Source organism: Haliotis rubra, unplaced genomic scaffold, assembly GCF_003918875.1.
Source record: "Haliotis rubra isolate DU_JTF1 unplaced genomic scaffold, ASM391887v1 Scf256, whole genome shotgun sequence".
NCBI lineage: Eukaryota > Metazoa > Mollusca > Gastropoda > Lepetellida > Haliotidae > Haliotis > Haliotis rubra.
The window spans coordinates 41639-157459 of NW_025766625.1; the positions used below are offsets into that span (position 1 = coordinate 41639).

The 115821-nt window shown below is 42.2% G+C and overlaps 3 protein-coding genes across 5 annotated transcripts; 2 read left to right on the forward strand and 1 right to left on the reverse strand.

Annotated features, from left to right (window-relative positions):
* Window positions 1–2354: 2354 nt before the first annotated feature.
* Window positions 2355–19347, forward strand: LOC124279774 (vacuolar protein sorting-associated protein 13D-like). The gene is made up of 7 exons (XM_046715654.1): window positions 2355–2367; window positions 3003–3115; window positions 16946–17020; window positions 17382–17477; window positions 18206–18322; window positions 18458–18583; window positions 19186–19347. The coding sequence occupies exons 1-7, from the start codon at window positions 2355–2357 to the stop codon at window positions 19345–19347; spliced, it is 702 nt and encodes a 233-aa protein (XP_046571610.1).
* Window positions 19348–19439: 92 nt separating this feature from the next.
* Window positions 19440–85137, forward strand: LOC124279775 (cilia- and flagella-associated protein 47-like). The gene is given in 61 exon segments (XM_046715655.1): window positions 19440–19483; window positions 20149–20317; window positions 20719–20814; window positions 21383–21590; window positions 22447–22513; window positions 29782–29885; window positions 30234–30316; window positions 30542–30638; window positions 31015–31118; window positions 33669–33781; window positions 34343–34476; window positions 34891–35001; window positions 35095–35225; window positions 35987–36109; window positions 36550–36759; window positions 37601–37669; window positions 38420–38501; window positions 39873–39970; window positions 41169–41258; window positions 41260–41451; window positions 44918–45125; window positions 45875–46037; window positions 46039–46071; window positions 46644–46735; window positions 47212–47341; window positions 47657–47756; window positions 48579–48756; window positions 49271–49520; window positions 55059–55286; window positions 55940–56165; window positions 56466–56661; window positions 56806–56903; window positions 57975–58091; window positions 58674–58808; window positions 59739–60002; window positions 60323–60340; window positions 66159–66441; window positions 67011–67268; window positions 67950–68089; window positions 70336–70458; window positions 71699–71834; window positions 72742–72947; window positions 73532–73586; window positions 73589–73674; window positions 73990–74108; window positions 74668–74722; window positions 74932–75080; window positions 75576–75717; window positions 76123–76298; window positions 77091–77198; window positions 77677–77779; window positions 77781–77897; window positions 78058–78214; window positions 78553–78781; window positions 79441–79552; window positions 79554–79710; window positions 80922–81093; window positions 82271–82432; window positions 82814–82877; window positions 82879–82983; window positions 83891–85137. Coding segments are annotated over 60 exon segments (8334 nt in total). The 5' UTR covers window positions 19440–19483; window positions 20149–20164; the 3' UTR covers window positions 84110–85137.
* Window positions 85138–89274: 4137 nt separating this feature from the next.
* LOC124279739 (nucleolar and coiled-body phosphoprotein 1-like) lies at window positions 89275–107041 on the reverse strand. Of its 3 annotated transcripts, XM_046715598.1 has the most exons (11): window positions 106934–107041; window positions 105821–105876; window positions 105499–105585; window positions 97841–98535; window positions 97542–97675; window positions 96695–97420; window positions 96156–96448; window positions 95356–95893; window positions 94441–94485; window positions 93500–93586; window positions 89275–92345 (listed from the first exon to the last, which is right to left on the reverse strand). In XM_046715598.1, the coding sequence occupies exons 1-11, from the start codon at window positions 107036–107038 to the stop codon at window positions 92193–92195; spliced, it is 2919 nt and encodes a 972-aa protein (XP_046571554.1). In that variant the 5' UTR covers window positions 107039–107041; the 3' UTR covers window positions 89275–92192. The 3 variants fall into 3 exon arrangements, with proteins under 3 accessions (XP_046571554.1, XP_046571556.1, XP_046571555.1); XM_046715600.1 differs by lacking the exon at window positions 97542–97675 and having other exon boundaries at window positions 96695–97171; window positions 97851–98543; window positions 105501–105585; XM_046715599.1 differs by lacking the exon at window positions 97542–97675 and having other exon boundaries at window positions 97851–98543; window positions 105501–105585.
* Window positions 107042–115821: the final 8780 nt, after the last annotated feature.

The window sequence follows — 115821 nt, forward strand, 5'->3', positions numbered from 1 at the left end:
CATGATCGATGGATCTATCGATGGCCGCCAGTAAGAGCACTGAAAATATATCTCCACAGATCCAAACAGAGGAGGGGAAAATTCAAGAGATTTATTTACTCTATCAACAGCTCATGAGCGGAAGTCTCCGCGTACTACTATCTCCATTTGGATCAGAACTGTCATACTCGTGCCTACAAGACTGCAGGACTTCGACCCTCCAAGAGCTTCTAATCCTCATGATATTAGGCTAACATCTACACTTGCTATACACGGCAAGTGAGCTTGGAATACCATAATGGAGGGTTATTTCTGGAGATCTGATATGGTGTTTGCCAACCACTATCTGAGAGATATCACCACAGAGGACGTCTCAGGTATCCACCAATTCGATCCCATGGTCCTCGCACAACAGTTGACAGTTCCTCGGAGAAGATAAGTCAATCTTACAGATTTCTACTTATCTATAACAGTACTAAATAGTTACATGCTATATAGATTTTTGCATAAGTTCTTTTATTATCTTAAGCTCAGTACTATGGTTATTATATCATACAATATATAAGCTAACAACTCTACGGAGTTTGTTATTATATATTTAGCTTAAGTTAATCATATCTTAAGCTCAGTACTATGGTTACATTATAAATGTATTAGCTAACAAACTCTACAGAGTTTTTGCTATTATATATGTAGCTTAAGTTAATTATATCTTAAGCACAATACTATACTCATATCATAAAAATATATTAGCTAACAAACTCTCACGGAGTTTTGGCTATTATATATGTAGCTATAAGTTTATTCATATCTTAAGCTCAATTACTATGTTTATATCATAAAAGTATTAGCTAACAAACTCTAAGGAGTTTTTGGCTATTATATATTTAGCTTAAGTTTCATCTTATCTTGGCATTATGGTTACATTATAAAATGTATTAGCTAACAAACTCTGGGAGTTTTGCCTAATATTATTTATGTAGCTTAAGTTAATTATATATAAGTAAGCACAGTACTATACTCAGTATATCATAAAATATATTAGCTAACCAACTCTAAGAAGTTTTGCTATTATATATATTAGCTTAAGTTTTATTCATATCTTAAGCTCAGTACTATGTTTCTCTATCATAATATAGTATATTAGCTAATAAACTCTAACGAGTTTTACTGCTATTATATATGTTCAGCTTAAGTTTATTCCTTAAGCTCTATAATAGGGTCACATTTCATAAAATGTATTAGTTAACAAACTCTACAGAGTTTGGTTACTATTATACAGCTTAAGTTATCAGTTATATCTTAGGCACAGTACTTATGTTATAGCTTAAGTATATGCATATCTTGTAAGCAGTACTTTGGTTATTCTTATAAAAGTATTCATTATAAACTATCAACAGTTTATACTACCACATTAATAACTTCAGCTTTATATTAATGTTGTATATACTTTTATCATAATAAGTATATTGTAATAACCCATTTATGGCAGCTGTTAATTTAGCAGCAGGAATTCATCAGTTCAGTGCCTTCATGAAGTTCCCATAGGGTTATTACAATCATCTCAGTTCAAATCACTAATTATCAAAATCCAAAGTATTATATAATCCCACCTCCTATTCCGTCGGATTCTACAAGCAATAAGCATGAGTCAGGATAAGAAAAAATATGAAATTTTTAGAGTAAAATTGATTTTTATTCTTATCCTGACTCATGAATAAGCTTCCTCCATCCTCCCCACTTAACACTTTGGATTTTCCCTGAAAATAAAGTGTTGGGCTCAAAACAAGAAAGGAGAGAGTGAGGCACATGGGCTTGGGTGGCGCCCTCCTTCCCGCGCTTACGGAAAGGGAGATAACTCGGGGTGAGTACTAATGAGTGATTTTTTTATTGAAGGGAGCTTCAATTGGGAGATACAAGTGTTCCACTAGGTTCGCCAGAAAAAGAAGACAAGCAAATAAACATGAGTCAGGATAAGTATAAAAATATTAATTTTACTCTAAAAATTTCATTTTTGTGTCAGCTTTGTGTCTGGCCCTTGTCATCAGTTATGTGTTATCATATTATCTTTAATTAGCCAGATTACTAGACCAAAGACAATATATCAAGCTGAGACTTTTGTCTAGTGGCGTAAGTGGTAGACTGCATCATGGCCACCAGTGGATTGTAGTATGATTTATGTGATCTGTCTGGTGTGTGGCAGCAGTACACTGACATCAGGACAAGACACATAGACCAGATGCAATACTATATGTGTTATTGTTTGTACTGAATAGAAGTAATTGGGAAATGTTAAAGCTTCATTTGTTCTGATTACAACTTGTTACTGTTAGCGAACTGCTACATGTTGAAATTCTTGAAAGGCATGTTGCACAATGTCTTTTGTCAGTAAGAGTTGGTTGTTAAAGCTAGAAATATAATTGCCATCATGGGTGGCTAATACATCAACACGTCAGTGTGGCTCACTTACATATTTCAGTCAGATATTTTAGACAAGCAATAATTGCAAACTTGTCCTCTCTGCCTATATCCATTCCATTGTATCTTATAGTTAGAAACAAAATTGTGTTTGCCTTTTGGTTTAGGCCTCCCACAAACATAGTTTGGAACTTGTAGATGTTATCGTTTGATGAGGAAGTGATATATGGATAGAAAGAGAGATGATACATTTGTAGAGTGCCTAATATCTGCCTAAAAGATGCTCCGTGGCACTGTGGAAATATTATGCTGAAAGTGCAGACATTATGACCTTGGTTAACCAAAGCTGCCTGTGGGGTGCTAGAAGGTTAACAGTCATATGACCATCTTATCCTACCGGGTACCCATTCACTGCTGAGTAAACAGAGGCAAATTTGACCAAACTCACTTGCCTAAGGTGAGACCACATGTGTCAAATGTGCTTCATTGTGGGGCAGGACTGAAGTACTGGAAACTCTCAGGAGTCAATCTGTCAATATGTTAGGGAACATGTATACTTTGTAAGTGTGGCCCGGATGATGATGTTATTGTGTTCCTGACTGCAGGTCTGATTGGGAAGATCACATTACACATCCCACTGAGTCGACTTCGAAGTGAGCCATGGGTCATCTCCATAGAGAAACTCTTCCTGGTGGCAGGCCCCCTGACTGACATGAAGGTAAGTCACAGCCCTTCTCATGCCTCCAGCTGATCCAATTAACGTGTCAAGTGTCCTAATCAGCAAACAGGTGTCTCATGGGACCCTCTCATAGGTGTGCCGGAAACCAGGAACCATCCTTATTCTCACTGCTGGATGTGATTGTGAACATTGGGTGCAGTTGATGCACACGCACACCTTTTGCAGATACCTTATCTGTTCAGTGTGCCCTTGGCCAATGCACTTTGTGACAATGTCTATATTATGGGTTCAGACACTTTCCAAATCTTGTGACCTATGAATATCCGGGGTAGAATAGGTCTTCAGCAACCCATGCTTGCCACAAAAGGCGACTATGCTTGTCATAAAAGGTGATTAACGGGATCGGGTGGTCAGACTCGCTGACTTGGTTGACACATGTCATCGGTTCTCAATTGCGCAGATCGATGCTCATGCTGTTTATCACTGGATTGTCTGGTCCAGACTTGATTATTTACAAACCGCCGCCAAATAGCTGGAATATTGCTGAGTGGGGCGTAAAACTTAACTCACTCACTTTAAATCTTGTACCACCCACTTGGTGATCTAAATCCCAGACTCACCCTTGTTAAGCATCTGGGTTTGTAGTGCTCATGGGTCTCAAAGTTGTAGCAGACCTCCATCACTTCATCTTTCCCCACTTTTCAAGCTAACGCACAGTGATTTCACTGAATACTGATTTTTTTTTATTTCAAGAAAATCTTCATACCTAGAAGATTCACTACCCTATGATATAGCTGGAATCACTCAATCGCTCAATAAAATATGAGGGATTGTGTTATGCTTGCCCTGATCACAGTCACATGAAAACTTTTGTGTAATGCATGGGCTGTATGTAACATGGAACAAGTCGACCATGGTAGACTCCTGTAGTTCCTGTTGCTTCAGTAATGGGAGCTGTGACTGTGGCAGGCTGTGTGTCCACATGGATGTCAGTGTTTGTTGTTTTTGTTCCAGTATGCCCTCAGTAATGGTAGCCATGAATGTGGCAGGCTGTGTGTCCACATGGATGTCAGTGTTTGTTGTTTGTGTTCCAGTATGCCCTCAGTAATGGTAGCCATGAATGTGGCAGGCTGTGTGTCCTCATGGATGTCAGTGTTTGTTGTTTGTGTTCCAGTATGCCCTCAGTAATGGTAGCCATGAATGTGGCAGGCTGTGTGTCCACATGGATGTCAGTGTTTGTTGTTTGTGTTCCAGTATGCCCTCAGTAATGGTAGCTGTGAGTGTGGCAGGCTGTGTGTCCACATGGATGTCAGTGTTTGTTGTTTGTGTTCCAGTATGCCCTCAGTAATGGTAGCCATGAATGTGGCAGGCTGTGTGTGTCCACATGGATGTCAGTGTTTTTGTTGTTTGTGTTCCAGTATGACCCTCAGTAATGGTAGCTATGAATGTGACAGGCTGTGTGTCCACATGGATGTCAGTGTTTGTTGTTTTTGTTCCAGTATGCCCTCAGTAATGGTAGCCATGAATGTGGCAGGCTGTGTGTCCTCATGGATGTCAGTGTTTGTTGTTTGTGTTCCAGTATGCCCTCAGTAATGGTAGCTGTGACTGTGGCAGGCTGTGTGTCCACATGGATGTCAGTGTTTGTTGTTTGTGTTCCAGTATGCCCTCAGTAATGGTAGCCATGAATGTGGCAGGCTGTGTGTCCACATGGATGGCAGTGGATGGCATTTGTTGTTTGTGTTCCAGTATGCCCTCAGTAATGGTAGCTGTGACTGTGGCAGGCTGTGTGTGTCCACATGGATGTCAGTGTTTGTTGTTTGTGTTCCAGTATGACCTCAGTAATGGTAGCTGTGACTGTGGCAGGCTGTGTGTCCACATGGATGTCAGTGTTTGTTGTTTGTGTTCCAGTATGCCCTCAGTAATGGTAGCTGTGACTGTGGCAGGCTGTGTGTCCACATGGATGTCAGTGTTTGTTGTTTTGTTCCAGTATGACCCTCAGTAATGGTAGCTATGAATGTTGCAGGCTGTGTGTGTTCACATGGATGGCAGTGTTTGTTGTTTGTGTTCCAGTATGACCTCAGTAATGGTAGCCATGAATGTGGCAGGCTGTGTGTGTCCACATGGATGTCAGTGTTTGTTGTTTGTGTTCCAGTATGACCTCAGTAATGGTAGCTATGAATGTGGCATGGCTGTTGTTTGTGGTTCCAGTATGTCCACATGGATGGCAGTGTTTGTTGTTTGTGTTCCAGTATGACCTCAGTAATGGTAGCTATGAATGTGGCAGGCTGTGTGTCCACATGGATGTCAGTATTTGTTGTTTGTGTTCCAGTATGACCTCAGTAATGGTAGCTGTGACTGTGGCAGGCTGTGTGTCCACATGGATGTCAGTGTTTGTTGTTTGTGTTCCAGTATGCCCTCAGTAATGGTAGCCATGAATGTGGCAGGCTGTGTGTCCACATGGATGTCAGTGTTTGTTGTTTGTGTTCCAGTATGCCCTCAGTAATGGTAGCCATGAATGTGGCAGGCTGTGTGTCCACATGGATGTCAGTGTTTGTTGTTTGTGTTCCAGTATGCCCTCAGTAATGGGAGCTGTGACTGTGGCAGGCTGTGTGTCCTCATGGATGTCAGTGTTTGTTGTTTGTGTTCCAGTATGACCTCAGTAATGGTAGCTGTGACTGTGGCAGGCTGTGTGTCCACATGGATGGCAGTGTTTGTTGTTTGTGTTCCAGTATGCCCTCAGTAATGGTAGCCATGAATGTGGCAGGCTGTATGTCCACATACATGGATGTCAGTGTTTGTTGTTTGTGTTCCAGTATGCCCCTCAGTAATGGTAGCCATGAATGTGGCAGGCTGTGTGTCCACATGGATGGCAGTATTTGTTTGTGTTCCAGTATGCCCTCAGTAATGGTAGCTGTGACTGTGGCAGGCTGTGTGTCCACATGGATGTCAGTGTTTGTTGTTTGTGTTCCAGTATGCTCTCAGTAATGGTAGCTGTGACTGTGGCAGGCTGTGTCCACATGGATGTCAGTGTTTGTTGTTTTTGTTCCAGTATGACCTCAGTAATGGTAGCTATGAATGTTGCAGGCTGTGTGTTCACATGGATGGCAGTGTTTGTTGTTTGTGTTCCAGTATGACCTCAGTAATGGTAGCCATGAATGTGGCAGGCTGTGTGTCCACATGGATGTCAGTGTTTGTTGTTTGTGTTCCAGTATGACCTCAGTAATGGTAGCTATGAATGTGGCAGGCTGTGTGTCCACATGGATGTCAGTGTTTGTTGTTTGTGTTCCAGTATGACCTCAGTAATGGTAGCTATGAATGTGGCAGGCTGTGTGTCCACATGGATGTCAGTATTTGTTGTTTGTGTTCCAGTATGACCTCAGTAATGGTAGCTGTGACTGTGGCAGGCTGTGTGTCCACATGGATGTCAGTGTTTGTTGTTTGTGTTCCAGTATGCCCTCAGTAATGGTAGCCATGAATGTGGCAGGCTGTGTGTCCACATGGATGTCAGTGTTTGTTGTTTGTGTTCCAGTATGCCCTCAGTAATGGTAGCCATGAATGTGGCAGGCTGTGTGTCCACATGGATGTCAGTGTTTGTTGTTTGTGTTCCAGTATGACCTCAGTAATGGTAGCTGTGAGTGTGGCAGGCTGTGTGTCTACATGGATGTCAGTGTTTGTTGTTTGTGTTCCAGTATGCCCTCAGTAATGGGAACTGTGAGTGTGGCAGGCTGTGTGTCCACATGGATGTCAGTGTTTGTTGTTTGTGTTCCAGTATGCCCTCAGTAATGGTAGCTGTGACTGTGGCAGGCTGTGTGTCCTCATGGATGTCAGTGTTTGTTGTTTGTGTTCCAGTATGCCCTCAGTAATGGTAGCCATGAATGTGGCAGGCTGTGTGTCCACATGGATGTCAGTGTTTGTTGTTTGTGTTCCAGTATGCCCTCAGTAATGGTAGCCATGAATGTGGCAGGCTGTGTGTCCACATGGATGGCAGTATTTGTTTGTGTTCCAGTATGCCCTCAGTAATGGTAGCTGTGACTGTTGCAGGCTGTGTGTCCACATAGATGTCAGTGTTTGTTGTTTGTGTTCCAGTATGCCCTCAGTAATGGTAGCTGTGACTGTGGCAGGATGTGTGTCCACATGGATGTCAGTGTTTGTTGTTTGTGTTCCAGTATGCCCTCAGTAATGGTAGCTGTGAATGTGGCAGGCTGTGTGTCCACATGGATGTCAGTGTTTGTTGTTTGTGTTCCAGTATGCCCTCAGTAATGGTAGCTGTGAATGTGGCAGGCTGTGTGTCCACATGGATGTCAGTGTTTGTTGTTTGTGTTCCAGTATGCCCTCAGTAATGGTAGCTGTGACTGTGGCAGGCTGTGTGTCCACATGGATGTCAGTGTTTGTTGTTTGTGTTCCAGTATGCCCTCAGTAATGGTAGCTGTGAATATGGCAGGCTGTGTGTCCACATGGATGGCAGTATTTGTTGTTTGTGTTCCAGTATGCCCTCAGTAATGGTAGCTGTGACTGTGGCAGGCTGTGTCCACATGGATGTCAGTGTTTGTTGTTTTGTTCCAGTATGCCCTCAGTAATGGTAGCCATGAATGTGGCAGGCTGTGTGTCCACATGGATGTCAGTGTTTGTTGTTTGTGTTCCAGTATGCCCTCAGTAATGGTAGCCATGAATGTGGCAGGCTGTGTGTCCACATGGATGTCAGTGTTTGTTGTTTGTGTTCCAGTATGCCCTCAGTAATGGTAGCCATGAATGTGGCAGGCTGTGTGTCCACATGGATGGCAGTATTTGTTTGTGTTCCAGTATGCCCTCAGTAATGGTAGCTGTGACTGTTGCAGGCTGTGTGTCCACATGGATGTCAGTGTTTGTTGTTTGTGTTCCAGTATGCCCTCAGTAATGGTAGCTGTGACTGTGGCAGGCTGTGTGTCCACATGGATGTCAGTGTTTGTTGTTTGTGTTCCAGTATGCCCTCAGTAATGGTAGCTGTCAATGTGGCAGGCTGTGTGTCCACATGGATGTCAGTGTTTGTTGTTTGTGTTCCAGTATGCCCTCAGTAATGGTAGCTGTGAATGTGGCAGGCTGTGTGTCCACATGGATGTCAGTGTTTGTTGTTTGTGTTCCAGTATGCCCTCAGTAATGGTAGCTGTGACTGTGGCAGGCTGTGTGTCCACATGGATGTCAGTGTTTGTTGTTTGTGTTCCAGTATGCCCTCAGTAATGGTAGCTGTGAATGTGGCAGGCTGTGTGTCCACATGGATGGCAGTATTTGTTTGTGTTCCAGTATGCCCTCAGTAATGGTAGCTGTGACTGTGGCAGGCTGTGTGTCCACATGGATGTCAGTGTTTGTTGTTTGTGTTCCAGTATGCCCTCAGTAATGGTAGCCATGAATGTGGCAGGCTGTGTGTCCACATGGATGTCAGTGTTTGTTGTTTGTGTTCCAGTATGCCCTCAGTAATGGTAGCCATGAATGTGGCAGGCTGTGTGTCCTCATGGATGTCAGTGTTTGTTGTTTGTGTTCCAGTATGCCCTCAGTAATGGTAGCCATGAATGTGGCAGGCTGTGTGTCCACATGGATGTCAGTGTTTGTTGTTTGTGTTCCAGTATGCCCTCAGTAATGGTAGCTGTGAATGTGGCAGGCTGTGTGTCCACATGGATGTCAGTGTTTGTTGTTTGTGTTCCAGTATGCCCTCAGTAATGGGAGCAGTGAGTGTGGCAGGCTGTGTGTCCACATGGATGTCAGTGTTTGTTGTTTGTGTTCCAGTATGCCCTCAGTAATGGGAGCTGTGACTGTGGCAGGCTGTGTGTCCTCATGGATGTCAGTGTTTGTTGTTTGTGTTCCAGTATGCCCTCAGTAATGGTAGCTGTGACTGTGGCAGGCTGTGTGTCCACATGGATGGCAGTGTTTGTTGTTTGTGTTCCAGTATGCCCTCAGTAATGGTAGCCATGAATGTGGCAGGCTGTATGTCCACATGGATGTCAGTGTTTGTTGTTTGTGTTCCAGTATGCCCTCAGTAATGGTAGCCATGAATGTGGCAGGCTGTGTGTCCACATGGATGGCAGTATTTGTTTGTGTTCCAGTATGCCCTCAGTAATGGTAGCTGTGACTGTGGCAGGCTGTGTGTCCACATGGATGGCAGTGTTTGTTGTTTGTGTTCCAGTATGCTCTCAGTAATGGTAGCTGTGACTGTGGCAGGCTGTGTCCACATGGATGTCAGTGTTTGTTGTTTTTGTTCCAGTATGACCTCAGTAATGGTAGCTATGAATGTTGCAGGCTGTGTGTTCACATGGATGTCAGTGTTTGTTGTTTGTGTTCCAGTATGCCCTCAGTAATGGTAGCCATGAATGTGGCAGGCTGTGTGTCCACATGGATGTCAGTATTTGTTGTTTGTGTTCCAGTATGACCTCAGTAATGGTAGCTATGAATGTGGCAGGCTGTGTGTCCACATGGATGTCAGTGTTTGTTGTTTGTGTTCCAGTATGACCTCAGTAATGGTACCTATGAATGTGGCAGGCTGTGTGTCCACATGGATGTCAGTATTTGTTGTTTGTGTTCCAGTATGACCTCAGTAATGGTAGCTGTGACTGTGGCAGGCTGTGTGTCCACATGGATGTCAGTGTTTGTTGTTTGTGTTCCAGTATGCCCCTCAGTAATGGTAGCCATGAATGTGGCAGGCTGTGTGTGTTCACATGGATGTCAGTGTTTGTTGTTTGTGTTCCAGTATGCCCTCAGTAATGGTAGCCATGAATGTGGCAGGCTGTGTGTCCACATGGATGTCAGTGTTTGTTGTTTGTGTTCCAGTATGCCCTCAGTAATGGTAGCTGTGAGTGTGGCAGGCTGTGTGTCCACATGGATGTCAGTGTTTGTTGTTTGTGTTCCAGTATGCCCTCAGTAATGGTAGCTGTGAGTGTGGCAGGCTGTGTGTCCACATGGATGTCAGTGTTTGTTGTTTGTGTTCCAGTATGCCCTCAGTAATGGTAGCTGTGACTGTGGCAGGCTGTGTGTCCACATGGATGTCAGTGTTTGTTGTTTGTGTTCCAGTATGCCCTCAGTAATGGTAGCTGTGAATGTGGCAGGCTGTGTGTCCACATGGATGTCAGTGTTTGTTGTTTGTGTTCCAGTATGCCCTCAGTAATGGTAGCTGTGAATGTGGCAGGCTGTGTGTCCACATGGATGTCAGTGTTTGTTGTTTGTGTTCCAGTATGCCCTCAGTAATGGTAGCTGTGACTGTGGCAGGCTGTGTGTCCACATGGATGTCAGTGTTTGTTGTTTGTGTTCCAGTATGCCCTCAGTAATGGTAGCTGTGAATGTGGCAGGCTGTGTGTCCACATGGATGGCAGTTTGTTGTTTGTGTTCCAGTATGCCCTCAGTAATGGTAGCTGTGACTGTGGCAGGCTGTGTGTCCCATGGATGTCAGTGTTTGTTGTTTGTGTTCCAGTATGCCCTCAGTAATGGTAGCCATGAATGTGGCAGGCTGTGTGTCCACATGGATGTCAGTGTTTGTTGTTTGTGTTCCAGTATGCCCTCAGTAATGGTAGCCATGAATGTGGCAGGCTGTGTGTCCTCATGGATGTCAGTGTTTGTTGTTTGTGTTCCAGTATGCCCTCAGTAATGGTAGCCATGAATGTGGCAGGCTGTGTGTCCACATGGATGTCAGTGTTTGTTGTTTGTGTTCCAGTATGCCCTCAGTAATGGTAGCTGTGAGTGTGGCAGGCTGTGTGTCCACATGGATGTCAGTGTTTGTTGTTTGTGTTCCAGTATGCCCTCAGTAATGGGAGCAGTGAGTGTGGCAGGCTGTGTGTCCACATGGATGTCAGTGTTTGTTGTTTGTGTTCCAGTATGCCCTCAGTAATGGGAGCTGTGACTGTGGCAGGCTGTGTGTCCTCATGGATGTCAGTGTTTGTTGTTTGTGTTCCAGTATGCTCTCAGTAATGGTAGCTGTGACTGTGGCAGGCTGTGTGTCCACATGGATGGCAGTGTTTATTGTTTGTGTTCCAGTATGCCCTCAGTAATGGTAGCCATGAATGTGGCAGGCTGTGTGTCCACATGGATGTCAGTGTTTGTTGTTTGTGTTCCAGTATGCCCTCAGTAATGGTAGCCATGAATGTGGCAGGCTGTGTGTCCACATGGATGGCAGTATTTGTTTGTGTTCCAGTATGCCCTCAGTAATGGTAGCTGTGACTGTGGCAGGCTGTGTGTCCACATGGATGGCAGTGTTTGTTGTTTGTGTTCCAGTATGCTCTCAGTAATGGTAGCTGTGACTGTGGCAGGCTGTGTCCACATGGATGTCAGTGTTTGTTGTTTTTGTTCCAGTATGACCTCAGTAATGGTAGCTATGAATGTTGCAGGCTGTGTGTCCACATGGATGTCAGTGTTTGTTGTTTGTGTTCCAGTATGACCTCAGTAATGGTAGCCATGAATGTGGCAGGCTGTGTGTCCACATGGATGTCAGTATTTGTTGTTTGTGTTCCAGTATGACCTCAGTAATGGTAGCTATGAATGTGGCAGGCTGTGTGTCCACATGGATGTCAGTGTTTGTTGTTTGTGTTCCAGTATGACCTCAGTAATGGTAGCTATGAATGTGGCAGGCTGTGTGTCCACATGGATGTCAGTATTTGTTGTTTGTGTTCCAGTATGACCTCAGTAATGGTAGCTGTGACTGTGGCAGGCTGTGTGTCCACATGGATGTCAGTGTTTGTTGTTTGTGTTCCAGTATGCCCTCAGTAATGGTAGCCATGAATGTGGCAGGCTGTGTGTTCACATGGATGTCAGTGTTTGTTGTTTGTGTTCCAGTATGCCCTCAGTAATGGTAGCCATGAATGTGGCAGGCTGTGTGTCCACATGGATGTCAGTGTTTGTTGTTTGTGTTCCAGTATGCCCTCAGTAATGGTAGCTGTGAGTGTGGCAGGCTGTGTGTCCACATGGATGTCAGTGTTTGTTGTTTGTGTTCCAGTATGCCCTCAGTAATGGGAACTGTGAGTGTGGCAGGCTGTGTGTCCACATGGATGTCAGTGTTTGTTGTTTGTGTTCCAGTATGCCCTCAGTAATGGTAGCTGTGACTGTGGCAGGCTGTGTGTCCTCATGGATGTCAGTGTTTGTTGTTTGTGTTCCAGTATGACCTCAGTAATGGTAGCTATGAATGTGGCAGGCTGTGTGTCCACATGGATGTCAGTGTTTGTTGTTTGTGTTCCAGTATGCCCTCAGTAATGGTAGCCATGAATGTGGCAGGCTGTGTGTCCACATGGATGTCAGTGTTTGTTGTTTGTGTTCCAGTATGCCCTCAGTAATGGTAGCCATGAATGTGGCAGGCTGTGTGTCCACATGGATGGCAGTGTTTGTTGTTTGTGTTCCAGTATGCCCTCAGTAATGGTAGCTGTGACTGTGGCAGGCTGTGTGTCCACATGGATGTCAGTGTTTGTTGTTTGTGTTCCAGTATGCCCTCAGTAATGGTAGCTGTGACTGTGGCAGGCTGTGTGTCCACATGGATGTCAGTGTTTGTTGTTTGTGTTCCAGTATGCCCTCAGTAATGGTAGCTGTGACTGTGGCAGGCTGTGTGTCCACATGGATGTCAGTGTTTGTTGTTTGTGTTCCAGTATGCCCTCAGTAATGGTAGCTGTGACTGTGGCAGGCTGTGTGTCCACATGGATGTCAGTGTTTGTTGTTTGTGTTCCAGTATGCCCTCAGTAATGGTAGCTGTGACTGTGGCAGGCTGTGTGTCCACATGGATGTCAGTGTTTGTTGTTTGTGTTCCAGTATGCCCTCAGTAATGGTAGCTGTGAATGTGGCAGGCTGTGTGTCCACATGGATGTCAGTGTTTGTTGTTTGTGTTCCAGTATGCCCTCAGTAATGGTAGCTGTGACTGTGGCAGGCTGTGTGTCCACATGGATGTCAGTGTTTGTTGTTTGTGTTCCAGTATGCCCTCAGTAATGGTAGCTGTGACTGTGGCAGGCTGTGTGTCCACATGGATGTCAGTGTTTGTTGTTTGTGTTCCAGTATGCCCTCAGTAATGGTAGCTGTGACTGTGGCAGGCTGTGTGTCCACATGGATGTCAGTGTTTGTTGTTTGTGTTCCAGTATGCCCTCAGTAATGGTAGCTGTGACTGTGGCAGGCTGTGTGTCCACATGGATGTCAGTGTTTGTTGTTTGTGTTCCAGTATGCCCTCAGTAATGGTAGCTGTGACTGTGGCAGGCTGTGTGTCCACATGGATGTCAGTGTTTGTTGTTTGTGTTCCAGTATGCCCTCAGTAATGGTAGCTGTGAATGTGGCAGGCTGTGTGTCCACATGGATGGCAGTGTTTGTTGTTTGTGTTCCAGTATGCCCTCAGTAATGGTAGCTGTGACTGTGGCAGGCTGTGTGTCCACATGGATGTCAGTGTTTGTTGTTTGTGTTCCAGTATGCCCTCAGTAATGGTAGCCATGAATGTGGCAGGCTGTGTGTCCACATGGATGTCAGTGTTTGTTGTTTGTGTTCCAGTATGCCCTCAGTAATGGTAGCCATGAATGTGGCAGGCTGTGTGTCCACATGGATGTCAGTGTTTGTTGTTTGTGTTCCAGTATGCCCTCAGTAATGGTAGCTGTGACTGTGGCAGGCTGTGTGTCCACATGGATGGCAGTGTTTGTTGTTTGTGTTCCAGTATGCCCTCAGTAATGGTAGCTGTGAATGTGGCAGGCTGTGTGTCCACATGGATGTCAGTGTTTGTTGTTTGTGTTCCAGTATGCCCTCAGTAATGGTAGCTGTGACTGTGGCAGGCTGTGTCCACATGGATGTCAGTGTTTGTTGTTTGTGTTCCAGTATGCCCTCAGTAATGGTAGCTGTGACTGGTGGCAGGCTGTGTGTCCACATGGATGGCAGTGTTTGTTGTTTGTGTTCCAGTATGCCCTCAGTAATGGTAGCTGTGACTGTGGCAGGCTGTGTGTCCACATGGATGTCAGTGTTTGTTGTTTGTGTTCCAGTATGCCCTCAGTAATGGTAGCTGTGAATGTGGCAGGCTGTGTGTCCACATGGATGTCAGTGTTTGTTGTTTGTGTTCCAGTATGCCCTCAGTAATGGTAGCTGTGACTGTGGCAGGCTGTGTGTCCCTCATGGATGTCAGTGTTTGTTGTTTGTGTTCCAGTATGCCCTCAGTAATGGTAGCCATGAATGTGGCAGGCTGTGTGTCCACATGGATGTCAGTGTTTGTTGTTTGTGTTCCAGTATGCCCTCAGTAATGGTAGCTGTGAATGTGGCAGGCTGTGTGTCCACATGGATGTCAGTGTTTGTTGTTTGTGTTCCAGTATGCCCTCAGTAATGGTAGCTGTGACTGTGGCAGGCTGTGTGTCCACATGGATGTCAGTGTTTGTTGTTTGTGTTCCAGTATGCCCTCAGTAATGGTAGCTGTGACTGTGGCAGGCTGTGTCCACATGGATGTCAGTGTTTGTTGTTTGTGTTCCAGTATGCCCTCAGTAATGGTAGCTGTGACTGTGGCAGGCTGTGTGTCCCACATGGATGGTCAGTGTTTGTTGTTTGTGTTCCAGTATGCCCTCAGTAATGGTAGCCAGCATGAATGTGGCAGGCTGTGTGTCCACATGGATGTCAGTGTTTGTTGTTTGTGTTCCAGTATGCCCTCAGTAATGGTAGCTGTGAATGTGGCAGGCTGTGTGTCCACATGGATGTCAGTGTTTGTTGTTTGTGTTCCAGTATGCCCCTCAGTAATGGTAGCTGTGACTGTGGCAGCTGCTGTGTCCACATGGATGTCAGTGTTTGTTGTTTGTGTTCCAGTATGCCCTCAGTAATGGTAGCTGTGAATGTGGCAGGCTGTGTGTCCACATGGATGTCAGTGTTTGTTGTTTGTGTTCCAGTATGCCCTCAGTAATGGTAGCTGTGACTGTGGCAGGCTGTGTGTCCACATGGATGTCAGTGTTTGTTGTTTGTGTTCCAGTATGCCCTCAGTAATGGTAGCTGTGACTGTGGCAGGCTGTGTGTCCCACATGGATGTCAGTGTTTGTTGTTTGTGTTCCAGTATGCCCTCAGTAATGGTAGCTGTGACTGTGGCAGGCTGTGTGTCCACATGGATGTCAGTGTTTGTTGTTTGTGTTCCAGTATGCCCTCAGTAATGGTAGCTGTGACTGTGGCAGGCTGTGTGTCCACATGGATGTCAGTGTTTGTTGTTTGTGTTCCAGTATGCCCTCAGTAATGGTAGCTGTGAGCTGTGACTGTGGCAGGCTGTTGTTTGTCCAGTATGCCCATGGATGGCAGGCTGTGTTTGTTGTTTGTGTTCCAGTATGCCCTCAGTAATGGTAGCTGTGACTGTGGCAGGCTGTGTGTCCACATGGATGTCAGTGTTTGTTGTTTGTGTTCCAGTATGACCTCAGTAATGGTAGCTGTGACTGTGGCAGGCTGTGTGTCCACATGGATGTCAGTGTTTGTTGTTTGTGTTCCAGTATGACCTCAGTAATGGTAGCTATGAATGTGGCAGGCTGTGTGTCCACATGGATGTCAGTGTTTGTTGTTTGTGTTCCAGTATGCCCTCAGTAATGGTAGCTGTGAATGTGGCAGGCTGTGTGTCCACATGGATGTCAGTGTTTGTTGTTTGTGTTCCAGTATGCCCTCAGTAATGGTAGCTGTGACTGTGGCAGGCTGTGTGTCCACATGGATGTCAGTGTTTGTTGTTTGTGTTCCAGTATGCCCTCAGTAATGGTAGCTATGAATGTGGCAGGCTGTGTGTCCACATGGATGTCAGTGTTTGTTGTTTGTGTTCCAGTATGACCTCAGTAATGGTAGCCTATGAATGTGGCAGGCTGTGTGTGTCCACATGGATGTCAGTGTTTGTTGTTTGTGTTCCAGTATGACCTCAGTAATGGTAGCTATGAATGTGGCAGGCTGTGTGTCCACATGGATGTCAGTGTTTGTTGTTTGTGTTCCAGTATGCCCTCAGTAATGGTAGCTATGAATGTGGCAGGCTGTGTGTCCACATGGATGTCAGTGTTTGTTGTTTGTGTTCCAGTATGCCCTCAGTAATGGTAGCTATGAGCGGGCTGTGTGATGGATGCAGGCTGTGTGTCCACATGGATGTCAGTGTTTGTTGTTTGTGTTCCAGTATGACCTCAGTAATGGTAGCTGTGACTGTGGCAGGCTGTGTGTCCACATGGATGTCAGTGTTTGTTGTTTGTGTTCCAGTATGCCCTCAGTAATGGTAGCTGTGAATGTGGCAGGCTGTGTGTTCACATGGATGTCAGTGTTTGTTGTTTGTGTTCCAGTATGCCCTCAGTAATGGTAGCTGTGAATGTGGCAGGCTGTGTGTCCACATGGATGTCAGTGTTTGTTGTTTGTGTTCCAGTATGCCCTCAGTAATGGTAGCTGTGACTGTGGCAGGCTGTGTGTCCACATGGATGTCAGTGTTTGTTGTTTGTGTTCCAGTATGCCCTCAGTAATGGTAGCTATGACTGTGGCAGGCTGTGTGTCCACATGGATGTCAGTGTTTGTTGTTTGTGTTCCAGTATGCCCTCAGTAATGGTAGCTATGACTGTGGCAGGCTGTGTGTGTCCACATGGATGTCAGTGTTTGTTGTTTGTGTTCCAGTATGCCCTCAGTAATGGTAGCTGTGACTGTGGCAGGCTGTGTGTCCACATGGATGTCAGTGTTTGTTGTTTGTGTTCCAGTATGCCCCTCAGTAATGGTAGCTGTGACTGTGGCAGGCTGTGTGTCCACATGGATGTCAGTGTTTGTTGTTTGTGTTCCAGTATGCCCTCAGTAATGGTAGCTGTGAATGTGGCAGGCTGTGTGTTCACATGGATGTCAGTGTTTGTTGTTTGTGTTCCAGTATGCCCTCAGTAATGGTAGCTGTGACTGTGGCAGGCTGTGTGTCCACATGGATGTCAGTGTTTGTTTGTGTTCCAGTATGACCATGATCAGAAGGAGACGGAGCGGAGTGCCAAGGCAGACATGTTGGATGCTCTGGAGGCCAAATGGCAGGTGGGTAGAGCGGCACTCTCCGATGTAGGTCCTGGTGTCTGATGAGACAGGAAGACTGCTTACAGTGCCATTGTGTATACATTGACAAATCATTTGCTATTTTTTGTTGGAGAAAGAATTTGCCGCATCAGACTGAAAAAGCTGGTGAGATTCATCAGTAGGAGCAATCTGTCCATTCAACACTCATATCAGCTGAAGCTGAGCAAGTTAGATATACACACTATAATACAGAGGGACTAACAGTTATGGTAATGTTGGTTTAGGGCAACATTTCTACCTTGTGTTGATTGTTCCAACATTGAGAATAACTTAAAGATATTATATCATCAAGACCATTTGTGTTATTCCAATCATATTTTAGGTTCAGCGCCAAGGAAAAAATCCAGATTATGCCTCTTCTTCTTCCTGGTTCTCATATGGGACATCCATGGCTGCCAATGTCCTGGAGAATATTCAGGTGACTATCTGCTAGTGCTAAGCTCTTCTCCAACTTGCGTTCATGCCATATAAGGATATGTGAATGTTGCCAATATAGGTGTTTCTTGGGGGAAGGAAACCGAGTCAGTGCAAGCTACTGACCAGTGCTCTCAGTATCTATACCTTCACCTTGTCCATGGGGCTCAGCAAGACTGCCAGGAAGTGAAAACTCCTAAATGGGGCACACATCTGGGAATGTTTTGTGTTGATGCTTTCTTCATCTTATGCCATTGTCTTAAATCTACCTGTTGTCATTCAATGGAAATTTTACATGAACTGATTTAATGTTTGTACAAGTACAATTATATCTGTGACCGGTAGTACCGAGAAACCCCTCTAGCTTGGACCTTGTTATTCTAGGTATGTTTATCGTTTGTTTGTTTGTTTAACACTGTACTCAGCAATATTCCAGCTAATATTCCAGCGATATATGACAACAGTTTGTAAATTATTGAGTCTGACAAAGAGCAAATCGGTCTATGCTATTGGGATACATTGATGCCAGCGAGCAAGAAAACTTACCCCGGTATTATGGGTTAATGAAGACCAATATTGGCGCAGATCTTCAATGGTCCATGCTTGTGTGTTGAGTAGGATCCCCGCACCCATGAGACATCAAGCTGGACATATGATAATGAGACAGTGGTACACCAACGGGGGCACCATGTATTTGTGTGTTTGACTGGGTTTTGTTTGTTTTCATGTCAGCTACACGTGAAGGATGTACATATCCGATATGAAGACGAGCACCTCAATCCATCCTGTCCCTTTGCTTGCGGTATCACCATCCAGAACCTCAGTGCACAGAGCACAGACAAGAGCTGGGTTGGTATTCATCGCCTTGATTTCAGTACTTGACTGGGTTAAGATTCTTTTCCATTAGGGTAAACCTTTTTAGATATGTAGAATGTTGAATATGATGTAATGTTACATAGTCATTGAGAGGTATATATGTTGCAGTTGTCCAAGTTTGTGAGCCGCTCAGAGAGCGACATTATGTACAAGCTGGCTGACCTGAAGGACTTCTCTGTGTACTGTGATACCAACGCCACCATGCTGGGAGACCTCTCCATGTCAGACCTTGCAGTAAGTCGCACAGTCACATGATAACATTTTCTAAAGCCCAAACAGGAAATATAAAGCTGTGATGTAATAGAGGTAGTATTCTCCACATTATACACATTTTCTTCAGTTTGATGTTTGTGGACATATCATAATATGATTTACCTAAGGTAAATTTTACAGTGATCTTGCACTGGACATGTTGAGGGATGCTCCTATATTGTGTGAACCGTGATCTTGCACTGGACATGTTGGGATGCTCCTATATTGTGTGAACCGTGATCTTGCACTGGACATGTTGAGGGATGCTCCTATATTGTGTGAACCAAGGGACTCACAAACTCGCAACATTAACAACAAGGATTAGCTAACTCTGATATCTGTTTTTGTATTACAGTGATATAGATGGAAAACATGCCTCAGACCCGATTCTACCTAACAAATATATATGGAAGTACATAGCATTACAATGATATGTGTTTGGGGAATATAACAGTAAGGCAATGTTCAAAAATTGGTGTGTCCAGGGGCCATAAGATTTTGTGTTTGGTATTTGAAATGCCGCTGCATTTTTCCTTTTGCATTAGGTCATTTTGAAGACATTCATATCTGTGTTAACTAAACAGGATGCACTTCAGCGTGGCATGTATGTATCCACTGCTGACGGCAACTTCCACGACCACGCAGTACATGTTAAACCCAGTGAGTGTGCCAAGGCTCAGATCAAACGGCGCAGCACCACCCTCCCGCTCGGTCAGCCTCCACCCCCAGGATCAGTGTGGACATAAGCCTGGACAACATCGCGCCTTCCACCTGACCACAGAGCAGTATCAGAGTCTCCTGCTGTGGCAGAGCGAAGTTCGAGAGGCATGGTGTTAGGAGACAACACAGGAAGTGGAGGCCGACCAATACTGTCAAGAACAGGTAGTGTGCATCCGCCGTGTATCAGCCATAGGATAATCAAAATGTGGAACTGACATGCTTCAGTGCCAACCAATAAGATCCTTGTGGAATCATGACAAAATATTGCCCTCTTCCATACTGTGTAATAGTGGTGATCCGATTAATTGAAATAATCGAAGATTGGTCGCAATGACTAAATGATCAAGCAATCGATCATGTTTTCTCATAATCGAACTCAAACAATTTTGGCACACTTGTTTGCATTAACAACATTTCTTACAAGGTTGGTTTTGTCTGTTACATTTCATAAGTACTACAAGCTCGTTCCTTGTCATGATTGAATTCATCTTAAAGATTCCAGGAAATTTATGTTGCTTACATACTAGTCATCCTTTAAAGATGTAAAATTTGTAAATGCATTTTGTGCAATAACAAATATAACCAGGAGAATTTGATAAATCACGCCAACCAATTTTTTTCAATGATTGATCGGTTGTAATGAAGCAATCATCAATTGTGAGATTTTAACCAATCCCAACACTACTGTGTAATGAAGTGGATAATGTGACAGTGAATACCACATGTACGAAAACTGTAAGGTAGCACATTGAACAGTTGCTTCGTTGTGTGATTTTGGCACAGTAGGAATATGGAAATAATTATCATTATCATTATTGTATCCCTAGTCCAAGGAAATGGTGGATGTTTGCCATCGACTGCCATCTGTCGAAGATTCAGGATCGCAACAAGCGTCACACAAAGGCTTTCATGCTGGAGAGGGCTGGAAAGGCTATAGCTTACACAAAGGCCTACACTGCTGTACTGACTGAAGACAACCCAGCACCAGGAGTGAAGGTAACTCTAGACATACCCTTATTATAATCAGAAGTGGTTTTCCAGTGAAGATTCAATTGAAACTGTCAGTTGTTACGTCTGTCACATCAGATCTCAGGATTCATAGAAATATTGACATATTTTGATTGTCAGTTCTTCTTGATTACATCATAAATTACATGCCTGTACTCATAGATTCAACACTGAAATACAATGTCTCATTATACAACATGTTGGAAGGCAGATGAGAGTACCCAGACTGTGGGCTATATGGTTTATGGTAATGTCAGGTTGTTGTCAAGTGCACTCTTGACATATAAAATGGAAGAATTATCCCTACTAGTTTTACCAAACTCAGAATCCATTCTTCTAAGTCTTTCATAACCCAGCTGACTTGCTCTCTCTTGGTGCTGGTGTTTCAGACCTCCCTGGAAGATCTGGAAGAAGAGCTTGGGTTTGATGAGCTGAAGATTCTAAGGGAAGTAATCCTGTCCAAGTTACGCTCTGAAAACAGATTGGTAAGCATTTCATTTTAGAAGTTGACGAATAGAAAAGAAATCTCCCAACTTTATGGTATATTGCATGTAGCAATATTTCCATGTACTTTCTTGTAGAGTTATCTAGCTTGATAACAGTAATAAATGTAAACATAAAGCTATTATCCATTTAGTGCTATGTTTTATAATGGACTGGTAAGCGTGTATCGAATATTACAGTTGTAACAGTTAGATATTCTGTGACCCCGATGGAGATTCTGGGATAGAATTGGTCCTTAACAACCAATGCTGTTTTTTAAGAGGTGACTATGCATCAGGTGGTCTGACACGGTAACGTGGTTCCGTGCTTGGCATCATATTCCATCATCAGTTCCTGGACTGTTGGTCCCTAAGCCTCTGTACAGGCCACCTACATACACCCCCACCCCAACCCCACAAGCACCCACACTTGCTTGCTCGCAAAGTTCGTTACAAGAATGTCACATCATTCATATATGTGACAATTAGATCCCTGCTTATAACCAAACTAACACTGGATTCTGTAGCAGTATATCATGTGAATGAGGCTGTTATTGTTTGTTCACTTCAGCCAAGGAAAAGCCCTTCATCAGTGGACCAGCCTACTCCAAGCCCTGCAGGAGGGGATCAGACCGGACTGTTCCAACGCTGGTTCCCAGGTTGGTCAGGGTGGTACCAAGGGGCTGAACCCCACATGGAGCATGCTGGTCACACCGAGGACACTAAGGGGGAGTCGGATGTAGATGGGCCTGCAGAGGCTGTTGGACAGACAGAGCTGGGTGATTATAACTCTCCTTTCCTTTTCAGTTGGTCTTCAAACCCTTTTCTGACAGTTAATATGGGTGCAGTGGTAGTTGAGCTTTTCTTGTTGTAGTTTTACGCTCTTGTATACACAGTATTTTTGTAGGTAAGTTCATTAGAATTCGAAAATGTGGGTCATGGAATTTACCTTGGTAATATATATATTTAACTGACCGAATCTAGATGCTGCAATCAAGACAATGTTCTATTATGTAGGTAAATAATAAAAAGGGGACGCATTAGGGATGCCACGATACATTGATACATCAATGCATCGATACTTTTTCTAAGACGATACAATTATCGATACATTCAAAACTGTATCAATATTTAGTTTTGAAGGTATCGGTTTAAATATGTTTATGTATCGTTTACATTTTGCAATTGTATCATGTTTTTTGATGTTATGAGAGTTATAAATGATTATTTTTCATGCACAAAGATGGGAAATTAGAACTTTTTAATCTCTGAGAATAAAAAACATGAGCTTTTCATGGACAATTATAAAATATGAAATATTAATGTTCAATATGTAACTAAATTTATGCAATAATGCCGCAAAATAGATATCGTGATACATATCGAATCGTGACATGGGTATCGTGATGCGTATCGATTCATGAAACTTATGTATTGTGACATCCCTAGGAAGCATAGTGTATTTGGGATGTATGTTGGCCATGTCAGATTCCTTCCTTGAACCTATGTAGTTTATAGAGAGGCATGTGACATATCCAGCTGCTTCAGCTATTATAACTATCGGAATCACTTTTTAGGATGTGAGAAGTTTTGATAGTCTGTTCTTTATATTCCAGTAATATTTTTGTATTCCAGAGCAAGAAATCTTAGATGTTATTCTTGATTCCACTGAGAACACATCACTGCTACGTAAAGACACAGTGTAAGCCCGCCAGTATGACTTTCTCCCTGTCTAAAGGATCCTTTGAACTGGTGGAGAGCAGAGGACCACACAAAGGTGAACATCTCTCCCTACGCATCTACTGTTTGTCACATTTAACATATATTTGATCACTTTTATGTTATCAAATTCAGAAGGTATTTTGAGAGCTACAATTTTTCTTATCCTGACTCATGATCTTTTGCTTATCTCCCTTTTCTTTTCGAATGGTAGTGGAACACTTAAATCCCCTTGAAGTTCCCGGCGGACGTTAAAATACACTCACCCCACAAGTTACCTCCCTTTTGCCTTTCCATAAACATTCATGTGACCAGCCTTACTTGTCACTCTCTCCTTTTCGCCCAAGTGGATGGTTGGGCGCTGAGCACTGGAGTCCCATATACAGCACTATATCCTTTTATTTTCCTTATCCTGACTCATGCTTATTGCTTGTCTTCTTCTTCTTCGCGAACATAGTGGAACCGTGTATCTCCCAATTGAAGTTCCTTCAATAAAAATCACTAATTAGTACTCACCACGAGTTACCTCCCTTCCACAAGCGGGAGCGAGAGCATAGCACCTCAACCCATGTGCCTCACTCTCTCCTTCTTGCCCAGTGAGCTGGGCGTCGAGAGCACCCAGTCTCCCGACACACTATATCCTTTAATTATATTTAGTTTAGTACCTCTTATATTCATTTATAGAGGTGTAACTAGTATCCTTATTCAACTTGCATTGATTATTAGTCGTGTTTCTGCTGTTTTATTCATGGTTCGCCGTGTTTGTTCAGCAGTTTACGTTAATGAGAATCTGCACAGGTTGTAAATTACGTTATTCCGCTACCGATCCACATTTAAAATGCCCTAGTTGCATTACTCCATGTTCTATTGTTTCTCGTTGTAAATTATGTATTAATTTGCCAAATTCTGCCTTTGATAAATATTTATGTTCCGTTTTGAGGCGGAAGGCAGATAAATCTCGTAAACAATCTTCAGTCATGGCTAATAGATCGGAAGCTATGATACCCTGTCAACTGTTGACGGACTGACCGCTACCGGCTGGTGGCCGCCTGAGTTTCCCTCGGGGATAAGCGTGGGGGCCTTGATCCGCTATGTCCCAAGCGACCTGCATCTCAAGGCGTTCCTTCTTCACAGTCTAAGACTAGAAGAGCTTCCACATCATCTCAACGTAATGCGCGGCGAACCCCCAGGTCCACAGCTTCGTCAAAGGGAAATCCACGAAAGCTATAAATAATTTTGCCTCTGATATTCTACCTGTCTCAGAATTATGTTTATATGATGATGACATTCCGATTATCATTCAGATGTGCGTCATAAGAGCGTCCAGTATCTGCTACCGTCACTACAGCGCAGATCAACATGCAACCAGAGATGCCTACGCTGGCGCGGAGATTATGACTGAGGGGTCCGTCACTTTCACAGAGAGGCCACCCTCAGCGCCAGCGCAGACCGTCCCAGGCGACCTGGTCAACCAAATCATGAGACTGATGGAGGACCGTTACGGTTTACAGAGGCCCCAGAGCCACGGGCCCCAGAGCCCAACCCATAATAAGTCATACAGGGCCCCAGAGCCCGCCTCGGCTTCGCGTAGGGCCCCAGAGCCCACAAACGTGCCTCCGCGAAGGGCAACCCAGCCCGTGGCGATCACTTCGCTAAGGAAGTCCCAGGCCGCCTCCGCGAAGGAGCTAGAGCCTCACCAGTTGCGAGGGACATCGCGGAGAAGGAGCGCTTCGCCGAGCCCACACCCTGTAGAACACAGAGGTCGTTCGCGAAGCAAGCGCTCATATATTGATTCGGACTCTGACTCGATACATTCGCGAAGGTCGTGAAGGCTAAGTGGCTCCAAGTCTACCTCGCCCAGAAGATCTAGAAGAGCTTCGCGAAGTCCCCAGCGTTCGCCGAGGAAGTCTCCTCCAAGGTCTCCTTACACTAGCCACTCGTCAGTCCGTTCACCACAGTCCTCTCATCGATCTTCCTACAGATCTAGGACTCCAACATGTGACCCTACGTCAGAAGAGGAAGAAGGTATCATTTTCTCAGATGCAGAAATTAGATACTGGATGGTGAATGAGTTACAACTTGCTTCCCCATCGAAGAACGAGAATTCAGCTCAGACTTACTTGATGAAGGATGATGATGTAGACAATATCACCTTACCTCCTATTGACCCGATTGCAGCGGTACCAGCTAATCTGGATACAGCCTGTTCCAAATCTTCGAAAGTCCAATCTACACATTTCCGGTCTTCAGCGCCAAGAAATTTGCAGGACACAATATGGACCCTTTTTCAAGGCCCAAGATATTGATGACAACTTTAAATTAATCAGTGATGCCAAGTCCAGAAATTACAGAATAGAGCGATCATAAATTGGCCCAATTGGATACCATCTCTAGGAGAATGTTCTTTGGATTAAATAGATCTAGAACTATTAATGAAACTCTCATCACCAAGTTCAAGAATGCTACAGAGGAGGAAGATAGAATGATCTACTCAGCTCTACTCATGCAGAAAAGAGACCACCAATTTCTTACAGAGCACCTGTCAGCGCTTACTGAAACTACTACCATGGCTCGTCGGCAAGGCTTACTAGCCTCCTGCTCTTGGGATAAGCAATTCACAGAATCTCTCTACGCAGCTCCATGGTCATCGCCCTTACTTTTTGGTGGCAACATAGACAAGGTCTCCAAAGAAGTATCTAAGGACTCGAGAGAGGTGCTTATGATCAGATCCATGGATACCCTAGTGAACGTCATTAAACAGTCATCACAGAGGTACTACGTTTTCGGGGCTACAGAAAGCACGGGACAAGAAATTAGCTGCAGCTAAAGATCCCAGGGATTCTTTTCGTAAGCCCATACAGCAAATTCAGAGGAGGATCAGCTAGAGGCAGATCATCCAGAGGTTCGAGGATTTAGGCGATGAAATTCAGGTTGGAGCGACTGGAGTCTTCCACCCCAGCCGTTCCAGTACAACCTTCCCAAGTGGGTGGGCGCCTTCAGCTGCACTGGGAAAACTGGGGAATACTACAAGATCCATATGTATCCAACATCCTACAGCACGGATATCTAATACAACTCAAGGCCAAGCCTCCGTTAACAGTCACCCCCTCAGGGTTCAGCGTTCAACCGGCACAACTACCTATGTTAAGAGAAACAGTAGCTACTCTGCTAAACAAACAGGCCTTAGAAGTTCTGGATCAGCGAAACATCGTTACCAGGTTTTACTCCCCAGTTTTTCCTAGTGCCCAAGAAAAATTCCAAGGAGAAGTTTCGTCTCATATACAACATGAGCATCTTCAACAGAGAATATCTATGCAAACCACCAACGTTTAGCATGATACACTTACATAACTTCGCCCTTAATTCGTCTCAAAGATTACATGGCCAGCATAGATTTGCAAGACGCATATCTACACATTCCGATTCATCCCAACTCAAGGAAATATCTAAGATTTATCCTAGACGGGAAACATTACCAATGGAAGGTTCTTCCCTTCAGAATCACATCGGCCCCTTGGGTATTCACAAGAGTGACCAAGCCTATTGTCTCATACCTACATCGTCAAGGTCTTCGCAGCGCATTTTACCTAGACGACGGTATACAAGTGGATCCAGATCCACAGCGTCTCAGACTACAGCTGAACTTTATAATCAAGTTACTAACTCAACTAGGATGGTTAGTAAATCTACTCAAGTCGGACCTAGAACCAACGCCAAGATCTGCAATTTCTAGGTATACGATTTCTAACAGCTCAGAATCGTATAGTAGTCCCGGAGGACAGATGGATCAAGATCCAACAACTTATTCCTCAAGCCCTACTCTCTCCGCTACCACTACGACAGTGGCAGAGCCTATTGGGACTACTCACATCAGCTCAAGACTTGACAGTCAGAGGCAGGCTTCAATTACGTCCGTTACAAGTCCTCATCAATGCTCATCTGAGGACCCTCTACCATTCAGTCTACCAGATTACGTCCAAACCACATCTACTCTGGTGGACCAAGAGATTGAATGTTTTGCTTGGCGTCTCCTTAGTAGAGCCAGAATCGAAAACACATCTCTACGTGAAGCGGCGTCACTACAAGGTTGGGGAGCCCACCTTGCCGGCAAGACAGCGTCAGGCCTATGGAGCAAGCAAGAGAGCAAATGTCACATAAATCTGCTAGAGATGCAAGCAGTCATAAACGCCATAAGTCACTGGAGCAACCTACTACAGAACGCTCAGTTGATGGTTCACACAGACAATTCAACAGTGGCGTTTTTATGTGAACAAACAAGGCTCAACAAGGTCACAGAACCTACTGGCTCCGATGTTTCAGATTATTCGATCTAATCAACAATCTAAACATACACGTCAGAGCTTGCCACATTCCAGGAGCAAAGAATGTATTAGCAGGCGGCTCTCTCGGCCACACCAACCGTCGCCGACAGAATGGATGCTCCACACAGAGATATTCAATCAAATAATCATGGAAATAGGATCTCCACTAATAGACCTATTTGCCAGCCACTCGATTCAACAAACAACTGACAACATTAGTATCGCCAGTTCCAGACCCACTAGCATGGGCAGCGGGCGCACTAAGCATATCGTGGGAGGGACTCAGCGCGTGCACGCTTCCCGCCCAGCGTTAATCCCACAAGTCTTACAGAAAATCAGTCAAGCGCCAGAGCCTCCATCTCATTTTAGTCGCCCTACTGGCCAGCGAGAACCGTGGTTTCAGATCTAATTCAAGACATCGGAAAACCAATTCTTCAGCTCCCACAACGCGCCAATCTATTGATACATCCGCACACCAAACAAGTGCACCAAACAGCAGAAGCACTCCAACTTCACGTATGGATTGTATCAAGGCATGTCTGAATAAGAGAGGTTATTCTACCAGAGCGGTAAAGCAGTCAGCTTGCACTCGTAACTCAACTCACAAATTATACGATCACAAATGGCACAGTTTTGTCAATTACGCTGCTAAGAAAGGATTTACAGCCAGATATGCTACACATCCTCAAGTGGCAGATTTCTTATGTTATCTACGTCAAACTAAGAATCTAAAAGGTTCAACCTTGTCCACTTATCTTGCAGCTATAAGCTCTGTCATAACTATGAGAACGGGCGTCAAGTTAACAAAAACACCAGAGTTACTCGCTTTGTTACGAGCGTTCCGATTGGAGGATCAGGAACAGAAGTTTCACGCTCCAGCCTGGGATCTAAATATAGTGCTCCAACACCTCACTAGTGAGGCTTATGAACCATTGGAATCTACATCGTTTGAATCACTGACCCAGAAAACCTTGTTCCTGTTAGCACTAGCTACGGCAGCCAGGATGTCAGAGATTCACGCACTGGATTACGAGAGAACACTCTTTGATGATATTCATAACATCGTTCATCTGGGACTTAAGCTGGGATTTATATAGCAAAAACAACTGCCAGGTCAACCAGACAGATTATTCCACGTCCCAGCTCTCTCATCCATACTTGGACCTCATGATACGATGGATCTATCACTATGCCCAGTAAGAGCACTGAAAATATATCTCCAGCGATCCAAACAGAGCAGAGGGAAATTCAAGAGATTATTTATCCCTATATCTACAGCTCACATGAGCGGAAGTCTCATTGCACTACTATCTCTATCTGGATCAGAACTGTCATACTCACGTGCTCACAAGGCTGCAGGACTCGACCCTCCAAGAGCTTCTAATCCTCCGCGAAATTAGAGAAGCTAGCCTCAACTCTTGCTCTACATGGGAATTGCTCGTTGAATACCATAATGGAGGGATGTTTCTGGAGATCCGATATGGTGTTTGCCAACCACTATCTGAGAGATATCACCACCGAGGGCGTCTCAGGTATCCACCATTTGGTCCCATGGTCCTCTCGCTCAACAGTTGACAGTTCCACGGAGAAGATAAGTCTATCTTACAGATTTTATACTTATCTGATAACAGTACTAATAGCTACAGGCTATCTATATATTTTGCTTAAGTTTAATCTATTATCTTAAGCTCAGTACTATGGTTTTATATCATACTATATATAAGCTAACAACTCCTAGGAGTTTTGCTATTATATATATAGTTAGCTTAAGTTTCATCAATTCTTAAGCTCAGTTATATGGTCATATTCATAAATGTATTAGCTAACAAACTCTAAGGAGTTGGTTACTATTATACAGCTTAAGATAAAATTATATCTTAAGCACAGTACTATACTCTTATAGCTTAAGTGTATGCATATCTTAAGCTTAGTACTTTGGTTAATTCATAAAAGTATTCACTATAAACTCACAGAAGTTTATACTATCACATTAATAGCTTTAGCTTACATTAATGTTGTATATACTTTATCATAATAACTACATTGTAATAACCTTTATATGGCAGCTGATAAGTTAGCAGCAGGAATTCATCAGTTCAGTGCCTTTATGAAGTTCCCATAGGGTTATTACAATCATCACAGTTCAAATCACTAATTATTAAAATCCAAAGTATTATATATTCCAACCTCCTTTTCCGTCGGATTCTACAAGCAATAAGCATGAGTCAGGATAAGGAAAAATATGTAATTTTTAGAGTAAAATTGATATTTTATACTTATCCTGACTCATGCTTATTGCTTGTCTTCTTCTTCCTTGCGAACATAGTGGAACACGTGTATCTCCCAATTGAAGTTCCCTTCAATAAAAAATCACTAATTAGTACTCACCACGAGTTACCTCCCTTCCACAAGCGTGGGAACGAGGGCGCCACCTCCACCCATGTGCCTCACTCTCTCCTTTTGTTTTGAGCCCGACACTTTATTTTTCCGAAGAAATCCAAAGTGTTAAGTGGGGAGGACGGGAGGGCTTACCTCATGAGTCAGGATAAGTATAAAATATCAATTTTACTCTAAAAATTACATTTTTGGTGGAATCTGTAAGCCAGTTAACATTTGAAATTAACTTCTTTTGGTGTCAAAGCTGCAAGTATATCCGAGTACCACAAATAACTGACATGCCTTGAATCTTTCATGTTTAACCAATGTAGAATCCCATTAATATGTACATGACATCATATCACTGTAATGTTGATGCACTTTCAGTTAGTGATGGTGTCCATTTTTATTGTAACTCATTTTTCTGTTTTATTTTGAGAAACTCCTGTTACCTTGAGTGCTTCCCGCTCAAACAAATAGGAAGAGGAACTAGGAATATATGTCTGCTTTTGTGCTTATGTGACCCTTTAACATCTACTTTAATTCTTTACAGAGAATTCAGGGAGACTAACAATAATGTTGAAATTGGGATCAAGTCTGCCGCCGGTCTCCGGCCAAAAGGTTTATCACTGGAGGAAATCAAGCCTGACCCTATGCGTGAGTTATTCTACACCAGAAAAGAAAAATTTGTGAAGCCTTTTCGACAGTAAAAATGTGCATATTTATAATGCACCAAACCTACACCATAAAACATGCTCGAAGCACTACTTTATTACCCTGGTCACCTGAATTTCTTACTCAGCTCCTAGGGGTTGTACAACCAAAGCTGCACCAGAATGTAAACACTCACCATCTAATCTACCGGGTACCCATTCACTGCTGGGTGAACTTTTCTGAGAGTCCCCAATGTTGTCCTAACGTTGCACTATTTCCAAGGGCAATATGAACTATAATCATGCCCTCATCTGATGGATGAATTGTACATTGCTGTCTGTCCACTTACAGCACCACGGCCGCCAAATGCAGACTGGAAGTTGCTGAGCACCAAGAAACTATCAACAGCTGAGAAGGAGGCACGGTCTAAACCTGTGAGTCTATCCCCACCTTCCCAGTGTCACATCTTATAGAACAGACAGTGGTTAAATTGGTGCAGTGTGTGACTGCTGTGTATTTAGAGAGTTTCTGACTGGCAGTAAATAACACTTTGGTATTACAGCTTTTTACAAAATTTCAACACTCAGAGTTATATGTTTTCTATAAAGTCATGGATTATAATGACTGATATAGATAATAGTGTGATGTTGTTGATCCAGGTGCGTGATGGCCTGAACGCTGTACCGACAACCCAGCAAGAGAAGGTGGACTGTCGCAAGTGGTTGAGTCCACAGGAGTTGCATCAAATTATCATAGGTTAGTTATACTTAGCCCAAATGCTGAGTTATCATACATTGGCCACATCACAGACCCAGTTATACATACATCACAGACCCAGTTATACATACATCACAGACCCAGTTATATATACATTATAGACCCAGTTATACATACATCACAGACCCAGTTATATATACATTACAGACCCAGTTATACATACATCACAGACCCAGTTATACATACATTACAGACCCAGTTATACATACATCACAGACCCAGTTATACATTGGCCACAGACCCAGTTATACATCGATTGTTAAGTAACTCTCTAGTGTTTAGTTATGTAAGGGGAAGGGAGGCCCAAGTTGTTGTGTTATGGACCCAAGTTCAAGTTATTTGTCCTTGATTGCAGGTCCCCCAACCATTGACTTCAGCACAGTGTGTCTGAAATCCAGCAGCCAGAAGGAGCTGAACATCATCAATAACCTCAACCAATACATCCATGTGGTAGCAGAGGTAGGTGTCAGTAGGGTGTACATCCAGTACATCCATGTAGGTGTCAGTAATGTGTACATCCAGTACATCCATGTAGGTGTCAGTGATGTGTACATCCAGTACATCCATGTAGGTGTCAGTGATGTGTACATCCAGTACATCCATGTAGGTGTCAGTAGGGTGTACATCCAGTACATCCATGTAGATGTCAGTAGGGTGTAAATCCAGTACATCCATGTAGGTGTCAGTAGGGTGTACATCCAGTAAATCCATGGAGGTGTCAGTAGGGTGTACATCCAGTACATCCATGTAGGTGTCAGTAGGGTGTACATCCAGTACATCCATGTAGGTGTCAGTAGGGTGTACATCCAGTACATCCATGTAGGTGTCAGTAACGTGTACATCCAGTACACCCATGTAGGTGTCAGTAACGTGTACATCCATGTAGGTGTCAGTAGGGTGTACATCCAGTACATCCATGTAGGTGTCAGTAATGTGTACATCCAGTACATCCATGTAGGTGTCAGTAATGGGTACATCCAGTACATCCATGTAGGTGTCAGTAATGGGTACATCCAGTACATCCATGTAGGTGTCAGTAGGGTGTACATCCATGCAGGTGTCAGTAGGGTGTACATCCATGTAGGTGTCAGTAGGGTGTACATCCAGTACATCCATGTAGGTGTCAGTAATGTGTACATCCAGTACATCTATGTAGGTGTCAGTAATGTGTACATCCAGTACATCCATGTAGGTGTCAGTAATGTGTACATCCAGTACATCCATGTAGGTGTCAGTAATGTGTACATCCAGTACATCCATGTAGGTGTCAGTAATGTGTACGTCCAGTACATCCATGTAGATGTCAGTAATGTGTACATCCAGTACATCCATATAGGTGTCAGTAATGTGTACATCCAGTACATCCATGTAGATGTCAGTAATGTGTACATCCAGTACATCCATGTAGGTGTCAGTAATGTGTACATCCAGTACATCCATGTAGATGTCTGTAGAGTGTACATCCAGTACATCCATGTAGGTGTCAGTAATGTGTACATCCATGTAGGTGTCGGTAATGTGTACATCCATGTAGGTGTCAGTAATGTGTATATCCAGTACATCCAGGTAGGTGTCAGTAATGTGGACATCCAGTAAATCCAGGTAGGTGTCAGTAGGGTGTACATCCAGTACATCCATGTAGGTGTCAGTAATGTGTACATCAAGTACATCCATGTAGGTGTCAGTAATGTGTACATCCAGTACATCCATGTAGATGTCAGTAATGTGTACATCCAGTACATCCATGTAGGTGTCAGTAATGTGTACATCCAGTACATCCATGTAGGTGTCAGTACTGTGTACATCCATATAGGTGTCAGTAATGTGTATATCCAGTACATCCATGTAGGTGTCAGTAATGTGTATATCCAGTACATCCAGGTAGGTGTCAGTAGGGAGTACATCCAGTACATCCATGTAGGTGTCAGTAACGTGTACATCAAGTACATCCATGTAGGTGTCAGTAATGTGTACATCCAGGACATCCATGTAGATGTCAGTAACGTGTTCATCAAGTACATCCATGTAGGTGTCAGTATGGTGTACATCCAGGACATCCATGTAGATGTCAGTAATGTGTACATCCAGTACATCCATGTAGGTGTCAGTAATGTGTACATCCAGTACATCCATGTAGGTGTCAGTAATGTGTACATCCAGTACATCCATGTAGGTGTCAGTAATGGTGACACTGTTGGTCACTGGTAATACATGTTGACCTGATACAGCTTTAAATATTGGTAACTACATCATACCCAAATTTACTCTCTTATGTGATTTCTGTATTTTACGACTGTCAAAGATTTTTCACAGACTTGTCATAGCCTTGCCACAGACTTTTCACAGACTTGTCACAGAGTTGTCACAGACTTACCACAGACATTTCATAGCCTTGCATGCGGTTTGGTGCTACTGTGAATATCTATAATGATATAACTACTAGTGTTGGGAATTGGTTGAAATCCCACAACTGATGATTGCTTCATTACCAACGAGAAATCATCGAAAAAACTTGGTTAGCGTCATATCTCAGATTTTTCTTTCCAGGTTGTTATTGCAGATAAGTATAACATGATGTAACTTGCTACTTTAAAGTGATGATTAATATATCATGAACAGAAACTTCCCAGAGTCTTCAACAAATATTAAGTCATGACTTTTCAGTTAGTGAAGTGAGTTTTCTAAGAATTAAACACATTTTCAGGCCCTGACAACTTCGAAGATATGTTTCATCGACAAGAGTTTCAAAGACTAAAACAGTAGTTCCAAAATCGTTTGTGTTCGATTATGAGAAAATGTGATCGATTGCTTGATCGTTTGGTCACTGCGACCAATCTTCGATTATTCACTTAATCGGAACACCACTAATAACTACACATCTGGTGCTTTGAACTTCCCCAGCCAAGGAAACCAAGCAGCTCCAGCATCTCTGTGTTGCTGAGATGACGCACACTTTTCCAGGTACTATAATGTTTTGGATAACAATCACCATGGTAATCTTGTTTTCAGATTGACTGTCGGGAACTGCGTCAGAGCAGCCCTCTCTCTCAGGTTGTCCCTCCTAAGTCTCGTGCCACCATTCCCATCCTCTTCGAGTCCAACAGTAAAGGAAAGTTTCAGAGGTAGGTCATAGCACATTAGTGTGAGGTTCCCATTAATATGATAAACTTTTTATCTTTATTCTCAGAAACACCACTCTTTATATAAGAGACAGGAATTGACTGTGAGCATAAAAATGTCACCATGTTCTGACAAAGATTAACCTCATACGGGAAACAGAAACTAAAAGGGATGTTTGTGATCACATTCCATTCCTAGTGTGTTTTTGATAGAGAGGTTTGATGTAATAGATGACTACTAGCGCTATATCAAGATTGTAACCTTTTAGTTGAGGGAACAAAGGACATGGTGAAGCCAAGGCCTCAGCTCTCGCAACAGTACTCTTATATCCTGATTACGTACTGGCACAATCTATGTATCTTATCTATCTTAGAGTACAGGCAAATCCTTGAGCTCCTTCAACTAAACACATCACAAACTCAAATTAACCTAAAGTTTATGATCATTTTCTCTATGCAAGTCATGCAATAACGTGTTCTCACAAAATGAGCATCGCTCTCCCTCACCAAGGATCAGCCATGTTTTTGAGATGTAACTATGTGTATATTTTCCGTGTGTGTCAGGTCAGTGATGTACACTGTGAACGGCTTCTACAAGCACCATGTGACAGTGGTGGCAGATGTGGGACCGGTAACCCTCCAGCTGTCCACAGAAGACCTGCTTCTCAAGCCCACCCCGGGGCTGCCAGCTGATGCAGGTACTGTAGCTCACCCTCCCTGTGGCAGAGGCAGATGATGTTGTTGCTTATTGCTGCTCATACCATCAACTGGGGTGGTGTGGTAGCCTAGTGTTTAAAGCATTTGCTCATCATGCCGAAGACCCAGATTTTATTCCCCACATGGGTATAATGTGTTAAGCCATATCTGGTGGCCTCCGCCATGATATTGCTGGAATATTGCTAAAAGCGGCGTAAAACCATACTCACTCATACTATCAACCATCAGTTTGCCTGGCCCAAATTGGTATATTTACAGGCAGCCATTTTGTTGTCCTCTACCTTGGTACGTCAGCAATATTGATTACTAATGTTATTGCCTCTTTGCTATCTATACTCAACATGCATACTAATCATTGATGATATACTGATTGTTGCTGTACCTAAACACTCAAGGTTACCGTGGTGTGGTGACCCTGCACAACCCCCTCAACTACCCCGCAGAGTTCACCTGGTCCCCCAACCTGGGAGAAAAGGGCACTGCTTTCTCCATCAGACCAGCCACAGGTAGGTTCACTTGAGTTTCATATATAAAATAATTATGTCTTCTGTGTGTTTCTTTTTGACAGTATGTTACCAAGTTATGCTGTTTTGTTTTAGGTACGGTGGATGCCTTCAGTGACCTTGACTGTGAGGTTGTGTGGCATCCCTCCTTCATGGCTCCAGAGGATGGCTCCTTCACACTGATGCTCCTCAATGGCAACCCATTACAGTTCCGATGTCTGGCACAGGTGGGCGCATGCTTCATAGACAGCACCCTCCAGCCAACACAGATCACTGAATGCACAACACATCACTGCATGCACAACACACACCACTGCATTCCAAACACACATCCCTGCATCCTGGACTCATGCCATTGCATTTTGGATACATGTCATTCCATTATTGACACATGTCATTGCATTATTGACACATGTCATTCCATTATTGACACATGTCATTCCATTATTGACACATGTCATTCCATTATTGATACATGTCACTGCATTATTGACACGTCATTCCATTATTGACACATGTCATTCCATTATTGACACATGTCATTCCATTATTGATACATGTCACTGCATTATTGACACATGTCATTCCATTATTGACACATGTCATTCCATTATTGACACATGTCACTGCATTCTGAACACTTCACTGAATTCTGGACACGTCACCTCATTCTGAGCACACATCACATCATGCTCACAGCATTGTACACAATTGTTCACACTCAACACGCTATGATGCACGAGCAATACACTATGCTCCATGCTCTGCACACAACTAAACTCACTCCACTCAATTGTTAACACACTAAGCTCCCAACTCAAGACACTACATTGAACACACTACACTGCTTGCTCAAACCTTTTATGAACCATTTTCGAATGTTATGTTTTGTTGATGTCATTATTTTGTTTTTTCTACAAATAAATTGGCTCCAGACTTAAATACATCCATGCTCAAAATCAATAACTTGGTTGCATTTACATTTTAGCTTGGCAACAGCTCGGTTCAGTTTGTGGAACGAAGGGTAATGTTCGGCCAGGTTCCAGTAAACCTGACTACCACCAGGACAGCCCTGCTGCACAATGCTGGTCAAAACCATGCTTTCTTCCAGGTCAGAACACAAGAGTGTACACACATACACACAGTCACACAAAATGTAAATTCAGGCCAACATTTTCAAACAACTGTATGTTAACATTATACTCTACTGAATACTGTTCCAAAGTATATTCAAGCAGTGACTTTCAAATGAATATGATACTTTTGAATACTGTCAAGACAATGACAAAAGGTATGCATATCTTTTGTCTCTGCAAGACTTCAATGTAGATTGTTATACCAAGTCCCATTCCTTTGTGCTAAAATGTTTGTAAATCCTGTACAGTTGCATTGAATATCAACTTATGGCTAAGACCACATTGTTGAAGAGGGCGCTGGAATCAGCCATAACTTGAAAACAACTGACAAGTGGGAGGATGCAATATTTCCCTTGGCTGACCATTAGTGCCGTGTCCTGGAGGTTGTGCATCCCTATGTATGCTCTGTGTACAGGTCCTGGACCCCAACCCTTTCCCTGGGCTCACCGTGAGTCCGGTCCATGGCGTGGTGCCTGTGGGAGGAACAGCTGAGTTGCGGGTGTCGCTGACCCCAGACGCTGTGCTGAAGTTCGACACGCGGGTCCAGCTGGCCATCAAGGGTGGGAAGACCATTGATCTGAGAATGGGTGGGACAGTGGAGCCTCCAAGTGTCGACATCAGCATGGTACGTCATTTTCACAAGTCAGGAATAGCAAGATAGTTTGACATCATTGTCACTGTATTTGTGTAATCGTTGGAACATGAATAGTGTTTCCTTTATAGAGGATAAGTATATAGCATATTAGAAGCTTTAGTTTCAGTGGAGACAGAAATGACTTGGGGATTTCAACAAGCAAGTGATAAAGACAATAGCATCTGTAGAATCAGAATGGGAGCTTGTGGTTAAAGCAATTATAGGCTTAAACATTCCCTCTGGGTTGTGTAGCCTTTTCCTCCTTCTTGTGGTTAAAGTGTTAATAACAAAGGGAAGTAATCCTTACTTAGATAACACGTCCCGCTTTGATTAGACCTTTGGCAGTTCGATTCTGTACTCACATAGGTACAACATGTGAAGCTATTTCTGGTGTCCCCCACCGTGATTTAGCTGGAATATTGCTAAACGCAGTGTAAAACCATACTCAGTCAGTGTAGCTGAATGTTGCATTGACAAAAATAAAGAAGTTGAAATTCGTAAGATAATTATATGTTCATACATACAGAGCATTAATGATAGACATGCTGTAATTACTACTGTGTACCATATACATGTTTGATCTATAGACCAAGATAAATCCATATATCATGATAACCAGATGTACATTTGTCTACTTCAGTATTTTGATGTTTGGGAACCTACAGAATTTTAGATGCATCATCTAATTCAGCTGTTATGTGGAATCAACTATGATTGACAAAGAACTAGAGCTTGAGTTTACATTGGATATCGATGAAAGGCTAAACTAGAGCAGCTTGTATTGTGCCGACATCACCTGGTAGTTATTGGTCGTGGGATGTCTGTGTTACAGCCTTCCTTCAACTTCGGTGGCGTGTACTGCGGATCAGGATCCACCATACAGTTCCAGCTCCTCAACAAGGTAACTCTTCGCCCAGTGTGCTGACCTGTGGGGACCAGGGTAAAACTGGTTCCTGCCTGGTCTTAGAGGCAACTTAAAGGCCGGACATTTCATGCTCATTGACTTAAGTGTCATCATACTCTGACAGCAGGGGTGGCTGTTCTTAATATCAATCACTGGAATGTCTGGTCCTTTCTTGATTACTGCTGGCCACTGTAGGTTGGAATGCTGCTTAGAGTGGTGTTAAACAACAAGTAAACCAAATACATGTGTGATTGTGTGTGTCACATGTGTGATTGTGTGTCATGTGTGATTGTGTGTATCACATGTGTGATTGTGTGACATTGTACCCGATTTAGGTGAATTGTTGCTCATTCAGTATACAGCTGGATTATTTACTGTCCGCTTTGTAATGGTTGAAATGTTTGTGACTGGTGTAGGACAGCAGGTACCTACTCATTTTGCTGATTAACTGGGCACAGGGAGCTGAAATGATCTGTTAATTTGCAGTAGATAATGAAGGCCTGATAGTTCAATGCTTTTCAAATTGTTTTTCTTGACTGGGTTGAGAGTGTTTGTTTACGACCCATGTTGGATCTTGAACAGGTGTAGAGAGACTTACCCAAAAGATGCAAGTTAACATGAAGTGACACCTGAATCATCTCTGACATTTTTATCATTGCTGTTTCTGTCCATCTAAGCTAGTTGTATTATGATAATGTACACCAGCGGAGGTGTTCACATTTGTCTTTATGTTGTATTATGGTGTAGACTGTCACCAAGGCAAAGATGGAGTTCGACCTGACACGCTTCAAGGACTTCACGCTGGCCTTCCCAGGATTCCAGACTCAAGGTCAGTGTCAAGGTCATTCTAGCAACTGAAGCACAGCAACCACGAGTCAGAGATTAACTGAAATTCTGCTGGTCATTACTATGAACCTCAGTTGATGTACCACCTGACCTCTTTTGACCCATCACACATATGGATATAATCTGTGTCCTTTCACATAGCATGGTCAGTAGGGTAGTTACCATCTGGACTGAATGGAGCTTTCACTGAAAAGATGAAACAAAGAGCCTCCAAATATTTTTTAACCTAATGTTGTTCCTATGAACTCTGTTGTGTACTATTCAACATCCTAAACAGAGCAATACATGAAGATCTGGGTTAGAATTGGTCTTCCATACACCCTTGCCTATGATAAAAGTTGACTAACAAGATCCGGTGGTCAGGCTTGCTGACTTGATAGATGTCAATCACTGATCTGTCTGGGTTGATCCAGTCCAGACTCAGTTATTTACAGACTGCTGTCATATGGCTGGAAAATAGCTGAGTTCAGTTTCAGCAAGCAGAAGAACATTCATTGAATGTTTTAAATTTTTTTTAATGACTTATAACTATTCTGTGGCATAGCTATTCCTGATATCAACTATTATTCTAATGCATAGCTATTTCTGATATAAGCTATTCTATGTCATAGCTATTCCTGATATCAACTATTGTGTGGCATAGGTATTCTTGATATAAGCTATTCTATGGCATAGCTATTCCTGATATCAACTATTCTATGGCATAGCTATTCCTGATATAAGCTATTCCATGGCATAGCTATTCTTGATATCAACTATTCTATGACATAGCTATTCTTGATATAAGCTATTCTATGGCATAGCTATTCCTGATATAAGCTATTCTATGGCATAGCTATTCCTGATATAAGCTATTCCATGGCATAGCTATTCTTGATATCAACTATTCCATGACATAGCTATTCTTGATATAAGCTATTCTATGGCATAGCTATTCCTGATATCAACTATTATTCTATGGCATAGCTGTTCCTGATATTGACTATTCTATGGCATAGCTATTCCTGATATCAACTATTCTATGGCATAGCTATTCCTGATATCAGCTATTCCATGGCATAGCTGTTCCTGATATAAGCTATTCTATCGCATTGCTATTCCTGATATCAACTATTCCATGGCATAGCTGTTCCTGATATCAACCATTCTATGGCATAGCTATTCCTGATATAAGCTATTCTATCGCATTGCTATTCCTGATATCAACTATTCCATGACATAGTTATTTTTTGATATCAACTATTCTATGGCATAGCTATTCCTGATATCAGCTGTTCCATGGCATAGCTATTCCTGATATCAATTATTCCACGGCATAGCTATTCCTGATATCAACTACTGTATGACAATGCAGATGACTACAACTACCAGATGATGAACCAAGGGATGTATTCGGTGACGCTGGGTCCGGAGGAGACTGTGCCAGGGGAGATAACCTTCATGCCCACAGAGGTAGGAAATTGCTCTTCTTGCCACATTTTGAAGCTCAGTAACAAAGTTCCACAGATACTCCTTCAGTTTTAAACATTTCTTTTTCTTCATGCTGTCTGTTATCTAAAGTAACAGTTCCTTAGTGAGGTGATTGAGTTAACCGGTTAAGTTATCTTTGAAATAAGTTTTCATAGGATTAACATGTCTTTTGGGGGCGAAAAAATAATTTTTCTTACTTCTAATTTATACTACAAACAAAAAGTTTAAGAACACCCTAAAATTTGATAGTCATATATCATTGATACTCTAAGGTAAATGTAACTTTTTGTGTGCTTAATGGGCACTTCAAACGACATGTTAGAGCATGCAGTGAAGCAACTGATTCAATATTCATTGAGTTTGAGCAAAATGAAACATTGTCAAAAACAGCAAACAAACAAGGGTGCTGAAACACACCAGCACCGTGTTTGATTCAAACGCCCAAACACAACAGCCTAGTGCATGTGGAAGACAGACTTCCCATGCAGCTTGTGGCAACGTTTCCTTTAAAAGAAGCTACAGACATTATTGAAGCCTCACAACTTCTTCACCATGCCACAGTGCAGACCATGACAGAAGCAAGGCCATTGCATGGTTACAGGATGGTGAAGAAGTGTTGCTCGCCGTCTTCAGGTGCCATCTCTGTCATTCATAAACTGAGGTACAGGTTCCAGGCCACTGGTAGAGTACAGGGCAGATCTCGCTCTGGAACATCCAGAAAAACATCAAGGGCAGATGACCGATATGTTATGCTCCAAGCCCTTGAAAACCGATTCACAACTGCCAGTGCCCAGTTGCCACAAGCTGCAAGGGAAGTCTGTCTTCCACATGCACTAGGCTGTTGTGTTTGGGCATTTGAATCAAACACGGTGCTGGTGTGTTTCAGCACCCTTGTTTTCACTGTTTTTGACATTGTTTCATTTCACTCAAACTCAACGAATATTGAATCAGTTGCTTCACTGCATGCTCTAATATGTCGTTTGAAGTGCCCATTAAGCACACAAAAAGTTACATTTACCTTAGAGTATAATGACCTCACCAAGTATAAGTTTATATATGACTATCAAATTTTAGGGTGTTCCCATACTTTTTGTTTGTAGTATATGTTGTGGTCCTGGACCAATTTGAAAACATGTTAGTAATGATAATAGAGACACCTTACCTGTGTTTCTCTCTTCAGGTGGCTGCATACGACTTTGTGATGCCATGTGTCATCAATCATGTGGGTGCCCCCCACCCTGCCCCCACACCTTTCCCTCCTACCCCAGCCCCCCTCCCAGAAGAACAGTCTACAGCACATCATCAACCCCCGGCCCCAGCCATTTATGGTTGTCACACCCAGGAAGCATGTCATAGCCACAGCTCTGCGGCAGCCGTTACAGCTATCCCAGAACAGGATAGAGTTCTTCCTTCCTGCTAGCATGCATGAGCTGTACAAGAATACAGGCATCGGAGAATCAAAGGTAGGGATCAGATTGTCTTTACTGAAACACAGTGCTTGGCTATATATCTGCTTTATTGTATATTATGCTAATTGTTAAGTGGCTACATCAGTTTATGCTATTGTTTCATAATGTGTGTTCCCAAACTTGTTACAGAAACCAAAAACAAAATATTTGAAAATGTGTCCAAACGTATTCATTCAAACTCATTATTTCGAAAAGAAAACCTTTGTTTGTATTTCTGTTTCAACTATTAGTCTCGGGGCCATTGTGCAGAGTTGCATCCCTTAGGTTTTCAAGGATCCTATGATCTAAAGTGTTTGAATCCCAGATTTGCCCTGTTATGTTCTAGGTTTGTCAGCACCATACCTGAGCTTGTGTGTTTCACTAAAGTCGTAAATCACTGGTATCATGTGTGGCTTTCCTCCCTTATTGAGCTGACAAGCCATGACATAACTGAAAGTTCAGTTTGACATTAACCTAGACTCACTCACTCACTCACTCACTATATGTAACTAGTAAGACCAGTTGGTTGTAGATGTGTATTAGCTCCCATACCCTTATGTCCTTCCATTTCTGTTCACAGACACGTGTCAAGGTATATATATCACAGATTTCAGTTTGGTGACTGATGGTTTTGCATGAGCACTGATACCAGTTTAAAGAAGATATTGGAAGCTGGATTTATATCATTGTTTCACTATTTTACTTCCACAAAACTCTCTTGCACTTAAATCCACAACTAATATAATAGCTATAACATTTTAAAATGATATATTGTTTTCATTATAAAGCTATTAATGAAAGAAATACATATTAAAATGATGATTTTTTCCCAAGAATTTGAAGTTCCTATTAGAACAATGGAGTTGTATGCCTGTTTTATGCCATGTCTGCCAAGATTGGAGGCGAGGTCAAATAGACAGCAGATTTTACATTCCTGTACGAGGGCTGTTCAATAAGTAATGGCAACAAGAGTGTAAAAACATACTGCATTAACATACATCATTCCTTGGCTGTCTATAATCTCTCTGAGTTGAGAAATCACTGTTTTTGTCTTGTGGGACTGCCAGCCAGCATTGTCATGAAGTGAAGAGCAGGTCGGGACGACATTGTTCCCGTCTCAGGTTGCTTCTTTTCCATAGCTTCAACCATCTTGGGGAGGACAGTGTTGCAGTAGTAAGTGCCAGTAACAGTACTCTTCACAGGCAGGATATCAACAAGTACTGGCCCTTCATAGTTGAAAAATATGGAAAAAAGTCTCTTCCTGCTCTGAAATCCTGGCTTGGCCACCACTGGATGCTGATTTTCCTTACCCATCCACACATGTATGATCCCCAGGGAGTTGAGATTGACAATACGATGTGCCGTTGAGATTGACATCCAGTGAACGAGGGAAAAACAAAGCGACTTTGAGCAGCTCAGCTGTTGGGGATACCATAAAAGTAGATCCAAGTCTCATCACCAGTGACAATGTCTGTGAGCCGCTTTGGTCCATTTGGTTCCAACATATTTAATATTTATACACAGTTGAATGTGGATCCTCGTTGTTTCTGTTCAAGGGTCAGCACATGAGGTCCCCAACGAGCACAAATCTTCCTAAACTTCAAATGGTCATGAAGGATTGAGTGGGTAGATCTAAGTGATATGTCCAATGATGAACTAATTTCATCTTCATCAATGCATTTCTGGACAATTGTCATTACCTCTTCGTTCATAACTGATTTTGGATGTCCTGAGCGGTGTTCATGATTAAAATCTCTCAACCATCTAGCAACTGTCCTATATGATGGAGCTTGGTCCCCACACACATTAACCAAATCTACATGGATTTTGGTCACATCTTCAGAAAACTGTGATCTCATGAAGACATAGAAGTGAAGGTTCTCCTTGCTGAACTCCATCTTTTTTAATCACAGTTATGACATCATCACATTGTGACATCATAACCACTTTTCATATTAGATATGACATCACAAAATTTAGTCAGGTGGTTAGAACTCATCTGAGGCTTTCCATAGATGCTAAATGTGCAGGGGTTATATTTGATATATAGATATGATAATGGCATTGCCATTATTTGTTGAACGGCCCTCGTACTTTCTGAATAAGCAAATGGGGGATTGAAAGAGAAAAAGACAAAACAACTTCATTGCTTTAATGTGAACTTTTGATTCCAGTGATACATTTACTTGTGCTGAAAATAGCTTGATGACAGGTTCAACAGTTCCACCTCTCTAACTGTTCTGTATCATGCTTGATTCAGTCACAGGTCGCCATTACAGTGATGTTGTAATACTGACAGTGACATAAAACAACATTCACTCATACTAATGTCATGCACTTGAATCCCTTTGTGTCATCATGCACTGTCCTTTATCATTTTACCACTTTAACATTTCACTACATTTCAAAATTGGTCTTCAGTAACAGATTCTTGTCCTGAGACGTGATGGACAGGATCAGATGGTCAGGTTCACTGACTTAGACTTTGCACAACATCCCACTCATGATGCTCATGACGTCAGTCACTGATTGTCTGGTCCAGCCTTTAGCCGGGTTACAATATTGATCTTCAGTAACCCATGCTTGTTGTAAGAGGCGACTAACGGGATTGGGTGGTCAGGCTCGCCAACTTGGTTGACCCATGTCATCGGTTCCCAAGTGCACAGATTGATGCTCATACCGTTGATCACTGGATTGTCTGGTCCAGACTCAATTATTTACAGACCGCCGTCAAATAGCTGGAATATTGCTGAGTGCGGCGTAAAACTAAACTCACTCACTCACTGGTCCAGACTTGATTGTTTACATATCACTGTGTTGAATATCACAGCTTGAATGTTGCTGAGTCAAGTGTTAAGCAACAAACTGACAAATTTAACAAGTCATGACCGATATCTGAACATATCATTCATGCATTGTCATGTATAGTTTTGATACATGACTAGTCCATCATTCAGTACACCACTAATCATGAGGTGTATTGACTGTATTGATACACAATGCATGTATAGTCACCATGTCAAGTTTCTATGGTTTTAAATGTATTTTTTTTTAAATATTTTTTTTATTATATGTATACTTCTGAAAAAAAACCAGTTACATAACACCCACAGGTGGAAGGCTGTGTGTTGCAATAAGTCATGACAGATGGTGATTTGGTTGTATACTCCCCAGGAAGTTGGGAATATGAATATACACTGATCCTTAGAGATGGGTAAAATATGACATGTGCTTGGAGTTTGAATGTGGCACTGCTACTGCTAATCTTTGTCATTTTATTTATCATTCAGTTTATCATCACCTTTTCTTTAAATATCAATTAAATATTCTTTTTGTATACAGACTTAATTAACTATCAGAACAGACCTAGATCTTCCAGATTACAAGGGTCTTCACTACACAACCTCCTCAACTACAGATCAAAACTGATGGTGTTGTCTCTCTGCCCTTCTGTCTGTTGCATGTTGTCATACTATTGCAGCCTCTCATCATAGTAAACAACAGTCCTCGCAACATCAAGTGGGCATTTGACCTGTCCAAGCCCACAAAGGCCCTGGAGGACGGGGCGCTAAAGTTCACCCATTCCTCTGGCGTACCATTCCTGAACCTACAGAACAAGCCGAGTCGGGGAATCGAGGGGGAGCTGGAGCCAGGCCAGACACAGGAGATCTCCGTCCACTTCTGTCCAGGTCAGTGTCAAGTAACAGATGAAAAGCTTGAGTACTCTGCAACCTGTATATTAATATGTCAATAATTTATTGATATCAAGAAATCTAATTAGTACTACTTTAAGACTGTAATGTAAAAGATCATATGTTTTGTTATCTGTGTGACCTTGTAGTTTCTGGGGACCAACTCTATGGTCTAGCGGATGGAGTGTATGACTGGGATAAGGACAGTCAGTGGTTCAAATCCCTGGCTACATCATGCCCCAAACTGTTTAGGTGTGATTGTTGTAACCATTAAAGGTATGAAACAAGGATTGGCTGGATTGGAAGCAGTATACTGTCTGAGAGGGGTATCCATATTAAACTGCAACATGGTGTCCCTGAGTTCTAGCACAGTAAAACCAGGTTTAGTCAAGACTAGCACAAGCAGCCATACACATACAGATTGCTATAGAAGTCCGAGAATCTTGAGTGTGAGCTTAAACCCCCACCAACCCGGGCCCTCACTTCACCTTCCCCTACTGAGGGAGCAGTTATTGTAGAATGGGAACAGATTGTGCAGTTGTTCAAACTAACGAAAACACTTACATCATGTGATTTGCTTTTTCTACATCCCAGCAACTGTTGAACAGACAAAATAAACCATTGCCTCTGTCAGTTCAACCATACTTTGACTAAGGTTTCAGATGTTCAAAATCACAAATTCCTTCCACTCATTTCTAAAATCATCATCTCAATGGTGGGATGTTTCAATGTTGTGTATGTTACAGCTCAACCTGGCAAGATGGAGTGTCTGGTGCCTGTGGTCCTGGATGACTTGTGGGACAAGCCCTACCAGTACCTGCATATACTGGGGGAGCTGAAGGCGCCCCGGATCTGGTTTGACCCCCTGGCTATCTGCCTCACCCCTGTCCCCCTCACCACCGAAGTCGCTTGAATTCAACATCCTGGCCTCGCAGTACAGAGTGTAGGTTGATCTCCAATGATCTTAAATCTAAGAATGCCACAACTCAAACTGACATACCTTTTACATAGACTCAGGCCAGTGTTAGCATGTTGGAAATGTATTTTTATGTGGTCAACAAAGTAGTGCCAAGGCCTTCACAAATGTTCAGGGCTAGTCAACTCTCTCTCTCTATATATAAGTTCTCTTCTTTATTATATACTGTATTTATCTCCAAAAATGTCAACTGATATAACCCAAGTGAAATAACATTTTATACCGGAACTATTTTCAGTCTGCTTCAATGTCAATGGTTTTCGTAGTAAGATCAGAAGATGAGTTATTACATAATAAACCGAACATTTGTCCTTGTCAATATTACGTGTTAATACCAGGTCAGTTTATAAAACATTTACCTGGATGTAAATTGTACAGTGTGTGTGAAGTGTTCAAAGTTGAGAACGAAAGGCAAATAGTCCTTGTCAAAGCCATTATGCAGTGTTAGAGGGTAGCTACATTCAAATACTAAAGCTTTAAACCTGAGGGATTCCAGGACTCTTTCATTTCTAATGGTGGTATCACTTGTATCTGAGCAGATCTGACACTCTGAGTTTCGAGCTCCCTGAGGTGGAGTGTGAAGATGGCAGCAAGATCAGTCCTCTCACTCTCCAGTTCTCTCAAGGTCAAGGTCAGTCACAGTGGAGCAAATAATTAGCCTTGTCTATAATCTACTGATCATTAAGTCTAAGGTTTAAAAGGACAAATAAACTGAATACAGTTATCCCTTTTGTTGCGAATATAAATTATATAATATTTTCAGAAGCAAAATTAATGTGCCACGAGTCAAACACCAGGAATCCATTTTCACCCCAGCAAGGGGAATAGGGAAAGAGTTTATCAGATGCCCTATTTATACTATTACTGTTTTCCAGATATAAATTTGGGCAGGTGTTTGTTATTAGGTATACCCTGATGTACTAAGGTAATATAATCTTTAAAACTACTATGTTGATTTTAATTTCCCTTTAAAACTTACTTAAGCTAAACACTGAAAGGAAATCAAATATGTATGTTTTGTTATATTATGGTCTGAAAATATTCTCGTTTGTCATATGTTTCTTTTTCTTATTATATACAAATATGGTCTACTTTCATCTGATCCAGAAATCAAGCCTTGTGCAGGAGATGAGGGGCAGATTGACCCCTGTTGTATTCCCTGCAAGGTCACCTTTGTCAGCCCCAAACCGATCTCCTTTGCTCAGCCAATCATCTTCAAAGACACTGAGGGCAGAATGTAAGGGAGATAACTCTCTCTCTCTATATATATATATATGTTTCTTATAAGTCTTGATTCTTTATTTTCAGAGTGTTGGAGACTACTTTGAATTGGCATTTGTTACAATTCAATGCTACTTACACACAAAATTCAGTTGTTCACAAAGAATAATGTAATTTAAAATCTACCATTTGAATATTTGACTTTCTTGCTGTATTGGCTACTCATGCTATATTACATCATTAACTTGATGTTTTAGTACCTGTCAGTACAGATTTGCTGCATGGTCAAGTGACTTCATGTCTTTACCTCTTGGTTCACCTTGGTTCCCAGGTTTCCCCTGATGGTGACGGCATCGTCGGACAACAGCCTGATGACCTGCTACCCATTCCTGGCTCTCCATCGCAGTGACCATCAGATAGTCTGTGAAAATGTACTTCGATCTATTCTGTGTTAAAAGAGGGACTATGCTGTACATGGTGTATCTTTCACAGCCCATTTGCCGGCAAGGTCCAGATGGTGTTGTGTCATGTTTGAAACTGAAACTCTGTAATTTGTGCAATAATTAAATACCATGATATGCATATCATTATTTGAGTCAGCAGACTAAGATTTTAAATGTTTGGATCACTTACTAGAACAGTCAAATAACTTAAGCCTAGTCCCTCTTGAAAGTGCACTAAGTAAAGCGAGTCTTATGAAGGAGGAAGCCTGTCCGTATTGAGGAATATCGGCTGTGCAGAGCTCTATTCCTTGGGCACTCCAGACACTTACAATTGTGGGTTTGAATCACAGCGCACCCAGATTTTTTTTCTATGTTTGTGAGCACCATGTTTGTTGATTTCACCAAAGTAGGAAACACTGACATCACTTCAGGCTTCCCTCCCAAATCAGACAGACACGCCATGGTATAACCCAAGTACCTGTCAATGCAGCATTAAACCCAACTCACATATAGAAACCCCAGGTTAATTCCCCTAATGGGTGCCATTTGTCTTACCCATTTGAGGAGTATAAAGTTTAAATTACAAGTATATTTATCAGTTGTTTAGACTAACATTCACACTTTTATGAGACACTGAATCAAGATAAGTATCAACTAAGTCCCTGTGTGGTACTCTTGGTCAGTTTTGAAATACTAGTAAATGAATCACTTGTTTGTTCATGTAAGCACTCACCGTCCATCTGTGCATCTGTTCATGCATTCATTCACTCATTTTGTAAGTAGACCTAACTGACCATCCTCTGTGTACAGGGCTCTTCCCCCAAGGGTCATAAGCTGTTAGGCTGCAAGGATTCTGTGAGTGCTGGTGAGGCTGTGCTGGTTCCGTGTCAGTCCCCCAACCACTCCGGCAGCCGCCCCAGCACCAGCGCCACCAGCTCCAACTTCCAGATTTCCACCTCCAGCTACGAGTCCAGCGACAGCATTACAGGTAGGGATGTCATTGTTGGCCAGGACTATGATAATAGGGCCACTAATATAGTGCTGAAGTCCACACCACATGGGCATACTCTAAGTGCATACAGATAAACAGATTAGCAATAGGCAGCAATTAAGTGAGTGAGTGAGTGAGTTTAGTTTTACGCTTCACTCAGCAATATTCCAGCTATATGGCGGCGGTCTGTAAATAATCAAGTCTGGACCAGACAATCCAGTGATCAACAGCATGAGTATCAATCCGCGAAATTGGGAACCGATGACATGTGTCAACCAAGTCAGCGAGCCTGACCACCCGGGCAGCAATTAAGGAACAGATGGGTCTTTAGACTAGGAAGGAAGGTGCACATCCAAGCTGAAGGGAGGAGAGATCCATACCACATCAACAGTGTTTGAAGGATCTATTCATTTCCTTGTGGATGTACATTAATTAAAAGTTACTCAAAACCCTCTACACCTAATTCATTGTCAAATCATTCAGAGATGTCTCTTGGATTGATCTGCTTCAGATTCAGCCGACAACAGCACGCCTCACCCTCGTGATGGTGCCATGAACAAGCCGCAGTCTGGGTCGGACACTAACTGCCGAATCAATGCTGGACTGGCTACACGATCACTGGGGTCGGCCATGTTCCCTGATGAAGATACTGAGGAAGGAATATTCCACATGGAGGTCCTGTTTGCTGTGCAGAGATGGTTCTCCTCCATGGGCTGGCCAGGGGGACCCTTTCCCATCACCATTCCAGAGTCTCTCCGAGTGTAAGTAGAAACCAATACCAGTCTCTCCCAGTGTAGGTACATCACCATACCAGAGTCTCTCCCAGTGTAGGTACATCACCATACCAGAGTCTCTCCGAGTGTAAGAAGAAACCAATACCAGAGTCTCTCCCAGTGTAGGTACATCACCATACCAGAGTCTCTCCCAGTGTAGGCACATCACCATACCAGAGTCTCTCCCAGTGTAGGTACATCACCATACCAGAGTCTCTCCCAGTGTAGCTACATCAGCATACTAGAGTCTCTCCCAGTGTAGGCACATCACCATACCAGAGTCTCTCCCAGTGTAGGCACATCACCATACCAGAGTCTCTCCCAGTGTAGGTACATCACCATACTAGAGTCTCTCCCAGTGTAGGTACATCACCATACCAGAGTCTCTCCCAGTGTAGGTACATCACCATACCAGAGTCTCTCCCAGTGTAGGCACATCACCATACCAGAGTCTCTCCCAGTGTAGGCACATCACCATTCCAGAGTCTCTCCCAGTGTAGGCACATCACCATTCCAGAGTCTCTCCAAGTGTAGGCACATCACCATACCAGAGTCTCTCCCAGTGTAGGTACATCACCATACCAGAGTCTCTCCCAGTGTAAGTATCAACCAATACCAGTCTCTCCCAGTGTAGGCACATCACCATACCAGAGTCTCTCCCAGTGTAGGTACATCACCATACCAGAGTCTCTCCCAGTGTAAGTATCAACCAATACCAGTCTCTCCCAGTGTAGGCACATCACCATACCAGAGTCTCTCCCAGTGTAGGCACATCACCATACCAGAGTCTCTCCCAGTGTAGGTACATCACCATACTAGAGTCTCTCCCAGTGTAGGTACATCACTATACCAGAGTCTTTCCCTCTGTAGCTACATCACCATAGTCGAGTCTCTCCCAGTGTAGGTACATCACCATACCAGAGTCTCTCCCAGTGTAGGTACATCAGCATACCAGAGTCTCTCCCAGTGTAGGCACATCACCATACCAGAGTCTCTCCCAGTGTAGGCAGATCACCATACCAGAGTCTCTCCCAGTGTAGGTACATCTCAATACTGGAGTCTCTCCCAGTGTAGGCACATCACCATACCAGAGTCTCTCCCAGTGTAGGCACATCACCATACCAGTCTCTCCCAGTGTAGGCACATCACCATACCAGTGTCTCTCCCAGTGTAGCTACATCACCATACCAGAGTCTCTCCCAGTGTAGGCACATCACCATACCAGAGTCTCTCCCAGTGTAGGTACATCAACATACCAGAGTCTCTCCGAGTGTAAGTAGAAACCAATACCAGTCTCTCCCAGTGTAGGCACATCACCATACCAGAGTCTCTCCCAGTGTAGGCACATCACCATACTAGAGTCTCTCCCAGTGTAGGCACATCACCATACCAGAGTCTCTCCCAGGTAGGCACATCACCATTCCAGAGTCTCTCCCAGTGTAGGCACATCACCATTCCAGAGTCTCTCCAAGTGTAGGCACATCACCATACCAGAGTCTCTCCCAGTGTAGGTACATCACCATACCAGAGTCTCTCCCAGTGTAAGTATCAACCAATACCAGTCTCTCCCGGTGTAGGCACATCACCATACCAGAGTCTCTCCCAGTGTAGGTACATCACCATACCAGAGTGTCTCCCAGTGTAAGTTGAAACCAATACCAGCCTCTCCCAGTGTAGGCACATCACCATTCCAGAGTCTCTCCAAGTGTAGGCACATCACCATACCAGAGTCTCTCCCAGTGTAGGTACATCACCATACCAGAGTCTCTCCCAGTGTAAGTATCAACCAATACCAGTCTCTCCCAGTGTAGGCACATCACCATACCAGAGTCTCTCCCAGTGTAGGTACATCACCATACCAGAGTCTCTCCCAGTGTAAGTATCAACCACCATACCAGAGTCTCCCAGTGTAGGCACATCACCATACCAGAGTCTCTCCCAGTGTAGGCACATCACCATACCAGAGTCTCTCCCAGTGTAGGTACATCACCATACAGAGTCTCTCCCAGTGTAGGTACATCACTATACCAGAGTCTTTCCCCTGTGTACATCACCATAGTCAGAGTCTCCCAGTGTAGGTACATCACCATACCAGAGTCTCTCCCAGTGTAGGTACATCAGCATACCAGAGTCTCTCCCAGTGTAGGCACATCACCATACCAGAGTCTCTCCCAGTGTAGGCAGATCACCATACCAGAGTCTCTCCCAGTGTAGGTACATCTCAATACTGGAGTCTCTCCCAGTGTAGGCACATCACCATACCAGAGTCTCTCCCAGTGTAGGCACATCACCATACCAGTGTAGGCACATCACCATACCAGAGTCTCTCCCAGTGTAGGCACATCACCATACCAGAGTCTCTCCCAGTGTAGGTACATCAGCATACCAGAGTCTCTCCCAGTGTAGGAACATCACCATACCAGAGTCTCTCCCAGTGTAGGTACATCACCATACCAGAGTCTCTCCCAGTGTAGGTACATCAGCATACCAGAGTCTCTCCCAGTGTAGGTACATCAGCATACCAGAGTCTCTCCCAGTTTAGGAACATCAGCATACCAGAGTCTCTCCCAGTGTAGCTACATCACCATACCAGAGTCTCTCCCAGTGTAGGTACATCACCATACCAGAGTCTCTCCCAGTGTAGCTACATCACCATACCAGAGTCTCTCCCAGTGTAGGCACATCACCATACCAGTTTAGGAACATCAGCATACCAGAGTCTCTCCCAGTGTAGGTACATCAGCATACCAGTGTCTCTCCCAGTGTAGCTACATCACCATACCAGAGTCTCTCCCAGTGTAGGTACATCACCATACCAGAGTCTCTCCCAGTGTAGGTACATCAGCATACCAGAGTCTCTCCCAGTGTAGGCAGATCACCATACCAGAGTCTCTCCCAGTTTAGGAACATCAGCATACCAGAGTCTCTCCCAGTGTAGGTACGTCACCATACTTGAGTCTCTCCCAGTGTAGGTACATCACCATACCAGAGTCTCTCCCAGTGTAGGAACATCACCATACCAGAATGTCTCCCAGTGTAGTTACATCACCATACTAGAGTCTCTCCCAGTGTAGGCAGATCACCATACCAGAATGTCTCCCAGTGTAGTTACATCACCATACCAGAGTCTCTCCCAGTGTAGGTACATCAGCATACCAGAGTCTCCCAGTGTAGCTACATCACCATACCAGAGTCTCTCCCAGTGTAGGAACATCACCATACTAGAGTCTCTCCCGGTGTAGGAACATCACCATACCAGAGTCTCCCAGTGTAGCTACATCACCATACACAATATCAATCTGTCCCAGTGTTAGACCATCACAATGTTATGTTTTAGTGTTTGTTGATTTGTTTCAGGGATGACCGGCCACGCTCCGTGTAAGTGAAGGATCTAGAGTCTATATGATGTAGCTGACAGACTGTATAACATCAGTAGTTGTTCCTAACTCAGGGAAACATGTAGATTCACTCACTGCTTCAGATATATATCAATTATAACACTAACTGGCTATATATATTGTGCTATATACCCACCTTACAGGGGCTTGCTCAAAGCGCTGCACTTATATTACGCCAGTCAATAAATCATTGTACACTGGATTCCATTCTCAAACTCCCTAGGGAGTATATATAATCAAAGCTTCCTGTGAAGCACTAAAGGGTTAACAGCACCCATGATCATGTCCATCCAATCATGAGTATAGTGATAATATTACTGTGCATTTAAACAGATATGTGTACCGGAGGAACATGACTTCCACCTGTGTTAACATTATTTCATGTACTATCCATATGGTGAAACATAACCAGTGTCATATATATCATATTAGCACATGTGCAAATAACACTTCGCCTAGCAACCATTGTTTCTGTATTAAGTTGTCTGTGATGTCATTAAACAATTGAACGTGACATCAATGAACAGGGCAGTCACACTTGCTTACCATGTTTTACTGCACAAATGTACATGAATAAAATGGATACTAAAGAAATTATTACACTCGCAAGTGTGCCACACGACTTATACGAAACTCGGGCAATACAAAATTTCACACTCGTTTCGTAAACGCCGTATGACATACTTGCTCCTGTAATAATTTCTATTTATGAATCAATTTTAAATCAGTATGCCACAGTATGTGCACTATATCTGCACATGCTGTCATATTTAGCATGCATCCAATTACTGACAAACTTCAACTAATTAGCAAAGACCTATAATTAGTGATTCTGTAGATATATTTTCTTCTTTCCTTTCATCTGACCAATCTGAGCATCTCTCATCAAGAAAGCATACTTAGGAATGTGTTCCCTAATCATGCAGCCTTGAAGTGGTTAACACAGGAAACCACAGTTACAGGCTGCATGACTGTACTTCATCATCAACCATGAATCCACATGGGTACAATGTGTGAAGCCCATTTCTGGTGTCCCCCGCCGTGATGTTGCTGGAATATTGCTAAAAGCGGCGTAAAACCAAACTCAGTCAGTCAGTCAGTCATCATCAACCATCTCTCACTTAAATGGTCTGAACATTTAAACAAAAGTGACTAGCTTCTATAGTGCCTGACAAACTTGACTATCTGTTAGACATTCCAAACTGTTCATTTTTAAAACTTTGACTAGAGAACATGTAGAGACAATATAATATATGGAATGGAAGTAACCAGTAGCAAGTACAAGAGCAAGGTTGAGAAAGCTGCTATCAGAGTGGCTAATGTCCTCTGTTCATCAGTTTACTGGCTCATCAATGTTCAAGAAAAGTTGTTCTTACATTACCAGCAATGGATGTACGCAGACCTTTGTTTAGTGGGAGCGATAACTAAGATATGATTTTAATAAAATTGGTCCAGCATTTTGCTCTGTGATAGATAGGAAGGAATCTTTAGCTTGAATGATAGACTTTACAACTAGAAGTGATGGCAGCAATGAACAGATTTCTTCATGAAGGACATGTGGAATGTTTTGAACATATTTTTCTGAGAATTACATGCATGATATGAAATATGTGTTGAACAATTTCTCCATGAAATACATGTGGTATGTACTGTACCATTTCTCCAGGGTTTAAATGTGGTATGCGCTCCACAAATGACATGTACTATATTTCAAACTGTTACCCGTGAAAGTCTGGGTTAGAATATTGATCTTCAGTAACCCATGCTTGTCGTAAGAGGCGACTAATGGGATCGGGTGGTCAGGCTCGCTGACTTGGTTGACACATGTCATCGGTTCCCAATTGAGCAGGTCGATGCTCATGCTGTTGATCACTGGATTGTGTGGTCCAGACTCAATTATTTACAGACAACTTCCATATAGCTGGAATATTGCTGAGTGCGACATAAAACTAAACTCACTCACTCACTCACTTCTCCAGGAATAACATGTAGTACAGTTTATATATTGTTTATACAATACTTGTCTGTGTATCATTGTCCAGGTGTCAGTGATGACACACACACTCTGAGCTGAACATCAGTTTGATCAGTGATTACACAGTATGTACAGAATCTCTGTATGTTGTAGGGGTATCACCCGTAAGCCAGCGGAGGAAGAGCGTGGCAAGGGGCCAAAGTCTGGAGGCTGGGACACCAACAACCTCAAAAAAGACTTTAAGACCATCTATGACATGATCAGTCATCTGAGTGGACGCCCTGTCCCTGGCATCCCCCTCAACTCCTCCCTCCCCGCAGACCCACTAGAGAGAGTCAAGCAGATCTACTGGCAGCACTCAACCCTTCTCACCTTCCTCAGGTAATTCATTTCCTGGTGTAATCTACAAGTTCATTTCCCCAGGTAAGGTTTTGTTGAATTGACCTGTTCACTTATCAAGTTAAGTTGTTATTGAATCAACTTGTTTACTTTCTCAGGTAAGGTATTAATAAATTGACCTGTTTCACTTTCTCAGCTAAGTCATAGTTGAATCAAACTGTCCACTTTCTCAGGTATGTCATTGGTGAATTGACCTGTTCACATTCTCAGGTAAGTCATTGGTGAATCAACCTGTTTACTTTCTCAGGTAAGTAATTGGTGAATCAACCTGTTTACTTTCTCAGGTAAGTCATTGGTGAATCAACATGTTAACTTTCTCAGGTAAGTCATTGGTGAATCAACCTGTTCACTTTCTCAGGTAAGTCATTGGTGAATTGACCTGTTCACTTTCTCAGGTAAGTCATTGGTGAATCAACCTGTTCACTTTCTCAGGTAAGTCATTGGTGAAACGACCTGTTCACTTTCTCAGGTAAGTCATTGGTGAATCAACCTGTTCACTTTCTCAGGTAAGTCATTGGTGAATCAACCTGTTCACATTCTCAGGTAAGTCATTGGTGAATCAACCTGTTCACTTTCTCAGCTGATTCAGACCAAGTTATTTCTTGTTTATTAGATGTTTGTGTTGGTTTGTGCAGGTGTCAGGGAGCCTGTGTGGCTGCAATCAGGCCGGAGCATCTGATGGAGCCACGTGACTACAGTCTGTGGAAACGTCTTCAGCAGCAGCTCCAGATGGAGCTGGTGAACCAGGGTATGACTGAGGAGGCTGGTCGTATCCATGACGATGAGGAAGAGCTGGAGGAGGAGGTGTTTGAAGCTGTGTCCAAGAGAGCATGGACGGATATACTGCTTCAGATATACAAGGTGAGACAGAGGTGGCACAGCAGGTACACATTGTCTTACAGGCCTGTAATATTCAATGACAAATTAGAATAATTACTATAATATGGTCCCATGTCACAATGGTGTGCATGTACAGTGATTACAAGGGTGCAGAGACCTGCCAGTATTGGGCCTACTTTATAAATGTGTCTACTCCTTGTGCCTTCCTTATCTCCAACACTGAGAAGTGCTGATATACACTAGGGGTCTGGACAAGATGGGGACAGGCTGGGGAAGATCTTCATGACGTAGATCCATATGACACTCATCTTTCATTTGCAGTCTCTGGTCCTGGCAAAGATTACACCTCGCACACTGAAGACCATGGCGTCTCCTGACCGCCATGTGACCCTACCAAGTATCAACCCTGACCCTCTGTCCAGCAACATCTACTGTGTGTCTGAGCGGATAGTCTTGTCCTGGCTGAACCACCATTTTGAACACTATCGGCATTCAGTGTGGGAAAACTGTCCTAATGGTATGTCAGTCCGTAAGCGTGGGGGACCTGAAATATGAACAAAATGTATCTGGTTACATTTGATCATAATTTTGAGTCACACAAAGTTATTGAATAAATATGTTTCATGTTGTTTCTCTCAATTTTGTTTTCCTTCATTCAAAGGTGGGGTCCCATCCTCAAGATGGATAGTCAACTATGACTTTGACCTTCTGGATGGCCTGGTGTTTGGTGCAGTGTTGGGAGCTCACATGCCCTTCCTGGTGAGTGTACAGTGTTGAGAGCTCACATGCCCTTCCTGGTAAATATGTGCAGTGTTGGGAGCTCTCATGCCTGTTTTCTCCCAAACATGCAATTGTTGACATGAGCAAAGTCTAATCATGTGTTTTAATCTTCCTGCTACAGGAAATCATTCTGAATGTCCTGTGTTCTAGTGTTTGTCATGGAAATTTATGTTTCAGTGTTGGCAATTATTCTGTATGTCTTCTGGGTTTTTTTGTGTGTTTTTTTCGCGGAATGTTCCATGGTGTCTGGTGTATGTTCTAGTTTTTGTCATTGAACATTCCAATGTACCGTCTGAATGTCTGGTGTTTGTGATGAGTGAGTGAGTGATTATGGTTTTTCACAACTTTTAGCAATTTTCCAGCAATATCACAGTTAGGGACACCAGAATGGGCTTCACACACTGTACCCATGTGGGGAATCAAACCCGGATCTTCAGCATGATGAGCAGACACTTTAACCATTAGGCTACCCGACGCCTCTGTTTGTCATGACCTGGTGTGTGTAGTGGAATGTTGGACAGTATCTGCTGAATGTCATGCATGCTGGTGTTTGTCATGACCTACTGAATGTCATGCATGCTAGTGTTTGTCATGACCTACAGAATGTTTTGCATGCTGGTGTTTGTCATGACCTACTGAATGTTTTGCATGCTGGTGTTTGTCATGACCTACTGAATGTCATGCATGCTGGTGTTTGTCATGACCTACTGAATGTCATGCATGCTGGTGTTTGTCATGACCTACTGAATGTTTTGCATGCTGGTGTTTGTCATGACCTACTGAATGTTTTGCATGCTGGTGTTTGTCATGACCTACTGAATGTCATGCATGCTGGTGTTTGTCATGACCTACTGAATGTCATGCATGCTGGTGTTTGTCATGACCTACTGAATGTTTTGCATGCTGCTGTTTGTCATGACCTACTGAATGTCATGCATGCTGGTCTTTGTCATGACCTACTGAATGCTTTGCATGCTGGTGTTTGTCATGACCTACTGAATGTCATGCATGCTGGTGTTTGTCATGACCTACTGAATGTTTGTGTTGCAGATTGCGAGCCACCTAAAGGACATGTACACCCATCCAACCAATGCTGAGCAGTGCCTGCACAATGCCCTCAAGGTCGTGTCTGCCATGAGATATGCGGGGATTGACTATGATATACAGGTGAGGGGACCTCTACACATACTATATGTTTTGTTTCATCAGCAAGATCTTTCAAAACTGAGCCCCATTTGATCATGATTCTACCTCTGACTCTACTTTGATTCTTGTAAATTAACAATACTTACTTCTCAGGCTGCTTATTTAAACATTAACACAACAAAAACTGTAAACAACAAAATAAAACAACTGCCATTGTTCAGAGCAATAACGCAACTCGCGCAGTCCCCTTCAGTCATCCACCAGTCAGGAAACAGTTGTCTACCAGTGGGCCATGGCCTTATTCTCTTTAGATTTATTTGACCATACATGCAAAAATATTTCAAACTATTACTTTATCAAGTGCGATGAAATCACCTGTAATATATTTATATAAATATCAGTGTAACAGTTAGTATCCAGAGTTTTTGTTAGATTAATGGAGGTTTTTTGACGAACTGGGTTTCACTGTATAAAAGGGTAGCATTCTCATGATGCAGAGGTATATAGACTATTGAAAACATATTCACAAACTATCATAGATAACTTCATTCTCCTGAAGGTTTTGTATGGGCAGATCGTTTCATGCTTCTCTGCTGTTTCCAGGCCATCGACATCACCGACCCGAACCCCATCTCCCTGCTCCTACTCAGTGTTCACCTGTACCAGCACCTACCTCAGTACCTCCCCAAGTCTACTGTCGACTTCACTGGCAGTCTACACGACACAGTCGCCAGACAGGTAAACATTGGGCCATAGTGTGTGCCAGCTGTTGGTTGTAGCAGTGAAGACAGGATGGTCTATTTAATAGACTTATTTAAAATGTTGATTATGTTGGAGATATTGTCAAAGGAGCTACCTGTTTTGTGAACAACTGGTAATGATAATGTTGCTGTTTGAGGTTCGTCTTTGTCTTTTATTACCACAGCGCTAAGCAATAGTTGGCTATATGTCGACAGTCTGGGAATAATCAACAGTCAAGTAATTCACATAATGAACTTTGATTTCTGTAATTGGGATTTCATGACATGCATCAACCAGATCACTTAACCAGGGCCTCCTTTCACAAAGCACTAAGGTGATCGTAAGTCACTAAGGTAACCTTAGTGCAGTGTTAAAGAATGGGAGTTAAGGTTAACCTTAGTAAAGGTTGCTTCGTGAAAGGATCCCCTGACCATGCAATCTTACAGTCACTAAGGTAACGTTAGTGCAGTGTTAAAGAAAGGCAGTTAAGGTTAACCTTAGTAAAGGTTGCTTCGTGAAAGGATCCCCTGACCATGCAATCTTACAGGTGCTTCCTTCAAAAACCATGGGCTGCTGAAGTCCAATTCTAACCCAAGTTCGTCAACTACAGTTGTTGAACAAACAGAAGATGGTTTGTGACTTAAGTTGATAGACAAGTAATCATTGTAAATCTAACAGAGTGCAAGGGGACTGCTTGGTAGTGAGTGAAATTTAGAATTATGATAATCAGTGTTTAGTTTGTACAATAAGGACATTTAGAATGAACGTATTTTATTTCCACCTAGATTAAATTCATTCATCAAAACATGTAAAGTTTTCTAATTTTAAAATTCAAGGGTCTGCATAGCTTTGAAGGGAGCTACTAAATGAGCAGATTTGTTAGTGCTAGCATGTGACTGTAGGTGACCTTACCCTCTCTATGTTCAGGTGAAGTTGAGCAATCCCAGTGGTAAGCCGTTGGTGTACCAAGTACTGGTGGCAGGAAGAGATGCCCGGAACTTCCGTATCCCAAAGGGGGATGTCATCACAGTCCCGGCCCGCAGCACGTTCCCCATGGCTGTAGAGTTCACCAGCTGCTTCCTACGACCAGCTGAAGCTGTGCTGGTATTGGTTGGACGCAGACAGGGATCAGCCACTGCAACAACCTTAACCTTTAACCTTCGAACACAAATTGATAACATCACACCCAAGGTACATTTGTGTAGAATTTGCTGCTGATTATTTAAATATTTTCTCAATGCTATCATTATATAATCTGATTGCAGTATAAGCTGTTCATCTCCTCAATGCATATTCAGTTGGTTTTCTCAAAATATTTGCTTGCTTCTTTTAATACTTTCAATACCTTATTTACCCATTCCTTATCTAGTCATATTTTTATCTTATATCCAAACTTAGTGATTTTTAGTGAATAATGTGTGTTAATCATAATTCTAACACTTCTGTCTAGCTGAAAATCTTGTCTGTCTTAATTAGCATGCATGATACAGTACCAATGCCTCTGCTTACAGACTTCAAGCAACTGTGAGGTATATGGTTTGTTTTGATAATCTTGTGGTTTGTTTGACTAACTCTTACTAACTGAGTGCTGCTGTTGCTTTCCTGTTCTGAGATTAATTAACTTATCTAATCCGTGATCTTTTCAGGGTCCACTTGCACAAAAGGATCTAACACTGACTTTCCGCAGTTGTAGGTCTAACAAAGCTTTGTGCATGTGGGCCCTGGGCCCTTTCTCACAAAGCTGTTGCAGCACAAAGACTGGCTTCAGTAGATGTTAAGCTTTTGAAGCTGCAACTATTGTAGGCCAATGACTGGTTTGTTCACGTATGGTTAAGTGATGTCTATCACGTGACATGACATATCAGTGCAGTTGACAATATACACACAGGATTATCTACCCCTGTGTTAAGATTCTTCAGTTCCCTTTCGGTTTTACTCTGATTTTGGAATGTATTATTTTCCCGTCCGCCCAGGTCAGGTCTGAATTTCCCATTTCACTATGGCTCCTTTTCAATTTAAACTTTACCTTGACAAATGTGTCTCTGTTCATTCACCGCACTTCATATGGCACCAACTAGACAACGTCACAAAAAATGTTTGGATTTTTTAAATATATGTACATTGAGTTTGTTGTTGCCCCTGCTGACAGAGACGGGCTTGAAGGTAAGTGGGACAGTATTTCTACTGTATGTGCTCTTGGCCCAATCACTCACTAGCTGTCTTCTCTGTTCGTGTTTCACTGGCTACCTTATTTGTCAGGTTGGAATAGAGACAGTAACCGATTTTTACCACTTGGTGATGTAGGTCCCTGATAACCCATGATTGCCACATGTCCCCAGTTGCCACTACTGGACACAATAGGTCCCTGATAACCCATGATTGCCACAAGTCCCCAGTTGCCACTACAGGACACAATGGGTCCCAGATAACCCATGAATGTCCCAAGTTCCCAGTTGCCAAAAGTGGACACAATAGGTCCCAGATAACCCATGATTGCCACAAGTCCCCAGTTGCCACTACTGGACACAATAGGTCCCAGATAACCCATGAATGTCCCAAGTCCCCAGTGGCCACTACTGAACACAATAGGTCCCAGATAACCCATGATTGCCACAAGTCCCCAGTTGCCACTACTGGACACAATAGGTCCCAGATAACCCATGATTGCCACAAGTCCCCAGTTGCCACTACAGGACACAATAGGTCCCTGATAACCCATGATTGCCACAAGTCCCCAGTTGCCACTACTAAACACAATAGGTCCCAGATAACCCATGAATGTCCAAAGTCCCGAGTTGCCACTACTGAACACAATAGGTCCCAGATAACCCATGATTGCCACAAGTCCCCAGTTGCCACTACTGGACACAATATGTCCCAGATAACCCATGATTGCCACAAGTCCCCAGTTGCCACTACTGAACACAATAGGTCCCAGATAACCCATGATTGCCACAAGTCCCCAGTTGCCACTACTGGACACAATAGGTCCCAGATAACCCATGATTGCCACAAGTCCCCAGTTGCCACTACTGAACACAATAGGTCCCAGATAACCCATGATTGCCACAAGTCCCCAGTTGCCACTACTGAACACAATAGGTCCCTGATAACCCATGATTGCCACAAGTCCCCAGTTGCCACTACTGAACACAATAGGTCCCTGATAACCCATGATTGCCACAAGTCCCCCAGTTGCCACTACTGAACACAATAGGTCCCTGATAACCCATGATTGCCACAAGTCCCCAGTTGCCACTACTGAACACAATAGGTCCCTGATAACCCATGATTGCCACAAGTCCCCAGTTGCCACTACTGAACACAATAGGTCCCTGATAACCCATGATTGCCACAAGTCCCCAGTTGCCACTACTGAACACAATAGGTCCCCTGATAACCCATGATTGCCACAAGTCCCCAGTTGCCACTACTGAACACAATAGGTCCCTGATAACCCATGATTGCCACAAGTCCCCAGTTGCCACTACTGAACACAATAGGTCCCTGATAACCCATGATTGCCACAAGTCCCCAGTTGCCACTACTGGACACAATAGGTCCCTGATAACCCATGATTGTCACAAGTCCCCAGTTGCCACTACTGAACACAATAGGTCCCTGATAACCCATGATTGCCACAAGTCCCCAGTTGCCACTACTGAACACAATAGGTCCCTGATAACCCATGATTGCCACAAGTCCCCAGTTGCCACTACAGGACACAATAGGTCCCAGATAACCCATGATTGCCACAAGTCCCCAGTTGCCACTACTGAACACAATAGGTCCCAGATAACCCATCATTGCCACATGTCCCCAGTTGCCACAATAGCAGTCTAAGTAAACTTAGGCTCAATATTATTTGTTACATTGCTGTACTGAGTCTAAAAAACCCTAGTAGAAGGTCACGTCAGCTAATCTTTGAGCGACCTATGACCGTCCAATCAAACTCGAGACGGACGAACGCATTTAACCGATCAGACAACAGCTACTATTTAAGGTTTCAGTGGGACTTACAAAACGGTTTTGGATTTTTTCTCCCCGGTCGCTGACACAGATTTCTCAACAAACGAACATCCACATAAAACACAGATATTTGATCTGCAGTATATACACTTAGGGGTTTCTGATGACATGGTTAGGGTTAGCTTATATTTCCGCAAAATCACCTCCTGGAATATTGACAAAAATGCTATATTCAGCGACTGTTTACTCATTGTGTATCACTCGTAAGCGATCATGCGGATAAAAGCACTCGGAATCGTGTGTTTTCGAAGTAAAAGTTCAAATGGTATGTGCGAATGTTACTTTTGCAATTTGTTATGCTGCGTTCTGATTGGTCAATTCAAAAGGTTAGCTGACGACCTTCTACTAGGGTTTGTCAGACTCAGTATAGAGTTTAGAGTTTACTTAGACTGAACACAATAGGTCCCTGATAGCTCATGATTGTCACTAGTCAAAAGTTGCCCTGATTGTGCACACAAAAGCCCCCAACAAGCCATGCTAATGTCACAAGTCCACAGTCAATGTCACTGACTGCTTATTGTGGATGTAATTTTTTTAGTTATAAAACTGTGAACTGCTGGATTGTCTGCACCAGACCACTGTGATTGGACAATCAGACATCGGTATTTATTCAGTATGATGACACACAGCCTGTTCACTCAGTACAACCAGATAAGCTGCTGCTGTCGATGGCATTACTGAACATGACATACTTGATGTGATGGAGGAGGCTGTGTCCTGCAGTAATAAAGCAATGCACGACTGTATTGCCTTACTGTTATTGTACAACATGCCGTCCAGGTTCACTCAGTACAACCAGATAAGCTGCTGCTGTCGATGGCGTTACTGAACATGACATACTTGATGTGATGGAGGAGGCTGTGTCCTGCAGTAATGCACCGACTGTACTGCCTTACTGTTATTGTACAACATGCCGTCCAGGGTCACTCAGTACAACCAGATAAGTTGCTGCTGTCGATGGCGTTACTGAACATGACATACTTGATGTGATGGAGGAGGCTGTGTCCTGCAGTAATGCACCGACTGTACTGCCTTACTGTTATTGTACAACATGCCGTCCAGGGTCACTCAGTACAACCAGATAAGCTGCTGCTGCTGTCGATGTCCGCGTTACTGAACATGACATACTTGATGTGATGGAGGAGGGTGTGTCCTGCAGTGAGACACTCTAAAGCAATGCACTGACTGTACTGCCTTACTGTTATTGTACAACATGCCGTCCAGGGTCACTCAGTACAACCAGATAAGCTGCTGCTGTCGCGTATGCTTACTGAACATGACATACTTGATGTGATGGAGGAGGGTGTGTCCTGCAGTGAGACACTCTAAAGCAATGCACTGACTGTACTGCCTTACTGTTATTGTACAACATGCCGTCCAGGGTCACTCAGTACAACCAGATAAGCTGCTGCTGTCGATGGCGTTACTGAACATGACATACTTGATGTGATGGAGGAGGCTGTGTCCTGCAGTAATGCACCGACTGTACTGCCTTACTGTTATTGTACAACATGCCGTCCAGGGTCACTCAGTACAACCAGATAAGTTGCTGCTGTCGAGCAATAAACCAGATATGGCTGACATACTTACTGACATGACATACTTGATGTCCTGGAGGCTGTGTCCTGCAGTAATGCACCGACTGTACTGCCTTACTGTTATTGTACAACATGCCGTCCAGGGTCACTCAGTACAACCAGATAAGCTGCTGCTGTCGATGGCGTTACTGAACATGACATACTTGATGTGATGGAGGAGGGTGTGTCCTGCAGTGAGACACTCTAAAGCAATGCACCGACTGTACTGCCTTACTGTTATTGTACAACATGCCGTCCAGGTTCACTCAGTACAACCAGATAAGTTGCTGCTGTCGATGGCGTGTTTCTGAACATGACATACTTGATGTGATGGAGGAGGCTGTGTCCTGCAGTGAGACACTCTAAAGCAATGCACCGACTGTACTGCCTTACTGTTATTGTACAACATGCCGTCCAGGTTCACTCAGTACTCACAGCATGCTATGCACACAATACCTGTAGGGAAATACCTGTTCGTATCACATAGCCGCAGTCAATGCACAGGAAGCATGCATAAGTTCAAACTGTTGTCTTATTGAAAATCACTGCCCTAGTTTAAATTTAATTGATAGGTTAATATTCAAACTGTAGTTTTAAGTAATCTTTCCTATATTGAATAAAGTTTATTATGCCAATGTATTAAGGGACTGTTCATAATTTATGGCTAGAGTTGGTGATGATGATTTTAAGGGGAGTCATCCATTTTGTTCTGGTGAGGTTGTGTGTCATGTTGTATGTCTAGGGGTCACCTTTCTTTGTACATGACAAGTGTGTGTGTGGGGGTGGGGTGGGGTCCACTTTCTTTGTACATAATTTTTTTTATTTATATTTTTATTTTTATTTTTATTTATTTATTTATATTTCCATATTTTTTGGGGGCATATTGTACATACTTCTCCATATAAAACATCATCACCTCGCTTGCCATAAATTATGAACGGTCCTTACAGACCACTAATTACAGGGTATAGTTTTCATTACAATACACAATTTGCTTTCCTTTGTATGTCCAGCATAGTATTTGATCTAATACTACACTAATGAACTGACGCTGTGACAATGTTTGCACCAGCATGGTACTTTAATGTGTCTGTTCTTGTCTAGCAGTGGAGTTAGAGAATCTCACAACAGTGTCTTTTGATACCAAATGCATCAGCATGGATCAAGGAAAGTTGAAAACACTGTGGCTTCCTGAGGGGTTTTAGTAATTTATCAAAGATTGTTGATCTATTTAATATCAAAAGGACACAAGAGTAAGATTCTATTTACAATCTGAAATCCCACTTACAATTTTTTTTCAGTTTGTAATTTTTACAGTTATGATCTGGAGTGTACAAAGTACAACTGACCAGCTTAGTGGCTGAGAGTATAGTGATATCAGTTGAATGTGATGCCAATTGATTGTGAAGCCAAAGTGAACAATGACATGAGAATGGTCTTCCAAGCATTATGATGCAATATCACTGAAGCTGCATCTCCTAGGTTCCAGTAGGTTCCAGTAGGTTCCAGTAGGTTCCAGTAGGTTCCCAGCAACCTGGCCATAGGACTCAACATAATGGTTCAAGTTTTGAAAGACTGAGTGGATCGTTACCACAAACATCAATCACTGGATTGTGTGACCCAGACTCAGATATTTACAGACTGCTGTCATATATTGGAATATTACTGAGTGCATCATTAAACAAACACAAACACTGATTCCGTAGCAGTCAGTTGCTGTATAACCCTGTTTGTATTACAGTCCACAGTCAAGGTAGAGTCTCCATGTTACGAGCTAGAACGCATCCTGCTAGACGTCACCAACCCATTTGACGAAGGAGCCGAGTTTCGCATCATCCTAGTGGAAGCAAGCAATGATGCGGCACTGGACCCAAGTAAACCCACTGCCCTCATGAGACCCAAGGAAAAGAAAAAGAAGGTGATCAAGTCCAAGGTGAACCATGGACAGAAGCGACCTGATACACCACCTTCTTCACCTACTGTTAAGCCTGGAGAGACTGCAGAGATCATTGATGCACAGAAAGGTTTGCTTGTTTCTCTGACTTGTACCATAACAACCTCCATGACAATTTACCAGGTTTAACTTAGGTAGATTACCATTTTGTCTGTGTTATCCCAGTTCTAATTGAGAACCATTAATTACTATTGTTCCCCTTAGGGCAGCAGTTTTATTTGTTGTGTTTCTCATCGCCCGACCGATCCTTCTAATTTTATTGCCGACGACCCCAAAAATTTTCTTTCTTTTTTCATTCCAACACCGCTGACTTGAACCTAAAACATACCGCCTCATCATATAAAATGGTTATATACAAGTATCTAAAATGTTTTAATCAGTCGCTGCCACAAGTCCAACGAATGTGAGAAAGTGTAATAAGAATTACAATAAATGAGATTCAAGAACATTATTTGGATAATTTTGTCTTAATAAGTGGGTTTTTTTAGTTTTCCCCGACCGACCAACCCATGTTCAGAATTTGGTGGCTATGTGAAACACATAAAAAAAAGATGCCCTTTCTGATGCTCATTCACTTACTCCAACCTGTTTTTCTTCTATCCTGCTGCTATCCTTGATGAACGGCTGTATGTGTTCCAGAGGGATCTTCCTCCTCCCTCAGTGCCTTCTTCAGCCCCATGAAGACAGTGTATCTGGACCCACATGCAACGGCAGAAGTCGAAATCCAGTTCCTGCCGTTTGCTGTAGGAGAACGTCAGTGTTCTGTGATTTTTCTTAATGAGACTGTAGGAGAGTTCCTGTACTCCATTGAAGCCAAGGCCAAGCTGCCTCTCCCTTCCATCCTGCCTTTTGTCCCCTCCAACCACAGCGTCAGGATCAGCAGTGCTGCTGCAGCAGGTATGTACAGTACAACATCGTTTTCACCAGCAGGTGTTTCAGTCGTGTTCATATTATGCTTATATCTATTGCCTGTGTTTCTGAGGTCAAAGTACCCCATTTTGTGACTTGTCACCCTTTGGCAGAAATACTGCCAATTCAAATTTAAGTCAGTATTGTGTGAATTCACCCCCAACGTGGAATGGAAGGGTTAGATTAAAAGCTGTGAGTCTCTGTGTGGGATAGTGGTCATTGTATGAGCAATATGTCAGGGCAATGAGTATTTGTCCCTGCCATCCCTGTTTTTGGACACCATTGTATCATCTTGCTGAGAGAGACTACACTTTCACATCCGTCTCACTCCGTTGGTCAGCAGTATGTGCTAATCTGATCAACATGCGACCTTTAGAGTTTGCAACTTGAGTCAAGCAAATTTATGTTTGGTGTCGACAGCTAATAATCATTTATATAATAAATAATCACTAAAATCTATTGGAAATGTTGCTAAGAGCCCGGGCCCTGTTCTTCAAAGTGATCATAGTGTATGTTAAAGTATGGGTGTTATGATTTCCTTGGCTGTACGATCACTTTGTGAAACGGGACCAAGTTGGAGCTAGTTGACTCAAAGTATGTGACACGCGAAGCCTTTATAAACACATGCCAGAGTCCCATCCTTACAGTTAAACATTTGGGTGGCTGCAGGTTCCGGGCGAGGTATGTTTGGTGGAGACGACCGGGTGATATACTGGAAGTGTGAGGCTGGTCAGACATTGAAGGAGAACCTGTTGATCCCCGTCACCAACATGTCCAAGGAGAGAAGTCTCACCCTCGCTGCCCAACAGGTGAGTCCTGCTCTCCACCATCACTGACCACTTCATTGCCATGGTAACATATGGTTTTCTTGGGTAAATGCACATTGTACAGGGTTAGAATTAACACAAACACCAGGGAAAAGATAGCATACCTTTGTAATATCAAAACCATTTGGAAATTGGGCTAGCAGACAAGTGTTGGTTTCTAACCCTGTTGTTCTGGTAACATATGGTTGTCTTGTTAACACATATTGTTGCAATGTTAACACATACTGTAGTCATGGTTACATATATTGTTGTCATGGTAACAGTATTCATGCAGACTGAGTTGATTCTAAATAGTTTCACCACACTAAAGATGACCTTTTCACCTAAGTGTTGAACTGTGGCACATCACCTGCCTAGCAACAAGAAGCACTGTTCACACAGCACCACTAACAACTCCATGCAGAATCAGTTATTCTTGTTTCTCTGATCAGACAGAAATTTGAGGACAAAGTTTCTAGAAGTCATGTGTTTTTTCTAGTACATCTTAGGTAATGGAGAAATAGTGTATGTTGTAGAGATGTACTGGAAATAACATCAAGGTATACAGATCCTCAGTACTGAGACCTTATACACATTTGACAACACCGTGCATGTTATGTCTAGTAGTCCTTCAGATATATAGTAGTGGTGGGGTTTATCATTCGTCACCACTCGCCTCTTCCTGTAACCTCCAAGAAGACTCGTCCCCCACTCGATGCTTGTTATGTGCGAAAATACGACAAACCAATCAGAATGCCCGTAAATGACTGCGGTGCTTTGGTAAAAATAATCCTGAGTACTTAAATCGTTTATGGCATTATGTCATTGTTTAAAAAAATCATGAAAAATATATATCGCCATATTGAAAGTACAAAGAACTTAGCTAACAGGATATTGCTGCCTATTATGAAGTTTTTGATAAGAATCATGCGATTGACGGTGAGAGATTCAAATACACGCACGTTTTTGACATAACGTCTCTCATGGGTCCAACTGAGGGTATTTCTGACGATCTTGCAGGCTTGCTATGGAGATTGTACATGCGCTTCCAACAAGTTGAGGAAATGTAATTATAAATCGCTACGAGTTTCAAAACAATAATATTAGACTTATATCTGTATGCTACTAATCGACTTTAATCTTTAACATTGGGCATATATTTCACATCACTGGGAATATTTTAATCTGACTTTGTTTTTGGTCATTCATATGTTTTTCCGCGAATTCATTAAAAATTCCACCTGGGATATGACAGCAAGGTTACACAAATGTTTAGTTTGAGAAATATTTTAAAGTCATTTTGAGTTTCTGCTTTGGGATTTAATGTAGCTTTTATAAATTCTATTTACATATTTAATAAAACAAATCCCTATGGTGATTATCAAACCCTATTTAGAAATATACTTGGAAATATAAGGTGAACATCTGGTAATAATTACATCAGAATAAGTCTGTAACAAATAAGTTTTTCTCCTTCTTTTAGTTGTATCAAAAAGGTTTAATTCTTTGAAAACATAAACAGCAATACAATGTATGATTACTTCGGTGATATTAAGTACCATTGGAATCAAACAAGAATAGAGTTATCGTTCCTGTTTGAAGTAGGTCTGATGTTCATGCGCCAATATGAAATCCTTCCAGAGGGGCACGAGTAGCTATTCGGCTTGTCCCGAATAACATGAGTTGGTCACGAATGAGGGTTTATGTGAGAATATCCAGAGAATAAAATGAAAATGAATAATTGTACCTCTGTATTTTTTATCTATTTTGCATTTTCTTTTCTGGCTCTATAGATTTTGTAGCGAAATCTGATAAGAATACAAAATGTGTACATTTTTTTAACAAACAACATTTGATAAAATAGTATTTAAAAAGTTAACAGCATTGTTCCATGATATTGTTCTATATGTTTTTGGTTTATTTATCCATTAAAGAATGATTGTGCAAATGCATGTAAGTGTAAACTACTTTTTTACTGATTGTGCTTTTTGCTTAATTTGGTTGCTTCAGTAAAATGAAACATTACAAAAGAGATATCTCGTGATTAGTTATATGCAGGTGCCCCTGTAGAAGACAAAACAAAGGTTATTATCTGTATTGGAAATGTGCTCCACCTGTATGGTGATCAGCTGTTCAGTGCTCCACCTGTATTTACCTGCCCCAGTACCAGGAATCTGTTGTATCTGTTTATCTGTTGTATCATCTGATCAGTCATGGAGTTGGGAGTAACCAGTTTGTTTTTCCACCAGCACATGTCAGACGTGGAGTTGCAACGCCGTCACGTGACCAACACGTTGATGAGTTGTAGCGTGACCGCCAAGACAGTCAAGAAGTTGTCCACTAACCCAGTCTCTGCTGTCCAACAAGCTAAGGTAGATGTGGTTGTAGATGTAGAGGTAGATGTGGTTGAAGATGTGGTTGTAGATGTAGAGGTAGATGTAGAGGTAGATCCAGGGGTGGTTGTAGATGTAGAGGTAGATGTAGAGGTAGATCCAGGGGTGGTTGTAGATGTAGAGGTAGATGTGGTTGAAGATGTAGAGGTAGATCTAGAGGTAGTTGTAGATGTGGTTGTAGATGTAGAGGTAGATCCAGGGGTGGTTGTAGATGTAGAGGTAGATGTAGAGGTAGATCCAGGGGTGGTTGTAGATGTAGAGGTAGATCCAGGGGTGGTTGTAGATGTAGAGGTAGATGTGGTTGAAGATGTAGAGGTAGATCTAGAGGTAGTTGTAGATGTGGTTGTAGATGTAGAGGTAGATCCAGGGGTGGTTGTAGATGTAGAGATAGATGTAGAGGTAGATCCAGGGGTGGTTGTAGATGTGGTTGTAGATGTAGAGGTAGATCCAGGGGTGGTTGTAGATGTGGTTGTAGATGTAGAGGTAGATCCAGGGGTGGTTGTAGATGTAGAGATAGATGTAGAGGTAGATCCAGGGGTGTAGATTGTAGATGTAGAGGTAGATCCAGGGGTTGTAGATGTAGAGGTAGATCCAGGGGTGGTTGTAGATGTGGTTGTAGAGGTAGATCCAGGGGTGGTTGTAGATGTGGTTGTAGATGTAGAGGTAGATCCAGGGGTGGTTGTAGATGTGGTTGTAGATGTAGAGGTAGATCCAGGGGTGGTTGTAGATGTGGTTGTAGATGTAGAGGTAGATCCAGGGGTGGTTGTAGATGTAGAGGTAGATCCAGGGGTGGTTGTAGATGTGGTTGTAGATGTAGAGGTAGATCCAGGGGTGGTTGTAGATGTGGTTGTAGATGTAGAGGTAGATCCAGGGGTGGTTGTAGATGTAGAGGTAGATCCAGGGGTGGTTGTAGATGGGGAGGGAAAATAATGGTTAAGTCATCAATAGAGAAGTTACCATTGGATTAGTCAGAGATATAGTGATCAGAAGTGGTACATACTGGTAAACCTTAAATTCCTAGGGAGAAAAGTACCACTATCAAAGTTGATTGTAAACATTATTACATCCTAATGAAAGTACTTTTATACCCAGTATTCTCATATTTGAGACAAGGAGAACCTAAACCGAAATAAAACAAGAATTAACAAATTACTGAAAAGAACAAAGCTTCTATGACTTACTCTGTAGCCGGTACTAACATGATGTGCCCCTCCTACAGACTCTCCCCCCAGAGGGCATCACCTACACTGTGGAGACGGACTCGGAGTACTTCAAGGTGTCAAAGAAGCTGACCGTACCAAGTCCTGTTGAAGCTCATGCCAATAGCGCCCCACCAAATGTCCGAGTCCCCAGAGGTATGTAGATCATGTCACATGTAGACAGGTGATGACTATGGAAGTGAAGAATTCATAGGTGATGCCTATGTTGTGACAGCTATGTAAGTATTGGCTACCCCTAATGGCTGTGTAAACGATACCCATGCAAATGATGATCACCTATGTAGGTGATGACTATGTAAGTGATGAATTCATAGGTGATGCCTATGTTGTGACAGCTATGTAAGTATTGGCTATCCTGCTGATGGCTGTGTAAGTGATGCCCATGCAAGTGATGATCACCTATGTAGGTGATGACTATGTAAGTGATGAATTCATAGGTGATGCCTATGTTGTGACAGCTATGTAAGTATTGGCTATCCTGCTGATGGCTTTGTAAGTGATGCCATGCAAGTGATGATCTTGTGAGAAGTATGCCGGTGATGACTACATAGGTGATGGACATGTACATTATGACTGTGTAGGCAATTACTATACATGTGTGTCTTTGGTTCAGTGTTTATAATCTGTGAAATCACTTTCAGTATCTCCAGGGGTGATATAGTTTGGCTGCAATCATTAGACAACGTTTACTTTCATGTTGTATGTTGCAAAAGCAGCACCAAGTGTTGTTTGGTTAACAGAATTTCCTGGTTCTGTGTTCAACCTCCAGTTTTACACCAATAATAGTTTTACAAGTCAGCACTGCTTTCATGCCTGTAGGTTTCACAAAAGTGTTTTGACAAGAGTGGTATGGCACACATTATGTTTGGTTTGCTTTTAAGTAAGGCTGACATGTCAGAACTGTACTAGCAGTCAATGAAAATTCACCCACTCACTTTCATATACTTCATGTTCTGTTCAAACACACACCAATCATCAGAATGTTATATCTAGTTTAAGTGACTACAGCACTCTCATTCTCCATCTTGTTGTGTTTGTCCAGGAGTAAAGCTTGACGATGGTGTGGTGGGACTTCCCATCACCTTCTTGGCCCACGAGCCAGGCCACTACCCTTGTGAGATTGTACTCCAGTCATCAGAAGATGTGCGCGTCTACCGTATTGAGTGTACTGTCAACCCTGAGGGCAGCACCGCAGAGCTGGACTTCGCAGCCCCTGTCCACCAGTCGGTCACTCAGATGATTCCAATCGTAAGTCTATAATCTCATACTATATGTAATTAGGAGTCATTATAGGTCATGGACAAGAATTCTTGTGGATTGTCAGAGATCTGGAGAAGTTTTTATGAATTTAGAGAAATTATTTTGGTAAGTCTCTCTATGGGCTGATTGGCTATATCATGCTTATTGTTTCATTGTTTGTGAAACAGACCCTTAGCAACAGATGTTGCAACGTCACATCTGTTGCAAATACTGAAGATCATGGGAGTCACAGTTCCTCATGTCACAACAGATGTATTGACCAGGGTGCCGTTGTACAAAGCGATCTTAGCGCTAAGGTGACCATAACTCCCATACCTTAACATAGACTATAGGTAGTCTTAGCGCTAAGGTTGCTTTGTACACCAGCACCCTCCTGGTGCTGATTCATGTGTTCAAGGAGAATGAATGTGGGAGATAGGAAGAATAACTAAACAAAAGTGAAGCCCATCACATTACACAAAATTCCTTATGGATTGAAGGTTATTTTCTAAGAAGGGTATCTAATGTGGTTTGTTGCTGTTGACCATGTATTTTTATGGCCTGGACACCTGACATTTCTGTCTGTATTTTAGATGAACATGACAAACCATGACTGGCCACTACGAGCAAAGATGTCTGGGGAGGGGTTCTTGGTCCCCCTACCATGCTGGCCAAAGCTTTCCAGAGTAGCCACTACCCTCTCACCTTCAAGCCTTTATACGAGAAGGAGATCCAGGTGAGTTCACAGTGTAGCCACTACCCTCTCACCTTCAAGCCTTTGTACGAGAAGGAGGTGAGGTGAGATGAAATTGGGTTTAACGTCAGTGCTTGAGAATATTTCGCTCATATGACGATGTACGAGAAGGAGATCCAGGTGGGTACACAGTGTAACGTTAGTTTAGGTCTGAGATACACAAACCAACAATGAACCACAACTGTCATGTTTCATTGGCTACAGACATTTAACTCTTCACTCTTTACTTCCTGTTTCCACAGTATTCAGTTATTTTTAGGGTATGTCGCTACATGAACCCACTCTTGTGTCCCCCAGGGTAAGCTGGTGTTGAGCAACACGGATGACGGCACAGACCACACTTTCCACCTCCAGGGCCGTGCTACCAAACCACTAGCGCTTGAGCACATCGTCATCAACTGCCAGGCCAAGAGCAGGTCAGTTCAGAAAGGATCAGTCTGTATTGTATTAAGTGGCGGAGATACTGTAGTGTCTTCCCAGGGATTCTGGGTATGAATCGGTCCCTGCGACCTATGACTATTAACCAATTCCCAACACTAGTGAGAGTCAACCAAATGGATTGGGTGGCCACACTTGATATCTGTTTCATAGTGTGTCCTTGTACCCCAATGCAGTGGATTGTTGCTGGTAATATCAATCACTGGTTAGTCTAGTACTGAACTGATAATTTAATGGCTGAAATATAGCTTGCATATCACAGAGTGCATTGTTTAACTCTTTAGTTTGTTTATTTGTCATGCTGAATTGGGAGGTACGATTTGTACAGTCTCTGATTATTGTGATGCTGGAGTAAGGCTGAATACACCTTCAAGTGTTTCCCATTCCACAAAGCAATCTGATGCTAAGATGATTGTAATGCCCATACTTGCGACAATCATAGCAAGAAGATCCCTCTCTTAAACATTACTCCAGACTTTTTTGGTCAATCACTTAATATACAGATTTGATTTGTAAAATGTACCTCCTTGCTTGCAGCCATGTCCACCAACTGAAGATCCCCAACATGACCAAGAAAAAGCTGATCTACCAGGTAAATGTCACATTCCTTGACAGAAACATAGTAGAAAATATGTACATGTTCATTGTCTCATGGTAGTTTATATGCAGTATGTCTCCAGAGTCAGTATGTCCCATGGTAGTTTATATGGGTCAGTATGTCTCATGGTAGTTTATATGGGTCAGTATGTCCCATAGTGTCCCATTAGGCAGGGAGTATGATGTGTGTTTCTGTGTGTCCAGGTGGAGACTGACATCCCCTTTGTGAGCGGCCCGAACGCTGTGTCAGTGCTGCAGAGTAAGACTGGTACATACGACATGGTGGTCACGCCCAAGAGGAGGGGGGTCTACAAGGGCATCATCGCCTTCGTCGCTGGGAGGAGTCCTGTCAGGTGAGGCAGTGGGTTCAGTAATCTCAGGTAATCAGATGGATGTTAATTGTAGATGAGGATTGAAGCATTCAATGAATAATATCTGGAGGACATTCACTCAGGTAATTGGACACATGGTAAGGTGGACAAGTGGTTACGGCATTCAGTGCTCTGGTATAAACCTGTGTTTGCTTCCACATTTGAGGATAATATCTGAAGGACATTCACTCAGGTAATTGGACACATGGTAAGGTGGACAAGTGGTTAAGGCATTCAATACTCTGGTATAAACCTGTGTTTTGGTTCACCTTTCAGAAGAATGTAAATCAAGAAGGTCTTACACATGAAGATAATTTTGTGCTTCACATAAAGGGTCATTTATGTTCTGAAGTGCTGTTATTGTGGAATTATATGTATGATTGCTGACTGTGATGTTCCTCTGTCACTGTTGTGGGGGAAATATGTTGGTGTAGTTTGTGAATGCTGAGACTTATGTTGACGATGTTGTACCTACAGGGAGGTAGACAGTGATGGAGATGATGTGCCATCAGATGATGAGACCAAAGAGTATGATGGCTACAGAATCTGGTACTCATTGGAACTGAACGTATCGCCGCCGCCACCAGAACGCACCATGGAGATTGGCTGTGCTTGCCAGGTAAGGCAGTACCATATGATCATAGTGATGTATCATTTGATTATCACAATGATATTATGTGATCATCGTGATAATTTGTTATGATCATCCTATGATTGTACAATGCATATGTGTAATTGTTTACCGTCTATAAAGCAACCCCATGTATAAGGCATGGGGAAACTGTGGTGGTTGAGTTGGTTAGGCAGCTAACTTTGTGTGCTGGCGAGTAGGTGCCTGACTCTGGGGATGTAGGTTCGAATCCCGTATGGGACTCAACCCAACAAAAGTACTACAATCTGTACTTTACTGAGAAAGTGTAATCCCAAATATAGCATATGTTACTTGCTATTAGGGAATGGATATCACGTTCATATCATTTTAGCCGCAGGAGCAATTTAAAGATTACTGACAACAATATTTCAGAAAAAGGCTGTGTTGGAGGTAGTTGTCAGGAACCCCACACCCAATGACATTACCTTGGAAGCAGTGGTGAGCGGGCGTGACCTTGAGGGCCAGGAATCCATCACCCTGGGGGCAGGGGAGAAAGAGCCATACCTCGTGACATTCTCCCCTGCTGTCGTCGGCACCAGGAAGGGAAGGTGGGTCTCTCATGGTTCGATGTTCTGAAATCCAAAGTGTCTGTCAACATGAGCTTCTTTCATCATACTTGGATGAGGTGCTCTCTCATTCATGCTTGAGTATAGTCACTTTGAAGATAGACCATACAGTCTTACGAAATATTGAATTTTTTCCAAAATTTGGCTACTGATTAGGTGCTCTTTTCACAGATGAGGAAGTAACTATTTGATTTTCAAACTGGTAGGTGGCAGACAGGATTATCATTGAGATCAGCAGATTTATTGTTATGTTTAGGAACTGAATTATGTTTTCAACGTAACCAAGAGCTATAAATGTATCATTAATATCCAAAAAAACAATTAACTGTATTCTTTGAGCATACCATCTGCAAGAAGAAAGCATACATGTAATTGTACAAGGCATATGTTTAAAAATTCAGTGAAACAGGAACTTGATAATTTTCTTGGACAAAATGGCAAACTCCCCATCCCTGAAAATGAAATTGTTTCTCCCTTGTGGTGAAATGTCTTATTACCTGTATGGTTCCATTAGAGATGTATACCTGTTTGGGAAGGAATGAAAATTTGAAAATCAGCAATATTACAGCTCTATATTCATGGTAAACCCATAGAGATGAAGTTCTTGCCAAAGTTTAAGTGCACTCTGATTAAATTGCTTGTGTCTTAAATTTCATTACAAGAGTTTTTCAACCTCTGTCATGAGTCTGTAGCACAGTTTTGCCATCAGATGATATATATTTAGATGTCAAATATCGATGTGTCAGTATTGTAATTCTGTGTCTTGATGGGCAGTCTGGTGTTCTACAATGAGGCTGTCGGGGAGTTCTGGTATGAGCTGATACTGAAGGCAGAGCCACCACAACCAACCACACTGCCTCACATGGAGTGTGAGCTTGGCAGGTAATCATGTCTCTTCATGTCAGGAATGTAATATTTCCTAAGAAGAAATAGGAAATAATAGGATCATTACTAATCAATTTCAGATTTTACATTCAGATATGGTAAAGAAATGTGACAAGATTTTGTAAACCTTACTTCTAGCTGCCAGCTGCCCCAAATTCTCTGTCTATCATGGATTTGCATCTAAAATATGAATAATTGTTTCTACCTTAATTCATACAATTATGGTGCCTATTTCTATAAACAACATCAGACACTATCAGACAGAACTTCTAAATCTGTGAGAATCTGATGATTGTCTGAAAAAGTCTGACATGAGTATCTTGTCTATCTGATTGTGTCACATGTCCACCAAATATCAGATACTGGTGGAAATCAGGGTCATATAGCTCACCAGACTCTATACTGACAACAGCACAACTGTATAGTCAGGCTACCATCCCTAGACAACCTTTAACCTGCCTTGTGTCTGTGTCAGATGGACGAAGCAGGCTCTGTTGCTGGAGAACCCAACAGATGAGATGCTGGAGCTAGTGCCAACAGTGTCCAACATCAACAACTTCTCCTTGGAGCGGGACAACGAGCGAGCGCCCCCTCCTCCTCCGACCTCACTCCCAGATTGAGGTCCCTCTTCACTTCATGCCCTCCACCCTGGGACAAGGGGAGCACCATGCCAACATCACATTTCACAGTGAACAGGTACATGCATGTAGTTGTCTTGGCACAGTCTGCCACCTTCTTGTCATAATTTGTTATCATGTTGTTGTGAAAACCTGCAGCCATCTTGTCACAGTTTTGAGAAATCATTCTGTATTGTAAAATACATGATGTGTAATATTTCCTGCTGTCTGTTGTACAGCTGGGAGAGTGGGTGTTTATGGCCACAGGCACTGGTCAGCTGCCCCAGCCCCAGGATCCGGTCAGCGTCTTCACCGCTGCTGGCACCAACACCACCCTCATCATCCCCTTCCGAAACCCCCTCGACCACGCAGTTCTGGCCAACATCATTCTCACTGGTAAGCAAACGTAGAATGTTCCTACCTATTGGTTTATATGTTTGAATGACCCTTGGGAAGTTAGGTCAAAGCACTGCCTTGCCATTGCGATTGCATACCAACAATAGCTTGACTGACCCAGCATCTCTTCATGTGATCAAGAAGCCTAGCTACATTTTTCCTGAGACTTTCTAAAACATTCCAAATTATTGACTTAAGGACAGATACTCTATGAATAAGAGCAATAATCTTGAATGTGACTTTATAGCTGATCTCACCTTATACTATATGTAATGAAAGCTATTTTCTAATTCTGTTGCACAAGCTGACTGTTAAATGTCATTTATCCATCCAACCAGACAATGAGCAGCAACTGCAGCGTGTCACTACTGGCCTGGAGTCGGAGGAGTCTCCCTTCTGCCTGTTGCTGAAACACAACAACAGCTTGAGGGTGGGGCCAAAGTCCACCCTGGACATCCCAGTCAGCTTCGCCCCTAGCCAGATGAGGAAGTACGAGGGACTGTGTACTGTGGTTGTCCGCAGGGAGGACGGCGCACCCTGGCAGTACGTCCCCACAGATGCTAATGGGTGAGTTGAAATACACCATGTTATTGCTTACAATCTACATTCTGAGACAAATGTCCAAGTTGAAGAATGAGGACAATATCTATGGATATACAACTTCTTATTATTCTCATATAGGTGATGTTTCAACATAGATTCTAATGCCGTTGTCAAGCAAGTGACGACATTAGAATTTATGAGAATACAAGAATAAAGAAGTTGTATATCCATAAAAATTGCCCTCATTCTTCATCTCCTCAACTTCTAGAATGCCAGTCTAAGAAGAAATATCCTAGTTGGCAGTTCTGTAATGGTACAATGTGTGAAGCCCTCTCATGGTGTACACCACCCTTATATTGCTGGTATATCAATAAAACCATATTCACTCACCCCTTTTGTTAACAGAGATCATCCATGCACATAGAGATGGCTTTTCCACAATATAAAGAAACATTTCCGTGAGATAATATGCATCATGAAGATGAGAGACTATAGGATTAATTTTCCAGCTCAGAAATTGTTGAGTAATCATATTTTATTTAACTGATTAAGTATGAAAATATTCGGCTTATCTCTGGTAATATACGGTATGTGTAATCTCTGATACACAACTACTCCAGAAGTTGCTAGTTGCTATGGAAACAAAGGCAGATCAGTACCTCCATCACCCACTGTATGTCCAGGTACCCTGTGTCACGAACCAGCAGTGGCGGGCTGATGGAGATCAGATGGCTGTTCCCTATCAATGGCATCCCTGAATCAAAGCCTGTGCGGGACAGCCAGGGCGCCATCATCTGAGTGTCGGGCCAGGGAGGTCATTGAAGAGCGTCTGGAAGTGACGTTGGCTGGGGTTGCGCCATGTTCTGCTGGACCACAGAAGCGGATGAAGACACGGGCCAAGACTCCCAAGGATGCTGCTCCTCAAGTCCCTGATGGCATCGTAGTGGGAGAGAGTGAGTGGATAGTTATGTAATATGCTTATATAATTGCAAGGGTGGATGGTCCTGTTCTATGATGGTGGGATAGGATAGTCAGTATTGTCTGATGGTGGGAGTGGATAGTCGGTATACTCTGATGGTGGGACTGGATAGTCGGTATTCTCTGATGGTGGGAGTGGATAGTTGGTATTCTCTGATGGTGGGAGTAGATAGTCAGTATTGTCTGATGGTGGGAGTGGATAGTCGGTATACTCTGATGGTGGGAGTTGGATAGTCGGTATTCTCTGATGGTGGGAGTGGATAGTCAGTATTGTCTGATGGTGGGAGTGGATAGTCGGTATACTCTGATGGTGGGAGTGGATAGTCGGTATTCTCTGATGGTGGGATAGGATAGTCGGTGTTCTCTGGTGGGATAGGATAGTTGGTATACCCTGATGGTGGGACAGGATAGTCGGTATTCTCTGATGGTGGGAGTGGATAGTCGGTGTTCTCTGGTGGGATAGGATAGTCGGTATACTCTGATGGTGGGATAGGATAGTCGGTATATTCTGATGGTGGGACTGGATAGTCGGTATACTCTGATGGTGGGATAGGATAGTTGATATATTCTGATGGTGGGACTAGATAGTCGGTATTCTCTGATGGTGGGATAGGATAGTCGGTATACTCTGATGGTGGGACTGGATAGTTGGTATTCTCTGATGGTGGGTTAGGATAGTCGGTGTTCTCTGGTGGGATAGGATAGTCGGTATACTCTGATGGTGGGAGTGGATAGTTGGTATTCTCTGATGTTAGGAGGGGATGGTCAGTATTCTCTGATGTTGGGAGTGGATAGTTGGTATTCTCTTATTTTTGGAGTGGATAGTTGATATTCTCTGATGTGAGTGGATAGTTGATATTCTCTGATGTTGTGAGTGGATAGTTGATATTCTCTGATGTTGTGAGTGGATAGTTGGTCACTGATGTGAGTGGATAGATGTGCTTCATGATGTTGGAAGGAGAATATTGGGGTCTTGACCACTTATTGCAACATATACAGAGAAGAGTAACTCTTTCAGATTACCGGTACTTTAGAATAGACACATTCTTTGTGTGGGGTAATCCAATTGCTCTATTTATTGTGTATTTGCTTTCTTTAACAACTCAGTGGAAAAGAAATCCTTACTTTTCCTGTTCTAAAATAGTGTTTCTTTAGGATATTGACATATATTTTATGTTTTGCACAGCTCTTGCCACAGCTGATGAGTTTAGTCATGAGCTGACATTCAATACCGAGGATGCCAACAGCCAGCTGAAGGATTCTGTCAGCATAACACTGGTGCGAGAGCACCGAGATATAAACACAGGACTGGTGGTGCTGGTGTTTAATGTCAAGTTCAACCCCTTCAAACCTCTCAGGTAACACCTGTAACACCTGTAACACATATACCACCTACAGCACTTACACTGACAGAAAATGTAACTGTGCTTTCTATTAAGTAGTGTAGATGTTGCTGAAACTAGTCAATATTTGGTGAATCAGGTGATTAATGTTTTATAATTACTAATTTATTCACTAAACCCATGCCTGGTAACAGGAGACAGAACGACATGCCACACAGACGATCAATGTCAGTAACCCATGCTTGTCGTAAGAGGCGACCAGTTCACCCTGGTTGTGTCCATAAGTTTCTCAGCACCATACTCATGGCTGTGGGTTTCACCAGTCTGGTAAATGTGCAAGACCTGCCTCACTTACTCCTGCCCCTTCAGCATATTGTTCAGAGAGGCTACAGAACACTCAAGCCGTCCATCATTAAAATACCCGTGAAGGTCCGGGTTAGAATATTGATCTTCAGTAACCCTGGCTAATGGTCGCTGACTTAGTTGACACATGTCACTGGTTCCCAATTTCGCAGATCGATGCTCATGCTGTTGATCACTGGATTGTCTGGTCCAGACTCGATTATTTACAGACCACCGTCATATAGCTGGAATATTGCTGAGTGCGGTGAAAAACTAAACTCACTCACTCACTCAATGTCAAAATTGTGGACAACCACCATTAGCACTGATACAGATGAGGCAGTGCATTGTAGACACCTGATGTTAGATAAACAGTTTGGGGTATGTTGTTCCAAACGCTGGACATGTTCTTTGGGGTTAGGTTGTGAGAAGAGCTTTTTGAGTTATCCTGCCTCAAAACAGCACATACAATGTGTGGGTGGCGTTATCCTGATGCAACATGACATTGTATCCTTGCATCTGTATAAGGGATGGAAATTTCTCTCGGAGAAATCAGATGATATGACAAAGGAGGGCACAGATGTCCTGGCCTGCAGCTTTTAGACAGACAAGAAAAACCTATCATCACTACCACAAATCTCAGATGTGTCCTGATTGTCTCTGGGCTTGTTGCCTCAGTACTTGGGTTCACTGGATTCATCAACATCTCGGTCTTCCTTCACCCCAGGCATTCTTTCCACATGAAGTTGTTACATACACTCCAATGCTATTCAAAGGGATGCTAAACCAAACTCACATACTTACTGATATCGAGGAGTGGTCTGTAACTGTGACATTCTTCTGTCTCCAGTCATGATGCCCAGCTGCATGTAACAGCAGCCACTGGTGGAGTGTGGAAGTTCCCGCTTCGATTTGTAGCCACGGCACCACCAGTTGATGACAAGATACTCATTGAAGCCACAGGCCTCTGCAAGATGTCAACCATTGGTTTCTGGCTCACAAGTCAATCCAGGTAACAAACACATACCTCAAGGCCCATCTCAAGGCCCAAGGGTAACACCCCATCTCAAGGTCAAGTGATTAACAGCTCACAATATAACCCAGTAGATCTCAGCCCATGTTAAGGAGTAGTTGCTAAAATAGATCATCTAAAGGCACAGTTGTTAGCTACCCTTCTCAAGGCCATTTGGGTAACAGCCTGTTTCAAGGCCCAGTTGTGAAAATTCCATCTCAAGATATAGTGGTTAAGATAGTCTGAAGGCTCTGTGTCTAACAGCTCATGTTAACGTGTAATGGTTAACAGCCCAAGGCACAGTTAAGGAAGTTAACAATAACATTACCTCCTGTAGTTGTTTGTATACTGTAGTAGACAGATTTGTAATCACTGTTTCAGTCGCACTGTTCACTTTGATGCCTTCTTTGAGGGTGGAAGCGACCCAGAGTTTACCATCTCACCGGGAGCACGGGGAACTTCTCCCTGAAGGGACACAAGGCACTATGTTTCACATCAACTTCCTGCCTGCTGTGTACGGCAAACTGTACCAGGCCAAACTTGTCATACAGGTGAGTAGGGGCCAGTGTTGACTTAAAGCACTATCTTCTGAGAATTTTGTTGAAGTGATTATCCTGTGTTTGAATGTACATTTGAACATTATTTAGAATGCATTCACTCTTATGAGTGAATATTGTGGCTGGTCGGGGCAGTGGGAGAAAATTAGTTAAATTCATTCCAGTATCTCTACTGGGACACACTGAGGAGATGACAAGCTCTTGACTCAGCATGGTCTAAATATGTCTAGAGATGAGAGATGCTGTCATTGTGCTTCTAGCTTTACACGCATCACACAGTTGCACTCATGCAAACTTCCTGCCAAAAGTGTTAAGTTTGTCCCTTGCATGTACACATGACACATTTCTAAACATACTGGACAAAATAAGTTAGGGATATTGGTATTGTTATGATTGATATTTTATCAATGTGTCAATGAATAAATACATTATTATTCATAATTTCAAAATTAACATATATCCCTAACTATTTTTGTCCAGTATACATCCCAACACATCAGTTCATGGTGCAGAGTTGATGTGCCAGAAACTCAAGAGTTGGAATCCCAGTTCACCCTGGTTGTGTCCATAGGTCTCTCACATTGGCAAGCTGTTGCTGACATATGACTGAAATATTGATACATATTTTTGTAATAGCACCATAGTTAGTGTCCTTGTAGTCTGTCTCACAGTCCCTGAACCACATTATATTCCCTGCTGGCAAGCCCTCTCTGCAATGCTAAAGTCCTAAACGAAGCAAGTCTAGATTTCCTCAGGTTCTGAATCTCCAAACTCACCAGGGCTCCTTTTCAATTTAAATGGGTTTGTTACTATCAAATTTATATACTAAGTATTCAGAGACTAAGCGTCAGTCTAGTGTCCTTGCTGCACAATGTATGTATTTCATGAATTGTTTCCTCAGACCCCAGACATGCAGTGGAGCTATGAGATTCAAGGTGTCATCCCTGAATATACCCCTCCCCGTGGCAAGTCCTCTCGACCCATGGCAGGCCCTCATCCTGACCCCAGACACCGAGGTGACCGCGTCAACTACGTACGAGACAACCTTCAAATCATAACAACAGCTGTGTCCTCTCCTATCAAGGGAGCTCCTCTACTGCGGACACATAAAGTGCTGTGATGTGTGACAGTACCTCTCACACAAACTTCATCTGTGATATTGCACATAGAGTGCCGTGATTGTTGAAGTCAGTGAAACTGCGGAGTCATCCTTCATGTAGATGAAGATTCGGCAAGCTACATTATATATTTCAAGGCTTTAAGATACTTGTCCATTCCATCTCAAACTGGGTCTTTTATGTATTAATCAGGGCTGTCTTCATCTCTGGGTTGGTGACGTCAAACATTCCATACTTAGCTATGTACATGTATATATGCCACTTCAGTACATATTTTATATGTAGAGATCAATTCTTGCGTATGAAGTAAAACCAAATATTTTAACATATTTAGTATCTCAGTATTATAATATGAATATGAAAAGTGTATTTTATATAATGTCATGAGTATTGTTCCTTTATTCCACACTTTTTGTCATTGTTGCTGTGATAAACTATTGTATAAAACCTTTTGTTATGGTAGCTTCTTTAGAAGTCATTGACCAGTGTTTTAATTATCCAGTATTAAACATGTCAAAAATAGATTTGGCATATTTTTCTTAAACTTTTTATGAGAAGTGTGATATAAGGTGTCCATTGAGAAGACGTCAACATAAAGACGTTAAAGTGACGTATCTTACCTGAATATATATAAACTCATTTAGCATTATTTGTACATACACAAAGCCAAATGAACAATTCCGGGAGTGGAATCCTCAAGCTTGTACCACCAGCTACCAGGTATTATATCCTCTGTGATACAGCCACAAAACCTTATGGTATCTACCTGTGATACATCAGTCAAACATATACAGTATCTACCTGTGATACATCAGTGAAACCTATACAGTATCTACCTGTGATGCATCAGTGAAACCTATACAGTATCTACCTGTGATGCAAGTAGCTGCTGAATGCTATTGTGGCTGCTCCCTGTAGCTTTGTGACAGAGCTTAGTATTCTGAGTTTGTATACATCTGTGCCAGTGTTCTTTGTTCTCACATATACACTGTCCGTCCAATGATTTACTGAAAATAAACATGATCCAACAGCTGTGCTTTTGTTGAATGTAAATACAAACACCATGGTGTGTAAGTTGGAAGGACCTATGTAAATACACAACCACAAAATGATAACTAAGGAATATGCAATTAACCAAGCTTACTTCAAGACAGCTGTAAGGGGCGGTGGGGTAGCCTAGTCATTAAAGCATTGGCTCGTCACACCGAAGACCTGGGTTCAAATCCCCACATGGGTACAATGTGTGAAGCCCATTTCTGGTGTCCCCCGCAGTGATGTTGCTGGAATGTTGCTAAAAGCGGCGTAAAACCAAACTCAATCAGTCAAGACAGCTGTAAGTTCGACTCATGAAAGTTTGACTTAATTATTTTTTTCATGTTGAGGTGTTGGGGTCAGATGTTTTTTTAAGTTGGAAACACCACAATTAAATATGAAGGAAATGTGTAGTGTGAGTATGACGTAGGGTAAGTATGTGTACAATTTACTGTAAATAAATTAAGCTGGAAATAATAGTAATAGTCCGCTCATATGGCGCTCATACCCAGGCACATTGCCTGCTCACGGCGCTATGTACATTACTATCTCCAGTCATAGGACTCTATCATACTTTCTGATACTTTTTCAACTCCCTGGGGACCATACAGCCATGCTGCCTGTTAGGCGCAATGAACAAAACATTCACATTGCCAGCACATCCTCATGGGTATATTTTACAGCTGGGTGAACTGAGACAATTTGGATCTACATATCTTGTCCAAGTATACTATGCAAATGTGCCCACCTCGGGACCCGTACCTAGGTGCCGCAACCAGGGTTCGAACCCGTGCCTTCAGCCCGATAGGCAGACGCCTTACCACTGCACTATTGCGCTCCATAAGACTCTGTTGGTTGTCAGCATGGGTAAGACAATCTGTATCTAGGTATCTTTCTGTATACACAAATTTGGCCAAACAAAAATTCAAATATATACTACACATATGACTGAGCTGACAGCATATGACAGCTGGATTACAGGCATAACCAGCTTTTATAAATTATGCAAATCAACACGTTCGAACACCAGGACTCCAGACACAACTCTGCACAGTGAATTACAGCACATACGATGACTGGGCCACTCCCTGTGAAATGAAGATGTAGAGAACATCTCAATAGGGGCTCAAGTCATCAATGTCAGTTACTTAGATGTATCTAGGCCTACCAAAGGCTCAATAACTGACTCCAAGTCTATAGCAATTGCATGTATAAATTCCATAGTCGGAAATAGCCTTTGCTCTTTTGTGTTAATATAATATACTGAACATCATTGCAAACGCACCACTATCAAAGTTCAGATTATTAAAAGCATGTGTAAGGAATTGATATTTTTTGAGTCGATAATAACAGATGGACGACTGACAAAAACAACACAGATAAGACGCTCATTCATTGAAATGTTCCACAGTCAGAAAGGATCAAACACACGTGGGGTCAAATCGAAAAGTCAATATCGTGTGTGACTGCCATTTGCATTGACACATGCAGTTCAACGTCTCCTCATTGAGTCAATAAGCATCCAAATAGAGTTCTTGTGGATGGCATTCCACTTCTGTAGTAGTGCAGCCTCAAGTTCCCGGATGTTTCGCATCTGTTGTCGCCGCGAAAGACTTTGATCAATTTCATCCCACAAGTGCTCCATGGGGGGGATACATCTGGCGACTCATTCTCTTCCCACAGAGGTTACTCCTGTCATATCTTCCTACGTAACCTCTGTTCTAATACGGCCCTTTCATGGTGTGAACGTTCAAGACTCGTGATTGGAGACAATCAGATTTAGTTGTGCAATCAGCGACGCCGTTTCAAAAGTGATCATTCGCAAGGCCTCGGTAATTTCCGTATGCTTCGAGAAAACTAAACTTCTTCCCCTGCGCGATGCGCAACCGTTTCTTCTAGACAGAACTCAGTCATGTTATGGCGGATCAGTGGCGTCTCCCTCGCCCTCGTTGACAACGGACAAGCTAGCCATTAAACGTCTTGTGTGTAACATCAACACAAGTCCCCGGCAGATGGAGGATATTTGTGGCCCCACATTTGCTCGTGTTAGTCAAGTTGAATCTAAATCGATGTAACACGTGTTCTGATTGGATAGAAAGAAGGGAGATAATTCGTGTTTCGATCTTTTGCCGCTAGGGGATTTTACGAGAACCGGGAAATATGGCCGGATTAGAACAGAGGTTACGTAGGAAGATATGACAGGAGTAACCTCTGTGGGAAGAGAATGCTGGCGACTGTGCTGGCCAATGAATAACCTGGATGTGTTGCTGGGCCAGATACTGCATGGAAAGTCTTGTTGTGTGTGCCCGTACGTTGTCCTGTTGAAAAGTATGGACATCGTGATGGTGATTGAAGACAGATATGATGTGATTCTGAAGAATCTGCTCACGGTAATAATGGGCATTAACTCTCCCTTGAAAGACATGAAGGCAGTCCTGTGATTGCAATTATTTCCACCCCAGACCCATGACACTCCCAGCACCCAAAGGTCTGTCTGAACCACACCCTCATCAGCATAGCATTCACCACGTCTACGCCAAACACGTAATCGGCCGTCAGCATTACTTACATGAAGACGTGACTCGTCAGTGACTACCACACCATGCCATTGTCACCTTTACTGAAAATGCCTGCTAGCCCATTGTATACGCTCATTACGGTGTCTGTCCGTCAGAATTGGTCCAACGTAAGGACGTCGAGCATGGAGCCCTGTCGCGTGTAGACGGCATCGCATGGAGTCAACGCTGATGACCCCACGTCAACCTTGAACTAGTGCAGCAGTCCTGGCAGTCGGCAGTGTTCAATCACTGATAAGGACAAGGTCAATATGGCTATCCTGATGGAGTGTCGTAACACGTTGTTGCTAAGGTCATTGAAGGTCACGGGTGCTGCCTGTCTACTGATGTCGTCTATGAAGCTTAACGATGGTGGAGTGGCCAAGTCCAAGTTTTCAAGCAATATCCCTGCTGCTGGCGCCAACCTGAATCATGAATAGTGCACGTTCTCTTTCGTGAGGTGTTAACCTCGGCATCTCTGTCCTCGTTTCACAATCGTTAGTGAAGCAATGAGAATTGGTTCTCATACACCTGCTTTTAATGTCACAGTCAGTATGATTTCAGAATGAAATTCACGCTTTTTTCATGGCGTGGCTGCATGTTGATGCATTTTGGAATTAAGAGTCATACTGTGGACAGGAATTTGTTTCTTAAGCATTTTTTAACTGGACATGCCCTTGGATTTCATGTTAGTTATATTCATTGATCATTGTCATGCTGAAATCCATCTTGATGAAAATATGGACAATTTTAGACTGGTGCGTTTTCAATGATGTTCAGTATATAACTGTTTTGATGGCTTGTAGAGGCTACTTGTATTCAACAGAATTATTACATGAAAAACATACAAACATATTTTAAAATAGCAATGAATTTAAAACAATGCATAAAAATATCACAATTTTCTTACAATTTCACTAAGTGGGAAATTCAAGCATAGAATCCTAGATACATTCTAGATTCATTTACCTGTAGACCTGGCCAGACAAGCCAGTGATCAACACCTAGGCTGCACCAATCAGATGGAAGACATCGAACAATACTGATGTTTCATGATGCTTTGAACAGTGCATCAAATTTCTCACTGCCCATCAGCTTGTGGTCTTCAATGTTTACCCTTTGGATTTGGTTTGGTTTATGCCACACTCAGCAATATTCCAGCTATATGGCGGCGGTCTGTAAATAATCAAGTCTGGACCAGACAATCCAGTGATCAACAGCATAAGCATCAATCTACGCACTTGGGTTACAATGATATATAACATAATTCAGTGAGCCTGACCACCCGATCCAGTTAATTGTCTCTTACCACAAGCATGAGTTACCCAGATCTTCGCCCTTTGGAGCCAACCAGGAAAAGTCAGAGGTCTGCGTGCTTGAGGCAATAAATGGTCAACCCATGTCCACATAATAGTCCCCCTTGTAAACAAGCACTGGGAGAAGTCTGAAGTTCACACAATCAGCTATTGTCTACCTGAATCAATCCAAATAACAGCCAATATTATTTTCATTTGGTTCCATGTCTGTAGGACCTACCACATGGAGTCATTAAGACAGGAAAAGAGAGTCAAACACAAATCTATAGTCAACAGAATTTATTTCAATTTCTTTTAGCAAAATATAGACATTTCCATGACCCAAATATAATCAAACATTAGAATATAGTGCATAAATAGGAAGCAGTTGCTGGTACAACAGAATTAACTTGTGCATTTAAACCAAACTCAAAACTATTTCAGATGAGCAAATTTTACTCAACATAAAATACTGGACGAATAAAGGTATAGGTCATATTCTTGAAATGTTGAAAAGCTACATGTTCAGAATCTCATGAATGCTGTTCAAACTTTAAAGGCTCTGAAAAATACAGGAAACCTAGCTAACACATTTGAAGGTTTTCTGAAGTTTAAGCATAAATTATCTTATAATGTAGCAAATATCCACACTTAAACCATAGCAATATCCATAAGCAGCCCTCTGTAACCACGACAACAGAACAGGGCTTGTTACCAAGTAGCATAACATGTCAATCATATTAAGTCCCATTTTGAGTTAAAGTCGTCAAGTAGATCTAATAGTTCAAAAACATATTTACAAAAACAAAACAAATGACAATATCAAACAATATTACAAATATGTTGCACTAAAAACCCTCTAACTGTGAAAGATGTATGATGATGTTTGTCATAATATTAACATGATTAAGTAACTTACTACACAAGACCTGACTTATCTGATTCTTTTCACACTGACTTCATATCCACAATTTTACTTCTAGTAATTATTATTCATTCCACACTACAAGCTCAGTACACAGTGATGAAGAAAACTCAAGGATAAATCAATTGTCAAACATTTTATTGGATACAGTCTATGGACTTTTTTCAAACATCCAATCTTAAACAGCGCTATTCGCCCATTGCAATGCTCCATCAATGTACAGACTATTATCCCTCATACATGCCCTCGGAGCCATGGCGAATGTCAGAGACAAGTTGTCAACAACATCATTCATGATATCAGTGCGTGCAAACAAAGCAATACTGACAGGACAATACGGCTGGGACAAAAGATATTCAAGGACAAAATGTGGCCATGATATATATATGAACATACTGTACATACAATCAAATATGGTAAAGACTGAAGAAACAAACATGACTCAGATGATGACATATACTACTCAAATAAGTTAAAGAACACTGCATCTCATGACCATACCTAACTATAGTCATATGGAAATACAAATCAGGTGTTCTTAACTTCTTGTGTGTAGTATTCTTTGCTTCTAATCATAATGAGCTGGCATATGAACAAACTGAGTTAAAAGGAGAGCGAATGAGTATGACGACATAATATGCTTCTAACAGCACAGATGCCAACCCTGAATCAAATGAAAGTGGAGTCAAGCCTTGCTAAAACAAATTCCTAAGCCCTGAAGGTGCGAGTTGGGTTTTAGCGTGAGAAGGGGTTTGGGCCCCCTTTGATGGTGGGGGTCTGGGGGGCTTCCAATATGAAAATCTTTAGATTTAGCCTGGAAATATGCCAGGAAATTTCCGGGCATACTTAACCAAATAATTCTTAACTCAAACTAACATATTTACTAAAATTCTTTCAAACATTCTAAATTTATAAACAAATTTGTATTTTCTAAAAAATCGGAGTTTTTGATAGACAAATTGGAGAGTGGAGTTTGTATTTGAAAATCGGAATAACTCCTCCAAAATCGGAGTGGTTGGCATCCCTGTAACAGTGATATCTAAAAGTGATATCATTACCGGGGACACCAAGAATCAGATTCACACATACTAATGACATAGGATTCATTTCAGGAATACAACCCTTATCACTGATGCGACTCACTTTCTGCACTCGGCTACCCTACCTGCTCTTGATGACATGAGATCTTGGCTTTGTGACTTTCAACACGTGGTCATGACACTCACTGAGAGCAATTAAGCTTCATGGAGGAGTAGAGACATGCAAAATGTCTTCCTAACTCTCTGGTGAAATCCAGGACAAAGTTGCAGCACATCAAGCCAGAGACAACATGTCCACAGTGGTCCACTGATTAACTGACTGAGTGAGTTTGGTTTTACACCGCTTTTAGCAATATTCCAGCAACATCACGACGGGGGACACCAGAAATGGGCTTCACATATTGTGCCCATGTGTGGATTCGAATCCGGGTTCCAATGATTAACAATCATGTAGGGTCTTGCATATTTCAGCAAATTCTCACAATATCACTGTTAAATAACGTGGTATGACTGAGCAGCCTGGACACCCAGAGGAAACACTGCTACCGCTGGGCTGCCCTGTATTCAACCATTTGATGACATGTCAATTTCAGATGACATGTCCTCTCCTCGAGGAATATGCCAGCCCGTAGTCCAGTCAAAGTGGTATGGCCAAACACTTCCGGACATGTTTATTACTCAGGTGACATCTATGACAGCAGTTTGAGGGAGACAAGATACAACACTGCTTTAAACAGTATTCCAGTTATATCACAGCATGTCAGCTCAATGTGATAGGAAAGTCCAAAGTGATGCTGGCCTCAGACTTCGGTGAGACACGTGCATTTGCTATGGTGTTGACAAACCTAGCAACATCATCAGTGAATGCCCAATTTCCCCACTCTGCCTTTTCTACTTTAACCAACATATCAACATCAGTACATATCAACATTCGGAACTCTCCACAAAAGCTTCAACAAATGTATGAACGTCTGCTTTCATGACTGCTACTTTAACTGGAACATACAGTGATAAGCTAATGTTGAGATGTCACTGCTAAATATTCAGATCAGCTTCAAGTTCTATTTACTTCATCTGTTGATCTGTTTTACTTGATCTGAACACTGATGCGCCTCTTCCACCAGCTCACACGTCAAGCTTCCACCACTTACATAAGTCTAGCTTAATGGAAATCTGACTGCACTCCTGTCAACCCTGAGTCACTTAAATGCCCAATTAGACAGTCTTTTTTCCCCAGTTTAATCAAACTTGACAGAGTGAACATTCATGTCAATGGCACCTCCTTTGTAACTCCCCCTTTTCTTCTTTGTCTTCTCATGGCGGAAACTTTTCCCTTTTGTGAATTTGAGGTCTTTGTTGGCCTTCTCTCCCCATGATCCTCTGGCTCCACTCTGACAACACATGGTGTACAATATTAATACACAACCCGACATTCACATTTAAAAGGTTTCATTTTGATTGTAAAATATTCTAGCTGTGTAATGGCAGTCAGTAAATAATAGCCTGGTCCCTGTTTCACAAAGCGATCGTAGCGCTAAGATGATCGTAACTCCCATACTTTAACATAGACGTACGACAGTCATAGCACTAAGATGATCGTCGCACTAAGATGATCGTAACTCCCATACTTTAACATAGACTTACGACAGTCGTAGCACTAAGATGATCGTAACTCCCATACTTTAACATAGACTTACGACAGTCGTAGGGCTACGATCGCTTTGAGGAACGGGGCTCTGGACCAGATAAATCAGTCATTCATACTGCGATCAACCATCCACACCACCACTAAGTCTGACATCCAGATCCATTCACAAACCCCTCACAACCACAAGTTGCTGGGGACAAGTGCTTGTCAAAAGAGGTGACTAATGGGATCAGGGTTTAGGCTCGCTGACTTGGTTGACATATGTTATCGTATCACAACTGCGTAGATCGATGCTCATTTTCATTATTGGATTGTCTGGACCAGACTCAATTATTGACAGACCGCCACCATGTAGCTGGAATATTGATGAGTGAGGCATTAAACAACTAACAACAAATCTAACCCTAAAATCAACTATATTTGAATGTTATCAAACATATAATCTGAGGATGATTAAAGGGTGTAGGTCATTGATGGTTAAGGCACCTGTGAACCCCAACAGTAAGGATATGGTGCTTACAAACCAAGGATGATAACTTTGCTAAAACATTGGATTCAAACCCATAATCAGAATATCCTGGAAAATCAAAGGGATGCAACTCTGCAAACTGCACTGTACAACCACTGGACATTATCCCAGAGAGGCAGTTCAGAAGCTGTACACTTTAAATGACATTATTTTGTTTTCCAAGCTCTTGTGTACCATGTTTCGGACTATATACATACAAAATTACATAACCTGATACATACTCTGATCTACCACCCAGCATATATCTGGAATCTAAACTGCATTCACTACGTCTTTAATTTCTAAGTTATTGTTTTCCTCCATTAAAATTGATATTCTTATACCTTGGTGCCATATGAAATACAGTAACAAACTGTTTTTGCAATTACCTTGGCTTCAAACGAATTGTTGGAAAACTTGGCATCCACGAGCACCTCTTCAGCCTTAACACGCCTGAAGGGCTCACTTGTTCTTCGCTGAAAAGGTAATGTACACTGAAAATCACACCAGAATACAATACATGGTCTAATACTTATCTGAGTCTAAGAAAGCATGTTCTACTGCAAACATGACAAACATAATCTATAAAATTCTTAAATGTTACATGACAAGGTGAGATGGGGGTGAGATGGGGGGTGAAATTGGGCTTATAGTTGCATTCAAGATCGTTTTACTGATATGACAACATGCATATATGCAGGGGTGGAAATAACCCATTGCCCGACGCCCGAGTCCAGTGTTTTTTTCTGTTGGGCAAGCAAATTTGTATATCACACTGTACCGGTGTCTAGTTGACTTTCCAATATTAATTATGTTGTTTATTTAAGAAATCAGCAAGAAAACGGCCAGTATAGTGGAAAACTTATCAGGGCAAGTGATTTTACATGTGCCACTGTACCGGAGTACACTAGCAATTTTAAAGTTATTTCCACCCCTGATATGTGTATGTGTGTGAGGCTGACTGTACTACGCTGTATTATGTGCTAACCCACTGAGAAGTAACACCATTTAAACATACAGACACAGTATATTGATCCTGAGCCGACCATGTCATGTATTATGCTCTAGTACTAGGCAGAGGAACAAGTATCACCCTTTAATATCCTGTTGGTATTATGTGGCCAGGGACTAAACCACAGCCTTCAACTTCAGTGATTGGATCACGTAGGCAGTCCATGATGACAAACAAAACAGAACATACCATGTAACAAACAAATCCCTACTGTAGTCTGTATGCTTTTAATTCATCGTATGGTGATCATAGGCATTAGATAATACTGTGTAATAGGGTTAGGAACAGCTAAACGAGAACGAGTGTTACTTGACATACCTGGTGCCCTTTATGATTTGTATTGTCAGCATCTGCAGAAGTTTTCTAGAAAGAAAAAAGACAAAATACAATTGCAATATTTCCTGCAACATTCTATTCATCACTACTTGAGCTATAAACCTAAGAATGAAAACATGAACAAAGCCCACATGAGCAAAGCCAGAGAGCCTGGTCTGTTCCTCAAAGCAGTCGTAGCACTAAGGTGATCTGAACACCCATACTTGAACACAGCCTTATGAAGGTTACAGCACTACAATGACTTAGGGGCATGGGATCAGATATCTGAAAGCAAGCCTGAATAAGCTTCAGTATTACAAATCAACAATGCATGCAATATCCAAAAGACTTTCCAATTGGTTGGTTGGTGTTTAACGCCACAATCAACAATATTCCAGCAATATGGCAGTGGTCTGTAAATAATTGAGTCTGGACCAGACAATCCAGTGATCAACAAAGACTTTCTGGGTTTTCTCATCTTGACATCTAAAGTTACTTGTTAATCACTGTGTTGGTGAGACTTCCAGTGTGTCAAGTGTGATTTGAGAGAGTTTCTTCTATAGATTGGAGCAGTATATAACTTATATCACAGTATAATGACAGAAGAGTTCAAAGATATGCAGGTCTTCAGACATTTACCCGTTTTAAACCATGAGCATTAGTATTGTATCCATAAAAATATTTTATATCTCATTTGTTTTAAGAGAGTGAGCGAGTTCCGTTTTACGCCACTTTTAGCAATATTTCACCAATATCACGGAGGGGGACACCAGAAAATGGGCTGTACCCATGTGGGGAATTGAACCCAGGTTTTCAGCGTGACGAGCGAACGCTTTAACCACTAGGCTACTCCACCGCCCATTTGTTTTAAGAAGACAAGGGAATGTTATAAAGGTAACTACAAAAGTTTACACTAACCTTCACCTGATCCGATGCTGTAGACACCCCTGAATCAGAGTTATCGGAGCTCTTCCCATTCATAATGGGTGTTTTTGCTTTCGAATTGTCCTCTGACTCACTAGAACTGTCGGACTCTGTGCTACTCGCATCCTTCACAGTCTTGGCTGGAGTAGACTTAGGAGTCGTTTTAACACTGGCTTTGTGAGTCTGTTTCTTACCACTGTCAGTATCACTATCTGAACTATCAGAATCAGAGCTGCTGTCCTTCGAAGCTTGCTTAACAGGTGTCTTTGTCACTGAGGTAGAAGCCTTCTGCTTAGGCTTGTCATCATCACTATCAGAGTCCGAACTAGAACTGGATTCAGCCTTTTTGCTGACAATTTTCTGTAAAGGGGTGCTTTTTGCAGCAGGGGTGCCTATTGCTCTCTTCAAATTCTTGCCAGTTGGAGTCTTTTTGACATCATCAGAATCAGAGCTTGAGTCTGAACTGTCAGAACTGGAAGACTCTTGTTTTTTCGGGGCGACTTTTGGAGTTGTTTTGCCTTGGGCTGCTCCCTTAGCAGAATGGCTACCTTCTTAGCAGATGCTTTTTTCGTATCCTCGTCGGAACTAGAATCAGAATCTGAGCTGCTGGAGTCTGCCTTTTTCGGTGTACTCTTGGCTGCAGCTGGGCTCTTAGCAGGAGTGGCTACTTTCTTAGCAGGAGTAGGTACCTTCTTAGCAGATGCTTTTTTCGTATCCTCGTCGGAACTAGAATCAGAATCTGAGCTGCTGGAGTCTGCCTTTTTCGGTGTACTCTTGGCTGCAGCTGGGCTGACTTAGCAGGAGTGGCTACCTTCTTAGCAGCTGCTTTTTTCGTATCCTCGTCGGAACTAGAATCAGAATCTGAGCTGCTGGAGTCTGCCTTTTTCGGTGTGCTCTTGGCTGCAGCTGGGCTCTTAGCAGGAGTGGCTACCTTCTTAGCAGATGCTTTTTTTGTATCCTCGTCGGAACTAGAATCAGAATCTGAGCTGCTGGAGTCTGCCTTTTTCGGTGTGCTCTTGGCTGCAGCTGGGCTCTTAGCAGGAGTGGCTACTTTCTTAGCAGGAGTAGCTACCTTCTTAGCAGATGCTTTTTGGGTATCCTCGTCGGAACTAGAATCAGAATCTGAGCTGCTGGAGTCTGCCTTCTTTTTCGGTGTACTCTTGGCTGCAGCTGGGCTCTTGGCAGGAGTGGCTACCTTCTTAGCAGATGCTTTTTTTGTATCCTCATCAGAACTAGAATCAGAATCTGAGCTGCTGGAGTCTGCCTTCTTTTTCGGTGTACTCTTGGCTGCAGCTGGGCTCTTAGCAGGAGTAGCTACCTTCTTAACTGCTACTTTTTTTGTATCCTCGTCGGAACTAGAATCAGAATCTGAGCTGCTGGAGTCTGCCTTCTTTTTCGGTGTACTCTTGGCTGCAGCTGGGCTCTTAGCAGGAGTAGCTACCTTCTTAGCAGATGCTTTTTTTGTATCCTCGTCGGAACTAGAATCAGAATCTGAGCTGCTGGAGTCTGCCTTCTTTTTCGGTGTACTCTTGGCTGCAGCTGGGCTCTTAGCAGGAGTAGCTACCTTCTTAACTGCTACTTTTTTTGTATCCTCATCGGAACTAGAATCAGAATCTGAGCTGCTGGAGTCTGCCTTCTTTTTCGGTGTACTCTTGGCTGCAGCTGGGCTCTTAGCAGGAGTGGCTACCTTCTTAGCAGATGCTTTTTTTGTATCCTCATCGGAACTAGAATCAGAATCTGAGCTGCTGGAGTCTGCCTTCTTTTTCGGTGTACTCTTGGCTGCAGCTGGGCTCTTAGCAGGAGTGGCTACCTTCTTAGCAGATGCTTTTTTTGTATCCTCATCAGAACTAGAATCAGAATCTGAGCTGCTGGAGTCTGCCTTCTTTTTTCGGTGTGTGCTCTTGGCTGCAGCTGGGCTCTTGGCAGGAGTGGCTACCTTCTTAGCAGATGCTTTTTTTGTATCCTCGTCGGAACTAGAATCAGAATCTGAGCTGCTGGAGTCTGCCTTCTTTTTCGGTGTGCTCTTGGCTGCAGCTGGGCTCTTGGCAGGAGTGGCTACCTTCTTAGCAGATGCTTTTTGTATCCTCATCGGAACTAGAATCAGAATCTGAGCTGCTGGAGTCTGCCTTCTTTTTCGGTGTGCTCTTGGCTGCAGCTGGGCTCTTAGCAGGAGAGGCTACTTTCTTAGCAGGAGTAGGTACCTTCTTAGCAGATGCTTTTTTTGTATCCTCATCGGAACTAGAATCAGAATCTGAGCTGCTGGAGTCTGCCTTCTTTTTCGGTGTACTCTTGGCTGCAGCTTGGCTCTTAGCAGGAGTGGCTAATTTCTTAGCAGGAGTAGGTACCTTCTTAGCAGATGCTTTTTTTGTATCCTCATCGGAACTAGAATCAGAATCTGAGCTGCTGGAGTCTGCCTTCTTTTTCGGGGTACTCTTTGATGCAGCTGGGCTCTTAGCAGGAGTGGCTACTTTCTTAGCAGGAGTGGCTACTTTCTTAGCAGCTGTTTTCTTAGTATCTTCATCAGAACTAGAATCAGAATCTGAGCTGCTTGAATCATCCTTGTTCTTCTTTACTACTGAAATAGGCTTCTTTCCAGGGGCAGCTTTACTGGCAGCACTTTTAGGAGCTTCTTCCTCAGAGCTGGAGTCTGAACTTGAAGATTCAGCTTTTTTTGCCTGAACTTTCTTTCCAGGCATCTGTTTAAATGCAGGCTTTGCTGGTACTTTCTTTGGAACATCATCCTCATCAGAACTTGAATCATCTGATGAAGAAGAATCACCCTTCTTGGAAGCAACTTGCTTAGAAGCAGCAGTTTTGGATGCTGGTGCCTTCTTCTGGACAGGTTTCTTAGGGTCCTCATCTTCATCATCAGAACTGTCAGAGTCACTACTAGAGCTCTTCTTCACCGGCACTTTCTTCTGCATTGCCGCTTTCTTGGCTACAGCCAGTTTGACAGCTTTCTTCTTGTCTTCATTAGAACTATCAGAATCGGAGTCAGAATCAGACGTTCCACTGTCCTTCTTTGCTGCCTTAGCAACAGGTTTAGCAGGAGCTTTCTTCTCTTCCTCAGAGCTGCTATCAGAGCTACTACTCTCATGTGTCCTCTTGTTGCCAGCCTTAGGGGTGCCCTTTGATAAAGTGGGTGTGGCTGCTTTTTTCTGTGGTTCTGCATCACTGTGGAATAATAAATACAAAGTATGTAATTTTCTGACTAAAATTGATATTTTATACTTATCCTGACTCATACTAATTATGCTTGTCTCCTTCCTCTTGCAAATGATAGTGGAACACTTGAAACCCTTTGAAGTTCCCTTTAAAAAGCGGACGTAAAATCACTCACCCAGAGTAGCGTCCCTTTCCTCCCTTTGGCGCCTTTTGGTCACCTGACCGACCATGCCTTGTCACTCTCTCCGTATGAAAGCCCGACACCCGGATTTACAGGGAAATCCAGAGTGCCATAAGAGGGAGGTTGGGAGGGCTAACCTCATGAGTCGGGATAAGTATAAAATATCAATTTTAGTCAGAAAATTACATATTTTTCCTTATCCTGACTCATGCTAATTATGCTTACAGAATCCGTCGGAAACAGTGGTGGGTCAGGCCACGTTCTGGATTCACTAGTTGTAGATTTACGTCCTGTATTACCCCCCATGGGAACTTATGACGGCACTGTTGAAGATTCTGTTCTTTCAACTTCTCTCTGATGAGTCTGGGGGGAACCACAACTTGTCAGATTTCTTCCGAAACTTCTGACATTTTCGTGTGGATTTAGATATACTAATATTCCATTAGTTATCTATTGCAACTCCATCGCTTGATGTCCTATACAAGTACAGGGTCTATCACTCATTCTAATCTGTCCTAGACGTGTGCATGGACTTATAGCCATTGCTCTCCAGAGCGTTGGTTTTCACAAGTCACGTGATAAAAGGGGTGAGATTTACTCAGCGCCTTTGTGGAACCGTTAGTTGTTGTGCTACAACAAGTGGCCCAAACTGGTGAATGCCTGAGACGTCTTCGGTGGCAATGTCTCTGAGGTAGTGGTTGGCAAACACTGTGTTCGATCTCCAAAAGCAGCCCTCCATTATAGTTGTAATCGAGCAGTTTCCATGCAGAGCAAGTGTTGACGCCAGGGCTCTGACTTCGTGTGGGTTGGAGGCTCGTGGAGGCTCAAGTCCTGCTGCTTTATAGGCCCTTAGTATAACAGCTCTCATCCATATCGATATCGTTGTCCGTGAGACTTCCATGGGCGTCTCAGTGGATAAAGGGATGAATAGGCGTTTGAATTTTTGTCTCCTTGTTTTAGTTCTCTGTAGGTAGACTTTAAGTGCTCTGAATGGGCATAAGGATAGATCCTGCGTATCGTGTGGCCCAAGGACTGTAGATAATGCTGGGATGTGGAACTGTCTGTCAGGCTGACCGGGCAGTTGGTTCTTGGTGATGAAATCCCATCTCAGTCCAAGACGTACGATGTCACAATGTCTTGTTTCAAATCAGAGCATGTATTTCTGACATCCGTGCAGCTGCTGCTAGAGGCGATCAGGAACAGCATTTTTTGAGTAAGTAGCTCAAAGGATGTCCGCCCTAGAGGCTCGTGAGGCATCACTGGTGAGATGTTGTAGAACTGTGTTGAGATCCCAGGCAGAAGCCTTTAAAAATTTCTTTTGTTGGTCTTCCAACTTGAACAAGTGTAGTGAGCTTGCTGTAGTGCTGTAGTGCCAGAATTTCTGGTACTTTGGTCAGCTTGATACCCGTTTTCATGGTGATAACTGTACTGAGGGCAGCCAAGTAAGGTGAGAGTGTTGAACCTTTTAAGTGTCTCGTCTGTTGAAGATGACATAAGTATTCCGCCACTGGAGGATGTGTTGCTTTCACCGCTGTAAAGCCTTTCCTCTTTGCATACTGTTCAAAGTTCTGCCACTTGTCGTCGTACAAGTTGCGAGTTGATCTGCGTAGAGCTAGTGTAACTGCTTTAGTTGCTCTGGCGGAGTACCCTCTGGTCTTCAGGCAAGCTTTAATATGTTCCACGTGTGTAGCTGGAACAGTGTTGGGTTCCCGTGAGCTTGCTTGGTGTGTGGATGGACGAGTAGGTTCGACCATTCTGGTAGTTTCAGGGTTGGACTTCCGAGTTCTTGTATGAGGACAGGAAACCATGTCCTCGCTGGCCAATAGGGCGCAACCAAAATCAGTTGCAACGTAGTCGTCTGCTTGATTTTCTGTAGTACTTGTGGTAGCAGTGCAGGAGGTGGAAACGCGTAAGCGTTTAGTCCTTCCCATGAGATGCTTAGAGCGTCTGTTGCCCATGCCTGAGGATCTGGAATCGGTGAGACGAATGTTGGTAGCTGTTTGTTGAACTTTGTTACAAACAGGTCTATTAGTGGGGATCCTATAGTCTGTATGATGAACTGGAATTCTTCTAGATGCAACATCCATTCCGTCGGGGATGGTTGTAGTGGACGAGATAGGGCGTCTGCTATTACATTCCTTGCTCCAGGAATGTGGCATGCCTTCATGTAGATGTTCAGGTCGTCGACTATGCTGAACAGGAAAAAGCTGAGTTGTAGCAGACTTGTTGATCTTGTTGACCCTTGTTTGTTGATGTAAAACGCCACTGTGGAGTTGTCCGTCTGTACCATGATACGTGCGTTCTTTAGTACGCTGGACCAATGTTGTAAAGCGTTGATTACTGCTTTCATCTCCAACAGATTGATGTGTGACTTCTGATCCTGACTCGACCACTTCCCTGCTGCCACTTCGTTGTTGAAGTGTGCACCCCATCCTTGTAGGGAGGCATCCACGTAGTGATGAGTGTTGCAAACCGGCTCTGTCAAAAAGGTTCCTCCGCAAACATTCGACTTCCGAGTCCACCATAGGAGATATGGTTTCAAGCTGTCCGGTAGTATTAATGGATCTAGGCTGTCTGGGTGGGCGTTCACAAATACTTGTAGTGGACGCAACTGTAGTCTCCCTCTGCGAGTCATGTCTTGAGCTGACGTGAGGACACCGAGCATGCTTTGCCAAGCACGTAGTGTCAACGGAGAGAGCATTGCTTGAGATATCATCTGTTGTATCTTGACCCAACGATCCTCTGGAACGACTATGTGATTCACTGGTGTGATGAGTCAAATTCCTAGAAATTGCAGATCTTGTTTCGGCTCCAGTTCCAACTTGAGATTTACTAGCCATCCTAGTTGAGTGAGCAGCCTGATGGTCAAGTCTAGTTGCAGTCTGAGTTGACTGGGATCTTGATGAGCTTGAATCCCGTCGTCCAGGTAGAACGCACTGCGTAGACCTCGATGATGTAAATATGTGACGATGGGCTTGGTCACTCGAGTAAACAACCAGGGGCTGACGATATTCCAAATGGTAGAACCTTCCACTGGAAGTGATGTCCGGTGAACAGGAATCGTAGGTATTTCCTTGAGTCTGGATAGATCTGTGCTGGCGAGGGAGATGCTGGAGCTGAGCTGAGGAAGATGTATCATTTTGAATTTTGCTGGTCTGCGTAGATACTCCCGGTTGAACTTCCTCATGTTGTAGATGAGCCAAAATTTCTCCTTGGAATTCTTCTTCAGTACCAGGAAAATTGGGGAGTAGAACCCGGCGTGATGAGATCTTGATCTATCTCTTCTACTGCCTCTTTGTCGAGCAGGGTCTTGGTAGCGTCGTCCAGTTTCTCTACCTGGTCGGCTGCATAGTTGAAGGCCATCGGGTTGCTTGTGAGCGGCGGGGTGGCTTCCAACTGTATCTTGTATCTTGTCCCCTCTGCGTAGTATCTAGGACACATAGTCGTCTTGTAGAATTCCCCAATTTTCCCAGTATCGTTGAAGATGTCCACCCACTGTTGAAGGTTGTACAGGAACGGCTGGGGGTGGAAGACTCCAGTCGTTCCGAACCTGGCCTTCAGCGCTTGATTCCTCTTGCACCCCTAGGTGCTCGGCCTCTTCCGGGGTTACCTCTAGGAGCTCCGGTTGGGCGACAGAAGGAGCCTCTTCCTCCTTTCATGCTGGAATACTTCTTTTCTCTGGCTCTCTGGACTCCTGCAAACTTGGATTTGTTGGAGTTGCGATGGGATGTCTGACGAATCACATTAGCCAAAGTGTCGATGGATTTAATCATCATTACCTCCCTCGAGTCGCGAGAGACTTCTCTGGCGACTTCTTCAATTCCTCCTCCAAAGATGTAAGATGCTGACCATGGGGCTCTGTATAAGGACTTGGTGAAGCGTTCACGCCAAGTGCATGCTGACAATAACCCTCGTCTTCTCAGGAAAGTCAGGCCCACTGATGTGGATGCTAGGTGCTCTGACATAAACTGATGGTCCCTCTTCTGCATTAGTAGAGCGGAGGAGTTCTTGAACTTCAAGATGAGTGCTTCGTTGATAGCCCTCGATCTGGCTAATCCGAAGAAGGTACGTCTGGTGGTTGTATCCAGCTGCGCTAACTTCTTATCCTCAATCTTTGTAAGTTCTCTGACGGAGTCGGTGATAATCTTGTAGTCATCATCCACCTCCGGAGCCTTCAGGAAGGGTTCCATCCTATGTAGAGGGAATTTCCTGGCGTTGAACGCGTCAGGATGCGCTGATTCTGAGACGAAGTGGCTTCATCAAAAGCTGTGCTGAGGTTGTCTGATACTTGAGAGATCGGGTCGATCGGTGGAAAGGTGAGCATGTCGAAATCATCATTAGACATCTTGTAGGTCAGCGCTTTATCTGTGTCCTTAGAAGGTGATGCTAAGTCAAAGCCATTGGCAATCCAGGAGTTAACATTCGTGATCGGAGAATATGCCTTCACATTCTATCTCTGATTTGGACATCTCTTGCTCTATGGATCCACAAGCGACTTGAGTCTCTATGAGATGATCTGTATGAGGAGCTGTATGAGGAGCGATCCCGATCGCGATCGTGTATCCTTTCTGGAGTCTTGAGATGATTCTCTAGGTCTTCGTGACGGTGGGTTTCTGGCGTAGCTTCCCCTCTGCAGGAGTGCCTTCGCACATGTTCTCGATGGGCGTCAGCGTCCGATGGAGATGAAGACTCATATCTGCGAAGTCTATGGGGTTCAGGAGAACGCCTCGATTTCTTCCTGCGTGGAGACTTCTTAGCAGCAATCTCTGGAGCGTCTACAGCTGAACTGACGTTGGAAGCGGTGTCCAGACTTCAGATGGGGAAGATCGTCATGTCCGTGAGCCTTTGCGCAGGCTTTCCTCTTCATCCGGATGCGGTGGAGAGAGTGTAGAACCTTCACTCAGTCTAGTAGTCGTTGTAGAGGTCTTCATAGCAGCCTTCTCCTGAGCGAAACGACGTTCCATCATCGACATCATCTGGTCTGTAAACTGTTGCATGAACAGTCCCGGGTTGAAGTTCTGCGTTGTCTGAAGAGACTGCTGCAGGGATGATGCATCTGATACTGAAGAGACGTCATCTAAGGCTCGCTGCACTTGTGAAGAGTTGACGCTGCTGCTATCTCTGGTACCCGATGTCTGTGTTAATAGGTCTTCTGTCAATGTCTGCGCTGATATCAATGCCGATGTAGCTGTAGAAGCAGGCTTCGTCTTCTTACTGACGATGGAGACTTCCGGTATGAGGATGGGTGGATCATCATAAACGTCTGCTTCTTTCGGAGGAACAATCTCGGCTGAGAAAGACCTCGTCTTCTGTGTAGAGCTGAGCATAGACTTTGATGAAGTCTTCAAGGTAGTAGCCTTCTTCTGCGTAGAAGATGATTTAGCCTTCTTCATCTGCGACGAGGTCAGCTCAGTAGACGATGATCTCTTATGGCCTCCGGCATGCACCACTGGTACATCGACCTGCTCCCGAGAAATGTTCTGCAATTCACTGGAATTATGAATGTCTGCAGCAGTGGTTAACACACGGTTATCAGCGCAATCACTCGATTTAGACATGACTTGTGAATACCTACGTATCCTTAGCATGTCTATGGATGGAAAAAAGGTAATGAGTAAATTCAACAGAGGTTAAACTTACACAAAACTTACAGCTAGAGCTGAAAGAACATGAAATAGTGCAATTAGGACATAATAAATGAGGGTCAGCCGCAGACACTCAGTACCTACAACGAATACAGGTTTTCATCAAATGTAAACACAATGAAAACACAAGTCAAACAACGGAAAATTTAGATCAACTTTCAAACCGTAATGTAGAATATAATCCTAAAAACCGTATACAGCAACAATTTTGATGTAAGGTCCGAAAATATAAAAGGATATGTGCTGTATAGGGACCCAGGTGCTCTCACAACCATCCACAAGGGCGAAGAAGGAGAGTGACAAGGCATGGTTGGTCAGGTGACCAAAAGGGCGCCAAAGGGAGGAAAGGGACGCTACTCTGGGTGAGTGATTTTACGTCCGCTTTTTTAAAGGGAACTTCAAGGGATTTCAAGTGTTCCACGATCATTCCAAGAGGAAGGAGACAAGCATTATTAGCATGAGTCAGGATAAGGAAAATTTGTTTTTTGTTATACTCTGCAATATTCTTGCCATATTGTGGCAATCTGTAGACTATCAAGACTTGATCAGGCAAATCATAACACCAAGGCTGACAAACTCATCTATTCAGGCAGCTACATTGTCACATGAAATCCTAATGGAAATAAGTATCAATTGCTACCATGTAAATATGATTTATTTATAACACTTATATTTATATTCATAAACACCAAAACAATCAAACATGTTATTTCTTGCTCAAAACAAACAAAATCATCTCAACGTAAATCCCTAGCTTTTCATGTTTTGAATTAAAGTAAATCTCATCAAAATCAGTCCTCTAGTCGGTACTCAGCTAAGATCCATATCTGCATGAAAACCTCATAACCCTACAATTGATAAGCAGGATATATTAAACAGAGAAGACTGCTTTCATTTGTCAGTACATATCTTCTATATTTGCCCAAAAGCAAGCAAGTTTCATTATTACTCCATCCACAAGGAAAGGTCTCCTCTTATTGTATCATGCCAAAATTTGACACCATTGCAAGTCTGTATTTACTAGCTTTCTGTAGCTGTGAAACAATTATCGACATGCAAGCCTGTTTTAATTACTGTGCTACCTCATCTTTCATCGGTATTCATGTCAGTATATTTTGCCTCACATGTCAGTATATTTTGCCTCACCTGTCAGAGTCAGAACTGGAAGAGTCCGGCTTGGACTTTTTGGCCTGGGGTTCTGCTGTCAGGGATAGCTTCCGTTTGCCATGGTTACTGCAACATAAACCGCACTTGTACCACACAAATACAACATCTTTCACTTGTACAACAACAAAAGTAACAATGGAAAACAATGATCGCCAATACACAAGAAAAATACTTATGAATGACATCCTTGTTGTCAACACATGATATCGTCATTTTCATCAATAATCTTATTTCATATAGTGACACAAAAAGGTAGTTGAAGATGCTGAAAGTATCTGCTTGTTATACTTAAAACACTCACTTTTGCCAGGCTGTGTAGAGGTCCTCTAATTTGGGTGATCCAGGCTCCTGACCCTTCTGAAAAACATTAAAATTTAGGGGGTATACGGACGGAAGTCTTATGTGCGGTGTTGAATTGGTTAAAACTGAACTAATAAATCTTTGGCGGTATACCAGTACATCATAAATGTATCGCGATACGTTATTGTTATAATTTCGTATTGCGGTTTACCGGCAATACCGTGCAGCCCAAGTTATTAACCAGTAGAGGACATAATGTATACGCGAGACGGTCCCCGTTAAGCGTACATGTGACTACCTGAGAGCTTGCCATTCATTCGTGTGACTTCCTGATCACAGACAGGGAAATTCTGCATGTTACACAAAAACACATCTAAAAGTGTTATTTATGAAAACAATGAAACAAAATTTGCTTGTCATTGATTGGTATTCAAGTTATTGATTGACATGAATGAAAACGTAAAAAGAAACATTAAATAGTCAAATCTTGTTAACACGCCTTCAATAACTGTCACATTCATTTCATTGGGGAAATTCCCTCATTTCTTGTATCTGACTAACTGACTGAGTTTGGTTTTACGCCGCTTTTAGCAATATTCCAGCAACATCACGGCGGGGGGACACCAGAAATGGGCTTCACAAATTGTACCCATGTGGGGATTCGAACCCGGGTCTTCGGCGTGACGAGCCAACGCTTTAACCACTGGGCCACCCCACCGCCCCTCTTGTATCTACTCAGACGAGGGTTATGGCGTTAAGAAACTCGATTAGGGCCTTTTCGATAGAGTCAAAGTGGAACTTCGCAGATATGAGGAAATCTTTATTATTTCCAAACAGACAATGCATTTATTGTTGAAATAATGATTTATTGTTTTGACTTAATACTTGGATGATCAAGTATTCCTTTTATCTACAACGTCCCTTCACTATCCGTCAACGGCAGATTTGACAAAACAAAATACTACAACACAAAACGGAAAAGGCAAATTCATTGAAAGAAACGCAAACACCAGCCACGTGCTTTCCAAAACCACGTGTTCTTCTTCGTGTTTGTTATGTATCACAAGATTCAACACACACGCAATTATACAACCAGAGATATAAAAATACTTACAATCTTGAATTGCTTCTGGAAATATGTCGCAGCATCCTTACACGACTGCTTAAGAAAATCGTAAACTATATGTTGAAGTGCTGCTTTCTCATCTGCTTGCGCCATGATTAAAACGTAAAGTGAAATACCGGAAGTTCAACATCATTACCCGGGAGAGACCGATTTTCGGGTGTATGTGCAGCACCAAAACATGAAACACGAAGAGTATTTGAAAAACAAGGGCATTAACGTTCAATTAATTTCCACTTCAAGGAAACTGCAGCAATTCCTAATCTTGATTTTCTGAATGCAATTATTTGCATTAACATTTTTTTCCGGATTTTACAATACACTCATCACAGTTATCTGCCCCTAACTGTGGTCATTCCATTCGTCACTTTCCGTAACCTCAAGAAAGCGCTAATCGGCATGTCCCGGAATAACATGCAAATACTCGCGACGAAGTCTTGGGAAAGCTAAGAACTTCCCAACAATAAAGTAAATGTAAAATAATATGTTATAGCAGGGAGAATAGAAGATGTAGATTATCACTGGTTATAGTTGGGAATAGACTTTCTCCGTAAGTACATATTCTACAGGGCCGTAGTTAACTTTTCTTAATGGGGAGGGAAGGAGGGAGGGGCACTATCCATGTTCCAGACCGCGAAGCATCCGAGGATCTAGGGGGCCCCGGGAATGTCTTAAAATTAGATGTTCTCAGATGCAATTCTAAAGGTAATATGGCTCCATTTATGTAATTTCCAATTTTGTATCAAAGATTTTCCCCTGCTATTTTTGACCAATTTTTTTTCATGTTTTTTAATAAAGTTTCTTTGTTCAAATTGTAGCATCTGTACATAATATTCTGAACTAAACTTTTAAAATATGTTTCGACATACATGTATCTGTATATGTGCAAAGCAACTGTTTTGTTCAGTTTAAGTGAGTGAGTGAGTGAGTTTGGTTTTACGCTGCAAATAGCAATATTCCAGCAGTATCACGGCGGGGGACAACAGACTTGGGTAGTTCAGTTTAAGAATCAATGTAAAATAGTTGTATTATCAAATTCAGTTGAGAGTCCAGAAATTGCACGTGACATTTACATCATATACGTGATATCTTCAGGTTTATTCAATATTACTCACTCACTCAGTTTACTCATTGCACCTTAACAAGATAGGTCAGTCAGAAAGATTGCTATATTTATAATTATCCATGAAATTAACACATACATTTACAGTTCCAAGGGAATATCAAAACTGATTTTGACTTCACTATACACTTTTAGCTGTATTTGAATTTCCTCCAGTCTGTCTTCCTAGAGTAGATAGTGCATGGACTTGTTGTCAAATGTGTACTTCTGTATGTGTGCAGCATAGCCAGACCAGTTAGATGTTCTGTGCTCATTGTCCACACCTTGTGCCTCAAAGAGAGGAGATCGAAAGACCTTTCACAAGCCATGCTGCCTACTGGTATGGTCATGAACACTGTCAGATCAAGTTACCACATGATCATTGGGATGAGAGAATGGTTCATTATATAGCATATGTTCATTGGGTTCATAGTTCCAAAAATATAGTCAATAGTTTATATAATACTATTTATTTATTTTCACCAGTCAATGTTTGATTGCGCATTCCTTGTTTTGTATGTTATTCTCTATTTTGTCTATCCTGTCCGGAGTCTATCCTGGTGTCATGTGGATTGACTCCTTCTTCTAATTAAGTCTTTTGTTCGTTAATTATCATTAGGTATTGCACAATATGCCTTCAGTTCATACGGTTCCCGGTAGTCTATATCATTGTCCTGGATTCCTTACTTTATTTATTAATGGTTGTTGTAATCATGTAATTAGGTGTATCATTCTGGTACCGATCATCTGTCAGAATGGCTGCCCGCAATCTTTGCCTCTTTAATTGAGGTGTGGATTTCAGGGCTGCGGTGAGGGTATATCACTCATTCTCAATGATGGGGTGCAAATGCTGTCGCCGCCATGCTTCTCTTCAACTAATTAGCAAATGTTATTTTCAGTGTGGTTGAATAATGGTACCAACCTGCCCAACATACATCACAGACAAACAGTCCAATAACCCCCAAAGTATATTTGTTACAGCTAAGGTAATAGGTCAGTTTGAAATGTTTGTTACTGTCGCCGGTAACAAAACCTTACTTTGCAGGTAAACGTAATGCAGTTTGGTATACAAATACCTGGATATTAGTACATTAGGACAATGATGTTGGTCAAAAGTTTCATTTTCTGCAAATTATTAGGCCAATGCATTCTTTTTAGATAAATGAATTTGGTCTAATGCCATGACGCCAGTTTTGAGGAAATGTCCGTGACTATTTTCAGCTTGACATGTGCATGTGTAGAACAAAGCATAATCTCACTCATTCACTTTGAATGAATACAATTTATCTTTACATTAATGGTACTTGTCATTATTTGGGGCTTAGAATATCTCTCTGCATAACATATCTCAATACACAGAAAATATTCCATGCGTAGAAATAAGAGTGAAATGTCCGTTACCACCGCCAAATTAGCGATTTGTGCTCTTTTTGACATAGTTTAAGTTACATTTAATATGTCAGATGGGAAAAGGAAAAAATATCCAAAGTTTGTGTATGGTTAATGGTAACGTAATGTTTGATTTGCAAGAGTATGTAATATCCGTTACATAGCTTGTGAAGTTCTGATACTATTTTTCAAATATCACGTGACTCCTATCCCATCTGGAAAATCAAAGAGGGTGCATACAATCACCAAAGACGTAAAATTGAGAGTCATCGGAAATAGGAAGTAATGATGTAGCGAACATTTCATTTCTAAATATAAAATCGACACCATAGCTTACTGTTTAGTTATTTGTCACGTTTCGGAGTTTACAAAATAATGTCACTCTGTATTTGATAAGACAGACTTACAATTGGGCAATAGAAACATTACCATAATATCAACAACAACCACAAGGAACATTCCATCCTAGTAACCTATATTATTGTCGGTTCGGTTGGATTAAAATTGATCTACAGTCCTATTATTTCCAGAATTTTATTACAGTTCGTATTATATAAAGTTAATACCCGAAAAATATTGAATGATGATATGTATATTCGAGTTTACTTCTCTGTCGTTAAACAGTTAATATTTATAAAGATATGTAGATTTTCAGTTTGCAAAATAAATTGCTCCCAAACATGCAGATTAAATCTTTATATGATTGTTTTCAGTTTTCAGTATCTTGAAATCTGCCCATGCAGTTTAAGTCTGAAACTATCTGAGGACAAGACATTGTTTCTGAAGACATGACATTGTCTGAAATGTTCGTTACTTATATAGTGGTTTATATCTAGCGGTTGGAAAACTATTAAACCGTGTTTCCTCCTTAAATTGACGACACATATGTTTTATGTTTGAAGTTTTAGAGGATTTGTCACTTAATGGCATTTTTTTCATGTGTATCCTGCGTTCCTAAAGTTTGCTTTCACACAGTTAAACCAATGTTTCCAAGCTCAGTATGTTCTATCCTGCACTGTACTGGCTGGGGATTATATAGTTAGTCTTCTAGCAAGAACACAGTTACAGAGTTAAGGAAACTTGTACTCACAGGCTGGGTAATAAGGGCCCTTGATATAACGAAAATGTCAGTGTTAGGATTCTCTAAGAAGGTACCTATCTTGTTAGCTTATATATTCAAAAGCCTTCAGCTTTTGTAGAATTCCTGTTGGTTTTAAGCAGCCCAATATATTACCTTGACAAAATAAATGATTTCACTCATATAAATGGTTGATTATTCAATATTTCTGTCAAAAGAGTGTTAAAAAAACCATAATCTGTTAAAAAATTCTAGGGGGCAGACTCATTTTGTTTAATGCTACAACAAAAGAATGATTGGAAACGTCGTAAGATCCAACTGACAAAACTGCAATGTATAATGTCAGGTAGTACCTATGTCGAGGAAAGTATCCTTATGGACATAAGAGTACAATATCCCATACATCTGGAATTGATAAAAAACGTGTTCAAGTCATGTGTATTGTTCACAACATATTTATCATTAACTATTTAAATCGTATATTATAACGCGTGTTTCCCAAATGGTAACGTCAGTTTGTATCAGGTGATACAAATAGGCGTAATGTTTATAAGTGTCATTGGTCAGGTGAGACAGCAGACAGACCTGTGTCACCTGGAAACCAGTGTTCTATGTCCACTTTTGGTTAGGAAGCTCAGAGTATGTTTTACTGCATACTCTATCTCCATGCAAAATGGCACCGTGATATATAGCCCAGAAAAAGGTTTTACGTTGTTTTATCTCCATAAAATAACACATATAGTTAGTTCCAGAGTATTCTAAGTAGTTATTGGACCAATCAGCAAATCCAGTTTGATTACGTGACATGGAGAGGGAACAATCTGGACGTTATTGTCATCATTGTAGACATGTAAATGGAACATTGCCCTTATCTATGATTTATTTAAATGTAATTGTGTAAATGTGTTTTTGGTAATGAACTCTAGAATATACCTTTAGTATCACTGGGAATATCCTTTTGACCTGTGGCGCCAAACGACTTTTGGTAGCGTTGGGGAAGAGGCAACTGCGCATGCTTATCATGACGTCACTCTGTTAGAGCATCAGCGGTTCTAATCAGAACACACGCCGTCCGAATAGATATCAAATCAAACCTTATAGAACAAATATCGTCCTAATGTCTTCATTTTTACTAAGGTAAAGGAATACTCTGCGTTCTGATAGTCTACTTATTCAGTTATTTATAGATTGTATAGATTGCTTATTCAGTTATTTATCAACTGGAAACCATACAAGACCAGATTTTACCCCGTTATTTAGAACATTATGAGGAATCGTTTTCTTCTTGCAAAATACATGCATTTTTATTCTCCCATGGGAAGAAAAGGTTAAAGTTAAAATACAGAAATTATTAACAGTTTCAATAAAACATTTTTTTAAATGTCCGCTTGCGTAATGTTAAACATTGTCTGAAACTATGGTAACAGGCTAATGATTAGGGCCTATGTTAAATTTATATAATTCATTTGATTCGTCCAAGATATTTTTATGGATTAATCTTCTTTTAATTTCCCTCACGACGTTTCAGAGACCATTCCAGGTCCCTTCATCAGGTTCAGATGAAGGGACCTGGAATAATCTCGAAACGTCGTGAGGGAAATTAAAAAGAAGATTAATCCATAAAAATATCTTGGACATCAATGTACAACTTCTAAATGCCACTGAAAGACATCATTTGATTCATGAAATCACAATCTTCTTGTAACACCTTGTGTTCTGAAATTAGCACACCTACCTCACAGACTTTGAACACATGTGTTCTAAAACAGAACACTTCTGTTCTAAAAATGACCTATGTGTTCCAATTCAGAACATGCACGGACACGTCCACTGTTCTGCTTGAACACTGGTGGTTTAGGGTGCAGTAAAGCCTTGCATGCAAAATGTAAAATGTCTAACTTGGGATTAATCTTTTACAAAGAAAACAAATCTCAGTATTTTGATCCTAAGTTTGTTAACTTAATGTATGATAAGATAGAGAAACTAACCAATGAGTTCCCTTCCAGCATGCTGAAAGATGAAGTAAATTGTGATACAGGTTTCAAGACAACACAGAGGGTTAATGGATTGAAACCACCATAACCCATTAATGCCCCCCATTTTTTATGGGGTAAAATTTGTTATCATATTATCAGTTACGTTTTCAAATTCTCATAATCAAGTCTTATTGTAAGTTAATACTGTTATACTAGTATTGCCACTTTGCGGACAGAGTGGTACTGTCATGGGGCAGTGGACACGAAATACCGAACACTGTACTGCCCCATTAATGGGACAGTGGGTACGAAATACCGAACACAGGTATGAATAAACCTACATGAGAAGGTGAACTTTAATCGAAGTGAACTGACGGTTGAAGGTTAACGAATTAGCATCATTATTTGGACTTGCTATTGAACAAAACAAACGAACATAAGTCCTTTTCTGGTAGCATATAAAGTTTATTTCCAAGGATTCAAACCTTGAGCAGAGTGAACTTTTTGTTGATAATAGAATGTCCTGAACTGTGCCATGTTTCTGTCATTGTGGTATCAGGGTGATATTGCTCTTTTTATAAACATGCATTGTCACTAAGGTGACATAATCCCCCGCCGCAAATTATCAAATCAAACTTATAAAGTAATGAAAGTTTAAGATATAGTTAAATGTCAACAAAAACATGACCAGTCAACCTCTCTTGATATCTTGCTCTTTAGTTGTTCAAACACACACATATTTTCAAGACTGACTTTGACCTTGACATGAATGTCATAGTGTATGAAATATGCAAAACTAGTACTAAAGAAATTGCTTATAGAAAAACATTCAAGGGAAGTCTTGAAAGTCTATTAAGAAAATCCAGTGAGCCGTTCTTGAAATATCTTGCTGACATTTCAGGTTAACATGCTGAAATCTTCAAAGTGTTGTCGTGACCCTAAAAATTACGTGAAGGTCACCAAAATTGACTGGGCCCTGGGCCTTCCCTAGATGAAACTTGGTGTCAAATATGAAGAAAATCCAGTGAATATTTTTTGCGATATCTTGCTGACTATCTTAACATGCAATTTGACATGCTGAAATCTTCAAAGTGTCTCTGTGACCTTGAAAATTAAGTGAAGGTCACCAAAATGGACTGGGTCCTGCGCCTTCCCTAGATAAAGCTTAGTGTTAAATATGAAGAAAGTCCAGTGAAGGGTTCTTGAGATAGCTTAACAGGCTGGTTTACATGCTGAAATTTTCAAAGTGTCGCAATCACCTTGAAAATTATGTGAAGGTCACACAAATCGACTGGGCCCTGCACCTTCCCTGGATAAAGTTTGGTATTGAATATGAAGAAAATCCAGTCAACGGTTCTTGAGATAGCTTAACATGCAGGTAAAACGTTAAAGTCCCCTTGTGACCTTGAAATGAAGGTCAAGGTCACCAAACCTGACTTTGGCCTTCCTTATACTGTGATGAACCTAGGTACCAAATATGAAAATAATCTAGTGAACGGTTCTTAAGATATTACGGACGGACAGACGGAGCCTAATACTATACCCCCTGCTTCGCGCTAAACGCGTGGAAGGGGATAATAAAACTTTCATACAAAGTTTATTTCCAAGGATTCAATACTTGGGCAGAGTGAACTTTTTGCTGTGTTTTTGAAAACACCTAGAAAATATTAATAGATTACTCACTAGTTGGCGAAGAAGAAACTTGACTCAAATTGGGAAATTCACTGTTATCAAAACTCTAGCAATTTCTACTCTGGTACATATTTTGTCTGCACTACCTAACCCACCAAAAACATTCATCAATGAACTGAATAAAATAATCCATAGATTCATATGGAATAATACAAATGATAAGATTAAAAAGGTCAAATATCAGTAGAACTGATGAGGATGGAGGCCTCAGAATGATTGACATTAAGTGTTTCATCAATGCTTTGAAATTATCATTGAAATGTCACTTAGGGAAAACTTCAAGCTTTAATAACATCTTTCCCTGAAGTCATTTGTACTTACAGTGCTGTTGATTGATCTGGCAATGACAATCCTTATTGGAGAGATGTTTTATCTGCTTGGAAAATAAAAGCACACCTTTGACAGTGATGACTTAGACCAAATCTTGGCTCATTTACTTTGGTTAAATCACTTCTTTTAATCTTCATACATGATAAAAAAAATGGGTTTGATTGCGGTATACATTATATCAGAGATATTTGTAATGAAAAATGGATTTCTCAGTTGTGAAAATCTAAAACTGAGGTAAACTCATTTGTAAAATAACATTCCAGTAAACTGGAGACAACTTGTAGGAAACAGAATTCTCTGCTTAAATCAATTAACATTAATAGCATTTACCAAGATATGATCTCAAGGATATTCTACGATAATTTGATTAAGAACAGCACTACCCCTAAGGTACTAGAGTACTGGATCAGTGTCTTTCAGCATGATATAATTTGGAGTGATGTATTCAGATATTACAGAAAATGTACAAATAATTGTAAGCTGTTAGATTTTCAGTACAAATTTATTTACAGAGTAATTTATACAAACAAAGAACTATTGAGGATGAGTGAGTTTAGTTTTACGCTGCACTTGGCAATATTCCAGATACATGATACATGCATTTTAGTTACATTGATACATATATGGCATGTATTTTAGTTGTGGTCTGTAAATAGTACATGCTGATATTGATCGTATTTTAGTTCAGTGATCAACATTGACAATCCAGTGATCAATAGCTATTGATACATTTATTTTAGTTGCTATGAGTATGGATCTGTGGAATTGTTGCTACTGATACATGTATTTTAGTTGGACATGTATTGAGGATGAATCTAGTTGATACATGTATTTTAGTTATTGATACATGTATTTTAGTTGCTATTGATACATGATATTGATTTTAGTATTTTTGCTATTGATACATGTATTTTAGTTGCTATTGATACATGTATTTTAGTTGCTATTGATACATGTATTTTAGTTGCTATTGATACATGTATTTTAGTTGCTATTGATACATGTATTTTAGTTGCTATTGATACATGTATTTTAGTTGCTATTGATACATGTATTTTAGTTTGTTGATACATGTATTTTAGTTGCTATTGATACATTTATTTTAGTTGATATTGATACATGTATTTTAGTTGCTATTGATACATGTATTTTAGTTGCTATTGATACATGTATTTTAGTTGATATTGATACATGTATTTTAGTTGCTATTGATACATGTATTTTAGTTGCTATTGATACATGTATTTTTGTAAAACAAACTCAGAAGACATATCGCATGTATTTTGTTACTGTGATTTAGTTAAAAACTTTT

Coding starts and splice junctions, on each gene's coding strand:
- LOC124279739 (XM_046715598.1), bottom strand. CDS start 107,038: ATGGCGCAAGCAGATGAGAAAGCAGCACTTCAACATATAGTTTACGAT. Junction 105,586..105,820: donor CTCTACACAGCCTGGCAAAA/GTGAGTGTTTTA, acceptor TTTATGTTGCAG/TAACCATGGCAAACGGAAGC. Junction 97,421..97,541: donor TACCTACTCCTGCTAAGAAA/GTAGCCTCTCCT, acceptor TCTGCTAAGAAG/GTAGCCACTCCTGCCAAGAG.
- LOC124279774 (XM_046715654.1), top strand. Junction 3,116..16,945: donor GCCCCCTGACTGACATGAAG/GTAAGTCACAGC, acceptor TTTGTGTTCCAG/TATGACCATGATCAGAAGGA. Junction 17,021..17,381: donor CTCTGGAGGCCAAATGGCAG/GTGGGTAGAGCG, acceptor ATCATATTTTAG/GTTCAGCGCCAAGGAAAAAA.